The following is a 144,179-nucleotide window of genomic DNA, read 5'->3' on the forward strand; positions in this document are numbered from 1 at the left end:
TTGCCTATCGCACTGAGCTGAGAGTTAATGCCATCTAATTTAATGTTTAGTTCTGTATGTTGGGATGTCAGCTCAGAAAGGATGTCTTCGACAGAGTGCAAGGTTGGCAGTTGTTGGGCATTGGGAGAGGACGGGTCCTCTTGCTTCTTTGAGGCTTTTTGTGCGGCTATTGCTCGAGTCCGGGTAGAAATGTCACCTGCAATGTAGACGCCTTGAATTTTTGACTAAAGCTAATGGAGTTTTAACTTGAAGTGGAGGTAAGATTAAGAATTGGAAACTACTTGTGTAGAACTCTTAGTTCATGCAGCCATCTCGTTCAAGGGTCACGTGATCCCCACAAATTAACTTTTAACGAGGCACATCTGTTATTAATTGAAATTCATTCCAGGTGACTACCTGGAACAATGAGCCTGTCAAAGCAAATGTAAGCAATATCCTTGCGCGCTATGGCTGGGATAAGTTATTTCCTCTTCTGGAGCACAGTTTCAGGATATTCCTCATTGAGAACTTTTTAAACTTTCCTCTCAAGATCATGACTCTTTCCAGAACAGCTACCTTGTCCTTGAACCTCAGGAATTTGACCACTATCGGCCTGTGCCTGTCACCTGGGCCGGTGGTGTGTTTTCCAGTCCTGTGGGCACGCTCCACCTCATTCTTCCTGTGGTCCATCTTCAATTTCTCAGAGATCGTTTCCCTCACTTTGTCCTCAGACTCCATCCAGGTCTCATCTGGAGATTCTGCAATTCCGTTCACAACCATGTTGTTCCACCTTGATTGTCCCTCAATCACAGAACTGATGGCATCTCGCCAGCTTTGGTCTTTGTCATGGTAGCTAGCAATGTAGGTTACACTGTTACTCCTCGCAGTTCCAGACGGGGCAGGTTACAGGTGTCATGGAATATTACATATTTAGTTATGCTTGACCGGTTGCATCACCGCCTGGCATGGCAACTGCTCAGCATCTGACCATAAGGCGCTACAGAGGGTTGTGCGTACAGCCCAGTACATCACTGGGGCCAAGCTTCCTGACATCGAGGACCTATATACAAAGCGGTGTCATAGGAAGCCCCAAAAATCGTCAGACTCCAGTCACCAAAGTCATAGACTGTTCTCTCTGCTACTATACGGCAAGCAGTAACAGAGCGGCAAGTCTTGGACCAAAAGGCTCCTCAACAGCTTCTACCCCAAGCCAGAGAAAGAGCACATTATAGTGTGAATTGTGAAAAATGCAGTTATACGGTTGAGCCCTCATGCTATCATGCTTGGGCTATCTTAATCTACACAGAAAAAAAACAATCTTCTGAACTGCCATGTAGACAAAAGAGGTTATACCTTTTCTATTAAAGCGAAGAACAAGTTCTCATTTATAATTGCGACCTGGCCAAGATAAAGCAAACCTGTTTGACACGTACAACAACAGAGTTACACACGGAGTAAAACAAACATACAGTCAATAATACAGTAGAAAAATCAGTCTATATACAATGTGAGCAAATGAGGTGAGACAAGGGAGGTAAAGACAAAAAAGGCCATGGTGGCGAAGTAAATACAATATAGCAAGTAAAACACTGGAATGGTAGATTTGCAGTGGAAGAATGTGCAAAGTAGAAATATAAATAATGGGGTGCAAAGGAGAAGGGAAAAAAATACAGTAGGGGAAGAGGAAGTTGTTTGGGCTAAATTATAGATGGACTATGTACAGGTGCAGTAATCTGTGAGCTGCTCTGACAGCTGGTGCTTAAAGCTAGTGAGGGAGATTAGTGTTTCCAGTTTGAGATTTTTGCAGTTCGTTCCAGTCATTGGCATCAGAGAACTGGAATGAGAGGCAGCCAAAGGAGGAATTCGCTTTGGGGGTGACCAGAGAGATATACCTGCTGGAGCGCGTGCTACAAGTGGGTGATGCTATGGTGACCAGCGAGCTGAGATAAGGGAGGACTTTACCTAGCAGTGTCTTGTAGATGACATGGAGCCAGTGGGTTTGGCGACGAGTATGAAGCGAGGGCCAACCAACGAGAGCGTACAGGTCGCAGCGGTGGGTAGTATATGGGGCTTTGGTGACAAAACAGATGGCACTGTGATAGACTGCATCCAATTTATTGAGTAGGGTATTGGAGGCGATTTTGTAAATGACATTGTCGAAGTCAAGGATGGGTAGGATGGTCAGTTTTATGAGGGTATGTTTGGTAGCATGCGTTCAGGATGCTTTGTTGTGAAATAGGAAGCCAATTATAGATTTAACTTTGGATTGGAGATGCTTAATGTGAGTCTGGAAGGAGAGTTTACAGTCTAACCAGACACCTAGGTATTTGTAGTTGTCCACATATTCTAGGTCAGAACATTCCAGAGTAGTGATGCTGGACAGGAGGGCAGGTGCAGGCCTGAAGAGCATGCATTTAGTTTTACTTGTATTTAAGATCAGTTGGAGGCCACGGAAGGAGAGTTGTATGGCACTGAAGCTCGTCTGGAGGGTTGTTAACACAGTGTCCAAGGAAGTGCCAGAAATATACAGAATTGTGTCGTCTGAGTAGAGGTGGATCAGAGACTCACCAGCAGCAAGAGCGACATCATTGATGTATACAGAGAAGAGAGTCGGCCCAAGAACTGAAACCTGTGGCACCCCCATAGAGACTGCCAGAGGCCCGGACAACAGGCCCTCCGATTTGACACACTGAACTCTACTCAGTTGGTCAGCGCATGCTCGGAGTACACGTCCTGGTAATCCGTCTGGCCCAGCGGCCTTGTGAATGTTGACTTGTATAAAGGTTTTACTCACATCGGCTGCGGAGAGCGTGATCACACAGTCATCCAGACCAGCTGATGCTCTCATGCATGTTTCAGTGTTACATGCCTCAAAGTGAGCATAGAAGATACTTAGCTCATCTGGTAGGCTTGTGTCACTGGGCAGCTCTCAGTTGTGCTTCCCTTTGTAGTCTGTAATAGTTTGCAAGCCCTACCACATCCGACGAGCATCGGAGTCGGTGTAGTATGATTCGATCATAGTCCTGTATTGACGCTTTTCCTGTTTGATGGTTTGTCAGAGGGCACAGCGGGATTTATTTTAGTCCCGCTCCTTGAAAGCGGCAGCTCTGCCCTTTAGTTCTGTGTGAATCTTGCCTGTAATCCATCTGTTCTGTTTGAGGTATGTACGTACAGTCACTGTGGGGACAATATCCTCAATGCACTTATTGTTAAAGCCAGTGACTGATGTGGTGTACTCTTCAATGCCATCCTGGAACATATTCCAGTCTGTGCTAGCAAAACAGTCCCGTAGTTAAGTATCTGCTTCATCTGACCACGTTTTTATAGACCGAGTCACTGGTGCTTCCTGCTTTAATATTAGCTTGTACGCAGGAATCGGGAGGATAGACTTATGGTCAGATTTGTCAAATAGAGGGTGAGGGAGAGCTTTGTACGCATCTCTGTGTGTGGAGTAAAGGTGGTCTTGAATTCTTTTCCTCTCTGGTTGCACAATTAACATGCTGGTAGAAATTCAGTAAAACTGATTTAAGTTTCCCTGCATTAAACTCACCAGCCACCAGGAGCGCCACCTAGGTAGATAGTGTGGTCTACAGCTTATCATTGAGAAACTCTACATCAGGTAAGCAAAGCTATGAGACTTCCTTAGATATCATGCACCAGCTGTTGTTTACATAAATGTATAGGCCCCCGCCCCTTTTTTTTTACCATAAGCTGCTGTTCTGTCTTGCCGATAGAGTGTATAACCCGCCAGCTGTATGTTCTTAATGTTGTCATTCAGCCACAACTCTGTGAAACATAAGATATTACAGTTTTTAACGTCCCATTGGTAGGATATACGTGCTTTCAGTTTGTCCCATTTATTTTCCAGCGATTGCAGGTTATCTAACAGAATGGGAGGCAAGGTCAGATTAACCACTGGTCGGCTGATCCTCGCAAGGTACCCAGATCTTCTGCCTCGAAATCGTTGTTTCCTTCTCCAGCGAATCACGAGGATCGGGGCCCAGTCAGGTGTCTGCAGTATATCCCTCGCGTCCAACTCATTGAAGAAGAACTCCTCATCCAATTTGAGGTGAGCAATCCCAGTTCTGATGTCCTGAAGCTCTTTTCGGTCATAAGAGACGGTAGCAGCAATATTATGTACAAAACAAGTTGCGAACAACGCGGAAAAACAAAATAGCATGACGGCAGCCCTACCTTCCGGCTCCATCACGCCTCCCCATTGGCCAGTATGAAGAATTAAGTAAAATCACAAGTCCAAATCCATATCTCCATCCATGGCTAGGAAAAGGGCCAATTTTAGCTAGCTAGCTAGCTAGCCACCAGAGGACAACATGATAACGAGACGCAACAATTCAAGTTTTTTCTATCAATTAAGTATTTCTCTGTGATAGGAGTGAAGCCAAATCCAAACTGTCTTCATTCCCTTGACTGTTTTTTTGATGCGCCAAGACCATTCACAGTTGAGCTCACTTAGTTTAGCTCAACACTCATTGGCTATTATTTTATACTTTTTTACAAGGGAGGCTAACATTTTTGGGGAATCATGACTTCCCTTTGGCAGCCATGAATACACACCACTGGTCATGTTTCACCTATGTCTAAAGAAATGTCTTGGAGGTATGCTAGAGGCATTGGTGAGAGTCTGTTTTTGACGGTTGTCTGAGCTCATTTCCCTGAGGTCTATGTTTTAAATACTTTGTATTTATTTTGTATAAAATGTTTACTTTCCAGTGCACTCCATGCCGTCTGGTCTGGGCCATATGGCGTCAAATTGCACTGTTCTATTTTTCTCCGTAGTCCACACATTTTCAATATTTAAATAATAATACAACAATTTATAATAATTCATCCACTGAAAAGTTTGGTCCACCCCATTGGGTATTTCACTCCACCCTCATATGCCATGTCTTGAAATACTTATATATATTACTTACAATGTAAAACTTCTGAAAGCTAACTTTTGTAACTCCGCCCTTACCTTTTTTTTTAACTTTAAAGCACTCCCAGAATGCATGAATTATTGAGTCCTTGTTAGATTTACATTTAAGACATGACTCTGCCGATGTGCAGTAGAATTTGTGAATTTTGTCCCTTGTATAATAAATTCTATACATTCGTTTATACTGGATTAAGCGTACATTTTCATAAACTGTTATTTCAGTAGTTATGTTCCAACACTGCCTCCATATTGTGCCTATAGCAGTTGAGTCTTGATTCCAATAGTTTATTTTTTCTTAGAGAGCTAGAGATTTGTGCATTCAGCCGGTCATTTTGTTATTCCTTGATGCATGTTGTTGATAACCATGCTACATAAATTATTCAGATATGTACGGGAGAGTAGTCAAACGTGTTTGTGGAAAAACACATTGTTACTGTACCGTAAACTAGAGGCCCTGAAGCTATTTTTCTCAGATTGAAAACATTCTGCACAATGTTATTAGATTATGCACAATACATTTTGCATTTTACAACAGCATGCTTGTGACTTCAAATGATTTGTTGATCCCAAATTCGATTATTATGATATGTGGTACACTTTGGAAGCGATACTGAAAATAAGACCATTGTAACATCATAATAATAGGACAACCACACAGTTATTATAAACATTTGGGATTGACACAAATAAAGTGATCAAATACATTTAAGGTAAATCAAACATGCATTGAATTTCAGTGAATCTGTTTCTCTTTTTTTGTCTGTGAACTCCTGTATAACATAATCCTATTGAGTGAACCTGCAGTGCAGCTGTCCTTTACCTGCGATTGATTAAATTGGGGCCTGGAAGTTAAAGGTCAAAAGCCAGCCATTGATTATCCAGGTCTTCTGATCCTCTTGGCCTTGTTACGTTGGTTGTTGTTTTGTTCATTTTCTTTGGTTGAAAACATAAAAAATTCACACAATGTGTTGAGGTTCTGACTAATGGACATTTTTATTTCTTAAAATTAAAAAATACAATATTTTGTTGTCAATGCAAGGTATGGAAATCAATGGTAGGGCCTACATGTGAAATTGTGCTCTTTTCAACTTGAAAATGAAATTCTATGCATGATTAACAATTCAGAACGTTAGTAGGCCTACAGTTTAAATAGCAACTATGAATAAAAATGAACATTTGTCAATGATTTGTACCTTAAATCTTCCAAGTTTATTTATTATTCACTACTCTCAAGTATCCAGTAAACATTGTTTTCATCATTACCACTTTTGGAAGTATACAGTGCTTTCAGAACATATTCTCACCCCTTCACCTTTTCTTGTGTTACAGCCTGAATTTAAAATGGATTTCAATTAGATTTTTTGGTCAATAGCCTACACACAATACCCCATAATGTCAAAGTGTAATAATGTATTACATTTTTTACAAGTTATTAAAAATGAGTTCTGAAATGTCTTGAGTCAATGAGAATTCAAACCATTTGTTAAGACAAGCCTAAATAAGTTCAGGTGTAAAAATGTACTTAACCAGTCACATAAGGTGCATGGACTCACTCTGTGTGCAATAATAGTGTTTAACATGATTATTGGTGAAGTTATTAATTACACTGGATGGTGTATCAATACACCCAGTCACTACAAAGATACAGGCGTCCTTCCTAACTTAGTGGCCAGAGAAAGAAAACTGCTCAGGGATTTCACCATGAGGTCAATGGTGACTTCAAAATAGTTACAGAGTTTAATGGCTGTGATAGTTTTCTCCTAAGGAAGGATCAACAACATTGCAGTTACTCCACAATACTAACCTTATTGACAGAGTGAAAAGATGGAAGCATGTACTGTAACGGCTGTTGGAAGGAGAGGACCAAGGTGCAGTGTGGTACGTGTCCATACTTTAATTTGAACTGAACACTGAAATAACAAAAATAACAAAGAGAACGAACGGAAATGAAACAGTTCTGTCGGGTGCAGACACAAAAATAACTACTCACAAAACACAGGTGGGAAAAGGCTACCTAAGTATGGTTCTCAATCAGAGACAATGATGGACAGCTTCCTCTGATTGAGAACCACACCCCGCCAAACACACAGAAATAGAAAACAGAATGCCCACCCCAACTCACGCCCTGACCAAACCAAAATAGAGACATAAAAAGGATCTAAGGTCAAGGCGTGACAGTACCCCCCCCCCCCCCCCAAAGGCGAGGACTCCGGCCGCAAAACCTATAGGGGAGGGTCTGGGTGGGCATCTATCCGCGGTGGCGGCACTGGTGCGGGACGTGGACCCCGCTCCACCTTAGGCTTGGCCCACTTAGGTGGCGCCTCTGGAGCGGGGACCCTCATCGCCTCCGGACTGGGGACCCTCGCAGCGGGCCCCGGACAGGAGGGACGACTCTGGCAGCCCCGGACAGGAGGGCGACTCTGGCAGCCCCGGACAGGAGGGCGACTCTGGCAGCCCCGGACAGGAGGGCGACTCTGGCAGCCCCGGACAGGAGGGCGACTCTGGCAGCCCCGGACAGGAGGGGCGACTCTGGCAGCCCCGGACAGGAGGGCGACTCTGGCAGCCCCGGACAGGAGGGCGACTCTGGCAGCCCCGGACAGGAGGGCGACTCTGGCAGCCCCGGACAGGAGGCAGGCACAGGACTCACCAGGCTGAGGAGACACACAGGAGACCTGGCTCTGGGAGCAGGCACAGGACTCACCAGGCTGGGGAGACCTACTGGAGGCCTGGTCCGTGGAGGAGGAACTGGATAGACCGGGCTGTGGGGGAGCACTGGAGATCTGGAGCGTAGCCTTAGCACCACTCTTCCAGGCTGAATGCCCACTCTAGCCCGGCACATGCGGGGAGCTGGAACAGGCCGCACTGGGCTCTCCTGGCGAACTGGGGAAACCGTGCTTAGAGCCGGCACAGGATATCCTGGCCCGAGGAGACGCAATGGAGGTCTGGAGAGCAGGGCTGGCACCACCCGTTCTGGCTGGATGCCAGCTTCCACCTGGCAAATGCGGGACGCTGGCACAGAGCACACCGGCCTGTGAATGCTCGGCCGAGACACAGTGCGCATCACCCCATAGCACGGGGCCTGACCAGTCACATGCTCGCCCCGGTAAGCATGGGGAGTGGGCTCAGGTCTCCAACCTGACTCCGCCACACTCCTCATGTGCCCCCCAAAACAAAACATTTCGGGGGCTGCCTCTTGGGCTTCCTTGCCAGCCGTGTTCCCTCATACCGCTGGTTCCCTTCTCCTGCTGCCTCCACTCCGGGTTGGATGTGCGCTGTGTTAAGATGCAGTGCGGCTTGGTTGGTTGTGTATCGGGGGACGCATGACTTTCAACCTTCGTCTCTCCCGAGCCCGTACGGGAGTTATAGCGATGAGACAAGATAGTAGCTACTATAAACAATTGGATACCACGAAATTGGGGAGAAAAAGGGGTAAAATTCAACAACAACAACAACAACAAAAAAAACAGAGAACCACACCCAGCCAAACTAAATTAAAAACATAGAACACAAAACATAGAATGCCAACCCCAACGCACGCCCTGACCAAACCAAAATAGAGACATACAAAGGATCTCTAAGGTCAGGGCGTGACATGTACAGAATATAAATATTCCAAAACATTGATCCTGTTTGCAACAAGGCACTAAAGTAATACTGCAAAAGATTTTACATAGTTACAGTTCATAGAAGGAAGTCAGTCAATTAAAATAAATGCATGAGGCCCTAGGAGGATATAGGCCCACACACTTGGGAGCCAGGTCAAGCCAATCAGAATGAGTTTTTCCCCCGGGCATATGGTATAGAAATTAACATTTAATTCTCTGGCAACAGCTCTGTTGGACATTCTGCAGTGAGCATGCCAATTGCACGCCCCCTCAAAATTTGAAACATCTGTGGCATTGTGTTGTTTGACAAAACTGCACATTTTAGAGTAGCCTTAAATTATCCCCAGCACAAGGTGCACCTGTGTAATGATACTGCTGTTTAATCAGCTTCTTGATATGCCACACCTGTCAGGGGATTGATTATCTTGGCATATGAAAAATACTCACTAACAGGGATGAAAACAAATTTGGGCACAAAATTTGACAGAAATAAGCTTTTTGTGCGTATGGACCATTTCTGGGATCTTTTATTTCAGCTCATGAAAACACTATACATGTTACGTTTATATTTTTGTTCAGTATTTGTCAAGACTTGAAAATGATTGTGTAGCAATGATCAATGACCAATTTAAAGAATAATGGGGAAATGTTGCACAATCCAGGTGTGGAAAGATCTTAGAGACTTAGCAAGAAATACTCAGACCTGTAATCGCTGCCAAATGTACTTCTACAAACTATTGATTCAGGGGTGTGAATACTTAGGTCAATTAAATATTTATTTAATTTTCAGTCAATTAGCAAACATTTATAAAAACCTGTTTTCTTTATGGGGTATTGTGTGTTGAAATCTATTTTATCCATTTTGAATTCAAGCTGTAACACAACAACATGTGGGATAAGTAAAGGGGTTTGAATACTTTCTGAAGGAATTGTAATTACTTGAGAAACCACATATTCACTGTGCTCCTTTATAAATCATGCTGTGCTGAAACCTTGACTTCTCAAAATTTTGTAATTCAAATTTCACCTCGAAAAATTCATAAAAACCTCAAATAATGGCTTGTTGCGCTAATTCGTGACTCCATTTACAAATGCTCCACAAACACAAATATGTTTTACATTCCTGCAGCAGCTTGTGGTCCTTTATAAATCAAACCCATTGAACATGGATATACTACTTATGTATGGCATTGGAACAGAGGTATTAAAGTGGCTCACAAACAGCAGAATTGTAGTGGGCTTAATTTCAAGAAGTTGCATGTTCCACTACAGTGATTCAATTCTAAAATTATGACTGGTGTGTCCTATTTTGCAAAATATCTTCAATTTAGAGTTTGTCAGATGTTTGAAAACATTGTGGACTCGCTCACCTATTACAGTCCTACATCGAATTGTCCACAGAGTCAATATTTCCACTTAGGCATTGCTAACAATTAATCAAATGACATGCTGTCTATAGCTAGAGTTCTCACAGGTTGGTGTGGCAGTTTACCTGCTGGGTCAATAGCAGTAGCTCTCCGTCTGGCTTTTGAGGCCATTTTCCAGAATCAGGGCAGTCGGAGCATTGATTGTGTTTTCACGCATCCCCTCCTCTCACCAACACCAAAGGAAAGAATCAGAGACGCACAACTCTCCTCCCCTCTGTAGTTCTTGCTTCCATTCTGCCAGGGTTGAGATCAGGGTTCAGACATATGCCTCGCGCCCTGCTCCCCTGAAGTTAATTTAGTTAACTTTACCACCCAGGAAGTCCTAGCAGTAAAGCTCAGAAGTGCATGCACTGCTACTAACAATGGCTGCTCCAATACAGTTCATACATGACATATCACAGCCATGGCTATTCACTCAAATGACTGACTGCACACAACCCTGGAAGTCAGCAGCAGCCCACCAGGGTCTGGTGCTGGGGCATGTTAAACCCTCTCTTTTTAAATCGGGGGAATACGCTCAACGCTCAATTAAGCAAACACTGGAAAAACATTCAGTCCATAGTTTCCCTCTTCCTTCATTCATAGCAGTACTTTTTCTCTCTAGAGAAGTGAGCTACACATGGCGTCTCCTGGAGATTGAGATTTTGTAGAAGCAATATGCTTATTGACTAGTGCTTGTAGACACTTGAGGAAAGTCTGTTAAGAGCTCCCCCTCCCTCTCTGCTAGCTGCGTAAGTTATGGTCTGGGCGAAAGCAAAGGTATGTTTTTTAATTTGCCCTTGCACTGCTGTATTTAGATCAATATTTCAAATTCAAAGGGGATTTTGTCATCAATAGGATCCAAGGCAATACCAAAGGCAAAAATGTAATATTGATCAGTCAGGAAAGTAGTTTCTGACTGTACTGAGTGGGAATGTGCTGCATGATACAATATTCAATATAATTATATAGAATTGGCTTGTCTCATAACATCACTAGGCACTGGGCAATATCTTATGCGTCCATTGGATGCCATGGCTGTTTAGGACATTGTTGCCATAGCATTATGATGACAGTGTCATGTAGGACTCTATGACAGAGCGCTTAAGTATTACCCCCTTGGGCATGTATTCTCATCACTGGATATGGATCACAGTATGAATGGGTAGTAATAGTTTCAGGACCCATGAGAGTAACCCCAAGATTCCTATATGTGCTACCTGGAACATGTAATACATATGGCAGAAAATACACATATTGTAATATCTGACTTACAGTATATGGGTGGGTAACACTTAGACATAACAGAAATTACACGTGTATTTTATTGAAAAAAACATACAAGAGACATGGAAGCTAAGCTTTCTAAGGTCTCACATACATAGGACATACACAAGTACAGCCAGGCATATTTTACATATTTAGACCATGTTGTCCAATATGATTTTTATGTTATACCTGGAACATTGGCAGCAAATACACATACAATATTATTAGATATCTGTTGTAATAATAATAATACAATATTAATAGATATCTTGTTGTAATATCTGATTTATATCAACTTTAGACAGAAATGTTGCATGTATTGTATAAAACACATGAGAGACGAGAAAGTTCTAAGGAAGGGGTGAAGGAGGAGGAGAAGATGGAGGTGGGGTAAAGGAGCTGGAGGGGTAGAAGAAGGAGAGGCAGGAGGAGGGATAAGGAGGAGGAGGAGGAGGGTCAGGAGGAGGATCAGGAGCCAGAGGATGACTCAAACACTGTAGCTAGCTCGCAATCCCTCCTCCGCGATAATGTTATTGGGGCCCGGGTATGTTAGTTAACTCATTGAAGCTAGTGGTTACTACTGGTTTCAGATCCGAGGCGAGAGAAACTGTCAGCCATTTGTCATCACGCACCCAAGAAGCTTCAAATCAAAATCAAATCAAATCAAATTTATTTATATAGCCCTTCGTACATCAGCTGATATCTCAAAGTGCTGTACAGAAACCCAGCCTAACACCCCAAACAACAAGCAATGCAGGTGTAGAAGCACGGTGGCTAGGAAAAACTCCCTAGAAAGGCCAAAACCTAGGAAGAAACCTACAGAGGAACCAGGCTATGTGGGGTGGCCAGTCCTCTTCTGGCTGTGCCAGGTGGATATTGTAACAGAACATGGCCAAGATGTTCAAATGTTCATAAATGACCAGCATGGTCAAATAATAATAATCACAGGCAGAACAGTGGAAACTGGAGCAGCAGCACGGCCAGGTGGACTGGGGACAGCAAGGAGTCATCATGTCAGGTAGTCCTGAGGCATGGTCCTAGGGCTCAGGTCCTCCGAGAGAGAGAAAGAAAGAGAGAATTAGAGAGAGCATACTTAGATTCACACAGGACACCGGATAGGACAGGAGAAGTACTCCAGATATAACAAACTGACCCTAGCCCCCTGACTGCAGCATAAATACTGGAGGCTGAGACAGGAGGGGTCAGGAGACACTGTGGCTCCATCCGAGGACACCCCCGGACAGGGCCAAACAGGAAGGATATAACCCCACCCACTTTGCCAAAGCACAGCCCCCACACCACTAGAGGGATATCTTCAACCAATCACTCAATGGATATTATTGGCTGTGTTTGAGAGGATGAGAACCGTAATGTATAATGGGTAAATTTTGACTGATTGATCTTCAAACAATAATGAGTAGTTATTTATGATGCAAGGTTTATTTGTAAATCAGTCAGTCGGCAGTCGCCTGCACTGTCGGCTGCAATGTCGAACAAGCCCAATGACTTTGTCTCCAGGTATCCTACGAAAGTACATTTTGCGACTGGATATGCGATAACCTAAAATCTCCCAAGAACAACTTTCCCACCCCGGAAACAAAGTATATTTAGCTATTTTAGCATATTAGCATATGTGCTAATATGCATCTACTGGTATAGTGTAGCCATCTTTAAATGCATCAAAACTATTTTCTCAAACTCTTTAGGCACTATTGTGATGAGTCCAAAGGCAACAATTGGAGTGAATCTGACTTTTAGTCCATGAAAATAATTTTGGGGATTATTTTAAGCATTAGCATTAAATAGTCAAAAAAAGTTAATTGTTAATCGTTTCCTTATTTCTCCTGGTTCTTCATAGTAATGTCTTTGATTACCCTAAAACGTTTCAAGTGATAGGCGATTGTGATGTGGATTTCAAAAGGATTTAAATGTAAATGTACAGGTAAAACCAGATTTTCCGATTTGTCATAATTGAGCTTTTCTCAAACAAAATTAAGAGATGTGCCATGGGCCTACATACTGAATGGACTTGTGGTTCATGAGAATACGTTTTCAAAGGTTTTCCAAAATGTCCAAGATGGTGGAAAACCTATCCTGATTAACCTTAAGGGTCCTTGAGTCTAATTTGTTAAGCATGAGAAAGACACCTACATAGAACATTTAAAGTCAAACGGGGCGGCGGATTTGAGGGTTTAAGTGAGACTGCTTTTAAAACAGTGTCACCTACAGGTGACAAGTTACTCATGGACTCAAGTTTCTGTTTTCCAAATTTAAAAAAAAGTTACCAATCTCTGCTTGAGTTATTTGACCATGTTAAAAAAATAATCTAAAAATAACTATAGTTTTCACAGCTTTGCTGTGAATCAATTATTATTTTATTTTTCTTATAGTATTTATCATGGATTTTTTATTTTGAAACCTATAAGGAAAGCATTTATTTTGTTGAGGTTACATTGTCAAAACATACACATTTCTTATAATATTATATGAGTTGTCTTGCATATGTCATACCATATATATGTAGGGAATTCACCACAATCATGTATTCAATTGTGTTGTCTTTTATGACATATACGTTAACACATATAGAAATACACCACTGACATATAATGGAAAACCAGATACTTATTAGATTACTTATTGTACAAATAATCTTATTCGGCCATACAATATTCTTATTTGATTTTCATGATTATTTTTCATATGGGACTCTCAGTCTGCCGGCTCATAACTGAAGTTCAAATAAGGAGAGGAGAACACAATACAATACAAACAATTGTGTTTCCATTTTCCTCTAGTCAGGCACCAGCTGGACAATGTTTATTCCAATTCCTGCTCTCTTTGCCTGGGAAACTCAATTACCGTTCGGAGAGAAGTAAACCCATTATTGAAGATGCACATTTGCAGTATAATACGAGAGATTACAGAAAACAAATTACTTAAGAGGACTAGTTACTGTCAGCCTGTTTGCCTGGATGGTGTCAACGAAAAGTTTCTGTTGAATTTTTTAAAGATGAGTGGCAGCTGCTTCTGCAATGCAAGTCTGTTCTCTTACTGAGGTAAGATTTACAGGGAAAGGTGTTTTTCCTCACACCTTAATACTTTATATTATAAAGTAATATGATGTTTATGTTAAATGGAGCCATGAAAGAGAATCCTCCAGCAACTAAAGGTGGTGTAAAATAACAACAGTGTTTGAAAATACATTTAGTCCATTCACACACGAGTAGAGTACAGTATAATGTATTATAAACTGGGTGGTTCGAGCCCTGTATGCTGATTGGCTGACAGCCATGGTATATCAGACCGCATTCAACAGGTATGACAAAACATGTATTTTTACTGCTCTATTTACTTTGGTAACCAGTTTATAATAGCAATAAGGCACCTCTTGGTTTTGTGATATGTGGCCAATATACCACGGCTAAGGGCAATGCTTCGGGCCTAAGAACAGCCCTTAGCCGTGGTATATTGGCCACATATCACACCTCCTCTGGCCTTATTCCTTAAATATACTCTACTCTTTTCTACTGGGCTTTACTCCACTTTTCTTTAATGTACTGTACTGAACTATACTCTACTTTTCATTACTGTGCTATACTCTACTGTACTGTACTGCAATGATTCTACTTTTATTTACTGTACTGTGCAGTACTGTGCTCGACTGTGTGGAGCTGTGCTGTGCTGTCCTATACTTGAATATGGTTTACAAAGTTTAATCAGGACGGCTGGTCTGAATACTCGTTTAACTTAACCAGTAAGTTTAACAAAATTCATTTGAGTCCTATTCTACAGCCATAGCGGGAATGAATACAAACTTAACATCATAGCGTCTCGTTTCTTCTCCTCTTTCTTATTAGCCATGTGCGGAATGTCATTCACCTATTTACCTTATAGAGTACAGTATAAGCACGGCACAATAATGCACATTCATCATGCTTGCTGTTTAACCTATGGGCTCACTCTTGCAACACCTAATATTGAGTTGCCAGCACCCCCAACCCAGCAGCGTTGCAGATCTTGACACAAATCATACCCTGTTCAAAGGAACTTAAATATTTTGTCTTGCCCATTCACCCTCTGAATGGCACAGATACACAATCCATGTCTCAATTGTCTCAAAACATAAAAATATTTTTTTTACCTGTCTCCTCCACTTCATCAACACTGCTTGTAGTGGGTTTAACAAGTGACATCAATAGGGATCATAGCTTTCACCTGGATTCATCTGGTCAATCTATGCCATGGAAAGAGCAAGTGTCCTTAATGTTTTGTACACTCAGTGTAGGTGTATGGTTTGTTAACCCTTTACACTCGTGGGAATGGGCCTATATGGATAGGGCCAAATTGAAATGGTTCTTACAGAATAAATATGAAATGCATAAGCATGGTATCAATTGAAAGGGAACAGTTTGGAGATGAAAGGAAAATGATTAGACCATGGTTGAGGACACAACAGTTCACCTGACACAAGACTGAATTCAAACATTACACTGTTGATTTCATGTGCATTTTACATTTACTTTTCGCTACATTTGATGATAATGAAATCTGAAAATACTCTGGATACATTTAGTAACATGACAAGATTATTCCTGGAAACTGTGGGGTAGATGCGAAATAAGACAAGGGTTTGAGTGAGAGGACTGACTGGTGTCTCCAAGTGGGCAAACAGCTCTCGAAAGTGTGCACATTTCCAATGCAACTATAATGTGCTTTTTTTGAGCTCTCCTAGCTCTGCCATTGAGGAACTAGAGCAAGCACATTTGTAGTTGTTTTGTTTGCATCCCCGCCATCCCACAATTACTTTTGTTGTTTACACAATCCAAAAACGGACCATTATAAAGCGCAATATGGGTCAGGTGGGCATAATTTGAAAACTTGTTCTATTGCTACTGTAACATGACTAGCTAAGTAATAAAATACGACCTTACAGTGTTAGGCTTTCACAGGGCAATTCAGAGAAACAGGTTATAATTTTGTATTTCATAGAAAGGCAGTCTGGACTCAGACTACATGTACAGTGCCTTGCGAAAGTATTCGGCCCCCTTGAACTTTGCAACCTTCTGCCACATTTCAGGCTTCAAACATAAAGATATAAAACTGTATTTCTTTGTGAAGAATCAACAACAAGTGGGACACAATCATGAAGTGGAACGACATTTATTGGATATTTCAAACTTTTTTAACAAATCAAAAACTGAAAAATTGGGTGTGCAAAATGATTCAGCCCCCTTAAGTTAATACTTTGTAGCGCCACCTTTTGCTGCGATTACAGCTGTAAGTCGCTTGGGGTATGTCTCTATCAGTTTTGCACATCGAGAGACTGAAATTTTTTCCCATTCCTCCTTGCAAAACAGCTCAAGCTCAGTGAGGTTGGACGGAGAGCATTTGTGAACAGCAGTTTTCAGTTCTTTCCACAGATTCTCGATTGGATTCAGGTCTGGACTTTGACTTGGCCATTCTAACACCTGGATATGTTTATTTTTGAACCATTCCATTGTAGATTTTGCTTTATGTTTTGGATCATTGTCTTGTTGGAAGACAAATCTCCGTCCCAGTCTCAGGTCTTTTGCAGACTCCATCAGGTTTTCTTCCAGAATGGTCCTGTATTTGGCTCCATCCATCTTCCCATCAATTTTAACCATCTTCCCTGTCCCTGCTGAAGAAAAGCAGGCCCAAACCATGATGCTGCCACCACCATGTTTGACAGTGGGGATGGTGTGTTCAGCTGTGTTGCTTTTACGCCAAACATAATGTTTTGCATTGTTGCCAAAAAGTTCAATTTTGGTTTCATCTGACCAGAGCACCTTCTTCCACATGTTTGGTGTGTCTCCCAGGTGGCTTGTGGCAAACTTTAAACGACACTTTTTATGGATATCTTTAAGAAATGGCTTTCTTCTTGCCACTCTTCCATAAAGGCCAGATTTGTGCAATATACGACTGATTGTTGTCCTATGGACAGAGTCTCCCACCTCAGCTGTAGATCTCTGCAGTTCATTAAGAGTGATCATGGGCCTCTTGGCTGCATCTCTGATCAGTCTTCTCCTTGTATGAGCTGAAAGTTTAGAGGGACGGCCAGGTCTTGGTAGATTTGCAGTGGTCTGATACTCCTTCCATTTCAATATTATCGCTTGCACAGTGCTCCTTGGGATGTTTAAAGCTTGGGAAATCTTTTTGTATCCAAATCCGGCTTTAAACTTCTTCACAACAGTATCTCGGACCTGCATGGTGTGTTCCTTGTTCTTCATGATGCTCTCTGCGCTTTTAACGGACCTCTGAGACTATCACAGTGCAGGTGCATTTATACGGAGACTTGATTACACACAGGTGGATTGTATTTATCATCATTAGTAATTTAGGTCAACATTGGATCATTCAGAGATCCTCACTGAACTTCTGGAGAGAGTTTGCTGCACTGAAAGTAAAGGGGCTGAATAATTTTGCACGCCCAATTTTTCAGTTTTTAAATTTGTTAAAAAAGTTTGAAATATCCAATAAATGTCGTTCCACTTCATGATTGTGTCCCACTTGTTGTTGATTCTTCACAAAAAAATACAGTTTTATATATTTATGTTTGAAGCCTGAAATGTGGCAAAAGGTCGCAAAGTTCAAGGGGGCCGAATACTTTCGCAAGGCACTGTTACATAATACATTTAAATCCACACAAATTATTATCATACAGTATGTTACGTTTGGTATGGTTACATAAGACAGATGGTTACTGGCAAAAACTAGAGTAGGGTGGTTGGTTGGGCATATAATGCAAACATCTAGCAACCCAAAGATTGCAAGTTCAAATCTCATCACGGACAACTTTATAATTTTAGCTAATTAGCAACTTTTCAACTACTTACACATTTTTAGCTACTTTGCATCTACTTAGCATGTTAGCTAACTCTTCCCCTAACCCTAACCTTAACCTTTTTAGATAACCCTTCCCCTAATCCTAAACATAACTCCTAAACTTAACCCTAACATTAACACCTAGCCTAGCTAACGTTAACAAGCTACCAAACTTTAGCCACCTAGCTAGAATTCGTAATATATCATACATTTCTGCAAATTCATAACATATTGTACATTTTGCAAGTTTGTAACATCTTGTACGTTCTGCAAATTCGTAACATATAATAATTGTAATTCGTAACATATCATACGAAATGGGTGATGGACATCCACAAATTGAAACATACCACACTAATTTATTTTGATATACGTACAGAATAATACGGAATGCTCTGAGACCATGTTGAGAAAGGAGCCATGGGTGCATTCGGGTGTTTGTTCTGTGGGGATTTATTTTCATAATAGAGAAACATAGGCTCATTCTGTTCAAAACAACCCAGGGTATGATGCCATGTCCTGTTGTAACTGTACATCAAACATAGTGATCATAAACGTTGAGACAGGATATGACATGGTTACCGTGGAATTGACCTTATGTTCCCCTTTTTGAAAGATGGATTGCCACCAGATGGCGCAACTACACGGAACTCCACTGTCTGAGGAAAATGTATGTGTATCCACTTCATTGCACAGTACAGATAGATCCCCAGGTCAAACATTATTGAATTGCATTTGTTTTCTTTGAAACTTAATGACACGTTGGCATGTGGCTGAAAAAGATTGAGATTGGGATGGCTGTAACCTCTTTTCTTGGACTGCAGCGACTCAAGAACAAATGGCCCGTTCTCCTTCGTCAAGCACCTGTATTTATTCTCCCACATCACAATAGCTAGTCATTGTTTAACCATGACAGTGATGGAGTATTCTGTGTTATTAGCTTGACACTCCATAAAACATCACACACATTGGCATGAAGAGAGATTAGGAATCGATATCCAGCTACATTTGCAGTTACCCTCATTTTTCACAAATAGCCCTTAACAAAATGTCTAAATATGATGCCTCGGGGAAAAAACCCCCACTAAGGTCACCTGTCAAATCAAAGATCACATTTTCTTATTTGATGAGTCCTATCGACTTAAAACAATGATTTAAAAACACCATTGAAAGTGCAGAGGATCTTTTTTTATATTTTCAAATGGTTATCAAACAACCTCAAAATAGAATGTTGTTTCAAGTCTTATTTGGCATGCTATGGACATTGTAAATTGCTTAAAGTGATAGTGGCTAGAGTCAAGCTATACTGTATATGTCCTGTATCACAGTAAACATTTCCTTGCATTTTATAGCTCATTTAGTGATTCATTGCATTTTATAAAAATGTAAAAGGTGAAGAATCTGACATTATGACAACATATATATATATATTTATTCGTTCATGGTGGTCTCCCTCGAACACAACTTGCCATAAAATAATCATGGTCTTTATAAAATATATTGTCGCCAGTCCTTGAATTCATTGACCACAGTCTCTTTGTGCTCCTGAGAGAAATCTCACCAATTAATCTTTGAATGAGCTGAGGTGCTTGTATTTGTACAATAGTGTTGTATAGCCAGAGATATGTTAGCCCTTGTGAGACCAAAGATGTTTGTATGTGTGCAGTTGATTAAAATGATTCCATTTTATTTGAATATGCTTCTAGTAAAAATGGCCTTCCTCCATAAAATTGCCTGAATTTGGGAATCTATCAAAAGCATGACCTCATGCTGCATCCTTTCTAGTAAAACAGTCATACGCTAGGAAGAACTGGATACATTGAACATGGACATTGGTGGAGAGTTTACTTATCAAAAGTTGCTGTTACCAAAATCTTTCCAACCTACAGTGGGAAAGCAGCCCTGATTTTTGGGCTCACGCCACAAACAAAGCTGTTTTTATTAAAAACAGGGAATGTTTGACCACAGATGCATATATATTTGTATGCAGGACAACCTATTACAGGAGCCCTACATAATGGAAAGCCTGACACAACGTTGTGCTGAAGTTATTCACAGAACAGCAGGGCAATTTTTAATGATCAACATGGAAAGTTGCTCAATAGACTCATAATTACATAATCACTGTGAATAAGTAAATCCCAAAAGTTTGTTGTGGAAAATACGAAATGCGGATTCCTATCACAACTGACTGAGGAAGAGGTTTCTGCTGTTTGCCCACCGATTCATTCAGATGTGTTAGTCGGCTTAGATGTACTGTATGTTTTAAACAAAGTTTTTATCCACAAATCTCAGTTTACTCAAGGCCACACTCCGTTAGGAATAGCTTTCAAAATATGAATATGCTCCAGTCAAATTAACAAGGAGTGAAAGTAGGCTGCATTGGAGCCAATTAGTTGTTAGGTCTCAATTGAACGATTAACAGTACAATAACAGATTTCAAAGTTAGGCTAACGATTAACACTGTGAAAAACACAGTGGCTCCTGTTTTAATTTGAATCAGAGAACAGAAAGACTTTCAAAGCAGAATAAGGCCCGGTGTTTCCTGAAGCAACAAAGATGAGTTCACTGACTGTTATTAGAGTCGAGAGGTTTTTGGAGTGTAGAACTGTAATTGAAAGAGAAATGTGGTGGATTGTCAAGGCCTATAGATTTGAATCTATTACATTGATCTGAAAACAGCTTTTGTTGGATTTTAGAGATACAGTACCAGTCCAAATTTTGGACACACTTATTCATTCCAGAGGTTCTCTTTATTTTTACTATTTTCTACATTGTAGAATAATAGTGAAGACATCAAAACTATGAAATTGTCATGCCTACTCCCGCTCTCCCTCTCTGGCTCGAGGGCGCCAGGCTGCCCTTCATTATGCACACCTGTCACCATCATTACGCGCAGCTGCTCAATTTTGTACTCACCTGGACTCCTTACTTTGTTAATTACCCCCGCTATATCTGTCTGTTCCTCCGTTGGTTCCCGTGTCAGCATTAATGTCGTTATGTTTTCATGTCTAGATGCTGTCCTGTCTTGTTCCATGTCCGTTGTTAATTAAATGTTCTATCCCTGTACTTGCTTCCCATCTACCAGCATCATTCCTTACAGAAATAACACATATGGAAGGAATCATGTAGTAACCAAGTAACCAAGTGTAGTAACCAAGTGTTAAACAAATCAAAATATATTTGAGATTCTTCAAAGTAGTCACCCTTTGCCTTGATGACAGCTTTGCACACTCTTGGCATTCTCTCAACCAGCTTCATAAGGAATACTTTTCCAACAGTCTTGAAGGAGTTCCCACATATGCTGAGCACTTATTTCTTTAACACTTTTTTGGTTACAACATGATTTATGTGTTATTTCATAGTTTTGATGTCTTCACTGTTATTCTACAATGTAGAAAATAGCAAAAATAAAGAAAAACCCTTGGATGAGTAGGTGTGTCCAAACTTTTGAATGGTACTGTAGGTATGAGTGTTTTTTAAGTTGTATATTTTTTGTAAACGGTATTTAAAAGTTGAGGATAAATCCACTGAAATACATTTAGTTTATTTCCATGACATTGCAGAAAGAACAATTTAAAAGCAATGGGATCTTAATTAAGAAAGGGGTTAGACCTGAAATAGTGTCAGCCATAACAGCAGGATGAAAGTAATGCTTACATCAGTTTTATTAATGGTTACCAAATGTAGTGTCCTCTAGATGGCAATCTCTCTAATAACTTCACTTAAGGGGGAAATATTTGAGACACACATTTTATTCTATCGTCCATAAAAACTCAGTTTGAGTTCAAATAGTGATTTTCTTTCATATAAATGTCTCCAATGTGTGTACATGTTTCAAATGTTTCCCTGTGTTCCTTTAGATCTTTGAAATATACATTTTTGTCCAGTAGATAAGCTCCCCAAAAATAGCATATTGTTTGATTTGGTATAGAAGTGTGAAAATTGGCACACTTGTATAATTTTTCAAGCTGAACAAAACCTGATGCAGTGTAATTTCAGCAAACCCTCAGGTCATCCTGTAGCGCCGCCTATAGGTCAGTGGTGAAAGGGCTTTTGCCAATTGTTACATTTTGTGTCATGGCTTCCCCTGTGTCAGGTTTACGTGACCTCAATATAGCTTAACATTTATTTATTTATTTGGGGAACACATTTAATCAACAACCAAACTGATGTGTTTTTTTTACCTTGATGATTGCAACAATGATGACAAATCATCAGACCTTGCAGTAAAATTGTGATATTTTCACTTTCAAAGTGGCTTATTAAATACCAGTTAGCTTTCACACTCTAAAAAAGGTATATAAGTGTTCCCTGAAGTCTACTGATTACCATGGTATATAATATGATATTATATATTGTGTCACTTAAGAAATGTGACAGGAAACCTGCCCTGTACTCTAGGTGCAGTGCCTTCAGAAAGTATTCACACCCCTTCATTTTTGTTGTGTTACAAATTGGGATTAAAAATACTTTTTTTCTACCATCTACACAAAATACTACATGGACCTTTCTATGTAGTAACCTTTCTAGGGCAGGGAACCCCTCGACAAAATTCCACTGAAAAGGCAGCGCGTGAAATTCAAAAATGATATATTTTTTAAATATGTAACTTTCACACATTAACAAGTCCAATACAGCAAATTGAATATAAACATCTTGTTAATCTACCCTTCGTGTCCGATTTCAAAAATGCTTTACAGCTAAAACACAACATATGATTATGTTAGGTCATAGCCAAGTCGAAAAAACACACAGCCATTTTTCCAGCCAAAGACAGGAGTCACAAAAAGCAGAAATATATATAAAATGAATCACTAACCTTTGATGATCTTCATCAGATGACACTCATATGACATCATGTTACACAATACATGTATGTTTTGTTCGATAATGTTTATATTTTATCCAAAAATCTCAGTTTACATTGGCGCCTTACATGCAGTAATGTTTTGTTTCCAAAACATCCGGTGATTTTGCAAAAATACTCATAATAAACATTGATAAAAGATACTAGTGTTATTCACAGAATTAAAGAGACTTCTCCTTAATGCAACCGCTGTGTCAGATTTTTTTTTAACTTTACGGAAAAAGCATAATCTGAGAACGGTGCTCAGAACCCAAAACAGCCATAGGAATATCCGCCATTTTGGAATCAACAAAGTTAGAAAAACTATAAAAATTAACTTACCTTTGATGATCTTCATCAGAAGGCACTCCCAGGAATCCCAGTTCGACAATAAATGACTGATTTGTTCCATAAAGTACCATAAAGTCCATCATTTATGCCCAAATAGCCACTTTTTGTTAGCGTGTTCAGCCCAGTAATCCATCTTCATGAGGCGCAGGCACTTCATCCAGACAAAAACTCAAAAGGTTCCGTTACAGTCCTTTAGAAACATGTCAAATGTCACGGTCGTCCTCCTCTTCATCTGAAGAGGAGAGGCGAGAAGGATCGGAGGACCAAAATGCGGCGTGGTATGTGTTCATGATGAGTATTTAATAAAAGAAAGCACTGAACACTGAATACAAACTATACAAAAACAATAAACAAATAACGACCGTGAAGCTATAAATGAAACCTGTGCTGACACAAGCAACTAACATAGACAATCACCCACAAACAAACAGTGCACCCAGGCTACCTAAGTATGACTCTCAATCAGAGACAACTAATGACACCTGCCTCTGATTGAGAACCATACTAGGCCGAAACATACAAATCCCCAAATCATAGAAAAACAAACATAGACTGCCCACCTCAACTCACGCCCTGACCATACTAAATAAATACAAAACAAAGGAAATAAAGGTCAGAACGTGACATCAAATGATGTATGGAATCAATCTTTATGATGTTTTTAACATAAAACATCAATAATGCTCCAACCGGAGAATTCCTTTGTCTTCAGAAAAGCACTGGAACGAGAGGTAACTCTGTCGGGACCACTGACCAAGGCACACTGCCAGACCACTGACTCAAAGAGGTCTCATGAGCCCCTCCTTTATAGTAGAATCCTGATTCAAGTTTCTAAAGACGGTTGACATCTAGTGGAAGCCGTAGGAAGTGCAACTTTATCCATATCTCAAAGTGTATTCGGTAGGCCAAGCTCTGAAAAACTACAAACATCAGATGTCCCACTTCCTGGTTGGAAGTGGGAAACCTGGTTGTCCACTTCCAGGTTTTCGCCTGCCATAGGAGTTCTGTTATCTTGTTGAGTGTAGGGGGCAGTATTTTGATTTTTTGGGATGAAAAACGTACCCATTTGAAACTGTCTATTTCTCAGGCCCAGAAACTAGAATATGCATATAATTGTCAGATTAGGATAGAAAACACTCTAAAGTTTCCAAAACTGTCAAAATATTGTCTGTGAGTATAACAGAACTGATATTGCAGGCAAAAACCTGAGGCAAATCAAACCAGAAAGTGGCTTTTATTTTGAAAGCACCATGTTCCATAGACTGCCTTCGCTCCATTTAAAGGGATATCAACCAGATTCCTTTTCCTATCGCTTCCTCAAGGTGTCAACAGTCTTTAGACATAGTTTCAGGCATTTATTTTGAAAAATTAGCGGGAAAGATAACTTTGCGTCAGTGGATAGCTGGGTGTTCGCATGAGTTTTGCTTGTGCAACAGAGTGGGGCAGCCATTGTCTCTCCCTCTCTTATTGAAAAAGAGATTGTCCCGGAAGATATATTATTGATTATATATTTTAAAAACAACCTGAGGATTGATTCTAAAAAACGCTTGACATGTTTCTGTGGACATTACGGATACTATTTGGAATTTTCGTCTGCGATGTCGTGACCGCTCGAGCCTGTGGATTTCTGAACATAACGCGCCAAACAAAATGGAGGTATTTTGGATATAAAAATAATCTTTATGGAACAAAAGGAACATTTATTGTGTAACTGGGAGTCTCGTGAGTGAAAACACCCGAAAATCAAAGGTAAGCGATTCATTTGATTGCTTTTCTGATTTTCGGGACCATGCAACTTTGATGCTAGGTGTTCATAATGTTTTGTCTAGTGATCGATAAACTCACACAAAAGCTTGGATTGCTTTTGCTGTAAAGCATATTTTCAAAATCTGACACGACAGGTGGATTAACAACAAGCTAAACTGTGTTTCGCTATATTGCACTTGTGATTTCATGAAAATTAAATATGTTTAGTAATTTTATTTGAATATGGCGCACTACAATTCAGCGGGTGTTGATGAAAATGATCCCGCTAACAGGATGGGGTGTGTCAAGAAGTTATACTCACAGACATAATTTAAACAGTTTTAGAAACTTCAGAGTGTTTTCTATCCAATGCTAATAATAATATGCATATATTATCATCTGGGACAGAGTAGGAGGCAGTTCACTCTGGGCACGCTATTCATCCAAAAGTTAAAATGCTGGCCCCTATCCCAAAAATGTAAGATTTTTGAATGATTACCCCATCTCTGTACCCCACACATACAATTAACTGTAAGGCCCTCAGTCGAGTATTGAAAATTAAGCACAGATTCAACCACAAAAACCAGGGAAGTTTTCCAATGCCTCGCAAAGAATGGCACCTATTGATAGATGGGTAAACAAAAAAAGCAGACACTGAATATCCCTTTGAGCGTAGTGAAGTTATTAATTATGCTTTGGATGGTCTATCAATGCACCCAGTCACTACAAAGATACAGGCATCCTTCCTAAAGCAGTTGCTGGAGAGGGGGGGGGGGGTTCTCGCTGATCTTAATTTTTTTTGTACATAATGTTTCTGCCATTGTTTATTATTACATGTTATTACTTTTCTATTATTTCTCTGTTTTATTTTTCGTTGCATTGTTGGGAAGGGTCCATAAGTAAGCGTGTTCACCTGTTGTTTACGAAGCATGTGACGAATAAAACAGTGCTTTCATGTTCATCAATATGGTAAGTATTGTCTCCCATACTTTATATATAATTCAAATCATCAGATATACCTAAATAACAAGCCATACATATCATATTGCTTAATTTGAAATAACTGTTTTGGAACATGTTATATATAATTCTTATCCACAAGTATCTACCAACATTTTGTGGTCACTATGTGGGGGATAAAATGTAATGTGTTAAAGAGGCAATCTGCAATTGGTACATCATTTTTTGTACTTTTATATACCCATTGATTATGGAGGAATATAACTTTAAAATACCTCATGAGCTTTGTTCAAATGTAGTACCCCATCAGAACCCAAAATACAAGCTTGTTTTACTCCATTGTTTGTAAACCATGAAATTGTAAACGAACACTATGGCGCTACATGCCCACCCAAGAATCTACTGAAATGGCACTATATCAGGTTTTGTTCAGCATGAGAAATCAAAACATTTTCGAGCTCATCTATTGGACTATGTATAGTTTGGGCCTGTGTGATATATGGGACTATCAGCCATTACTCCTCACAAACTACGAATGTAGTATTTAATGTGTAATCGTACGTAAAGACAACATGACATCAGCATGATTTCGCCATTACTTTTTTCCTAGTCATAGACAAGAAAAAGTCTGTATATCAATTTTGCATACTGTGCATGCTTATTTGGGATATGGTCATGCCAATGACTTTAGTTGTCTTATCATGTGCATAATTCTCCATCCTCTTTGCCCGTGGCCTGACAAATTTTTAGCAGGACCGTGTTGACCCATTAAAATCTGGGGAATATGTTTATTTGTTACGGAAAGTAAATTCCTTATTTTTGATGTTTTATCAGCAAATTGTTTGACTTATTGTGAGTATGTGTTCAGCTATACTTGCACGACTGAATAATTGGACATGTGGCATGTTGCAAGTTCAGCGCCATTGGTTGTCCTAGCTAGACATAACAAACAGTGACCTGAACTCCAAGTGTGAAGGGTTTCAATCAATTTACACAGAGTTCTTACTGGTCAAAGAAACACTCCATGTTATTGGATCCGCTGCTAATGAGAGAAAGGACATATGCATTTCTAGACTCAGAGATTTGCAAAGGTCGGTCACAAATATGTCAGGGATGGTTATTCGTAGTGAAATATATGTCCATGTTAGAGTAAATTCTCCCTCCGCACAAAGAAGAATTGAAAGAAAATGTGTGTCATACATTTGTTTAATATGATACTTTCTCACCTTACTTGCGGATGCAGAGCTGTAACATTTGGCTTCCTAGCCCGTACAAAGGCTGCAATCCATTCTCATACTATATCTAAGTCAGATTACTCAACCGTGGACAACACCTTTGCCACTCTGGCAGATTACATTTACTGTTTGAATGTACAGTGGGGCAAAAACAATATTTAGTCAGCCACCAATTGTGCAAGTTCTCCCACTTAAAAAGATGAGAGAGGCCTGTAATTTTCATCACAGGTACACTTCAACAATGACAGACAAAATTAGAAAAAGAAATCCAGAAAATCACATTGTATGATTTTTAATGAATTTATTTGCAAATGATGGTGGAAAATAAGTATTTGGTCACCTACAAACAAGCAAGATGTCTGGCTCTCACAGACCTGTAACTTCTTCTATAAGAGGCTCCTCTGTCCTCCACTCGTTACCTGTATTAATGGCACCTGTTTGAACTTGTTATCAGTATAAAAGACACCTGTCCACAACCTCAAACAGTCACACTCCAAACTCCACTATGGCCAAGACCAAAGAGCTGTCAAAGGACAGCAGAAACAAAATTGTAGACCTGCACCAGGCTGGGAAGACTGAATCTGCAATTGGTAAGCAGCTTGGTTTGAAGAAATCAACTGTGGGAGCAATTATTAGGAAATGGAAGACATACAAGACCACTGATAATCTCCCTCGATCTGGGGCTCCACGCAAGATCTCACCCCGTGGGGTCAAAATGATCACAAGAACGGTGAGCAAAAATTCCAGAACCACACGGGGGGACCTAGTGAATGACCTGCAGAGAGCTGGGACCAAAGTAACAAGCCTACCATCAGTAACACACTATGCCGCCAGGGATTCAAATCCTGCAGTGCCAGACGTGTCCCCCTGCTTAAGCCAGTACATGTCCAGGCCCGTCTGAAGTTTGCTAGAGAGCATTTGGATGATCCAGAAGAAGATTGGGAGAATGTGATATGGTCAGATGAAACCAAAATATAACTTTTTGGTAAAAACTCAACTCGTCATGTTTGGAGGACAAATAATGCTGAGTTGCATCCAAAGAACACCATACCTACTGTGAAGCATGGGGGTGGAAACATCATACTTTGGGGCTGTTTTTCTGCAAAGGGACCAGGACGACTAATCCGTGTAAAGGAAAGAATAAATGGGGCCATGTATCTTGAGATTTTGAGTGAAAACCTCCTTCCATCAGCAAGGGCATTGAAGATTAAACGTGGCTGGGTCTTTCAGCATGACAATGATCCCAAACACCCGCCCATAGAAAATCTTTGGAGGGAGTTAAAAGTCTGTGTTGCCCAGCAACAGCCCCAAAACATCACTGCTCTAGAGGAGATCTGCATGGAGGAATGGGCCAAAATACCAGCAACAGTGTGTGAAAACCTTGTGAAGACTTACAGAAAACGTTTGACCTCTGTCATTGCCAACAAAGGGTATATAACTAAGTATTGAGATAAACTTTTGTTATTGACCAAATACTTATTTTCCACCATAATTTGCAAATGAATTTAAAATCCTACAATGTGATTTTCTGGATTTGTTTTCTCATTTTGTCTCTCATAGTTGAAGTGTACCTATGATGAAAATTACAGACCTCTCTCATCTTTTTAAGTGGGAGAACTTGCACAATTGGTGGCTGACTAAATACTTTTTTTGCCCCACTGTATGTGCTGTGCAAATATTCTATAGCTATGGATGTAAGGTAGACCATAGACAAATTGAGCATTTCAACCAAATACTCTAAGTCCTACAGGCCCTAGTTTTATCACACCTGGACTACTGGTCCAGTGCTGCAAAGAACGACATAGGCAAATTACAGTTGGCCCAGAACAGAGCTGCACGACTGGCCCTTAAATGTACACAGAGGGCTAATATCAAGAACATACATGTCAATCTCTCCTAGCTCAAAGTAGAGGAGAGATTGACTGCATCACTACTTGTCTTTGTGAGAGGTATTGACATGTTGATAGCACCAAACTGTCTGTTCAAACAGCTAACACACAGCTCAGATACCCATACATACCCCACAAGACATGCCACCTGGGGTCTCTTTACAGTCCCCAAGTCCAGAACAAAGGCTGGGAAACGTACAATATTACATAGAGTCATGACTACATGGAACGCTCATCCATATCAGGTAACTCAAGCTAGCAGTAAAATCAGATTTAAAAACAGATAATACAACACCTCACAGCAATATGCGGACTGTGAAGAGACACACACACTCACTAACACACACACTGTACACACACCCAACATTGTAATAGAAGTGGTCCGACGAAACGGATGCTAAGCTACAGAAGTGTTTCGCTAGCGTTGACTGGAATATGTTCTGGGATTCATCGAATAACGTTGAGGAGTTTGCCACATCAGTCATCAGCTTTTTCTCTAAGTTCTTCTTAACTCTGGTTGCATTGTTGGAAAAGGACCTGTAAGTAAGCATTTCACTTAGTCTACACCTGTTGTTTATGAAGCTGTTGTTCATGAAGTTGTTAAGGAAGATGTGACAAATACAATTTGTTCTTCCGGCAACGAGCCACAGTCTGGTTCCTCCGATGACATGTCCACGCGCGGGAGTGGGTACTCCCCCCGCAGCGCACTGGAGCCGCCCCCGACGGTAGATGCCCACCCGGACCCTCCCCTATTGAGTCAGGTTTTGCGGCCGGAGTCTGCACCTTTGGGAGGGGGTACTGTCACGCCCTGACCATAGAGAGCTTTTATTCTCTATGTTGGTTAGGTCGGGGTGTGATTTAAGAGTTGGTTATCTAGGTGAATTGTATTTCTATGTTGGCCTAGTATGGTTCCCAATCAGAGGCAGCTGTTTATCGTTGTCTCTGATTGGGGATTATATTTAGGTAGCCATTTTCCCATTGTGCTTTGTGGGATCTTGTCTATGTATAGTTGCCTGAGAGCATTATATTAGCGTCACGTTTAGTTTGTTCGCTTTGTTGTTTTTATTCTTTGAAGTTTTCTATTCCATAATAAAGGATGGAAACATACCACGCTGCATCTTGGTCTACTCCTTATGATGAGCGAGACACTCACCAAAAAACACATTATGTCAGGTCAGCAGTCCTTACCCTAACAGACTGCTCAGTATGAAAACAACACAAAAATACTCAATTCAATTTGGGCACTAACAATATGCTAATAAATTATACAGCACTTCCTGGTCGTCAAAGCACTGGTACCCCAATTATCCCTACAGTAAAGTTTTAACACTGAAGATATTCCTGGACATAAAATTGTCTCAAGAGAATTACTGGTGGCTTAGGAAGTCACAGTTCCAAAGAATGCCCATAAAATGTTTGTCAAATCGTTGCTTGTGGAGTCGAGACAACTAATAAAATAATTGCCAGGGTCATAATTAAAAAGGGAAGGAACATGGTTTAAGGGCATAAACTTACCAAAGTTAATAATAGAGCAGCAATCATACATTTAACGATAATTTGACATTAATTAAGGGTCCTTCTGCCATTCTCTCAGTTGCAGCTTTCCCCGGTTTCTGTAATGTATTTCAGTTATTAAACCCAGGCTATGGTCTGCCAAGAGGTAATACTCAAAACATGAATTGAACAAAATAAAATGTTCACGATGTAATTGCTAAATTGTCTGTTCTCCAGTCACATGTCATAAAGATGTCCCTTATTTCAGTACATTAGAATTGTTCCATTTGAAGAGGCAATGTTCCTTTGCTCAAATTGCAGGTTGAGGTACCCCAGAAAACTTTTAAAAAGTTGGCTTTCCACCGCCTAAATTCTATGTACTGTATGCTTTAGTGATGGGAGAGGTTGTTGTCCTGGCACCACACGGCCAGGTTTCTGACCTCCTCCCTATAGGCTGTCTCGTCGTTTTCGGTGATCAGGCCTACCACTTTTGGGTCATCGGCAAACTTAATGATGGTGTTGGAGTCGTACTTGGCCGTGCAGTCATGAGTGATGAACAGGGAGTACAGGAGGGGACTGAGCATGCACCCCTGAGGGGCCCCCGTGTTAAGGATCAGCCTGACGGATGTGTTGTTACCTACACTTACCACCTGGGGGCGGCCTGTCAGGAAGTCCAGGATCCAGTTGCAGAGGGAGGTGATTAGTTCCTGGGTTCTTAGTTTATTGATGAGCTTTGATGGCACTATGGTGTTGAATGCTGAGCTGTAGTCAATGAATAGCATTCTGATATAGGTGTTCCTTTTGTCCAGGTGGGAAAGGGCAGTGTGGAGTGCAATAAAGATTGCATCATCTGTGAATCTGTTGGGGCGGTATGCAAATTGGAGTGGGTCCAGGGTTTCTGGAATAATGGTGTTGATGTGAGCCATGACCAGCCTTTTAAACCCCTTCATGGATACAGACGTGAGTCGGGAGACATTTAGGCAGGTTACCTTAGTGTTGGGCACAGCAACTATGGTGGTCTGCTTAAAACATGTTGGTATTACAGATTCGGACAGGGAGAGGTTGAAAATATCAGTAAAGACACTTGCCTGCGCATGCTCGCAGTGCATGTCCTGGTAATCCTAGTATCAATGATGCTATTTAGGCCTACAGTGCATTCTGAAAGTATTCAGACCCCATCCCTTTTTCCACATTTTGTTACGTCAAAGCAGTATTCTAAAGTGGATCTCATCAATCCACACACAACACCCCATGATGACTAACTGAAAACAGTTTAGAAATGTATTCAAAATAAAATACTAAAATACCTTACTTACATAAGTATTCAGACCCTTTGCTATGAGACCCATTAATTGAGCTCAGGTGCATCCTGTTTCCATTGATCATCCTTGAGTTGACAAGGATCCTTGAGTTGACAACTTGATTGGAGTCCACCTGTGGTATACTCAATTAATTGGACATGATTTGGAAAGGCAATCACCTGTCTATATAAGGTCCCACAGTTGACAATGTATGTCAGAGCAAAAACCAAGCCATGAGGTCGAAGGAATTGTCCATAGAGCTCTGAGACAGGATTGTGTTGAGGCACAGATCTGGGGAAGGGTGCCAAAACGTTTCTGCAGCATTGAATGTCCCCAAGAACATAGTGGCCTACATAAGTGGCCTCCATCAGTGGCTTCCGTTCTTAAATGTAAGAAGTTTGGAACCACCAAGACTCTTCCTACAGGTGGCCACTCAGCAAAACGGAGAAATCGGGAAAGAAGGGCCTTGGTCAGGGAGGTGACCAAGAACCTGATAGCCACTCTGACAGAGCTCCAGAGTTCCTCTATGGAGAGGGGAGAAACTTCCAGAAAGATAACCATCTCTACAGCACTCCACCATTCAGGCCTTTAAGGTAGCGTGGCCAGACGGAAGTCATTCCTCAGTAAAAGGCACATGACAGCCCACTTGGAGTTTGCCAAAAGGCACCTAAATGGCTCTCATGCCATGAGAAACAAGATTCTCTGGTCTGATGAAACCAAGATTGAACTCTTTGGCCTGAATGCCAAGCATCACGTATGGAAGAAACCTGGCACCATCCCTATGCTGAAAGATGTTTTTCAGAGGCAACTAGTCAGGATCGATTGAAAGATGAACAGAGTAAGGTACAGAGAGATCTTTGATGAAAACCTTCTCCAGAGCGCTCAGGACTTCAAACTGTGACGAAGGTTCACCTTCCAACAGGACAACGACCCTGAACACACAGTAAAGACAATTCAGGAGTGGCTTCGGGACAAATCTCTGAATGTCTTTGAGTGGCCCAGGCAAAGCCCAGACTTGAAACCTATCGAACATCTCTGGAGAGACCTAAAAATAGCTTTGAAGCTCCCCATCCAACCTGACAGAGTTTGAGAGGATCTGCAGAGAACAATGGGAGAAACTCCCCAAAAACAGGTGTGCCAAGCTTGTGGCATAATACCCAAAAAGACAAGAGGCTGTAATCGCTGCCAAAGGTGCTTAAACAAAGTACTGAGTAAAGAGTCTGAATACTTATGTAAATGTGATATTTCACTTCTGTTATTGTTGAAATTAGCAAACATTTCTAAACTTGTTTTTGCTTTGTCATTATGGGGTATTGTGTGTAGATTGATAAAGAAAAAAAACAATTTCATACATTTTAGAATAAAGCTGTAACGTAACAAAATGTGGAAAAATGAAAATCTAAATACTTTCAGAACGCACCTGTATATAGTATGCAGTCATCAACAGCTATTGTTTAAATTCAAACCAGAATTCAACAAAAAATGTACACTTCAATAGGCATAGGGTTTCAAAATCTAATTTATGGCACATTTAATGATACTGAATGTAGTGATATTGAATTGTGTTTGGTTGTCAACGCAACCAAATATCAACATTTGAAGGAGATTTATCTACAACTTGGATAGTTCCATCGGTGCCACTGACTTAGTCTGGCTTTAATTCCAGTTTGTCTACAAATTAATAACTTCTCTTGGATTCACTTCTCTATCTCAACAAAAAATTGAAATAAATCAAATCAAACTAGATTCAATGTATGGAATCACTTAGGAAAGTTGGAGTTTTAGGTAAACGTCCCCTTTAAAATGAGTAACACATCCATAGCCACATTTTGAAGATACTGTAACTATACATTTCTTCTTATGTGATCATAGAAAGCATGCATGTTCAAGATGCTTCGTTCGTCGCATATCTGTGGAGATCCTCACAATTGCTTTAATAATCTGCATAGAATCTCACACGGCATTTATCACTTGCACCATGTACCTTTAATGTAATTTCAACTGAATACAGGTCATTTGGTTCTGCTATTAGATGAAGTACCATGATAATATCGGTATATTAATCTGGTGTATTTATAAACAAAATATCTCACATTCCCATTTGAACTTTGCTGTGCTTTTAAATGGTTGAAAGCGTTGTAATAAACCTTTTATACCGAAATGTCTTTCACATTTGGCTCATCTGGTAGAGCATGGTGCTTGCGTTGCCAGGGTTGTGGGTTTGATTCCCACGGGGGACCAATAGGAAAATGTATGCACTCACTGCTGTAAATTGCTCTTGATAAGAGCATATGGTAAAAATGATTGACCACTAAAAGCAAAAATCTGACATTGTTCTTCCATTGGAAAATAATTATGCTTTTAGATGGTTGAAAGCATAGTGATAATACATTGAAAATTCAACTAACTTTTGGCTGTATTTTGAGTGGGCGAATATAGGTCGTCTCAACTAAATATAGGTTGTCTCAGCTGATCAACGTCTCAACTAAATATTACCCAATTATCCACGTTGAAATTACGTGGTGTGCCCAGTGGGATGGCTTTGGGGAAATGTCCTCCTTGACTAAGTGCACTATGTCCAGAGGATGTGTAGTTAATCTCTCAAGTATACTTTGTTATGGATCGATGCAAGTGTTAGTCGACACATCTCCCCAGATGGCCAGCCTTTCCTTTTTTTAATCCGGTTTGCAGGACAAACAAGGTGAAATTCGCAGCCCAGAGGGATTCTACTTAATCATCACAGCTCTTGCTGTGAGCACTGCCATAACACAGTTTCTCTGGACCCCCGCAAGGTCAGTGGTGCAGATACATACCCAGAGTCTGGAAGACTCAGGAAGAAAAGCCTCTCATTGAGTGAGAGGTCATCAACTCAAAAGCAACTCATTATTTTTCTAATACTGCGCTCTTAGTATTTTCTCTAATCAGTCAAATACTGTACAGTAAATCAACAAGTCTAGATATCTCATACCATTTTCATTGAAAAAAAAACAGAGTTGTAATATTTCCTTAATCTTTTCGGAGAAACAAGTCGGTCCTACTAGAATTTGCAATATTCGTGACTTGAGAAGTCAGTCATTATTCTTGACAAAAGTGTGGATTTATTTTCCAGAAATCTTCCTGATGTTTTTGCTACACCCTTTACCAGCGCCTCCAAATTCAGTATTTAAATGTTTCTCTAGGTTATTTGAAAATGTGCTATATAAAATGTTCCTCTTCTAGTCACCCTTGTTCACTGCTCTCTGATGCTAAGTCTTTTAAAAATACATACGGTTTTAATCCTAACATCTGGTTCACATCATCAATTAGTTCTGCCACCAGAGTTCAAGTTGGTCAGAAATACTGTATCTCAGCTGCATATCTCAGCTGCATATTGGCAGTGGTGTATACTGTACAGCCACTTATGTATATGTGACTTGTTTCAGAAAACTAGGCGTATGTCGCAGGTCACTACTTCACAGGAGAGCCATTTGAACGTAAACTTTTTTTTAAATCAAAATGTGTTTTTTGGCAGAAATGCCTTCTGGAACATGTGAACTTTCATGTGCCTTAATAACAAATGTGTATGCCATCTGTAAATACACAAATATGAATAAAATGGTTAAATTACAAGCCTAGTTGGCCACAGAAAAAGTCAGCAACCTTCCCGCTAGCCATGATTGGCTAAGATAATGAGTGGGCTGGAGAGATGAGTTCGGATTGGTCTGCAATATAGCAGGCTTCTGTCTATCTGAGCTGGTCAGTATGTGTTGCTAATGCTGTCTAACTCTGCTTTTTTATATATTGCTTAGTAGAACTGCATCAGTGTTTTGCTTTCCACTTTCTGGAGGATAGACTTTTGAAATCAGTGGAATTAGAGTATGATAGCTAAGGAGATGGAGGAAACACCTGTGTCTGGATTACATCTTCAACCTAAGGGCAACCATGGGATCTGTGACAAGGATAAGCATCCATGCATTGTGTATATGGGTAAGATCGTCTAGCAAGCTACATTTTCAGATATTATAAATTTCTAATTTTGGCAGAAAGTCATTTCATTTCAAGTTAAAGTGTACTGTTAGCTAATGTTAGCTAGCTAATGTTAGCTGGCTGGCTTGCTAGCTAACGTTACATGTATGATCTTATTATTTGTATCTGAGAGCCATTTGCTTTGCTAGTTATAGCCTAATGCTATCTAGCTAACATTGAACCTGGTTGGTTAGCTACCTGCAAATTCAAGCTGGGTAGTAACGTCATGAGTTGGGATTATGGCTCATTGTTTAGCTAGCTAGCTAGCTATATGTCTTAACAAAATACTCCACTGTGCAAGTATCCATTTCAATAGCATGTCACTGCCACAACTGTTGATAGACATAGCTGGTAAATTCGCTCTGGCTATCTACTCTGATTTCAGAGCACTCTCGTCTGAGTGTGCCAAAGAGCAGAATAACTGGCAAATTTACGAACTCTAAACACCCGTTGAATATGGCCGGTGTCAGTAAACATTGGCAAAAAAGTGTAAATTGTTGCCAGCAGCACAGTTGCAGTCAACAACGCTCTGGATAACATAAAAACAGTATAACCAGCTCTGCTAGGGTGAGTAAAATGGTCAGTGAGTTGTTCTCTCATTTGTGTCTGGAAGTAGCGATCAAGCTAGCCAACATTAGCCAGTTAGCTTGGGTGCTTGTTAGGACAGAACACTCGGATCAACCCTTAAAGAGATGAATGGGGCTAAAGATTAAAACTTCTTAGGGATAGCCCCCTTTTTTTAAATGTTCGCCTAAAATGACATACCGAAATCTAACTGCCTGTAGCTCAGGCCCTGAAGCAAGGATATGCATATTCTTGGTACCATTTGAAAGGAAACGTGAATTGAATGTGAATTGAATGGAGAGGAGAATATAACACAATAGATCTGGCAGAAAAAAATACAAAGAAAAAAAAAATGTTTTGTGTTTTCTTCTACCACCATCTTTGAAATGCAACAGAGAGGTTCCAAATCAAGTCATCACTCTGGTTGTAATTCCATTGGTGTCCACAAGAGGGCAGCAGTGTATGTGCAACGTTTCAGATTGATAACTTGAAGTATGTGCAAGCTACATGAGATTTAGTGTGAAGTCACCCAGGTACATTTGGGCAAACCGTGAAGGACACATTTACATTACATTTTCAGCAAAAATATCCTCAAATCTGTATACGTGGACTTTGATTTAGCTTTTCCAGTATTAGTAGCCATATTGTTAGTACAACATTTGCAAAACACCCAGTTTTCACAACTTCATAATATTCTTGCAATTTGTCCCTAAGGAAAAGGCTTGCTGTCGCACAAGGTTAGCAGCCAAATTTTGCAACAGATACGAGGTTTCTGCATACACCCGTAAAGCACAGCTCATTGGCTATCTAGGTAGCTTTGTTTGACCCTGATTGTTGCTTATTTGGCAAAGTTACAGTCAATCAAGTGAAGACTGCCCATGTCATTAGCGCGCCATGAAGCCTTCGCACTCTGACCAAATTTGGTGTCCTATAGGATATATGCTACACCCCTAATGATAGTGAAGTCTAGCTACTTTCTAAGAGCTCTGAGTGATAAATACAAATGTAATATGACTGGTTGAAACAACATTTAGGGTTAGATTTTCACAGATTCCTTTCATAACTTAAGGGAACATTTTGACGCTTGCCGTATGGTTAGTGAGAAAGTCCATATTGCAAATGTACGGTCCCTTACTAGACGTCCGAAAACATTTGTAAAATTTGCGGACGGCGTCAGGCCGTACGGCAGGGCCGGATCTTCTAGGAAGTTATCAAACGAACTCTCGGACATTCGGTTTCCGTTTTATAAAATATTCAATTTTCGTCATTTTTCCGCTGTCCCGGTAAATCCCAGAAGAGGGCGAATGGAATCATATTGCAAATGTACAAAACATCACGAATCACGACGTAGCCTTATCTCCTAAACGGAAAAGACTTCAAAGACGAAACTTGGTGAGCATAGGTTTGGCATAATGGGCAGTTGGCCCCGAACAAGATGGCGTCTAGACCTCAACGGTTTTTGAGTTATGGCCATTTTTCTGGGATTAAAGGTCCAAAATGAAAATAGAGCAATAATTTTTCTGCTTCACTTCATTTATCTATCGTCATCAACATCAGCGGAAATTTCAGAGTGACAACTAATAGTACTCGATACAACTCAAACTTTCATTAAAACACACATGCAGGGTACTCAATTAAAGCTACACTCGTTGTGAATCTAGCCAACATGTCAGATTTCTAAAATGCTTTTCGGCGAAAGCATGAGAAGCTATTATCTGATAACATGCAACCCCCGAAATACCCAAAGGGGACGTAAACAAAATAATTAGCGTAGCCGGCGCTACACAAAACGCAGAAATAAAATATAAAACATTCATTACCTTTGACGAGCTTCTTTGTTGGCACTCCTATATGTCTCATAAACATCACAATTGGGTCTTTTTTTCGATTAAATCCGTCCATGTATACCCAAAATGTCCATTTATGAAGCCCGTCTGATCCATGAAAAAGCACTGTTCCAAAACGCAACGTCATTTTTTAAAATTAAAAAAGTTGCCTATAAACTTTGACAAAACACTTCAAACTACTTTTGTAATCCAACTTTAGGCATTAGTAAATGTTAATAATCGATCAAATTGATCACGGGGCGATCTGTATTCAATAGCAGCGAGTCTTGAAATCATGGTCCATATTCTCACTTTCATAACTTCCTCCGGTGGACTCGACGACAGGAAGTGCCTATTTCTCATTTAACCAAGGATAAACTTCAATTCAATTGCCAGTACTGGCGACATCGTGTGGAAGCTGTAGGAACTGTAAACGGGACGCTATCTATTTTCCCTTGCCATAGACAATACAGAGACTGGCGGAGGGATATTTTTGTGTTTTTTGTGAACAGTTTTCCTTGGGATTTTGCCTCCTACACACGTTCTGTTATAGTCACAGACATGATTTAACCAGTTTTATAAACTTCAGAGTGCTTTCTATCCACACATACTAATCATATACATATACTATATTCCTGGCATGAGTAGCAGGACGTTGAAATTTTGCGCGATTTTTAACAAAAAGCTGAAAAAATTTGCAGCCTCCCCATAGGAATACATTGCCTGCACTCATAAATTCAACCTGAAGCCTATGTGGGTTATGAATGTCTTATGAACCTGTCTTCGATGACAATCCATCAGGCCACTATGAGGTCTACCTGTGTTGATTCTAAGCTTCCTGGAGCAACCGGAAGTGGTTAAAATCACCCTAAAAGTGTTTTTCCATACCCAACCAGCAGTTTGTGATAAATAGTGCATTCAACCCTGTGTAAAATCGGTCAGTTCTTAACGTAAACACTTAAAATGCAGGATTCTGTAAAGGCATACCCCAATCAGGATATGAGTTTAGTTATAGCTTCCTGTGCCAACTGGAAGTGCCTTAAATGGTGTCATAGTGGCTGTTTCGAAGGGTTAAAAAGTTCAGATCTTTTCAAAACTTCATATGTGTGATTAGGCAACCCCCATGAACTGTAAATCAGTCATTTCTCCCATAAAATTTCCTAGAAAAAAATCACACGCACAGCTAGGACAGAGAGACACAGTGTGGTGCGTATAGACAGACAGTGCTTGCAATAGTTACCTTTGATTCGAGCTAAAAAAGAACCGTCAGACCTAGAGTTCTGAAACTTTAGAAACCTGTTCTAGACCTCAGGTCGATAGTGCGTGGTGAGTTACTTTGCTCTACAAGGTTCTCGGACTGAGAAACAGCCTCGTACATTTGCAATGACTTCAATTCATTTTGACCATTACGAAAATGATGACATTTAGAAAAGTCAAAGAGACGCAAGACTAGGTGCATTGAAACCGGCTCGGCCCATAGAGATGGGCCCCAACGTTTCTGTCCGATAGCTCATTCAAGGACCCCGTAGCAAGGCATGGAAAAAAGTATTTTCAGCACCAATTAAGGTCTTGCTCGGGCACCAAAGGACCTATCGAGCCGAAACTCGGGATTTGGGGTCGCCTCACATAGGCCTACACATAATGTCAACTGGACCCGCAGCTAGAACATAACTATGTGTTTTACGTTTTTATTATGTTTTAAACTGAAGGCGCTGTGAATTATGGGCCTGCTCTGAAATATGTGATAGTGGGCTTCTAAATGATTTGGAAAAAGTGGGTTTGGTGTCAGATGGTATCAGTTTGGTGTCAGAATGACATCTATTTGACTGATGGATACTGACTTGCTAGTTGACTTTTGTACATTTGCAATAAGTTTAAACGGAGAGGGACCATCACCAAAATGGCATTCTGAAATAAACACTAAAAATGGCATCACCATAGTCTCCAGACTGTGCCGAATTCAACGAAACGCCCCGCTTGACCGTAGCTCGCTCTGAGTGCAGCAACAGTGAAAAAAAGCAGTCTCAAAATGAGGCCTGGCCCTAAATTTCAGGGGCTTTTGGGGGACAGCGGCGGAACCATTAGGTTTAGAAGGACAATTCAACAACAGGAATGTTCCTAAGGTCCTCCCGATCTGTGCAAGCCTAACCTTGGCCGTGTGGCATTAACCCTTAACAGTTAATCAGGGTTTTTTGATCTCACAGATTTCAATGACTTCTCTCCCCATAGGAATACATTGCCTGCTCCTCTAAAGTCAACCTGAAGCCTATGTGGGTTATGAATTCCTTATGAACCTGTCTTGATGACAGTCCATCAAGCCACTATGAGGTCTACCTGTGTCGATTCTAAGCTTCCTGAAGCAACCGGAAGTGGTTAAAATCACCCTAAAAGTTTTTCCAACCTGCAGTTTGATAGAAATAGTGCATTCAACCCTGTGTAAATCAGTCAGTTCTTAACGTAAAGACTTAAAACTCAGGATTCTGTAAAAGCCTACCCCATTAAGGATATGTCTTTACTTTTAGCTTCCTGTGCCAACCGGAAGTGCCATAATTGATGTCCCAGGGGTTGTTTCGAATGGTTAAAAAAGTCAGATCTTTCCAAAACTTCATTTGTGCGATTAGGCAACCCTCATGAACTGTAAATCAGTCATGTCTTCCATAAAATTTCAAAGAAAATCTAAATCACACACACACACACACACCCACACCCACACACACAGCTTGGAAGGAGGGGCACATTGGGGTGCGTAGAGACAGACAGTGCCTGCAATAGTTAACTTTGTTCTAACTATTAAAGAACCGTCAGACCTAGAGTTCTGAAACTTTAGAAACCTGTTCTAGAGCTCAGGTCGATAGTGCGTGGTGAGTTATGTGACTCTAGATGGTTCTCGGACCGAGAAACAGCCCCGTACATTTGCAATAACTTCAATTCATTTTTACATCACCAAAATGCTGACATTTAGAAATGTCCCAGAGTCGCAAGACTATGTGCGTTACGACCGCCTCCGCCCATATAGACAGACCCCAACGTTTCTGTCCGATAGCTCATTCAAGGACCGCGTAGCAAGTCATGGAAAAAAGTGGATTTTCAGCACCAATTAAGGTCTTGCTCTGGCACCAAATGACCTATCGAGCCAAAACTTGGGATTCGGGGTCGCTTCAAATAGGCCTACACATAATGCCAGAACTGGATCCACAGGTAGAACGTAACTATATATTTTACGTTTTTATCATGATTTGAACAGAAGGCGGTGTGAATTTTGGGCCAGCTCTGAAGTATGTGATAGTTGGCTTCTAAACGAGTTGGAAAAAGTGGTTGTGGTGTCAGTTTGTATCAGTTTGGTGTCAGAATGATATCTAATTGACTGATGGACGGTGACTTGCTGGTGACTTTTGTCCATTTGCAATATGTTTAAACAGTGAGGTTCCAACACCAAAGTGAGATTCTGAAATCAACCCCAACGAGCGATGGAGAGGAACCACTATCACTGCCCAGCCATCCCGAGTTCATCGGGCCAGTCAATTTCGCATTCCTGCAGGATTTTTGAGCATGACAAATTCGTGATGGTAAATGCCCATTGAAACATATTGCAAATGCACGTGCATTTAGTAGCTGCGTGGTTTAGTAGCTGTTCTGTATCTAATTCAAGCCGGACCATCTGGTTATTCTCTTCAAATCATCCTTTGTCTTCACTGCTCTCATCCCCACTCTGGGATCATCTACATGGCTCAGAAAACCCCTCTTCCAGAATGAGTACAAGTAAACAGACAACTAAGAGAAAGGACATTGTGACATCTTGTGGACAATCAGAGACTTACACCGAGGAACAGGCCCCTTCTCACTAAGCAGAACTCTGCCCACTAAGGCCTGGGCCCAACAGAGATACCCAACAGAGATACACGAGGAAGACCTTCAACACGTAAATACATCATTACATTACTTCTTACACAAAGAAATTGTATTTCGGGGAAGGGTATTAGGGCTACACTAAGCGTAGCTTACAAATGTATCCAAGTGTTGCTTCTTTTTCTCTCTAGCTCTCTCTTTAAATCTCCATCTTGTGTAACAAGTGTCATATTGTGTTGTTCCGCTAGGGACCTGTTGTCATCGTATTAAGTTTCTAATCAATAACCTATACCATGTGTGCATCTTATGTTATCATTTAGCTTGTTAGTAAATAAATAATCAAATCAATTTGTGTGGTACGGAATGATTAGTGAGACCCAGGTTTGTGCAGATATATGGAGTCTATGATGTTCAGAATGAGACTGATACGAGGAAATCATTAATTAGTGACTGGTATGATACCTATATATTCTTGAGTTAATCAATTTGGGAGACGGTAACTCATAAAACAAACTTTTCCCGTGGTGCCCCAAATTCCTAATGAGTTACATGTTACATTATTAATTTAAATGAGTAATAATTACACGTAGTAGGTAATTATTCAATAAATAGCAGTCATCACATTAACTTTTTCAAATGTAACAAGAAACGGGTGTGATCATTCTATAGTACTGCCTCTCAGTGTTACGGTTTTCTTGCGGTGAAGGAGAGTCGGACCAAAATGCAGCGTGGTATTCTTGATACATGTTTAATGACGATGAAAAAACCGAACAATACAAAAACAACAACCGTAACGCGAAAACCTATACAGCCTATCTGGTGCAAACAAACACAGAGACAGGAACAATCACCCACCAAACACTCAAAGAATATGGCTGCCTAAATATGGTTCCCAATCAGAGACAACGATAAACACCTGCCTCTGATTGAGAACCACTCCAGACAGCCATAGACTATGCTAGAAAACCACACTAAGCCACAATCCCAAAACCTACGAAAAACCCCAAGACAAAACACACCACATAATAAACCCATGTCACACCCTGGCTTAACCAAAATAATAAAGAAAACACAGAATACTAAGACCAGGGCGTGACACTCAGGGACCTTGTTGCATTACTCTCGTTGCACTCTTCACTGTACTACTGGTCTCTGATATTGCTTTACAAAGCCTGGTTAAGGACATTATTCAGTTGTACATGTACAGTTGAAGTCGGAGGTTTACATACATTTAGGTTGGAGTCATTAAAACGTGTTTTTCAACCTCCACAAATTTCTTGTTAACAAACTATAGTTGTGGCAAGTGGGTTAGGACATCTACTTCTACTTTTCCCAACAATTGTTTACAGACAGATTATTTCACTTATAATTCATTGCATCACAATTCCAGTGGGTTCGGGTTAGGGTTAGTTTATTCTGTCAAGTTGGTTGTTGATCACTGCTAGACAGCCATTTTCAAGTCAAGCTATAGATTTTCATTCCAATTTAAGTCAAAACTGGTCACTCAGGAACATTCAATGTCGTCTTGGCAAGCAACTCCTAACTACTAATTGGTTAAAACCGCATTCCAGCCAGTGTCTATTCCACAAGTTGCCACCAGATAAATCTATGACGTTAAAATGCCTATTTACTCTGTTCCATCTGATAGCACAATCCAGCCAGGCAACTTATAAACTTGATATCCACTATCTCCACTTTTAGACTAATATTTAGTTTTCACTTGCGGAGATTTGTGCTTGAAGATAAAACAAATTATAATGGCCAAATATTGTACAATCCAGGTGTGCAAAGCTCTTAGACACATACCCAGAAAGACAGTTGTAATCACTGCCAAAGGTGATTCTAACATGTATTAACTCATGTGAATACTTTCCATTAAAATTGAAAACAATTATAAAAACATGTTTTCACTTTGTCATTATGTGGGTGAGAAAATAATATATTTAATCCATTTTGAATTCAAGCTGTAACAAAATGATTTGGAATAAGTCAAGTGGTATGAACACTCTCTGAAGGCATTGTATATGTATGTGTACCTGACATACTGTATATTGGAAGACATGTGTGCTAAAAGTTTGGGAAAATAGCATACACATTTAAAAAAAAGAATAACACTTCTAGAAAATGACCTTAGACCGCTGCACCACTTAGGAGCCCCAGATAAAGGAGGAAGATAAACGTTATTACGATATTCCATGTATAGAAATTGTTGTAATGTAAGCATAATTAATATTATCAAATCAAAACTCTGGGTTCATGACTGAATGGGTAATAGGAGGCATGGGAAGCATAGAGGCACCTTCTTTTAAAATATAGCTTATGTCCCAAATGGCAGCCTATTCCCTTTATAGTGCACTACTTACAGGGAATAGGGTGCCATTAAAAAATCTGCCATAATATCTGCAATTGTAAAGACACAGATGGTAGCAGATGGAGAGCATTTAAAGAAACAGGTTGCATACTTCCTCCCCTAAATACTATTAGCAGGTCAATTCTAATGATTAAAACATGTAGTATTTAGCCTATGGTGTTGTTTTAGAACAAGTGTTTTTGTTAATGTAATAATCCACATTTCAGAGCAGTCAGAACTCATGATATGCTGTTGCTATGGTAACTCTTTCCAAAAGCCATCATTTTATACATTCACAGGCATGATGATCCATATTGCGGACGTGCTTCTCTCAACCTTTATGAAATGATGACCGATGTGCCATTTCTAGATGAATTGCTCTAATCTGTTTTTACTTGATAGGCTACTAGACAATAAACAGGCTCTGTGCTCAATGAAAATCTGATTTGTGATTTGATTTGTTTAACCTTTATTTAACTAGGCATGTCAGTTAAGAACAAATTCTTATTTATGATGACGACCTGCCAAAAGGCAAAAGGCCTCCTGCGGGGACAGGGGCTGGGATTAAGTATAAAAAATAAAATAAAAATATAGGACAAAACACACATCACGAAAAGAGAAACCACAACAGTGGCATAAAGAGAGACCTAAGATGACAACATAGCATGACAGCAACACATGAAAACACAGCATGATAGCAACACAACATGACAACAATATGGTAGCAATACAACATGGCAGCAGCACAAAATTGTAGCAGCACAAAACATGGTACAAACATTATTTGGCACAGACAACAGCACAAAGGGCAAGAAGGTAGAGACAACAATACATCATGCAAAGCAGCCACAACTGTCAGTATGAGTGTCCATGATTGAGTCTTTGAATGAAGAGATTGAGATAAAACTGTCCAGTTTTAATGTTTGTTGCAGCTCATTCCAGTCACTAGCTGCAGCGAACTGAAAAGAGGAGCGACCCAGGGATGTGTGTGCTTTGGGGACCTTTAACAGAATGTGACTGGCAGAACGGGTGTTGTATGTGGAGGATGAGGGCTGCAGTAGATATCTCAGATTGGGGGAGTGAGGCCTAAGAAGGTTTTATAAATAAGCATCAACCAATGGGTCTTGCGACGGGTATACAGAGATGACCAGTTTACAGAGGAGTAGAGCGCAGTGATGTGTCCTATAAGGGGCATCGGTGGCAAATTTGATGGCCGAATGGTAAAGAACCTCTAGCCACTCAAAAGAACCCTTACCTGCCAATCTATAAATTACGTCTCCGTAATCTAGCATGGGTAGGATGGTCATGTGAATCAGGGTTAGTTTGGAAGCTGGGGTGAAAGAGGAGCGCATACTATAGAGGAAACCAAGTCAAGATTTAAAATTGGCCCGCAGCTTTGGTATGTGCTGAGAGACGGACAGTGTACCGTCTATCCATACACCCAAGTACTTGTATGAGGTGACTACCTCAAGCTCAGTGGGGAGAGGGACATTCATCTTACCAAACCACATTACTTTTGTTTTGGGGGTGTTCTGAACAAGGTTAACGGAAGAGAAATCTTGTTGGACACCAAGAAAGCTTGTGGGAAGCTTGTGGAAGGCTACCGAAATGTTTGACACAAGTTAAACAATTTAAAGGTAATGCTACCAAATACTAATTGAGTGTATGTAAACTTCTGACCCATTGGGAATGCGATGGAAGAAATAAAAGCTGTAAAGCTTAAATAAATCATTCTCTCTACTATTATTCTGACATTTCACATTCTTAAAACGAAGTGGTGATCCTAACTGACCTAAGACCTTGACTTTGTCCTTAAGCCAGTATGCTTGGGTCATTGTCCATTTGGAAGACCCATTTGCGACCAAGCTTTAACGTTCTGACTGATGTCTTGAGAATTTGCTTCAATATATCCACATAATTTTCCCCCCTCATGATGCCATCTATTTCGTGAAGTGCACCAGTCCCTCCTGCAGCAAAACACCCCCACAACATGATGCTGCCACCCCCGTGCTTCACGGTTGGGATGGTGTTCTTCGTCTTGCAAGCATCCTCCTTTTTCCTACAAACATAACGATGGTCATTATGGCCATTGTGGCCATTTTTGTTTCATCAGACCAGAGGACATTTCTCCAAAATGTACGATCTTTGTCCCCATGTGCAGTTGCAAACCGCAGTCTGGATATTTTATGGCTGTTTTTGAGCAGTGGCTTCTTCCTTGCTGAGGGGCCTTTCAGGTTATGTCGTTATAGGACTTGTTTTACTGTGGATAAAGATACCTTTGTACGTGTTTCCTCCATCATCTTCACAAGATCCTTTGCTGTTGTTCTGGGATTGATTTGTACTTCTCGCACCAAAGTGCGTTCAACTCTAGTAGACAGAACGTGTCTCCTTCCTGAGCGGTATGATGGGTGCGTGGTCCCATGTTGTTTATACTTGCGTATTCTTGTTTGTACAGATGAACGTGGTACCTTCATGCATTTGGAAATTGCTCCCAAGGATGAACCAGACTTGTGGAGGTCTACAATTTTTTCTGAGGTCTTGGATGATTTCTTTTGATTTTCCCATGATGTCAAGCAAAGAGGCACTGAGTTTGAAGGTAGGCCTTGAAATACATCCACAGGTACACCTCCAATTGACTCAAATTATGTCAATTAGCCTACCAGAAGCTTCTAAAGCCATGACATAATTTTCAGGAATTTTTCAAGCTGTTAAAAGGCACAGTCAACTTAGTGTGTTAACTTCTGTCTGTAAACAATTGTTGAAAAAAAGACTTGTGTCATGCACAAAGTTGATGTCCTAACAAACTTGCAAAAACTACAGTTTGTAAACAAGACATTTGTGGAGTGGTTGAAAAACGAGTTTCAATGACTCCAACCTAAGTGTATGTAAACTTCTGACTTCAACTGTCTGCATATCTTTTAAAAAATATATATATTTTCCATCATTACTTTCTAACCCTACCACACCTCCCCTAATTGGATAAACTAGTGAAAAACAACACTTAGGCCTCCACTTCCAGCTTTTACAAACTATATACATTTTATGGACAGTCTATTTTACAATAGTTCTATTTTGTTTGTTTTTACTCCTGTCACATATCAGTTTGTCATTTAGTTAATAAGGTTGCATACAAAAATGGTCTCTTTTTTTATTTCTTGAGCAAGGCAGCTCCAAAATGGATGTGTTTCAGCTTAGCTCAGTACTTTCTGTGGTGGTGGGGCTAGCCAGCAGAAAATACAGAGCGTTGCCCCTGATTGGCTTAGTTTTCTGTCATGATTGGTTCAGTTTTCTGTCACTAACAGGATAGTACGTCATCCCCAATTCTAAGGTTAGAGCTTGAACATTTTAGTCCCTTGGGTTCTGTCATCGGGTTATATTAGAAGTGCCAATCCAAGAATAATACCCCATAATGACAAAGCAAAAACAGGTATTAGACATTTTTGCAAATTTATAAAAAAAAACGAAATATCACATTTACATAAGCATTCAGACCCTTTACTCAGTACTTTGTTGAATTACCTTTGGCAGCGACTATAGCATCGAGTCTTCTTGGGTATGACGCTACAAGCTTGGCACACCTGTATTTGGTGTGTTAATCCATTATTCTCTGTAGATCCTCTCAAGCTCTGTCAGGTTGAATGGGGAGCGTTGCAGCACAGCTATTTTCAAGTCTCTCCAGAGATGTTCGATCGGCTACAAGTCCGGGCTCAGACTGGGCCCACTCAAGGACATTGAGAGCCTTATCACGAAGCCACCCTGCGTTGTCTTGGCTGTGTAATTAGGGTCGTTGTCCTGTTGGAAGGTGAACCTTTGCCCCAGTCTAAGGTCCTGAGTGGAGCAGGTTTTCATCAAGGATCTCTCTGTACTTTGCTCTGTTCATCTTTCCCTCGATCCTGACTAATCTCCCAGTCCCTGCCTCTGAATAACATCCCCACAACATGACGCTGGCACCACCATTCTCCGCCATAGGGGTGGTGCCAGGTTTCCTCCAGACATGAAACTTGGCATTCAGGCCAAAGAGTTCAATCTTGGTTTCATCAGACCAGAGAATATTGTTTCTTATGTTTTGAGAGTTTTTAGGTGCCTTTTGGCAAACTCCGAGTGGGCTGCCATGTGGCTTTTACTGAGGAGTGGCTTCTATCTGGCCACTCTACCACAAATGCCTGATTGGTAGAGTGCTGCAGAGATGGTTGTCCTTCTGGAAGTTTCTCACATCTCCACAGAGGAACTCTATAGAGCTCTGTCAGAGTTACCATCGGGTTCCAGTTGCTCAGTTTGGCTGGGCACACAGCTCCAAAAAGAGTCTTGGTGCCTTCCATTTAATAATGATGGTGGTCACTGTGTTCTTGGGGATCTTCAGTGCTGCAGAAATGTTTTGGTACCCTTCCCCAGATCTGTGCTTCGGCACAATCCTGTCTCGGAACTCTACGGACAATTACTTTGACCTCATGGCTTCGTTTTTGCTCTGACATGCACTGGCAACTGTGGGACCTTATATAGACGTGTGTGCCTTTCCAAATCATGTCCAATCAATTGAATGTAACACAGGTGGACTCCAATCAAGTTGTATTAACAACTCAAGGATAGTCAATGGAAACAGGATGCACCTGAGCTCAATTTCGAGCCTCATAGCAAAGGGTCTGAATACTATAAGTATTTATTTATTATAATTTTGCAAAAAAAATCATCTGTTTTCGCTTTGTCATTATAGGGTATTATGTGTTTAGATTGCTAAGGCAAATGTTTTACTTGTTACATTTTAGAATAAGGCTATAACGTAACAAAATGTCAAGGGGTTTAAATACTTTCCAAAGGCACTGTATGTCCTCTCTGGACTTCCATAGTTTCCACGTTATGGCAATCAAGCTGTTTTTACCATCCCTGTAACTCTCGTTTCTGTAAATAGATCATTTTCTAAACTAATAAAGAAGCATTAGGCTCTGGGTCTGATATAAGCTTTTGAACACCTGAATAAGCTCCACTCATTGCACTGGCAAGGTCATAGCCTTGACTATGGCATTTGCTTGCCAATATCCCCCTTATACTTTCAATTGTTTTTATTTTTCAGAACCTGGGGCACTTTTTCAGTCACATTCCTGAAGCCCAAGAAACAAATACTTAGCTTCCTAGTACATAATGGAAATTAATTATTTTTAGAGGGTTACTGTCAAAATGTTTTATTACATAAAATCAAAATAGACATTGATGACAGGCGCATGGGCCCCCAGAGCTTGTGGACTGTGGGGGTGTCTAGTAAGCCAGTGATTTGTGAACATTTTCTGGGTTTTCTGATAGGCTGAGCTGAGGTCACGAAATGTTGAACAGTTAAACACGGCAGAGTGGCTCGCTCATCACAGCAGCAGAAAAAAATAGGACGTTTCGAGTGAGGTCACAATATAGACTCAGTCACTCAGTCAGTTTTTTTCTCCCTGTGCATAATAAACGCTATCCTGAACTTTCTGCCTCCTGTGCCTGACTCCGCACCCACTACGCCCAGACCGTTACAACAAAATGCATTGCAATCACTGGCTTAGTTGGTAAACTCAGCAAAAAAGAAACATCTCTTTTTCAGGATCCTGTCTTTCAAAGATACAGTGCCTTGCGAAAGTATTCGGTCCCCTTGAACTTTGCGACCTTTTGCCACATTTCAGGCTTCAAACATAAAGATATAAAAGTGTATTTTTTTGTGAAGAATCAACAACAAGTGGGACACAATCATGAAGTGGAACGATATTTATTGGATATTTCAAACTTTTTTAACAAAAAAATTGGGCGTGCAAAATTATTCAGCCCCCTTAAAGTTAATACTTTGTGGCGCCACCTTTTGCTGCGATTACAGCTGTAAGTCGCTTGGGGTATGTCTCTATCAGTTTTGCACGTCGAGAGACTGACATTTTTTCCCATTCCTCCTTGCAAAACAGCTCGAGCTCAGTGAGGTTGGATGGAGAGCATTTGTGAACAGCAGTTTTCAGTTCTTTCCACAGATTCTCGATTGGATTCAGGTCTGGACTTTGACTTGGCCATTCTAACACCTGGATATGTTTATTTTTGAACCATTCCATTGTAGATTTTGCTTTATGTTTTGGATCATTGTCTTGTTGGAAGACAAATCTCCGTCCCAGTCTCAGGTCTTTTGCAAACTCCATCAGGTTTTCTTCCAGAATGGTCCTGTATTTGGCTCCATCCATCTTCCCATCAATTTTAACCATCTTCCCTGTCCCTGCTGAAGAAAAGCAGGCCCAAACCATCATGCTGCCACCACCATGTTTGACAGTGGGGATGGTGTGTTCAGGGTGATGAGCTGTGTTGCTTTTACGCCAAACATAACGTTTTGCATTGTTGCCAAAAAGTTCAATTTTGGTTTCATCTGACCAGAGCACCTTCTTCCACATGTTTGGTGTGTCTCCCAGGTGGCTTGTGGCAAACTTTAAACGACACTTTTTATGGATATCTTTAAGAAATGGCTTTCTTCTTGCCACTCTTTCATAAAGGCCAGATTTGTGCAATATACGACTGATTGTTGTCCTATGGACAGAGTCTCCCACCTCAGCTGTAGATCTCTGCAGTTCATCCAGAGTGATCATGGGCCTCTTGGCTGCATCTCTGATCAGTCTTCTCTTTGTATGAGCTGAAAGTTTAGAGGGATGGCCAGGTCTTGGTAGATTTGCAGTGGTCTGATACTCCTTCCATTTCAATATTATCGCTTGCACAGTGCTCCTTGGGATGTTTAAAGCTTGGGAAATCTTTTTGTATCCAAATCCGGCTTTAAACTTCTTCACAACAGTATCTCGGACCTGCCTGGTGTGTTCCTTGTTCTTCATGATGCTCTCTGCGCTTTTAACGGACTTCTGAGACTATCACAGTGCAGGTGCATTTATACGGAGACTTGATTACACACAGGTGGATTGTATTTATCATCATTAGTCATTTAGGTCAACATTGGATCATTCAGAGATCCTCACTGAACTTCTGGAGAGAGTTTGCTGCACTGAAAGTAAAGGGGCTGAATAATTTTGCACGCCCAATTTTTCAGTTTTTGATTTGTTAAAAAAGTTAAATATCCAATAAATGTCGTTCCACTTCATGATTGTGTCCCACTTGTTGTTGATTCTTCACAAAAAAATACAGTTTTATATCTTTATGTTTGAAGCCTGAAATGTGGCAAAAGGTCGCAAAGTTCAAGGGGGCCGAATACTTTCGCAAGACACTGTAATTTGTAAAAATCCAAATAACTTCACAGATCTTCATTGAAAAGGGTTTAAACACTGTTTCCCATGCTTGTTCAATGAACCATAAACAATTCATGAACATGCACTTGTGGAACGGTCGTTAAGACACCAATAGCTTACAGACTGTAGGCAATTAAGGTCACAGTTATAAAAACTTAGGACACTAAAGAGGCTTTTCTACTGACTCTGAAAAACATAAAAAGAAAGATGCCCAGGGTCCCTGCTCATCTGCGTGAACGTGCCTTAGGCATGCTGCAAGGAGGCATGAGGACTGCAGATGTGGCCAGGGAAATAAATTGCACTGTCCGTACTGTGAAACGCCTAAGACAGCGCTACAGGGAGACAGGACGGAGAGCTGATTGTCCTCGCAGTGACAGACCAAGTGTAACAACACCTGCACAGGATTGGTACATCTGAACATCACACCTGCGGGACAGGTAACAACAACTGCCCGAATTACACCAGGAACGCACAATCCCTCCAACAGTGCTCAGACTGTCCGCAATAAGCTAAGAGAGGCTGTACTGAGGGCTAGTAGGCCTCTTGTAACGCAGGTCCTCACCAGACATCACCTGCAACAACGTCGCCTATGGGCACAAACTCACTGTCGCTGGACCAGACAGGACTGGCAAAAAGTGCTCTTCACTGACGAGTCGCAGTTTTGTCTCACCAGGGGTGATGTTCGGATTCGCATTTATAGTCGAAGGAATGAGCGTTACATCGAGGCCTGTACTCTGGAGCGAGATTGATTTGGAGGTGGAGGGTCTGTCACTGTCTAGGGAAGTGTGACACAGCATCATTGGACTGAGCTTGTTGTCATTGCAGGCAATCTCAACGCTGTGCGTTACAGGGAGGATATCTTCCTCCCTTATGTGGTACCCTTCCTGCAGGCTCATCCTGACATGACCCTCCAGCATGACAATGCCACCAGCCATACTGCTCGTTCTGTGCTTGATATCCTACAAGACAGGAATGTCAGTGTTCTGACATGGCCAGCAAAGAGCCCGGATGTCAATCCCATTGAGCACATCTGGGACCTGTTGGATTGGAGGGTGGGGGCTAGGGCCATTCCCGCCAGAAATGTCCGGGAACTTGCAGGTGCCTTGGTGGAAGAGTGGGGTAAAATCTCACAGCAAGAACTGGCAAATCTGGTGCAGTCCATGAAGAAGAGATGCACTGCAGTACTTAATGCAGCTGGTGGCCACACCAGATACTGACTGTTACTTCTGATTTTAATCCCTCTTTTGTTCAGGGACAAATTAATCAATTTATGTTAGTCACATGTCTGTGACATGTTAAATTTGCTGAAAATTATCGCTGTTGACGGTGAAAGGACATTTCTTTTTTTCTGGGTTTATATCAAAATAGCTTGAATCATGTATTCCTGCTTGGATGTGTTAGATGAAACAACTTACTAAATAGAATATAGTCTATTTATTATACTTCTTAAAGGGATACTTTGGGATTTTGGCAATGAGGCCCTTTATCTACTTTCTCAGAGTCAGATGAACTTGTGGATAGCAATTTTATGTCTTTGTGTCCAGTATGAAGGAAGTAAGAGGTAGTTTCATGAACAAATGCTACCTAGTGTTATCGCAATGACTGGAAGTCTATGGGTATCTGCTAGCATGCCGATGTATCCCTTTAACAAAACACAATGAATGACTTTATAAGATGATTAATCATGATTTGGGTCTTTAGTTGTCGTGGCGCGCAATGATGTTGGCTGGTGTGGATAAAATGCCAGGGCCAAATTCTTGTCCCAGTCCGCCCGTTTGTGGCACACTTTGTATTTCAGTGGCAGAAGGCTGGCTTGGGTCTCTGAGCTTTTCCATTGTCTGCTGTCATCCACAACACCCTCTTGCAGGTGCTACCTTATTAATCTTCTCTGCACTCTACAGCAGGAGAAGTGGAGAGAAGAGAGAGGGGAGGGGTGGTTCAAATTAACAGGCCGTGCTGGGGGTCATGATGCCTTTGCTGAAGGGCAAGTGGGCAGGCATCGCCTCAGACACCTACATGGGCTTCTGTTGTTAAGTTAAACCACCTCTGCCACCACTTCTTGTAGTACTTGAAAAACCTTGTTTCCATAAACCATTCCATAGACATTCCCTTTCTAAACCAGACTACAGTGGGGCAAAAAAGTATTTAGTCAGCCACCAATTGCGCAAGTTCTCCCACTTAAAAAGATGAGAGAGGCCTGTAATTTTCATCATAGGTACACTTCAACTATGACAGACAAAATTAGAAAAAAAATCCAGAAAATCACATTGCCCAGGCAACGAAGGAGTGGCTTCGTAAGAAGCATTTCAAGGTCCTGGAGTGGCCTAGCCAGTCTCCAGATCTCAACCCCATAGAAAATCTTTGGAGGGAGTTGAAAGTCTGTGTTGCCCAGCAACAGCCCCAAAACATCACTGCTCTAGAAGAGATCTGCATGGAGGAATGGGCCAAAATACCAGCAACAGTGTATGAAAACCTTGTGAAGACTTACAGAAAACGTTTCACCTCTGTCATTGCCAACCAAATACTTATTTTCCACCATAATTTGCAAATAAATTCATTAAAAATCCTACAGTGAGGCCTCCCGGGTGGCGCAGTGGTTAAGGGCTGTACTGCAGTAGCAGCTGTGCCATCTCTGGGTTCGCGCCCAGGCTCTGTCGCGACCGGGAGGTCCGTGGGGCGATGCACAATTGGCCTAGCATCATCCGGGTTAGGGAGGGCTTGGCCGGTAGGGATGTCCTTGTCTCATCGCGCACCAGCGACTCCTGTGGTGGGCCGGGTGCAGTGCGCGCTAACCAAGGTTGCCAGGTGCATGGTGTTTCCTCCAACACATTGGTGCGGCTAGCTTCCTGGTTGGATGCACGCTGTGTTAAGAAGCAGTGCGGCTTGGTTGGGTTGTTTATCGGAGGACGCATGACCTTCAACCTTCGTCTCTCCCGAGCCCGTACGGGAGTTGTAGCAATGAGACAAGATAGTAGCTTCTAAAAACAATTGGATACCATAAAAAGGGGAGAAAAAGGGGTAAAATCCAAAACAAAAAATAAATTTACAAAAAATTATAATTTTGTCTGTCATAGTTGAAGTGTACAGGCCTCTCTCATCTTTTTAATTGGGAGAACTTGCACAATTGGTGGCTGACTAAATACTTTTTTGCCCCACTGTACATGGAACCAAAAATGGTTATCCTATGGGAAGAGCCAAAGAAGTCTTTTGGATCCCTTTATTCTAAGTGTACAGAAATATACTGTTATTAGAGTGCTGACAGTGTTTAAAAAAAAGTATGCTATAGCTTCTTCATTTCCATCCTCATTCAGTATAAATGTATAATTGGTGTCAATATAAAGATATTGAAGCACATTTAATTACTATGCTAGTAGTTCTAGGATAATAACATTTTGTGTGGGGTTCCCATAGTTTAATCCAGTAAAAGTACTTTATGTAGTGCCTCTTTCAGCCCTCATAATGCATGTCACTTAGTCATTTATAATGTAGTTCAATCACTTTATTTAGGGTACTCAATGTCTTATAGACCCAACATGCAAACATTTCATACAAACAAACTCTTCTTAATCATTACGTTTGTACAAATACAAAACGTTCAATCATTAATTCACTGGTGTGTCATCACTATAATTTACATTTCGAAATTAGTTTCGCAGTACCATTCTATACCGTCAAAGTACAGTTCATTGTACATACCATAGGTTATATACTGTAGAATTCATCATCAACTATGCCAACGGTTTTGGACTGAGGCCAACACATCTCTCCCGGTCGTCCAGAACCATTTTGAGTCAATCCCTAAAGTGGTCGTTACTGCTGTATATGGCAGTGTTGTCTCTCAATCTCCTTTTCAGATTTTTTTCTCCCCACAATTTTAGTTGGCTAGGCTAACTAGCCAGCCAGCTTAACTTTAGCTCGCTAGTGGTGGTGTAACAAATTGACAAGGAAGCGCAGGGAGTGCTGCGCTATACTTAAGTAGGGATTCATGTTGAATGTTATTATAAACTGGGTGGTTTGCTTAATTAGACTTGTTATTCTGGGTTCAGTTCCAAAAATCTGAAATTTGCATAGCTGACATCAAGTCTATACTGTATTTCTCCAAATGCCACTATGTCTTATGTTGTATTAGGTTCTTGAGAGGTAGACCAGCCTATATGCTTTGGGAAACGTACTGTAACAGTTTTATAAATATAAATGATTCAGCAGTTTCCTTGTGGCCAGTATTTCATTTACAGTTAATCATATCATTTATATTCATTATATTTATGTTGAATTCTCAGAAACATTCAATGCAAAGCATTTTAATTGATTACTAGCATACCGTCATAGTGAATGACAGATACCGACATTCTTAATGTAGAGTTATGAGTCACCCAATCTGAGCATGCTAATTCAGCTCTCTGTGAAGGCATAATTAATTTATTTCAATGGGGGCAAAGTAACTATTTGGCAATCTATGTTGAATGATGGTATTCTGGTTGGTTATGCAATAATATCCAAAGCACTGATAAGCACATGCTGTGGTCTTACACAAAACATAATACACAATCTGCATTAAGAAAATATTATATGTACAGTGCCTTGTAAAAGTACTCACCCCCCTTGGACTTTTTCCTATTTTATTGCATTACAACCTGTAATTTACATGTATTTTATTTGGATTTCATGTAATGGACATACACAAAATAGTCCAAATTGGTGGAGTGAAATGTAAAAGAGAACTTGTTTAAAAAAATTCTAAAGAAATAAAAACGGAAAAGTGGTTTCTGCATATGTATTCACCCCCTTTGCTATGAAGCCCCTAAATAAGATATTGTGCAACCAATTACCTTCATAAGTCACATAATTAGATAAATAAAGTCCACTTGTGTGCAATCTACAGTAAGAGTCACATGATCTGTCAAATTTTTGGACATCAAGGAAAACGCTATGTCTGGAGCAACCCTAACGCCTCTCATCACCCCGAGATAAGCATCCCCACAGTGAAGCATGCTGATGGCAGCATCATGCTGTGGGGATGTTTTTCATTGGTGGGGACTGGGAAACAGGTCAGAATTGAAGGAATGATGGATGACGCTAAATACAGGGAAATTCTTGAGGGAAACCTGTTTCAGTCTCCCAGAGATTTGAGACTGGGACGGAGGTTCACCTTCCAGCAGAACAATGAGCCTAAGCATACTGCTAAAGCAACACTCAAGTGATTTAAGGGGAAACATTTAATTGTCTTGGAATGGCCTAGTCAAGTCCCAGACCTCAATCCAATTGACAATCTGTGGTATGACTTAAAGATTGCTGTTCACCAGCGGAACCCATCCAACTTGAAGGAGCTGGAGCAGTTTTGCCTTGAAGAATGGGCAAGAATTCCAGTGGCTAGATGTGCCAAGCTTATAGAGACAAACCCCAAGAGACTTGCAGCTGTAATTTCTGCAGAAGGTGGCTCTACAAAGTATTGACATTGGGGGGTTAATAGTTATGCATGCTCAAGTTTTCAGTTGTTTGTTTCACAAGAAGAAATATTTTTAATCTTCAAAGTGGTAGGCATATTTTGTAAATCAAAAGATACAACCCCCCCCAAAAAACTATTTTAATTCCAGGTTGTAAGGCAACAAAATTGGAAAAATGCCAAGAGAGGTGAATACTTTCGCAAGCCACTGTATGTGGAGGGACATCTTTATTGCACATTTTCATCAAACATTTTTTTTAGTTAAGTGTGACGCAAAGCCATATAATTTCACAGCTTACCAGATCTGCCTTGAATATGTAAACTATATCTTTAAAATGGCTTGACACAATAGAATAGTAGTTCTTCATGGTCAAGCCAAAAAGTTTCCACAACAATTTCAAAAACTTTGGAGCTGTATAGGACTGAGGCCAACCCATCTCTACCGGTCTTCTCTAACCAGCTCTCTGGACTTCTAAAGAAAAGGATGCATGCACTTTTCCATATAGTGTTTTTGTCTTCCTCTACATCCACCGCTCTGTGACGCATGGCTTTGTCCTCACCGATTTGGTCCACCACCGCCTTTAGAAGGGACACAACTGTCAGAATTGGAGGCTGTTTTTCTAGCTTCTTGCAGACTATAACTAGTCTATACAAACTTGAGATTTGCAAGTCAAATGGACTTCAAACTTTACCATAGGCTCCCTTGCCTTTGAACAGTGTTCCATGCAATGTTACATGACAGCAGAACACAAAAGATCGCACAATAATTCCAACCACATACCATGTTGTACCTTGCTCTGAAAACCTGCTCCCCAGGACATTGAAGAAACCCAGGTTTTAGGCCAAGTGAGCTGTCCCTACACACACTCCCTCCCTCCCAAGCCAAACAGATGGCATAACAGGGTTTCCACCACAGCCAAGGCAGACCAGACCCCATCCGCTCTTTATCCCACTCATCCCTTGGAAAAACATTGCTGGGCTTGTCAATGAGGTTAATTAGATCTGTTTGATAAATATTGCTGAAACAGGTGCTCGAGGCCCAGCTGATAATGTTTTTTATCAATGTGCTGCACAGCTTAGATTTGAGCATTTGTGGCGTCCATCGCAGTCTATTTTACCTAAAACGTCTCATTGATGTTACTACTCCTACTGGTGGCACAATGTTATTATAATGGTAAAAATTATATAAAGCCATTTAGCAACCATATTACTTGATTTAGTATGGGAAGATTAATTAAGTTAATTCTTCCCAAAATGCCAAGCCCACACCGGCGTACCGGACAACCCCACAGACCCCGCAAGGCAGTGGGGCCCAAGAGCTCTGGGCCCCCATGCCGGCACTCCGGCACTCCTCTCTGACATTGATGTCTATTATTGTTATTTGCATAAAACATTTTGGAAGTAACCGTCCAAAAAGTCATTAATAAACATTTTGAATTACTATTACGTACTAGGAAGCTAAGTATTTGTTTCAAGAATGTGACTGATCAAAGTGCCTCAGGCCTTGGGGTGGCAGGTAGTTTTGTGGTTAGAGCGTTGGGCCAGTAACCGAAAGGTTGCTTGATCGAATGCTCGAGCTGACAAGGTAAAAGTATTTAGTTCTGCCCCTGAACAAGGCAGTTAGCCCACTGTTCCTAGGACGTCATTGTAAATAAGAATTGACTTGTCTAGTTAAATAACTGACTTTTCTAGTTAAATAAAGGTAATAAATAAAAAAATAAATAAATAAATGTTTTTAACTGATTTAAAGTAAAGGGATATTGGTAAACAAATTTTGTGGTCAAGGCTATGAGGTGCCAGTGCAATGAGTGGAGCTTACTCAGGTGATCAAAAATTAATATCAGAGAGCATGACATGCTAACCACACCGCTCGCATTGTGTGTGCGAACATTGCAAAGTAAATGTACACATACATGTTATTTAATCATTGCTCCCACACTGTTCGTGCACGTCAACGAGTGTCTGCGTAGCCAGCCGCTAAAATTGGTTCTATTTGTGGTGCTTGACGTGCTGCAAGCCCCACCTCTCCCATCTCCTCATTGGTTTTTAGGGGCATATACCCACGTGTGTTATTGAAAGATGAAATGTGCTTCACACTTCAGTCCAGTTGGTAATGGTAATGCACCTTAAAGTTGGTTGCCAACCGCCATATAAAGTCCAAAGAAGAATAAGAAGCCTGAAGGAGGAGAGAATACTAGAAACTAACTCGATTTATCCTTTTATCTTTGGATTAATTGTCGGAGTGGAGGACCTTGTGCATTCCAGGTAAAATAACCACCCAATGTTTATATCCCAGGACAAATTAGCTAGCAACAGCAAGTTAGCTAGCTAAATTGCCATAACTGTTAGATGCTTTTCGATCTGTCCCCAAATTAATATAGTTGGTTGAGAGTTCGTTTTGATATTTCAACCTGCGTGTCCTGATAGCGTCTGGTGTGGGTGGACAAAATAAACTTGTGCGCGGTGGCACACACACATGAGCGGTCTGGTCAGCATGTAGTGCTTCTTACGCAGTTCATTATGAGTTTCAGTTAAGAAAACGATCTTTCCACAGAAGTGACAGTTACCAGGATGGTTAAAAACAGCTTGATTGCAACATCAAAGAAACTGAGAAGAAGGGGGTGGTTTTTCAAATATCAAATCAAAATCAAATCAAATGTATTTATATAGCCCTTCGTACATCAGCTGATATCTCAAAGTGCTGTACAGAAACCCAGCCTAAAACCCCAAACAGCAAGCAATGCAGGTGTAGAAGCACGGTGGCTAGGAAAAACTCCCTAGAAAGGCCAAAACCTAGGAAGAAACCTAGAGAGGAACCAGGCTATGTGGGGTGGCCAGTCCTCTTCTGGCTGTGCCGGGTGGAGATTATAACAGAACATGGCCAAGATGTTCAAATGTTCATAAATGACCAGCATGGTCGAATAATAATAAGGCAGAACAGTTGAAACTGGAGCAGCAGCACGGTCAGGTGGACTGGGGACAGCAAGGAGTCATCATGTCAGGTAGTCCTGGGGCATGGTCCTAGGGCTCAGGTCAGTTGAAACTGGAACAGCAGCACGGCCAGGTGGACTGGGGACAGCAAGGAGTCATCATGTCAGGTAGTCCTGGGGCATGGTCCTAGGGCTCAGGTCCTCCGAGAGAGAGAAAGAAAGAAAGAGAGAAGAAGAGAATTAGAGAACGCACACTTAGATTCACACAGGACACCGAATAGGACAGAAGTACTCCAGATATAACAAACTGACCCTAGCCCCCCCAACACATAAACTACTGCAGCATAAATACTGGAGGCTGAGACAGGAGGGGTCAGGAGAAAATTGCAAATACAGAAGATCTGCAATATCTTTAATTGAAGCACTCGCATTCTCTTTAATTGCCGTCCTCACCACATTACTGAAAGAGATGAATTGTATAAGAAGCTCTGGGACAGCTCGTCTGTATACTGGACAGCCAATAAATTGGCAGATGCAAACAGATTATCATCTTTAGCAGACAACAGTCCTTGAGGGCTCAAACAAAAAAATCAGTTTGCAATTTTCTTCTTGCTGGTGAACGTTTGAGTTGTGTGGTTGCAATATCAACTGTCATTTATCTCTGGTATATCTTGGCATCATTCAAGACTAAGTTTAAGTTGTGTGCAGCACAATGGACATTCAGTGCCTTCAAAACATATTCATACCCCTTTACTTATTTTACATTTAGTTACGTTACACCATGAATTCAAAATGGATTAATTCAATTTACATAAGTATTCCCACATCTGAGTCAATACATGTTAAAATCACGATTGGCAGCGATTACAGCTCTGATTCGTTCTGGGTAAGTCTTTAAGAGCTTTGCACACCTTGATAGTACAATATTTGCCTATTATTATTTTCTAAATCCTTCAAGCTGTCAAATTGGTTGTTGATCATTCCTTGACAACCATTTTCAGGTCTTGCATAGATTTCCAAGCAGAATTAAGTCAAAACTATAACTTAGCCACTCAGGAACATTCACTGTCTTCTTGGTAAGCAACTCCAGTGTAGATGTGGCCTTGTGTTTTAGGTTATTATGCTGCTGAAAGGTGAATTCATCTCCAGTGTCTGGTGGAAGGCAGACTGAACCAAGTTTTCCTCTAGGATTTTGCCTTTGCTTAGTTTAATTCTGTTCCTTTTTTATCCTGAAAATCTCCCCAGTCCTTAACAATTACAAGCATACCCATAGCATGATGCAGACACCACTATGCTTGAAAATATGGAGAGTGGTACTCAGTATTGCCACCAGCCAGCAGTCTAAATGGAAGCGCTGTGACACTGTGTATAGCTTTGTGAACTGTCAGACTTAACATGAAAACATGACAAACTAATAGGCCTATCAATAAACATTTATTCACAATCTTGTGGGGGTCCAGAGAAACTGCTTTACACCAGTGCATGCCCAAATGTCACCGTAATTCAAACATGACCAATAATCAATCTAAGAGAAGAAGTGGGATCAATCTAAACTGGCAAAAACATATTCTATTGAGGGTCAGTGTACAGTATGTTTTGAAGGCAATGCAAGAGATCATGGGCATGATTGAAGAGGCTGATATCTATTTTACGTGGACTAGCGGTGTGTCACGATCGTCGTACGAAGGAGACAAAGGTGCAGCGTGGTATGCGTACATTCTTATTTTATTAAAGAAAGAAAACTGAACAAAACGAACGAACTGTGAAGCTATACGAATAGTGCAGACAGGCAACTAAACATATAATAAGATCCCACAAACACCAAAGGGAAATGGCTACCTAAATAGGATCCCCAATCAGAGACAACGATAAACAGCTGCCTCTGATTGGGAACCATATCAGGCCACCATAAACATACAAATCACCTAGACCTACAAAACCCTAGATATACAGTACAAAACCCCTAGACAATACAAAACCCCTAGACATTACAAAAACTAGCGTACCTACCCTAGTCACACCCTGACCTAACCAAAATATAAAGAAAACAGAGATATCTCAGGTCGGGACGTGACATGGTGGGAATACTGTAAGATCTGGGACATATCCTTAGAGGTGATTGGGGATCAGGGATCAAGGTTAAGCAATCATTTGAAAGCCAGAAGCAGAGCTATAGATTGAATGTGGTGCTTTATTAGCAGGCCCATAGGAGGCTGCTCCAAGGTCAGGATGCTGTGGCCCAGGGTTAGTTCTTAAGATATGTTTCTCATAGTACAGCATGCTACTGGACTCTCTCAAACTCCAGTGCCCCAGTGCTGTCAAATAGTTACAGTGCTGTTTCTACTGAGCTTGTACATGCATCATTCTTATCTGAGTACTGTCAAATATTGTAAATGTGTGAAAAACATTAGTTAACCTGCATCAACTCATCTAATCAGACTCTGGATCGACAAGTTCACCTAACTTGAGCCTGTAATGCAGGGTTCCCCAAGAGGCAGGGATTTTATTTGACCCCCCATGTTTATTTAAAAATAATAATAATAATAATAATAATAATAATAATAATAAATAAATAAATAAATAAATTATATATACAGTACAGTCAAAAGTTGGGACATACCTATTAATTCAAGGGGTTTTCTTATTTTCACAATTTTCTAGAATGGAGAATAATAGTGAAGACATCAGCTATAAAATAACACATGGAATCATGTAGTAACCAAAAAAGTGCTAAATAAATCAAAATATATTTTATATTTGAGATTCTTCAAAGTAGCCACCCTTTGCCGTGACAGCTTTACACACTCTTGTCATTCTCTCAACCAGCTTCATGAGGAAGTCACCTGGAATGCATTTCAATAAACAGGTGTGCCTTCTAAAAAGTTAATTTGTGCAATTTATTTCCTTCTTGATGCATTTGAGCCAATCAGTTGCGTTGTGACAAGGAAGAGGTGGTATACAGAAGATAGTCCATATTATGGCAAATCTTCTCTTTGCTCAAATAAGCAAAGAGAAACGACAGTCCATCATTACCACCCTGAATACCACTGCTGGCTTGCTTCTGAAGCTAAGCAGGGTTGGTCCTGGTCAGTTCCTGAATGGGAGACCAGATGCTGCTGGAAGTGGTGTTGGAGGGCCAGTACGAGGCACCTTTCCTCTGGTCTAAAAAAACAAAATAAAAATATAAAAAAATATCCCAATGCCCCAGGGCAGTGATTGGGGACACTGCCCTGCCGTCTTTCGGATGGGACGTTAAACGGGTGTCCTGACTCTCTGAGGTCATTAAAGATCCCATGCACTTATTGTAAGAGTAGGGGTGTTAACCCTGGTGTCCTGGCTAAAATTCCCAATATGGCCCTCAAACCATCACGGTCACCTAATAATCCGCAGTTTACAATTGGCTCATTCAACCCCCTCCTCTCCCCTGTAACTATTCCCCAGGTCGATGCTGCAAATGAGAACGTGTTCTCAGTCAACTTACCTGGTAAAATAACGGATAAATAAATAAATAAAATTACTTTAAAACATGAAGTTCAGTCAATACAAAACATTTCAAGAACATTGAACGTTTCTTCAAGTGCAGTCGCAAAAACCATCAAGGGCTATGAGGAAACTAGCTCTCATGAGGACCGCCATAGGAAAGGAAGACCCAGAGTTATCTCTGCTACAGAGGATTAATTCATTAGAGTTAACCTCAGATTGCAGCCCAAATAAATCCTTCACAGAGTTCAAGTAACAGACACATCTCAACATCAACTGTTCAGAGGAGACTGCGTGAATCAGGCATTCATGGTCGAATTGCTGCAAAGAAACCACTACTAAAGGTCAGTAAGAAGAAGAGACTTGCTTGGGTCAAGAAACACGAGCAGTGGACATCAGACCGGTGGAAATCTGTCCTTTGGTCTGATGAATCCAAATTTGAGATTTTTGGTTCCAACTGCCATGTCTTTGTGAGACGCAGAGTTGGTGAACAGATTATCTCTGCATGTGTGGTTCCCACCATGAAGCATGGAGGAAGAGGTGTGGGGATGCTTTGCTGATGACACTGTCTGTGATTGATTTAGAATTCAAGGCACACTTAACCAGCATGGCTACCACAGCATTCTGCAGCGATACGCTATCCCATCTGGTTTAGTGCATAGTCCCAATATCATTTGTTTTTCAACAGGACTATGACCCAACACACCTCCAGGTTGTGTAAGGGCTATTTGACCAAGAAGGAGAGTGATGGAGTACTGCATCAGATGACCTGGCCTCCACCATCACCCTAACTCAACCCAATTGAGATGGTTTGGGATGAGTTGGACCACAGAGTGAAGGAATAGCAGCCAACAAGTGCTCAGCATATTTAGGAACTCCTTCAAGATGATAAAAAAGCATTCCAGGTGAAGCTGGTTGAGAGAATGCCTAGAGTGTATAAAGCTGTCAAGGCAAAGGGTGGCTACTTTGAAGATTCTCAAATATAAAATATATTTGGATTTGTTTATCACATTTTTGGTTACTACATGATTCCATAGGTGTTAATTCATAGTTTTGATGTCTTCACTATTATTCTACGATGTAGAAAATAGTAAAAATAAAGAAAAACCATTGTATGAGTACGTGTGACCAAACTTCTGACTGGAACTGTATATATATTATATACATTTATTGATTTATTTTAATTGCACATAAAAGACTGTAAAATCACCAGGAAATCAGCTCAAAGTGATTTTAATTTAGGAACTCACAAGTATTCCCACACATAAATAAAGGTATATGTGATCGAATCCCAATGTAATCGAGGTTTGAAAATATATATTTTTTTTTTCAAATAGTATATCTGGGGCAGCACGTATGGCATCGTGGTTAGAGCGTTGGGGCTGTAACCAGCAGGTCGCTGGTTTGAATCACGGAGCTGACAGTGAAAACATTTTGCTGTTCCCTTGAGCAAGGCACTTAACCCCAATTGCTCCAGGGTTGCTGGGCAATGCAGACCATGGCTATGATCACACTCCCTATGGGTTTCTTGAGGAAGTTGGTATATGCAAAACAAATGTATTACACACTTGTACAAGTGTGTTAGAGGACAAATAGAAACACCCCCATATTATTATATTTTTGGTCAATTTGCAGTGTACAAACTATGTACAAAAAAATTGTCCAATGGCTGAATGTAATTGGGGACCCTTGCTGTACAGATTCCAAGGCAACCGGTTTCCTAATTATTTTTGAGTAAAGTCAACTTATTTGATTTTACAGCATCCTTGATAGAAGCCGAGATGCAGAGAGGAACTTAATCAGAAAAATGGCAATAAACACAAAACCGGTCCAGCCAAATTTTAATGTGAGGCTAATTACAGATCCATTTGGCCCCCGAATCACAGTGAATTAGCCATTTAAATTCGAAGGAACTATTAGGACAGTGTTTTTCCAGGAAAGGGTCTGCTGAATGGGATCAGGTGCTTTCTGTGTTGTCCCATGGTGAACATTAGCTTTGTTTCCTTTTATGTCTTCTACATAATTGACATCCGTAGCCAAAATATTTTTTCTGCATCTGCTTGTTTGCTCATTGCTTACTAGTCCCTTTACTACAGTGGGACCTCAGTTGTTTCTGGTGTGATGATGAGATGGTGGTGGGGAGGGGAGGGGAAGGAGGGGGATACTGGTGTGATGATGAGATGATGGTGGGGAGGGTAGGGGAAGGAGGGGGATACTGGTGTGATGATGAGATGGTGGTGGGGAGGGGAGGGGAAGGAGGGGGATACCGGTGTGATGATGAGATGATGGTGGGGAGGGTAGGGGAAGGAGGGGGATACTGGTGAATACAGCTTGTAGATAAGAAATATAATCAAATGTTCTATATTAAACATACAGTACAGCTTGCACCCACAAAGGACGTATATGCAGTCAAAACATTGTGCCATTCAATAACCAAAAATAGTTCCAAAGTTCCTCTCTTACAGGAAAATACACAAGGAGTGGAGGTATTCCAGGCCTGCAGTATGATTTTCTATTCTCCCTGAAGAGTACACTTGCTCACTCAACCTTATGGAGAGTTTCTACTTTTTTTATCCATGAGGGGGAGTGAACGAGGACACTTTGGGGAGAAGGGTTGAGAGAATCAGACCCCAGCCCAGGATTTAAATGCATGGGTTTCAGTATGCAGAGAAAGTCAGGCAATGGATTCTCTCCTCCTCCATTCCAGATCTACAAATTCTACTGTTCTGACAGCTCTGGGAACCTGGTTCTACAACTGGTGAGCAGAGGCATGACTGGGGTAAACTATGTTCCCACAGAGTATGTCAGATATCTAGAGGCTACAGAACGGAATAATCTGGCAGGTGTTAATGGTTTGATCATAACCTGCAGGTAAAGAAGAGACCAGTTCCTTTGGCTGCCCCACAAGGCAAGCAAAGAACGGGCTTGGTTCTAAGGGCAATTCCACTGTAACAGAGTGATGCTCATACTCACTTTTTCCCTTTAAAATGTATCCCAAGCTAAAACGACTGATTGCAAAGTTTAACAAACCATACACCTATATGAAAAAGTCTACTTTTAAACAATTGCCACAGAGAATTTTACTCAAACACATTTACTTGAGGAAGAATGCAGATGCAAAGTTTGGTAACAGAATGACAGTAAAATATCCCTCTGTTTTTCTATGTGACCACGTTTTCCAAAAACGGTTAAATATCTACTCCCCCAAATTAAGATTCAAAGATGTCTGCACAAAGAATGAGGTTTTGTAAGGGTTTTCCTGTGGTGAAGTAGAGGCGGACCAGAACGCAGCGTGGTTATATTGATTAATGTTTAATAAAAACAGATAAACATGAACACTACAAAACAATAACTGTGTAAAACCAAAAACAGCCCTATCTGGTGCAAAACACAGAGACAGGAACAATCACCCACAAACACACAGTGAAACCCAGGCTACCTAAGTATGATTCTCAATCAGAGACAACTACTGACACCTGCCTCTGATTGAGAACCATACTAGGCCGAAACATAGAAATACCCAAAACCTAGAAAAGCAAACATAGACTGCCCACCCAACTCACACCCTGACCATACTAACTAAATACAAAACAAAGGAAATAAAGGTCAGAACGTGACAGGTTTTAAATATACATTTGCAAAATATCCAAATGCATGTTTTCCATTTGTCTTTTTGGGGTATTGTGTGTAGTTGTGTGAGAAGAAAAATGTAATCCATTTTAATCCAAGTCAAGGGGTATGAAGACTTTCTGAAGGCACTGCACAAATCAAATTGTATTGGTCACATACACATAGTTAGCAGATGTTAATGCGAGTGTAGCGAAATGCTTGTGCTTCCAGTTCCGACAGTGCAGTAATACCTAACAAGTAATCTAACAATTCCCCAACAACTACATAATACACACAAATCTAAAGGGGTGAATGAGAATATGTACATATAAATATTATGAGCGATGGCCGACGTAGTTGATTCTTTCACATATTTCTTTGTGAAAATGACAACATGAAAAAGAGACTCCTTGAGAACTCAACCAACTGTCCTTATATCAACAGCCAAGATAGGCAAATATACAGATGGATTTTTTCTCAGATCTGGACAATCTCAAGCAGCAACAATACTTCATAACATCTTGTGCCATTATTCATAATATTAATAAGTGCCTTTGACAGATGGTAAAATGTCTTATGTAGCTGTACGTACTATTATGTAGCTGCATACTAAGGGAGGCCACAGTAAAGGTTTACCTACCTTACTTATATCTACAGCCCCTGATCAATTCTCCATTATAAACTGGGAGGTTCGAGGCCTGAATGCTGATATGTTGAAAGCCGTGGGATGTTTATTTTTACTGTTCTAATTACGTTTGTAACCAAGGTATCTCTGGGGTTTGTGGTATACGGCCAATATATTACGGCCAAGGGCTGTCTCCAGGCACTCCGCATTGCATCTTGACTAAGAACAGCCCTTAGCCTTGGTATATTGGCCATACACAACACCCCCTCGTACCTTATTGCTTTATTATACCGTGCATCAATAGACAAGGCAACCATTTCAGTTGTGTTACATTGCACAACTATGATATGAATTCATAAGATAAAGACCTCCGCACAGTTGGCAGCAGCATTTTGCACCAGCAGCTGTCCAGCAGCTTGGAATCTATAGATTCAATAAAACAATTGCATCTTTCTAAGCGAATCGATCTAGGGGATGATAGCCTTTAGGGAAAATAATTGTTAAATCATAATGGTAATCTGTATCAGCTGTATCATCGTAATGGTGGAAATATGTCTGCCATACCTGTCATAACCTGTCATAACCTATAAATCCCATGTTAACTGTACGCTAATTCAACCTGAGAGAGACTATGAAGAGGAATAGGCCTACAACTCCCTTCTGACACATGAAGCATATGGTGCATGAATCAATTAAGAATGAAGAGCTACTTAACACATGTAAACCTAAAACCTCCACTGTTCAATCCAATGTCCCGGAGAAGTGTAGCAGGTGTGTGCTTATGATTAGATCATCTTTAATTATGATTTTAATTAAATGTCCTATCTCATATCAGATTCCATAAGTCCTCAGGAGTGGCTGCAGGATTAAAGAGATAATAAGGGACAGACAGTGAGTGTGGGAGCTAGGGAGAGAAAGAACCAGAGAAAAACGTTGGGGAAGAATAATAAAGCTTAGCAACAATGGATGCAGTTTGGATACAAGCTGCACATTTCATGGCCGATGTCTAACAACTACAAAAGCCACTGGTGTTAGTGCGAAACAAAAATCCCTTGCAATAACTCAGCATGGAATAGCTACCCTCCCACATAAGATTGAAGTTGCCTTTTGTACAAAGCCACACTTCCCTAGGCACTCATTGAAATGCACTTTGTTTGTGTAGGATTTGTCCCCTGCTTCCCTGTACATAATACTTGGATCAACAGCTGCACACACGCACACACACACACACACACACACACACACACACACACACACACACACACACACACACACACATAGCGGTATGCTTTTGATGGTGCACCTCAGGGAGCTGTCCTAGAACACACAGTAGAGTTTGTTTGCTCTGGCAAGCAGATGGGAAACTGCAATCTGTTATTGTGTGCAGAGAACCAACTATGATTGACAGGGAAATACACTATAGGTACAAACGTATGTGGATAATTCAAATTAGTGGAAACGTCTTGGCGCAACAACGGCTTAGCCGCGAAGTGGTAGGCCACACAAACTCACAGAACGGGACCGCCGAGTGCTGAAGTGCGTAACGTGTAAAAGTAATCTGTCCTCGGACGCAAAACTCACTCCTGAGTTCCAAACTGCCTCTGGAAGCCACATCAGCACAACAACTGTTCAACGGGAGCTTCATGAAATGGATTTCCATGACCGAGCAGCCGCACACAAGCCTAAAATCACAATGCGAAATGCGTGGTGTAAAGTGATGACTCACGCTTTACCATCTGGCAGTCCGATGGACGAATCTAGGTTTGGCAAATGCCAGAAGAATGCTACGTACCCGAATGCATAGTGCAAACTGTAAAGTTTGGTGGAGGATGAATAATGGTCTGGGGCTGTTTTTCATGGTTTGGTCTAGGCCCCTTAGTTCCAGTGAAGGTACATTTTAACACTACAGCATACAATGACATTCTAGAATATTCTGTGCTTCCAGCTTTGTGGCAACAGTTTGGGGAAGGCTCTTTCCTGTTTCAGCATGACATTATCCCAGTGCACAAAGCAAGGTCAATACAGAAATGGTTTGTCGAGATCAGCGTGGAAGAACTTGAGTGGCCTGCACAGAGCCCTGACCTCAACCCCATCAAACACCTTTTGGATGAATTGGAACGCCGACTGCGAGCCAGGCCTAATCGCCCAACATCAGTGCCTGGCCTCACTAATGCTCTTGTGGCTGAATGGAAGCAAGTCCCCGCAGTAATGTTTCAACATCTAGTGGAAAGCCTTCCCAGAGGAGTGGAGGCTGTTATAGCAGCAAAGGGAGGACCAACTTCATATTAATGCCCATGAATTTAGAATGAGATGTTCGACGAGCAGGTGTCCACATACTTTGGTCATGGAGTGTATTTTCAATCACTTAAAAATCTACATATCAGCCATAATTGGAATGACCCTTCAGCACATCTCTGTGTGTGTGCATAACCTGTGTGTGTGTGTGCCAGTGCGAGTGGGCCGTTGCACGAAGAGAGAGAGATTAGACATTTCAGCAGCATGTAGCCTCTAAAATTATGATTCGGACTAACTAGAAAGCCAATTCAGCTGACTTTAAATTGTCAGGTTTCAGACCCCATATTTGCATAGGGAGAGACATGTCACATTTTCTGGCCTATCCAGAAAATTGAATGATTTCCTGTGTATGGGAATGTATGAGAATCTAGCGGATGCAACAATAGTAGTTTCATCTTGCTATGATATTCTCAGCCGGATTTAGAGCTCTCATCATGAAAAAATACTAAATAATTTCATAGAATTGAACTAAGACCACTTTCTCTTGGTCACAGATGGGCAAAATCACTTTGTGCTTAAAACTGAAATTGTAGAGTTTGCTCACATTTGAATGGTGTCTCTGCGCCACTCAATGGACGTTTAAGAGACAATTCTCTGTCTGCAGTTATATGAAATAGTGCCAAGATTGTACTGTCACTAAGTATGATCATATTTATTTTAGTTATATGTGAAATATTTTAGTGGGTTGTTTATAATTTGATTGTTACTATATTTAGAAAGCATTTCAGTCATTTACAGCAGTATTGCCCCCATTTTTGTTGAATAGGAAAAATCATATTTGTAATAAGTACTTGAGGTTGTGTCCTCAAAAGTGAGAACATATCAGCAATGTATCACAATTCCTACCAGAAAGTTCCAGACCTTTCTAAAACTATGCAACATTACCAGTTGTCGTTTATTTCCATCTCATGAACATTTCTTATGTTTGAGTGTGTCTATTTAGATGGAAATCGAAATGTTGCCCTATCATTCAACTAGCCATCTCCTTATAACAACATAAAAAATACTTGAAGAATAGCCTTATTTACAAATCCCTTCCATGCTGTGCATAGATCTCCCCTTAAACATACATATTTTAGCCTCATAAGGTTATAAATAAACATGTCTAAGTTAGCTATCTTGCTTCGAAGTAGCTTACCTTATTCATTTGATCCCTGATTCATTGAATGAGGGAATGATTTAATAAAGATATTTGGTTATAATGTTGCAATATTTTATAACACATCAAATCAGGTGCTTAACAGTAACTTCATAAGCAGACTCTGGTGTATTTTAGGGCTGGATCAAAAGCCTGCACATCCAGTAGTTCTCCAGATGGAGGGTTGAGCACGTGTTTCTCTGCTTGTTCTTTTTCACCCCTATCCCCTGCCTAATACAGCATCACCCTAATAGAACACCAATGACTGTCACGATCATCTAACAAATTAACGGACCAAGGCGCAACGTATGAGTTCCACATGGTTATTAAATTAAACTGACAAAAACAATAAAGAAGAATAAACGATACGTGAAGCTCGAGCAGTGCTCACAGGCAACTACACAGAAACAAGATCCCACAAAACACAGTGGGGGAAATGGCTGCCTAAATATGATCCCAATTCAGAGACAACGATAAACAGCTGCCTCTGATTGGGAACCATACCAGGCCAACGTAGACATACAATACCCTAGATAACCCACCCTAGTCACACCCCGACCTAACCAACATAGAGAATAAAAGGCTCTCTATGGTCAGGGCGTGACAATGACACTACACATGGGACTGGGGAGGAAAATCATAAGTTAGTCTTAAGGAACCGCTGCCTTTAGAAATCCTATATTTTTTAAACTGTTTATCCGCAGCCTGGGTCTAAATTATTATTATCAAATCTGTATGTGTGAAAATGAAAGTTAACACCTGCCTGAAGGCAATGCAAATCTCCCCCATTGCAGGTAGAGGTGAGATAATGAAATTGAGAAAATACTGGAGTGTTCTTAGAGAAGATACTGCAGTTTATTAATAAAATACTGCTCTGGTTTAATGAACTGTGAAGGTGTGCAGTTGGTAAGAACCACACATCACCTCTCTGTATGGTACCATCACAAATACCCTTTATATTTGACTGTCCGTGTGTCTACATATGTAGGTTTGGTGAAACACATAAAGCAACTAACAGCATGAGCATTGTGTATCTCATTTTAACTACATCCCTGGAACAGCAAAGAGATGGATAAGAACGTTTTGGACTAATCCCAATACCCTAGTCATCAAAAATAATTAATTACGCCTAATTTGCAGCTGTCTAAGCGAGATTGGATTCTTTTAATGTTAAACAGTCCAGTCCAGGAAATAAACACATTCCTAGTTGAAAACCTCCCCTAAGTGTTTTTCTCCAGAAGTAATATATGGAAATGAGAACATTTAGGCATCATTCCTCGCCTTCAGAGTAAGAAATCCCTTGAAGAGTTGCAGTGTTGTGTGCAGGATTAGACTGGTGTAGCGTACAACAACACTCTTCAAAGCTCTGTTCTCTATACTTTTTTCCCTCCTGGTGGGCTTGCATAGGACAAGAAAGATGCATGTTCTAGAATCTAGACTAAACTTTGAACTCAGTCATGAACAGAGTAGAATGTGCTCCTCTCAAGGCTTCTTCAATCTGGAAAAGCGGAAAAAATGGGCATGACTTGTCATTGGTCTAGGTCCAGTAAAGATTTTTTAAATGCTCCAAAAAGTTAACGTCATAGTAAGGACCTTCTTTAGTTGGAAAAAAATACAACAATATAACATCACAGTATGGCGATATCTTAACCCCAGTGTCGAACCGAGACTAGGACCTAGGCCCTCAGAGGGATAAAAAAAGATTCCAAATAGCCTACATATCAAACTCAAAAATCAAGAAAATAACAGAACATAGAATCACTTAATGTGCCCGACTTATATGTTCTGTAGTCAGCTCATTCTAGTTCTCGTGAAGGAGGAGCAATGCTTTTTTGATGACATTATAAATTAATCAAACAAACGAGTGCTGTTTTGGTCAAACGCATAGACACGGCTGATAGACAGTCACACACAGCAAATAATAATGTTAAAGAATAATCAGCCCATTCACTCCAGTAGGCCCTAACCATAACAATACAAAAACACAACCATTTAATTTCCAAAATTAAATTAACAAACCAGCTATTACTTCACATTGCAAATATACATTATCACGCTCATCACACTAACTGGTGATATCAACTTAAGTTTAAATGCAACAATGTTTCACACATTATTTTCAGAGATAGCTAGTGAGCTTCAATAAAAAACAGTGCCACTCACCAGATGATGATGATGATAATTTGAAAACAAAGTTTAACATTTAAAGGGTGATGCTAACAAATTAGCAACAGCAACCAATTTGAAGCTGATGCTGCTGCTGCTGCAGCCACCATCGCCATTGTCAAACTACTACAACACAAGCTAGTTTAAATGTTCTATTTTTATTGGTCGCATGTACCAGATACACATGGTATATATATCATCCAATAAAATGCTTACCTGCAGGTTCCTTCTCGGGAATGGAACAACAATAAGAAATAGTAAAAAATAAGAATATGAACATAAAGTAAATGGCAGTAGAATAGAATAAACATTTTAGCTTAAGTATAATACAGGAAGGCACAATTTATAGTACAATATTTACATGTGTATTGGGTAAGGGTAGATGGACGGCATGTGTATACATTGTGATGTGTGTGTAGATAGCTACTAGCATGGGAAGACTACTGCTCGCTGATTCTTTACTCTTGCGCTCTCAGTAGTGACTTGTCTAGGCCTTCGGGAAGGCCTAAGGCAGAGATACTGGATATAATGACAAGATATTTGTGTCTTCTCCCTAACAATGATATTCGTTGTCCGCAGATCAGAACGGCGGGCTGTCAAACTCCCGCATATTCGTCTCTTTGGATTAGTGGATACATCTTGTTATTTGATTACATTTTGGAATATTTAACGAGTGATGTTGAGGTCAACCACTTGTATTCAATGGAGATTGAGATGCTATGCTACCCTCATGAATATGCTAGAGTTTCGAATTTAACAACATTATATAGGGACAACTACGATATAAAGTGTTTTTTCTCAATGTTGCCGAGATGTCAGTTGCATCACACTTATCAGTACACTCGTGTCACGTTCTGACCATCGTTCGTGTGTGTTTTCCTTGTTTTAGTGTTGGTCAGGACGTGAACTGGGTGGGCATTCTATGTTGGATGTCTTGTTTGTCTATTTCTATGTCTGGCCTGATATGGTTCTCAATCAGAGGCAGGTGTTAGTCATTGTCTCTGATTGGGAACCATATTTAGGTAGCCTGGGTTTCACTGTGTGTTTGTGGGTGATTGTCCTTAGTGTTAGTTTGCACCAGTTTAGGCTGTTTCGGTTTTCATTACGTTTATTATTTTGCACTGTTTGTATTTAGATTCGTGTTGCTATCAATAAACATGGATCGCAATCTACACGCCGCATTTTGGTCCGACTCTCCTTCTCATACAGAAAACCGTTACAGAATCACCCACCACAAAAGGACCAAGCAGCGTGTCAACAGGCAGGAGCAGCGCGAGGAGACGCGCAATAAGGATTTCTGGACATGGGAGGAAATCCTCGACGGGAGAGGACCCTGGGCTAAACCAGGGGAGTGTAGCCGCCCAAATCTGGAGGCGGCGAAAGCTGAGAGGCGCAGATATGAGGAGGCAGCACGACGTAACGGATGGACGCCTGAGAGGCAGCCCCAAAAATTTATTGGGGGGGGGCTAACAGGGAGTATGGCTACGTCAGGTAGGAGACCTGGGCAGACTCCCTGTGCTTACCGGGGGGCTAGAGAGACCGGACAGGCACCGTGTTATGCAGTGGTGCGCACTGTGTCTCCAGTGCGGGTGCATAGCCCGGTGGGGTATATTCCAGCTCCGCGTGTCGGCCGGGCTAGATTGAGCATCGAGCCTAATGCCATGAAGCCGGCTCTACGCAGCTGGTCCCCAGTGCGTCTCCTTGGGCCGGCTTACATGGCACCAGCCTTGCGCTCGGTGTCTCCGGTTCGCCTGCATAGCCCAGTGCGGGCTATTCCACCTCGCCGCACTGGCAGGGCGACCGTGAGCATTCAACCAGGTAAGGTTGGGCAGGCTCGGTGCTCAAGAGCTCCAGTGCGCCTGCACGGTCCGGTTTTTCCAGTACCACCTCCACACCCCAGCCCTCCGGTAGCAGCTCCCCGCACCAGGCTTCCTGTGCGTGTCCTCGGCCCAGTACCACCAGTGCCAGCACCACGCATCAGGCCTACAGTGCGCCTCGCCTGTCCAGCGCTGCCAGAGCCTTCCTTCTCTACAGCGCTGCCGGAGTCTCCCGCCTGTTCAGAACTGCCAGTCTGCATAGAGCTGCCAGTCTGCATGGAGCTGCCAGTCTGCAAGGAGCTGCCAGTCTGCAAGGAGCTGCCAGTCTGCAAGGAGCTGCCAGTCTGCATAGAGCTGCCAGTCTGCATGGAGCTGCCAGTCTGCAAGGAGCCGCCAGAGCTGCCTGTCTGCAAGGAGCCGCCAGAGCTGCCTGTCTGCAGGATGCCGCCAAAGCTGCCAGTCTGCAAGGAGCCGCCAGAGCTGCCAGTCTGCAAGGAGCCGCCAGAGCTGCCAGTTAGCATGGAGCAGCCAGGGCCGCCAGTCAGCATGGAGCAGCCAGGGCCGCCAGTCAGCATGGAGCAGCCAGGGCCGCCAGTCAGCATGGAGCAGCCAGGGCCGCCAGTCAGCATGGAGCAGCCAGGGCCGCCAGTCAGCATGGAGCAGTCAGTCAGCATGGAGCAGCCAGAGCAGCCAGTCAGCATGGAGCAGCCAGAGCTGCCAGTCAGCATGGAGCAGCCAGTCAGCATGGAGCAGCCAGAGCTGCCAGTCAGCATGGAGCAGCCAGTCAGCATGGAGCAGCCAGAGCTGCCAGTCATCATGGAGCAGCCAGTCATCATGGAGCAGCCAGTCAGCATGGAGCAGCCAGAGAAGCCAGTCGACCAGACTCTTCCAGATCTGCCAGTCGACCAGACTCTTCCAGATCTGCCAGTCGACCAGACTCTTCCAGATCTGCCAGTCGACCAGACTCTTCCAGATCTGCCAGTCGACCAGACTCTTCCAGATCTGCCAGTCGACCAGACTCTTCCAGATCTGCCAGTCGACCAGACTCTTCCAGAGCAGCCAGTTGACCAGACTCTTCCGGAACCGCCAGCCAGCCAGGATCTGCCGGATCCAACCACCTGCCTGAGCTTCCTCTCAGTGCTGAGCTTCCTCTCAGTGCTGAGCTTCCTCTCAGTGCTGAGCTACCCATCAGTCCCGAGCTACCTCTGTCCCGAGCTGCCCCTCTGTCCCGAGCGGTCTTTAAGGAGGGTAACCTATCTAGGGACGCTAAGGAGGTGGACTAAAACTGTTATGGAGTGGGGTCCACGTCCAGCGCCAGAGCCGCCACCGCGGACAGATGCCCACCCACACCCTCCCCCATAGGTTTAAGTTGTGCGTCCGGAGTCCGCACCTTGGAGGGGGGGTACTGTCACGTTCTGACCATCGTTCGTGTGTGTTTTCCTTGTTTTAGTGTTGGTCAGGACGTGAACTGGGTGGGCATTCTATGTTGGATGTCTTGTTTGTCTATTTCTATGTCTGGCCTGATATGGTTCTCAATCAGAGGCAGGTGTTAGTCATTGTCTCTGATTGGGAACCATATTTAGGTAGCCTGGGTTTCACTGTGTGTTTGTGGGTGATTGTCCTTAGTGTTAGTTTGCACCAGTTTAGGCTGTTTCGGTTTTCATTACGTTTATTATTTTGCACTGTTTGTATTTAGATTCGTGTTGCTATAGTCACAATAAACATGGATCGCAATCTACACACCGCATTTTGGTCCGACTCTCCTTCTCATACAGAAAACCGTTACAACTCGTAACAACCTATGTATTACGAAACTACTATTAATTCAAATAAGCCTCATAAATCAAAATAGCTATTCATTTTTATCTTGACTAAATCTCATTGCCTCCCATACAAAAACTCCTCACTTGCTTAAAACTTGTTAGGGCTAGAGGTTCCGCTAGTGGAACCCCTCGACAACATCTGATGAAAAGGCAGAGAGCGAAATTAAAAAATATTTGTTATAAATATTTAACTTTCATACATTCACAAGTGCAATACACCAAATTAAAGCTTAACTTCTTATTAATCTACCCATCATTTCCGATTTCAAAAAGGCTTTACAGCGAAAGCACACCATATGATTATGATAGGTCAAAGCCTAGTCACAAAAACACATACAGTCACAAAAAGCACAAATAGAAATAAAATGAATCACTAACCTTTGATGATCTTCATCAGATGGCACTCATAGGACTTCATGTTACACAATACATGTATGTTTTGTTCGATAAAGTTCATATTTATATCCCAAACTCTTAGTTTACATTGGCGCTTTATGGTCAGTAATGTTGTGCCTCGAAAACATCCGGCGAATTTTCAGAGAGCCACATCAATTTACAGAAATACTTATCATAAACTTTGATAAAAGATACAAGTATTTTGCACAGAATTATAGATATACTTCTCCTTAACACATTTTTGGATACTACATGATTCCATATGTGCTATTTCATAGTTGTGATGTCTTTACTATTATTCTACAATGTAGAAAATAGTAAAAATCAAGAAAAACCCTTGAACGAGTAGGTGTGTCTAAAATGTTGAGTGGTACTGTACAGACATATGCATACACACACAAATATATATATATATATATATATATATATAATCCAAGTTTATAATTTTTAAAAGCTAATTGATCATTAGAAAACCCTTTTCCAATTATGTTAGTAGAGCTGATAACTGTTGTTCTGATTAAAGAAGCAATAAAACTGGCCTTCTTTAGACTAGTTAAATATCTGGAGCATCAACATTTGTGGGTTTGATTACAGGCTCAAAATGGCCAGAAACAAAAAACTTTCTTCTCGAACTTGTCAGTCTATTCTTGTTCTGAGAAATGAAGGCTATTCCATGCAAGAAATGTACACTCTAATGTACTTCTTCCTTTATTACTTTCTAACCCTACCACCCCTCCCCTAATTGGAGTAAACTAGTGAACAACAATGCTTATGCCTCTACTTCCAGCGTATACATACTATATACATTTGAGTGACACAGTCTATTTTTACAATAGTTATATTTGTTTGTTTTTACTACTGTCCTTCCTCTACCCTCAACCTCTCCCATCCGGTTTGATTTCTATTTGCCATAACTTTCAAACTGTGCTATTATTTGTTGTTACTAGTCCCAACCTTCAGCTCCATTCAACCCCTCCCATCTATCTCTTAACACCCTCCATATTGGATTTATATTTGCCATATATTGTCAAGGGGTGAATGTAGCTGGTGCATGGAAGTCAGGCGCAGGAGAGCAGAGATGAGTGGACAAAGCACTTTACTAAGGCAATAAATTGCACAGAACGCAATCGTGTCCCAAAACAAATGCCCAACGAACAAGTGAGGCAGCACAAAGTACAAAAACCCAAGTACCAAGTACCAGCTGCCACAAAGCACGGGTAATAAAACCCGGCGCAAACCAGCCGGCAGCGTGCCAACCTTGACAATAAACAATTTCACACACAGACATGGGGGGGAACAGAGGGTTAAATACACAACAAGTAATGAGGGAAATGTAAACCAGGTATGTGGGAAAACGAGACAAAACAAATGGAAAATGAAAGGTGGATCGGCGATGGCTAGAAGACCGGTGACGTCGACCTCCGAAAGCCGCCCGAACAAGGAGAGGAACCGACTTCGGCGTAAGTTGTGACATATATTTTTCAACTGTGCTGTGATGTTTCAAAAAAGTTCTGAACCTTTCTATTCTCATAGTTTCTACAGATTGTAAATTTAAAATATATTTTTTTGCTTAAAGTATTATTATATTATTGATCAATTAACTATGACTTTTCAGATCACCCAGTAGTGCTATCTGCAGGGTTAGCTCCAGGAGACTGAAACAAAAACATATGCTTAAAGCTTCCTCTTTCAAAATATAATTTGGTGAATCATGGGTGACTCCGTGTGATTTGTAAAAAGTTTCAGTAAATTATTTTTGGTAGCATTTCTATGTTGAAGAAGGGAAAAAAATTGTGCATTTTTCCGATCATTTGTAATGTGATTTCCTTTACGGTCCATTGAGGTATTTAAAACAGTATTATAAACTCCCACCATAATAACCAGAAAATTGCTTGCAGGGTTGATAATTTATTATATATCTTTTCAAAGAAGCGTGGATCATCATTATTTGGTCCGTAAAGGTTAATGAGCCATATCTGTTTATGTTCCAATAACATATTTAAAATCATCCATCTACCTTGCACATATTTTTGGACAGTTTGCATATTCTGATAAAAAATTACTGTTAATTAATATATTCACCCCCTTTGAGTTTCTTTGCCCATGGGAGATGGTATACTGTATTACAGCTGTAAGTCGCTTGGGGTATGTCTCTATCAGTTTTGCACATCAAGAGACTGAATTTTTTTCCCATTCCTCCTTGCAAAACAGCTCGAGCTCAGTGAGGTTGGATGGAGAGCATTTGTGAACAGCAGTTTTCAGTTCTTTCCACAGATTCTCGATTGGATTCAGGACTGGACTTTGACTTGGCCATTCTAACAACTGGATATGTTTATTTTTTAACCATTCCATTGTAGATTTTGCTTTATGTTTTGGATCATTGTCTTGTTGGAAGACAAATCTCCATCCCAGTCTCAGGTCTTTTGCAGACTCCATCAGGTTCTTCCAGATTGGTCATGTATTTGGCTCCATCCATCTTCCCATCAATTTTAACCATCTTCCCTGTCCCTGCTGAAGAAAAGCAGGCCCAAACCATGATGCTGCCACCACCATGTTTGACAGTGGGTAGGGTGTGTTCAGGGTGATGAGCTGTGTTGCTTTTACGCCAAACATAACGTTTTGCATTGTTGCCAAAAAGTTCAATTTTGGTTTCATCTGACCAGAGCACCTTCTTCCACATGTTTGGTGTGTCTCCCAGGTGGCTTGTGGCAAACTTTAAACGACACTTTTTATGGATATCTTTAAGAAATGGCTTTCTTCTTGCCACTCTTCCATAAAGGCCAGATTTGTGCGGGTGATGTGGAGGTAAACCCACCAAGCCTCTCCAGGTTCTCCTTTACCCACATCCAGATAGCAGATGTTCTGAAAGAGCTGCAAAGCCTGGACCCGTACAAATCAGCTGGGCTTGACAATCTGGACCCTCTATTCCTGAAACTATCCGCCGCCATTGTCGCAACCCCTATTACCAGCCTGTTCAACCTCTCTTTCATAACGTCTGAGATCCCCAAGGATTGGAAAGCTGCCGCAGTCATCCCCCTCTTCAAAGGGGGCGACACCCTGGACCCAAACTGTTACAGACCAATATCCATCCTGCCCTGCCTATCTAAGGTCTTCGAAAGCCAAGTCAACAAACAGATCACTGACCATCTTGAATCCCACCGTACCTTCTCCGCTGTGCAATCTGGTTTCCGAGCTGGTCACGGGTGTACCTCAGCCACGCTCAAGGTGCTAAACGATATCATAACCGCCATCGATAAAAGACAGTACTGTGCAGCCGTCTTCATAGACCTTGCCAAGGCTTTCGACTCTGTCAATCACCGTATTCTTATTGGCAGACTCAGTAGCCTCGGTTTTTCGGATGACTGCCTTGCCTGGTTCACCAATTACTTTGCAGACAGAGTTCAGTGTGTCAAATCGGAGGGCATGCTGTCCGGTCCTCTGGCAGTCTCTATGGGGGTGCCACAGGGTTCAATTCTCGGGCCGACTCTTTTCTCTGTATATATCAATGATGTTTCTCATGCTGCGGGCGATTCCCTGATCCACCTCTACGCAGACGACACCATTCTATATACTTCCGGCCCGTCCTTGGACACTGTGCTATCTAACCTCCAAACGAGCTTCAATGCCATACAGCACTCCTTCCGTGGCCTCCAACTGCTCTTAAACGCTAGTAAAACCAAATGCATGCTTTTCAACCGTTCGCTGCCTGCACCCGCACGCCTGACCAGCATCACCACCCTGGATGGTTCCGACCTTGAATATGTGGACATCTATAAGTACCTAGGTGTCTGGCTAGACTCTAAACTCTCCTTCCAGACCCATATCAAACATCTCCAATCGAAAATCAAATCAAGAGTCGGCTTTCTATTCCGCAACAAAGCCTCCTTCACTCACGCCGCCAAACTTACCCTAGTAAAACTGACTATCCTACCGATCCTCGACTTCGGTGATGTCATCTACAAAATTGCTTCCAACACTCTACTCAGCAAACTGGATGCAGTTTATCACAGTGCCATCCGTTTTGTCACTAAAGCACCTTATACCACCCACCACTGCGACTTGTATGCTCTAATCGGCTGGCCCTCGCTACATATTCGTCGCCAGACCCACTGGCTCCAGCTTATCTACAAGTCCATGCTAGGTAAAGCTCCGCCTTATCTCAGTTCACTGGTTACGATGGCAACACCCATCCGTAGCACGCGCTCCAGCAGGTGTATCTCACTGATCATCCCTAAAGCCAACACCTCATTTGGCCGCCTTTCGTTCCAGTTCTCTGCTGCCTGTGATTGGAACGAATTGCAAAAATCACTGAAGAATATACGACTGATTGTTGTCCTATGGACAGAGTCTCCCACCTAAGCTGTAGATCTCTGCAGTTCATTAAGAGTGTTCATGGGCCTCTTGGCTGCATCTCTGATCAGTCTTCTCCTTGTATGAGCTGAAAGTTTAGAGGGACGGCCAGGTCTTGGTAGATTTGCAGTGGTCTGATACTCCTTCCATTTCAATATTATCGCTTGCACAGTGCTCCTTGGGATGTTTAAAGCTTGGGAAATCTTTTTGTATCCAAATCCGGCTTTAAACTTCTTCACAACAGTATCTCGGACCTGCCTGGTGTGTTCCTTGTTCTTCATGATGCTCTCTGCGCTTTTAACGGACCTCTGAGACTATCACAGTGCAGGTGCATTTATACGGAGACTTGATTACACACAGGTGGATTGTATTTATCATCATTAGTCATTTAGGTCAACATTGGATCATTCAGAGATCCTCACTGAACTTCTGGAGAGAGTTTGCTGCACTGAAAGTAAAGGGGATGAATAATTTTTGATTTTTGATTTGTTAAAAAAGTTTGAAATATCCAATAAATGTTGTTCCACTTCATGATTGTGTCCCACTTGTTGTTGAGTCTTCACAAAAAAAATACAGTTTTATATCTTTATGTTTGAAGTCTGAAATGTGGCAAAAGGTCGCAAAGTTCAAGGGGGCCGAATACTTTCGCAAGGCACTGTATATCCCTCACCTGCACAAAATGCTCACAGACACACATTGGTTCTGGGATATGCTAAATTTCCTTTTCACTCACTTAACGCGACACTTTCCCAAACACAAAAACACACACCACACCTTCCGTCACAATACATCCACACATACCCACATAGTGTGCTCTCTGTTTACTGTGTTTTTATCTCCACCATGTTGATTGAGTATTTATGTGTTCCAATTAGTTGTATTTGAAGATGCATTATTTTGCTAGTTATCCTTCCTTCTAATGCCGTCTTATTCATTTATAAAATAATATAAATGGAAAATTGAATACAAATTATTTTACCACATTCCCCATCTTCAAGGGTACAGTGTAGTTTATTTATTTTACAATTGTTTTATTTTATTGCTTTTCTATCTATTATTAGTAGTATTACAATCCCTACCATGGCTAGTATTGTGTGTTCCATTATTCATAATTTTAGAATAGCCATGGAGTAGTCTTCGTGTCTCGGAACATTTGGTTGTCAATATACAGTTTATCGATTAAGAGAGCTACACGCTTCCCTTTTAATCTATTCTCCTTGAAGATTGGGTACAGAATTTTGCGCCGTCCTGCAATCTCCCTCTGGAACTGAATATTCATGCCTATTTTGGTGCTTGCGAGTCTTTACCCAGGCTTTTAACCATTACTTTATCCTTGAAGAAAGCAAATTTGGCAATGATTGGACGCTCAAATCTCTGTTCCCTTTGCCAGAAACGGTGTACACATTCGAGTTGGACTTTATCAATAGCATCGAGTGGGATTTGAAGCGCTGTAAGAAAGAATTCCTTCAGTACCTTTTCGGGAACTTCTTCTCTTTCTTGGATACCCGTAAGTACTAGATTCTCTCTCATAGATTGAGTCTGTTTGTTTAGTAAAGCTTCTCTCAGAAATATGGTCTCTTTTTAAGTTCATTAACATCCGTTTCTATCTTATTGACTGTCCTTTTTTAGCTTGTTTCTTACAGCATTATCGCAGCTTTTTCGTCATTCATTTCGAGGCTCGCCTTCAACTCTTTTTTATCCTTACAGAATAATTCAAGTATGCCCAGTTTGTCATTTATCGACTTTCTACAGATCGCTTTCCACCCTTACCTGTCCCGGTGGTGAAAAGCATAAATTGTCTGTATCGGACAAGGAGTCGTGTTTTCTTTTCGAGATTGAATCTTCTCATTTACTTTCCGTCATGTTTGAGTGTTGCTTGTTTTCGGAATTTTTGCCAATACATTTCTCTAGCCTTATGATTTGTTATCCAGATTGAATGTTATTACCCACGAGTATATGAATTGTTAATATTAGTCTAACTTACTGATATTGAAAATTACGTTTTGATCTTGAGGCCATCTGCACCGCTGTGTTCCATTTTACTCAAGGCATTCTTAGCAAAGAGCAATTTCTCAAGCAAGAAATTTGCTAGGACTGTCTGGGAGTGGCCTTCCATAGACTTACACAGTAATTATGACAACTTCCGGAGGACATCCTCCAACCTATCAGAGCTCTTGCAGCATTAGCTGACATGTTGTCCATCCAATCAAAGGATCAAAAAATGAATCTAGTACTAAAAGCAAAGCTACACTAGCTAGCATTGCAGTGCATAAAATGTGGTGAGTAGCAGTCTCAAAGAGAGGAGAAGACAACAGTTGAACAGTTGTCATCAAATACATTTCTTCAAAAATGGAGAAGAGAGAGAGAGAGAGAGAGAGAGAGAGAGAGATTGTAATTTTTTCAGTTTAATTTACTTAGATAGCAAATGCAGCTGGCTGGTTTAGTTACTCAAACACCTGGCTCAAACAAAGAGATGCAATGTTAGCTAGCTGACCTTGACTGTCCAACACAACACTGGAACTCATCCAAGTCAAGGTTAGCTTTTAGTTTCATTAATTTACTGCCACCGGGCAACGCTGGTGTAAATACTTACTGAGTATACACTATAACATTACTGCATGATTGTAGCGGTTTTACTAATGCATTAGTTCTATTAGCTACAGTTGAAAACGGAAGTTTACATACACTTAAGTCAGAGTCATTAAAACTCGTTTTTCAACCACTCCACAAATTTCTTGTTAACAAACTATAGTTTTGGCAAGTCTGTCTGGACATCTACTTTGTGCATGACACAAGTAATTTTTCCAACAATTGTTTATTATTAGATTATTTCACTTCTAATTCACTGTATCACACTTCCAGTGGGTCAGAAGTTTACATACGCTAAGTTGACTGTGCCTTTAAACAGCTTGGAAAATTCCAGAAAACGACATCATGGCTTTAGAATATTCTAATAGGCTAATTGACATCATTTGAGTCAATTGGAGGTGAACCTGTGGATGTATTTCAAGGCCTACCTTCAAACTCAGCGCTTCTTTGCTTGACATCATGGGAAAATCAAAAGAAATCAGCCAAGACCTTTGACAAAATTGTAGACCTACACCAGTCTGGTTCATCCTTGGGAGCAATTTCCAAACACCTGAAGGTACCATGTTCATCTGTATAAACACCATGGGACCACTCAGCCGTCATACCGCTCAGGAAGGAGACGCTTTCTGTCTCCTAGAGATGATCGTACTTTGGTGCGAAAAGTGCAAATCAATCCCAGAACAACAGCAAAGGACCTTGTGAAAATGCTGGAGGAAACAGGTACACAATTTTCTATGTCCACAGTAAAACAAGTCCTATATCGACGTAACCTGAATGGCCGCTCAGCAAGGAAGAAGTCACTGCTTCAAAATCGCCATAAAAAAGCCAGACTACGGTTTGCAAACAAAAATAGAACTGTTTGGCCATAATGACCATCGTTATGTTTTGAGGAAAAAGGGGGAAGCTTGCAAGCCGCAGAACACCATCCCAACCGTGAAGCATGGGGGTGGCAGCATCATGTTGTGGAGGTGCTTTGCAGCAGGAGGGACTGGTGCACTTCACAATATAGCTGGCATCATGAGGCAGGAAAATGTGGATATATTGAAGCAACATCAAGACATCAGTCAGGAAGTTAAAGCTTGGTCGCAAATGGGTCTTCCAAACGGACAATGCATACCCCAAGCATACTTCCAAAGTTTTGGCAAAAGGGCTTAAGGACAACAAAATCAAGGTATTGGAGTGGCCATCACAAAGCCCTGACCTCAGTCATATAGAACATTTGTGGGCAGAACTGTAAAAGTGTGTGTGAGCAAGGCGGCTTACAAACCTGACTCAGTTACACCAGCTCTGTCAGGAGGAATGGGCCAAAATTCACCCAACCTATTGTAGGAAGCTTGTGGATGGCTCCCCAAAATGTTTGAACTAATACTAACTTCTGACCCACTGGGAATGTGATAAAATAAATAAAATAAAAGCTGAAATCAATTATTCTCTCCACTATTATTCTGACATTTTACATTCTTAAAATAAAGTGGTGATCCTAACTGACCTAAAACAGGGAATTGTTACCAGGATTAAATGTCAGGATTTGTGAAATACTGAGTTTAACCTCTCTAGGGGGTGTGGGACGCTACCGTCCCACCTGGCCAAGATCCAGTGAAATTGCAGAATGCCAAATTCAAAAACAGAAATACTAATTATAAAAATTCATGAAACATACAAGTGTTATACATCGGTTTAAAGATGAACTTCTTGTTAATCCAACCACTGTGTCAGATTTCAAAAAGACTTTACAGCAAAAGCAAACCATGCGATTATCTGAGAACAGCGCCCAGCAGAAAAATCATTACAAACCGTAACCAGCCAAGTAGACGAGTAACGAGTAAACGAGTAAAGTCAGAAATAGCCCTAAAATTAATCACTTACCTTTGATGATCTTCATATGGTTGCACTCCGAAGACTCCATGTTACACGATAAAGTCCCTCTTTGTATTCAAAAACCTCCGTTTTGTTGGAGCATTTGTTTAGTAATACATTGGAACAAAGTGCGCTACAACAGACAGACGAAAAATCAAAAAAGTACCATAAAAGCTTGTAGAAACATGTCAAACAATGTTTATAATCAATCCTCAGGTTGTTTTTGTCATAAATAATCGATCATATTTCAACCGGAGAAAAGCTTCATCAATAGAAAAGGAGAAACAAGAAAGGTGCGCTCCCGGTCAAGCGCTGGACTCATGTCTGGAAATTTCCACTGTCCACTCATTAAAAGTGCTGTTTCTCCCTCAGTTTTCAGAGTAAAAGCCTGAAACAATGCCTAAAGACTGGCCACAAGTTGTGGAAGCCATAGAGATCATGAACTGCGTCATAAGTCTTTGTATGGTGGATAGGCTTTCAATGGAAAAGAGATTTTCCTCCATTTTTTGACTGCCATATCAGTTCTGTTATACTCATAGACATTATTTGAACAGTTTTGGAAACTGTAGAGTGTTTTCTATCCAAATATAGAATTATATGCGTATCCTAGCTTCTGCACCTGAGTAGCAGGCAGTTTACTTTGGGCACGCTTTTCATCCAAAATTCCGTATGCTGCCCCCTACCCTAGTGAGGTTAAATGTATTTGGCTAAGGTGTATGTAAACTTCCAACTTCAACTGTATGTTGACTAGGATGTTACTTTAGCTAATATGAGGACAATGATGTAGGCTGTGTATAGCGGTTATGACATGGTTTGGCTTGGAAAGGTTTTTTCGCATGGTCACATACAGCTGATGTGGTGTTCATTGAAGTCCACAAACAAAGGAAAAAGGTGAGAGGGAATACAATGTGGCTGCTATGAAAGTGAACTGTGTTTATGCGTGATCAGGGGTGTATTCATTCCGAAGATTCTGTTGAAAAATGTTTTCTAAACGGAAGCAAACGAAACAGAGATAAAATACCTGAATTTGTCCAATAGAAACTCTAATTTGCAACTGTTGGACTAATGATTACACCCTAGATATGCTAGATGCAGGAAAGAGTGTGCAAGGCGCTATCACACTTTTATATAAACCTGTTTGCACCTTCATTGAAAACTTTAATTCATAGGCTAGATTGTAGCAACCTCATGATGGGTATAGGGAAAAATGTTGTATCATGGAGTAGCCTAAACTTATCGATGTTACATAGAGTTGGGTGAATGGAATATGAATGACAGTCATCCAACATGCTGTAATAGAAATAAGTCCATGCTCATGAACAAAAAACATTGTCCTCCCTAATCATGAACGGCACTGACTGCCACTCCTATCAGCGGAGTCTGGCAGCGAAACAGTTAATTCAGCCTCATTTACTGACTATGGCATAAGGGAATGACGAGCGGATAAGAGGCAATTCGTAATTTCGATTAAGACATTAATGAGCGAGCTTGGACAGACGTAGTCAATTTAACTAATTGTTCAGCACTTTTCCAATGTACACAAACAGAATTCAGAACATGGGCCATTCTTAGAGTTTTCTCCCTGTACACCAATTCAGAACCATAGGATAAATAAAGGGGGCATATAAGCAGACATTGAAAGCTCTTACAATATTCAATGATTACATTTCTCTAAAACAGGCTAGAGGCTACATGTGAACCATCAAGTCAGAAAAGTAGGCTAAGTTATGAGGGAGGAAAGGGACCAAATTATTAGGGTGAGGCACATGGGCTACTAACAGCTTACAACATACACTTAGTATTACTTTCTTGGCTACAGTATACATATCTCCCTGGCATATTACATCATTTATGCAGTGGCATGCAAGACATATTTACATATTTGGACTCACCTTGTTGTGCTGTGCTCACTTGAACAGGAAGGTGGCACAGCAGTTCTTCTTGTGGGCTCTAGAAAGAGGACTTGGAATTCCAAGTTGGAGCTAGTTTTATCCAAGTTTTCAGTTGTCTTGAACTCACTGAAGTCTGAGATTTCCCAGTTCCGAGTTTCCAGTTGTTTTGAATGCGGCAGAAGTCATGCTGGATTGATAGCATGGCCAACATGGTCAAACGTTTCTGGTCCATGCCGTTGCCCCCTTGTTTGTGATATCCAAATGGTAGTTACGATCTTGCCTCATTGCTGCAACTCCCCTACGGACTCGGCAAAGGTTGAGAGCCAAGCCGGACTGCTTCTTGACACACTGCTCGCTTAAGCCGGAAGCCAGCCGCACCAATATGTCAGAGGAAACACTGTCGAACTGACGACCAAAGTCAGCTTGCAGGCACCCGGTCCCCCACATGGAGTCACGAGAGCACGATGAGACTAGGACATCCCGGCCGGCCAAACCCTCCCCTAACCTGGACAACACTGGGCCAATTGTGCGCCGCCTCATGGGTGTCCAATAGCCGATGAGCACCAATACGTTTTATCTATCATTTCTCTTCATATGACAAGAATTGAAAAGGATTTGCCGTTAGGTTGCCGACTTCATACATGAAGATGACTGCTTGTCTAGCTTGCTAGCTAAGATTTTGAAAGTATGATGTTGACATGATCAGTCCAATCAAATCTATGGTAATTATAACATGATTTGACGTCATTTTATCTATGGCCAATGACCTTGAGCCTTCTTGGGTGGGCACTTCTAATGTAAGTTTGTGGCAGCACCCAAGGGGCTTGAATTTTTGAGCTCGATCCATAGATTTTGTGGTGACGTAGTGTCCCCATGAGTGACAGAATCATGAGCCAATCACAGCGCAACTGGAGAACATTACCAACCCCTAAACTCCGTATTTTCCACTGGCTGGCCCACCACCACAGAAAGCACTGAGCTAGGATGAAACACCTGCATTTTGGAGCCATCTCACTCACTTGTATGCAGTTTTATTTTACATTGCAAACTGATATGTGACACGTATTAATGCCAAAATAACATGCTAAACAGGTGGGGCTCAAAACATGACGTGTCACCTCTGAATGAAGCGTCACCCTTGCTCCTATGTCATACTGCAGGACGTGATGCTTGGCTGGAGTAGCCATTCCACTGGAAGACGACAGGCAGAGCTCCTTTCTTCATTGTCTGCCCCAGGTGCTGGTCGAAGGCTCGATCAAGCCCTCAGCTTGGAAATGACGGCTGTAGAACATGGTGTGATTTTTCAATGTGAACTTGTCATGTTGAATATTAACTATACAGCAATGCTCCACTGAGGTGCTACCTTCCAATTGCTACCTTCCAAAACCTAAATGTTTTATACTTACACAAAATCATGTGGATTATTTAGAAAACTACCAAATAAAACATTAGAAAATGTAGGAGAAAAGTGTGGAGAAAATACAGTTTTTATTTAATGGTGTCTGATTATATCGCTAGCTAGCAACTGTTCACATTGTGGTTTGTTGACATGAAGACCGGAACTGGATGGCCTGGCTTATGTTTTTGGCGAAAGTACGTGGTTCTACCCTATTGTATGCGGTAAAGTCCACTAACGCTTTTGCTATTGAGTGAAGAATGATGCCTTTTAAAGTTATGGTTTGCAAATAATCAAAAGGAATGGCTTCTCTCACACTATGAAAGCCACACCATCAGAAAGGTAATCTAATTCAAATCTGGATTGAAAAGTGAAATAATGTGTTACCCTTAAAGGAATTCAACATATTGAATATTCAGTATTCCACCAAGGTTCAATTCCCTGAATTGGGTCTGATTTAGATACTGAGGGGAACACAATTTGATATTTCCCTGATTCATTTAATTTTCTCTCTTTCTTATGTGGTTGCCATTTCCCCTTGCTACTCCATCAACCAAATAGAGTGTTCACGGAAATGGAACAAAGCAGGGGTTGATATAGCAGCAATTTGATAAACTGGGAAGAAAATACATAATTTATAAATTACGTGAAGCTATAAAAGTAAGATGGATGAACACATTACATTAACCCTGAATTTATGCCATTATCTTTCAGAGGTGCTTGTCACACCCTGATCTGTTTCAGCTGTCTTTGTGCTTGTCTCCCGCCCCTCCAGGTGTCGCCCATCTTCCCCATTATCCCCAGTGAACTTATACCTGTGTTCTCTGTTTGTCTGTTGCCAGTTTGTTTTGTTTCGTCAAGCCTACCAGCATTTTTTCCCTTGCGCCTGTCTGTCTTAAGTTCCTGTTTTCTAGCTTTCCCGGTTTTAACCTTTCTGCCTGTCCTGAGCCTGCCTGTCAGTCTGTACCTTGGCATACCACCTTGGACTACTGACCTCTGCCTGCCCTTGACCTGTCGTTTGCCTGCCCTCCTATTTTTGATATAAACATTTGTTACTTCGAAACTGTCTACATCTGGGTCTTCTCCTGAGCCTTGACAGTGCTCTTATACTGTTCCGGGATAAGGCCTCTCACTGGACTAAAAGTAATTTACTGACCCTACCATGGTCATTTACAAATGACTCTACATGATAAGTTGAAGCACTGCTATTTTCTGGCAGGCAAGAGGAAGACAAAGGGGATTTAGTTCATGTGACTGTACAATACATCAACTTGAGATATATGATTCCATAAAAAAATAAACAAAGTCATAAAACAACTAAGTCATATGTTTCATCATTTGGGAGTTGTTGCTGTTACAGTTTTACAAATGCCAACGTGATTCGATTTTTGAATTTTTTATAAATTGACAAGAAAATAACAGTCCTGAAGCATACAATGCACAATGCCTTTGGCAAAAGCACATAATATACAGCATAAAATGTAAATGCCCAGAGCCAAACAGTAGGATGATGAAAAGGAAAATCTGTGTTACAAAAGCAATGTAATGTAATGTGCAATGAATTGTATTTTATTAAAGAGCGACTGCCCCTAAAAAGAAACAAATCCCTTTGATAAATAAACTATGTGGCATCTATAGTCAGAAACAGGATAATTTTGATCATAAAGTCAGGGGGTTCTACATGGAACCCAAAAGGGTTCTCCTATGGGGACAGCCAAAGAATCCTTTTGGAACCATTTTTTTCAAAGAGAGTAGTATGTAGAATAGGTGGTTGGAGTTCATCGGTCCCCAAGTCTGCACCAGTAATGATTGGTGTGCAATAATTATAAGTGAGTATAACCAGAGATACTGGAATATAAATGACCTCTCTGGTTTAATTTAGCCAACGACGTTAGATAATGTTACTGCTGTTTTTGTAGGTACCTACCTATCTTTTGTTATACAACTAATCCCGAATGCTGGTTAAAACCGCATCCATAGATCCAGAACAAAAAGACTGAGCAACTGGGTCGCATCTCTATCAACCAGCCAGGTTGGGTAGCAACCCTAGATTTGTGTCTTTTATTACACTTTTTATTTAACTAGGCAAGTCAGTTAACAACAAATTCTTATTTACAATGACAGCCTACCCCGGCCAAATCCTAACCCAGAAGACACTGGGCAAATTGTGTGCCGCCCTATGGGACTCCAAATCACTGTCGGTTGTGATACAGCCTGGAATCGAACCAGGGTCTGTAGTGACGCCTTTAGTACTGAGATACAGTGCCTTAGACCGCTGCTCCACTCAAGACTATATCTTGTGGAAAGACGAAATAGTATGAATTAAAAAATATATAAAAATATGTCAATCATTATTTGAATATGTTGGTAAGCCGTTGTATAAGAGTGAAAATGCCCTCAAAGCCAGTGTTTGGAGGATATATTGGCATTGTCTGCTGGCCCTCGAAGAAACTGTGCCAATATATCCCCCAAACACCGGCTTTGAGGGCATTATCACTTAATAATAATTTGATAATGCTAGCGAGGTAGGCTAGCTATCTAACATTAGCCTACAAATTGTATTTGCAAGTTAGTTTGTAGCTCATACAAGTGTATTTTGTATTGTCTTGGACTAAATCTGACTAATACAGTGGATTAGGAGCAACAAACCGTAACGGCATCACCTAACTGAATCTAATCTGATCTGGAGCTACAGTCAGTCTACATCTGTTAAGCATAGATTTAGGGATTCTACTAGTTACCACCGCCACAAAATAAATTTTTAAAATCTATTTATTTGTTTATTTCAGCTTTATTTAACCAGGTAGGCCAGTTAAGAACAAGTTCTCATTTACAACTGCGACCTGGATGGGCTATATTGTATGGGCTATGTTGTAAAAATTCAAGATTTTGTTGTTGCTTTTTGGTCTTAATTTAAGATTAGGCATAAAGTGATCAGTGTGATTGGGGTTAAGGTTAGGTTTAAAATCTAATTTTAAGAAGAGAAATTGTAGAAATAGGCGGGTTTTATGACTTTGTGGATGTGGTACTAGTGGTGACCTAGAATTAGCGTGACCACAGTTACTGCCCTGATGACACAGACGGCTTCATCAACAACGGTAAGTTATGTGAAAATTTGTATAGAAAAATACCCGGTTTTATAAAGTAGTAGGTTAATTACCCAGCCAAGAAGATACAAGTAGTAGAGCCTTTCTATGTAACAAAATGCAATTTAGTGTTTGGCTGTCTATTGGATCTCCCTGTCACAGGTCCTCCCAGTCAACACCACCTCATAAGATGAGGAAGTACATTGTTTATGAGGATTGCCAGTTGTTCGAGAGATGCATGTTTGGCTGCGAGCTGTACAACATAGAGTAGACCAGCAGGTGGACCCCTCAACATCAGGGATGACACTTGAATCAGGTTGGTGACATTTGACCCGGTGAAAGGTCAAAACAATTTTGAGTTCTGTCTGAATTCACCTTCATAACCTAGTCTGCTGGTACCAGCCTGATTGCTTTGTTTATCATTTTATATGACTTCACTTCACATATCATGCCATCTGAAATGAAATAGAAAGGTGAACGCAGCGATCAGGTTGGTTACACCATGCTAATCATAGCCACCATTGATAATGTCACCAGTGCTCTGTGTGTGTGTTTGTGTGTGACCAACCAGTGTCTTTGATGAGGGGCCAGGAGCTGATCAGCGCTGCTATGCCCATCATTGGGATGCTGGCAAAGACCTCACCTCCAGCCTCACCTCTTGCCTGCTCACCAACGGTCTTCGATACATAGACCAGAATTAGGTAGGTTTAGTCTGACCTGTTCAAACTTCAACATAGTATATGTTTTTGTGTCAGCAATAAGATGTTACTGGACAAAACTGGTACTTTTATTGTATTTTTTAAAAATTGTTATTGAATTGAATGGCACTAGTCAATAGGGGGAGGAAGAAACCCTGTGTATTCTCCATCAGGACCAGGGAACTCCTGTGTTATGTTTTTGACTCATCACATTCGCTGCTGCTACTCTTTACTAGCTGTCACTTTATTCCTAGTTATATGTAAATATCTACCTCAATTACCTTGTACCCCTGCACATCCACTCTGTACTGGTACCCCTTGTATATAGTCATTACTCATTATGTATTACTTATATTATGTGTTCTCCTTTTCTATTATTATTATTTTCTTTAAATCTCTGCACTGTTGGGAGGCATTTCACTGTTAGTCCACACCTGTTGTTTACGAAGCATGTGACAAATACAATTTGATTTTGATTTGTATATGGAACAGCACACAGGAAGGTTTGACCACTGACATGTTTGGCAAGGAAGCCTCAGCACAAGCTGACAAAATGTCAATAAGCACAGTATCTGTATCGGCTGGGAATGACAATGGAAGATGAAAGACAAGTGTGACATTTACATATTGTCATATTAGCAGAACACTGCTTCTATGGTATTATGTAAAGGGTTGTTTATTCTACATGGACCTGTTATTACATTTGAAAGTTATCTAAACACTTTGTTTAGAATATCTACATAAGTTCAGAAATTGCACTGTTCTCTATTACTTTGCTGACTAGTGATCTATTCAAAGCTTCCCCCGCATCTCCCAATACATCTGCCTGTAGTTATTGAACACAACCTGCAAGACCCAAGGGTTGAGGCAAACTCCCTCATATCCAGGATGACACGCAGGTAGTCTAGTGGTTAGAGCTTTGGGCCAGTAATTGGAAGGTTGCTGGATCGAATCCCCAAGCTAACAAGGTAAAAAATCTGCTGTTCTGCCCCTGAGCAAGGCAGTTAACCCACTGTTTCCCGGGTGCCGTGGATGTCGATTATGGCAGCCCTTTGCACCTCTCTGATTCAGAGGGGTTGGGTTAAATGCAGAAGACACATATCAGTTGAATGCATTCAGTTGTACAACTGACTACGTATCCCCCTTTCCCAAAGACCCAAATGGAGTTCCATATACAGTAGGTAAGGTCTTCATATAAGTACCTTAATATGAAACAATTGTACAGCAGAAATTGTTGGAGAAATCTTCCAATTGGGATTTTTGGAAAACCTGGTGATTTTGGTCAAGTTAACGGAATTTACCCAGCCAAGAAAAGACAAAAAAGCTACCGCTTTTTACTTATTGATGTCTTCTGGTATTCAAATGTGTTTTATGGTTAACATCGAGATCAATCGTGAGCTGGGCATTATCAGGCCCTGTTCCCTCTGATCTCATTTTCCCACAGTTTTAAGACAAATAGGCTTTAGACTCAAAGGAAAGATGTATTTTATTTCCACACCATTATTTCCCAAAATTGCCCTCGTAATGCCTCGTAAGATCGAACCTCTCATTAACGTCACCTTCAATTCCGAACTAAAGAAGCGTAATGTCGTCAGTCCCCTTTGGTCTCAGAGCAATCACATTCAGTGAATACACATGAAGGGTGTTTGATCGCTTGACTTGAGCATCTTCAATGAAAGACTGGCCACTAAAAAGAGTTGTGGCACAGCTGAAGAAGTGCACGAGGCAGCCAACTGAAGAGATCAGCCACTTCAAGATGAGGAATATGCCTATCGACTGCATTTCATAGTCTGTGAAACATTCAGGATTCTGTGTCATCTGTGCTGGAGACCCTTTGTTCCAGCCTCACAATTATTTCCTCCTAGCAAGCACATCTCTCAAACACTACCCACAACAGTGCTATTTGCGATTAAAATAGAAAATGGAGGAAAGAGACAGTAGTAGCAATTACAGTATAGCATGGCTGTTAACAATAGTATCATCATATAAAAGCAGTAGTAGGGGGTGAATACCAAAACAGCTATTTAGTTGTAATCATAGCAGTAGTAGTAGTGGTAGCAGCAGCAACTTTAGTAGTAGAGCAGTGATAGCAGCAGCAACAGAATTATTATTATTAGTAGTAGAAGTAGTAGTAGTAGTTGTAATTACTGCTATAGCAGCAATAGTTGAAGTAGTAACAGTTCTAGTTGTAGTGTTGGTAGCAATAGCAGCAGAGAAAGTACAAGCTACCTGTGTAATAGCAGAATTAAAATAGGTTGAATAAGGCATTTCACATAGTCATAAATAGTAATTGAAAGAATGCGTGACACCTCAGAAGTGAAACGTTTTACTGAAGCAAGTTCCAGGGCGCCACATGCTATTTAAAAGCAGTTTTCAAGATGACTGGCAATTTCCCAAAAAGGGAATTGCGAACGTTATCTGGCTTAACATTCAGTTCACAAAGAAAGTGGGAGCGAGAGTAAGCTGAGAGACTTAGCAATCAATTGAACTGAAAAGGAGAATGCGTGACACCTCAGAAGTGAAAACTTTTTACTGAAGCAAGTTCCAGAGCGCCACATGCTATTTAAAAGCAGTTTTCAAGATGACTGGCAATTTCCCAAACAGGGAATTGTGAATGTTATCTGGCTTACCAAGTAGATAATGACGCTAGTCTTTTGTACCTTTATCCAATCGGGCAGCATGAGTTTTGAGCCTTGAAATGGTCCATGAATTCAATTGCATCAGCACATCACAGTGAATCTCAACATTATAAAGGCTGAGCAAACAAAAGGTACATGATACCATAATGGGTGCAAATTGCCCTTGACAGTCCTTGGTAATCAATAGAGACAGGAGATGATTGATGACTGTGAACAAAGACAGTGTTGTCAAGATCCATTAAAACATTTCAGTGGTTGCCGTGGTAAACATAATACTAATAGTATTACACACAGAGCACAGTTTTATTTTTAACTAAGCAAGTCAGTTAAGAACAAATTCTTATTTACAATGACGGCCTACACCGGCCTAACCCGGACGAAACTGGGCCAATTGTGCACCGCCCTATGGGACTCCCAATCACAGTCGGTTGTGATACAGCCTGGATTCGAACATTTAACTATTAGTGATTGAATGCAGTTGTGATTGTAAGACTTGTGATAAGGATTTACAATCCTATTAGTATGCCCTCATATTTACACCCAGGCTTTATCTTTAGGCTTTAAGTAAAGTGAAGCAAAACGACTAAAATGTACTATCTAAAGTGTTAAGAAAACATTCCATCACAATAATGTCACAAAGTGCATGACTACCTGTTTTGAAATGGTATGATGATATTTATGGTTTTCAATAATGCTTAAAGGACTACCGTTTTCAGGCTCATTTCTGCATGGCAACTTGTGATACGAATTCAACAGTTTGTGTTGTTTAGTTCTAATTTACAGTGACACACAGGGGTGGAAAAAGTACCCAATTGTCATACTTGAGTAACAGTAAATATACCTTAACAGAAAATGACTAAACTAAAAGTCACCCAGTAAAATACTACTTGAGAAAAAGTCTAAAAGTATTTGGTTTTAAATATACTTAAGTATCAAAAGTAAACGTAATTGTTAAAATATATTTAAGTATCAAAACTTAAAGTAAAAGTCATGTCACATTCGTTATATTAAGTAAACAGACAACACAATTTTCTTGTTTTTTATTATATTTACAGATAGCCAGGGGCACACCAACACTAAGACATCATTTCCAAACGAATCATTGGTGTTTACTGAGTCCGCCAGATGAGATTAGAGGCAGTAGGGATGACCAGGGATGTTCTCTTGATACGTGTGTGAAGTGGACCATTTTCCTGTCCTGCTAAGCTTACAAAATGTAACAAGTACTTTTGGGTGTCAGGAGATGTATGTTAAAAGTACATTATTTTCTTTAGAAATGTAGTGGAGTAAAAGTAGTCAAAAAATATAAATAGTAAAGTGATGTACAGATACCCCAAAAAACTACTTAACTAGTACTTTAAAGTATTTTTACTACTTAAATACTTTACACCGATGGTACCACAGGATGTAAAATATTCTGTGCCGCTTATCTGTGGCATAGAAAAAAAGCATGACTCGGTGGCATGCAACTCAACCGTTCACACACCAGGGGGTAAAATAATGTGTGCGCATTTTCCTGATGCTGTGGAGGATAACCTAGCTACTACAGGAATGCGGGTGGATGCAGAGATGAGATGGGCAGTGAAGCCCAGGAATAAATCATCCCCAGTCTGTGCAGTAATCCAATGCCTCACTGGTCTGTCACTGCCAAGCTTGGCTGCAGAAAAACTGCAGATGGGGAACAGATATCATCTGCAAGTATTGACGTGGCCTGCTGCCCGTTTCATCGGAAAGGACTACAAGAGAGCTCTGGATGCTCTCTGCCATTTCACTGTTCCTCGCTCCCCTACGACAGTGTGATTCAAGTGGATATGGTCGAAATGCAAACAGCACTCAAGTTTAATTGCATGGAATGCCGCTGTCTGGTCCTGCAAAATACAAAAGACATTAGAAAAGTGCAGTACAGTACCTTCGGAGGTTGACAGAATGAACAGAATGTTTGTTTTGTTAATTTTAGGATGGATATGATCCGGTGACATTGTTTAAAAGGCCAAAGAATCCTGGATTAGGGTGTGTGTGTGTGTGTGTGTGTAGTATGGTGGTCTTACAAGAAAAGAGAAGAACAAGAGACATATATTGGCCAATTAGCTGTTTACAAATTACTGTATACTAAGTGTGAGCAATAATTTCACCAAACACTTACGACTATCACTTCATGACAGTAAACAACAGCATTTGCAATGAGTGTCAACACGTCTACAAAACAACAGAGAAATGAGGTAATGAAAATGTAATTCCTCTATTTGTTTGCCAGTATTCATGCGTGTGGCATGAAAACTAGAATACAAGCTATTGGGACATTGGTCAGTAATGTCACCTGCAAAATTCATCACATTGGCCTCACTGTTGGTGCCATGAACAATCCACCACGGGTAGCTGGGGAGAGGATTTGATTGCATTCATCAGTAATGGCACGTTCTCCTCAGAAACAGGTTTCTGATCTGATTACTAAAAAACAACCTTGATGTATCAGGGAGAAGGGTTGTCCTGGGCAAAGGTGTATACCCTGAAAAGATTAGGGAATTTGAGACCGAATCGGTCTAAAAAGGAATAATTTGCACTCACAAACTCGCTCAACCACAAATCTGAGAAATACAAAAAGTAAAATTTAAAAAGCAACACAGGAGATTAAGTGAAAGAGCAGGATGTTAATGACTGTATGTTTACTGTTCACAGTGATATTTTGATTTTTTTTTAGATGGTGTAAAATACTAATGAAAAAGATGTTGAGCAGTAAACAATAGTTTTTTTCCACTTTCAAAGCCTATCCATCCAGCAGTCCATCTCTAATTTTACATCACTGTCACAGTCAGAGGAAAACATGGACATGGTTTCCAGCTATTTCGCCACAGTTGTTGAAAGCAGTGTCAAAATCATTATCCGCCCATCAAGCCAAGCCTTTGATAAAGATGACAGATGGCGAGCAGGAAACATACAATAACACTCCGGCTGTGTCCATCTCACCACATATTCCAACTTGATTGGAAATACTCAGATTTTGTCCTCATCAATTTTGTCCCAAGATGGCTGATCACGTGCTCGGTGATGACAGATTGAGGCCGTTAAGACAGTCAAAGATCAAATCAAATGTTATTGGTCCGATGTAATTTTATTTAGCAGATGTAATTGCAGGGTGTAGCGAAATCCAACAGCGCAGCAATATCTAACAAAGTAAAATAATGGAATTAAGAAATATATAGATATTAGGATGAGCAATGTCAGAGTGGCATTGACTAAAATACAGTCGAATAGAATACAGTATATACATATGAAATAAGCACGAAAACATTATTGTCCATTTGGAACAAAATTATTTTTCAACCACTCCACAAATTTCTTGTTAACAAACTATGGTTTTGGCAAGTCGGTTAGGACATCTACAGTACTTTGTGCATGACACAAGTAATTTTTCTAACAATTGTTTACAGACAGATTATTTCACTTATAATTCACTGTACCACAATTCCAGTGGGTCAGAAGTTTACATACACTAAGTTGACTGTGCCATTAAACAGCTTGGAAAATTCCAGAAAATTATGTCATGGCATTAGAAGCTTCTGATAGGCTGTGTGACATCATTTCAGTCAACTGGAGGTGTACCTGTGGATGTATTTCAAGGCCTAGCTTCAAACTCAGTGACTCTTTGATTGACAACATGGCAAAATCAAAAGAAATCTGCCAAAAAATTGTAGGCCTCCACAAATCTGGTTCATCCTTGGGAGCATTTTCCAAACACCTGAAGGTACCACGTTCATCTCTACAAGCAATAGTACGCAAGTATAAACACCAATGGACCACGCAGCCATCATACCGCTCAGGAAGGAGACACGTTCTGTCTCCTAGAGATGAACGTACTTTGGTGCGAAAAGTGCAAATCAATACCAGAACAACAGCAAAGGACCTTGTGAAGATGCTGGAGGAAATAGGTACAAAGTATCTATATCCACAGTAAAACTAGTCCTATATCGACATAACCTGAATGGCCGCTCAGCAAGGAAGAAGCCACTGCTCCCAAACCGCCATAAAAAAGGCAGACTACAGTTTGCAACTGCACATGGAGACAAAGATCGTACATTTTGGAGAAATTTACTCTGGTCTGATGAAACAAAAATAGAACTGTTTAGCTATAATGACCATCGTTATGTTTGGAGGGAAAAGGGGGAGGCTTGCAAACCAAAGAACACCTTCCCAACCGTGAAGCACGGGGGTGGCAGCATCATGTTGTGGGGGTGCTTTGCTGCAGGAGGGACTGGTGCACTTCACAAAATATATGGCATCATGAGGAGGGAAAATAATGTGGATATATTGAAGCAATATCAGTCAGGAAGTTAAAACTTGGTCGCAAATGGATCTTCCAAATGGACAATGCATACCCCAAGCATACTTCCAAAGTTGTGGCAAAAATGGCTTAAGGACAACAAAATCAAGGTATTGGAGTGGTCATCACAAAGCCCTGACCTCAATCCTATAGAAAATGGGTGGGCAGAACTGAAAATGCGTGTGCGAGCAAGGAGGCTTACAAACCTGACTCATTTATACCAGCTCTGTCAGGAGGAATGGGCCAAAATTCACCCAATTTATTGTGGGAAGCTTGTGGTGGGCTAACGTTTGACTTAAGTTAAACAGTTTAAAGGCAATGCTACCAAATACTAATTGAGTGTATGTCAACTTCTGAACCACTGGGAATGTGATAAAAGAAATAAAAGCTTAAATAAATCACTCTAGTATTATTCTGACATTTCACATTCTTAAAGTAAAGTGGTGATCTTAACTGACCTAAAACAGGGAATTTTTACTAGGATTAAATGTCAGGAATTGTGAATAACTGAGTTTAAATGTATTTGGCTAAGGTGTATGTAAACTTACGACTTCAACTGCAGGTATTCCTCCTGTCCAGATGGGATAGGGCAGTGTGCAGTGCAATGGCGATTGCATAATCTGTGGATCTATTGGGGCAGTAAGCAAATTCAAGTGTGTCTAGGGTGTCAGGTAAGGTAGAAGTTATATGATCCTGAACTAGCCTTGCGAGGGTTAACACGTTTAAATGTCTTACTCATGTCGGCCACGGAGAACGAGAGCCCACAGTCCTTGGGACCGGGCCACGTTGATGGCACTGTGTTATCCTCAAAGCGGGCAAAGAATGTGTTTAGCTTGTCTGGGAGCAAGACCTCGGTGTCCGGGACTTGGCTGGTTATGTGAGGATCGATGCTGGAGATGAGAAGCACGTACAGGCAGCGAACATTTACTGGAAATTGGGCATCAAACCAAAACAATAACAGCTTCTGGACAGGGGAAACAAAACTACATAACAATAATGCTGACACAGGGATCCAACTGAGGAACAGACAGATATAGAAGGGCAATCAACAAAGTAATAAAGGCCAATATTGTGCAGCTGCGCGTAATGATGTCGACAGGTGTGCGTAATGAAGGGCAGCCTGGCGCCCTCGAGCGTCTGAGAGGGGAAGCATGACAGGTTATCCCTTTGTAATCCGTGATTGTCTGTAGACCCTGCCATCTATCCACAGTTTCTGGTTTGGGTAGGTGTTAATAGTCACAGTGGGAACAACATCCCCTATACATCTCCTGATGAACTCAGTCACCGTGTCTGTGTATACATCAATGTTATTTTCTGAGGCTACCCGGGAACATATCCCAGTCTGCGTGATAAAAAACAGTCATGAAGCATGGATTTCGAGTGGTCAGACCAGCATTGAATAGACCTTAGCACGGGTACTTCCTGTTTGAGTTTCTGCATATAGGAAGGGAGGAGCAAAATGCAGTCATGATCTGATTTGACAAGGGAGGTAGGGGGGTCCTTGTAGGCTTCCCGGAAGAGAGAATTGCAGGGGTCGAGTGTTTTCCCAGCGCGAGTACTACAGTCAATACGTTGATAGAACTTTGATAGCGTTTTCCTCAAATTTGCTTTGTTAAATTGCTGAGCTACAATAGATGCGGCCTCAGGATATCTGGTTTCCAGTTTGCATAAAGTCCAGTGTAGTTCCTTGAGGGCCGTCATGGTATCAGCTTGAGGGGAATATACATGGCTGTGACTATAACCAAAGAAAATTATCTCTGGAGGTAATGCGGTTGGCATTTGATCGTGAGGTATTCTAGGTCGGGTGAACAGAAGGACTTGTGTTTCTGTACGTCATCACAATCACACTATGAATGGTTAATCATGAAACATACTCCACGCCCTTCTCCCGGAGAGTTCTTTATTCCTCTCGATGTACTGACAATCCAGATCGCTGTATGGACAAGGACAATATATCCGGAGAGAGCCATGATTCCGTTAAACAGAGTATGTTACAGTCCCTGCTGTCTCTCTGGACGGAGATCCTCACCCTGAGCTTGTCTACTTTATTGTCCAGAGACTGAACATTAGCGAGTAATATACTCGGAAGTGGTGGATGGTGTGCCCGCCTCCTAGAAGTCCACTCCGAATAGCTTTTCTCCTCAGGCGGTGTCTTGGAGCAGCCTCTGGAATAAGTTCAATTGCCCTGAGGAGGTGCGACCATAGGATCCAATTCGGAAAATATGTATTTCTGGTCGTAATGCTGGTGAGTTACCGCCACTCTATTAATACACAATATACATTAGTAGCTGTAGCGGTTAGCCTTGAAAGCTTAATAATGATTTTGTTTTGTAGTTGCCGATAGGGGGAAGTGTACTTTCTAATTGACATATTTTGCAATTAAAAGCTGGCTAACACAACTTAATACACAGATGTGCTTATCTTTTCAGTGTACATTTCCAATCTTACTGTATGAATCAACAATCTCACCTCATTTTACCTTGTCAATGCACAATGGCCACTGTGCAGACCTGTTGGCTTCAATGGAAAATAAATGAGACGTTACATATTACACTACCTCTAGAACTCACCCTACTGGAATAACAACAACTACAATGCTTGACACAACCACAGAAGTGCTTAATTTCATGCTCAGGTGGCACAAACATTATACTAAAGACCTTAAAAAAGGTTTTCCCTGTTAACACTGGATCCAGGGCCCACATTTACATAAGGACGGTTTGTGTGATCAAGAAGCATGTAATAAGGTAATGAAATTTGAATCAAAAGCATGATGATGAAGATATCCCTGCCTCTGGCAGGTTCTGGGGCTGCCTCCTTAATATACAGATGTTTATTAATTACTGTGCAGTTACATCAGTCCAATCAAAATCAGGTTACTGCACCCATAGCAGTCCTTTGTCTGGGTTAATGTTCCAATTCTACTGCATTATTAAGCTAACAGATGTTTATTTAACACTCATAGCTAATTATACTATTTTCGCCCTGGCAAAATACTGAATTATACAATGGATTTACTCCTGCAGAATAGCAATATTTTCCTCCTCTGTATGCAATATCAACACACATTTATAAGTGGCTGTGCGCTAGTAGTCAACACAGAGGTCTACGTGAGTTGTATGTCCAACTCCTCGATGTAGATTGTAGAAAATTCCTGAGGCGTAACTATCAACATGATATCATGAGGCTAAATGCATTCACTGGGGACCGGCAATGTTCAACTGTCAACTTTTTGTCCGTTTTGGATTTGGAATTGGCTTAGTTTGAAGTAGTGCCAGGAGAGAAAGCAAATGACCTTCTCTTCTGCATTTGCAGTGTTAACCCCAGCAAATTATAATCTGGTAATCTGGTAAACATGGTGTGTCCAGGAGGTTGCCAGTTCAAAGGTGTTTTAGGTCTTGTCAGTTACAAGATGGGATGCCAGCAGGTTTGTGGTCGAACAGGAGCGGATGGTACAGCCAAAGTCAGCCATGGCGGGAGGAGTGATTGATTGGGCCTTGCACGTTGCTACGATGAGCTACATTGGAACATATCTGATATTATAATTATTATTTATAGATGAGCAGAAGAAGACGATGGTGGTGGTGGTTGTATTGAACTATGCAGGTAAACAAAAAATATTGTTGCTGTACGTGGGCCCAATAATGGTAGAGTATTATTGTAATGTTTATACCTCTTGATCTGAGTAAGTTTTTACTCAAGTTGAATGGAGTTTTTAGTTGCTTGCAAGTAAAAAGTAAAAATGTTGACATTTGGAAAAAATAGGATTGGATCTTTTTGTAGAATCAGTTTTTATTTGTGTGTTCGTTAGAACAAAACAACTCGATGAAAGCCACTGAGTTGAGTATGGCCCAGCTCTATTAAAAATATGAATTCCCAGACTTCAAGCACTTTTTGATTTGATGTGATGGCGCACTACTGCCTATGGAGATTTGCAGTGGGAAAAGCTGAAAGGTTTGATCACCAAGAAAACAATTGTCCTTGATGCTGATTCAACGGGATTTTTCGAGAGATTGATCAATAATAGATCAATGGCTTAATGTTGCGGCTATAGAGAGATACTTCCAGATTCTCTCTTTATTTTACTCTCTCTCCGTCTCTCTCCCCTAGTACAGTGCTATTCAGTTCTACTTGTCACATAGGATGCAGCAGAAGTGATTTCAAATTACCAGTCACCTGGAGCACTTTGGATCCATTCTCTGATGGCACACAAACTGACAAAGGTCAGTCTGCTTTTCTGACATTTGAGGATCAAATAACACTCAATCACAGATCCTTGGACTGTGTAGCAAAGGGCCGGTGCCCCGAGTTTGTACATTTTAGACCATTGCATTGGGCCTTAAAAGTGCAAAATGTAGAAATCTCTCCCTCATTTCCTGGTTACTAAAATTCTAATAGTTTGCTTAATTTCAGTTTATTCAACAAAAACAAGCAAGTATAGTGTAGAGAAACACTGTACCATCTAAACCGCTGTGAAATATCTTTTCCATAACCAAAAATATTGTATTTTCTGTTTTTTGAAGCTGGCCTACAAAACCAAAAATAAATAATAAAACCTCAACTTAAAAATTGGAAGCATAGAAATAGTGCACATAGAACAGATCTACTACTTCTTATACTTGTTTTCAATGATAACGGCAGATCTATAACCCACATTTCTATGTGCATTTGGTTAGGTCTTCCAAAAAGTGACGTATTACATTGAAATCTCCATCCACCCGGGGCACTGGGCCATGCAAAACTAACTGGACCATTGCCTTTACCATTCAACTGTACTAGAGCAGAATTTTGGAGTGATAGTGGAATGAACCAATTTTGACTTGCAATGGGTGGGGCCATACATGCTTCCCGTTCTTAATGCTCACTAACAGGGATGTTTTGATAATCATGTAAATGTCTCTCGAACAAGGTGACTTTTAGCAATATATTTGGCTCTATTTACGCTCAGAATCAAAAATGCTAATTAGCATCAAAGTAGACATGATGCAAGACTACAAATCCCTAAAAACTCCTGCATGTCATCTCTAGCTGACACCTATGCTAACAGGTATTGGGTCAATTTAAAACTTACACAATACAGTTCAGAGAATTGTCAGTTTAAAGAAATGTATTCATTATATATATATATATATATAGCTAACATTAAATAGTTAATCCAGAGATTCTTACCTTTGACTCGATTCGGCAGTCTTGTCTAGATCGTCGTGGCATTTATAGTTCTGTATGACAGCTACATTAGCAGCTAATTATCATTTCATTTTGGTGGGGGGGGGGGGGGTAAATACAGGTGAATATATTGATAAAAGTCACCGTGTCTTAACACGGTTATCAAAAATTCATGCCGGGGTAAGCCTACATGAAACACAGCCCTTATTTTAAGTGTTTCTAAATCGATTGGAATAATTTTCTAGTTTGACCGCTAGGTTGTATGGCTATTATGACTCATACTGTGATAATCTATCAAAGGCCACTTTAAAATGTGCAGTTTTGAGGGAGTGTGCAATTGGCATGCTGACTGCAGGAATGTCCACCATAGCTGTTGTCAGAGAATTTCATGTTAATTTCTCTACCATAAGTCACCTCCAATGTCATTTTAGAATTTTTTTCAGTACATCCAAAAGACCTCACAACCGCAGACCACGTGAAACCACGCCAGCCCAGGACCTCCACATCCAGCGGGATCGTCTCAGAATAGCCACCCGGACAGCTGATTTAAACTGTGGGTTTGCACAACAAAATCATTTCTGCACAAACTGTCAGAAACCTACTTCAGTGGGCAAATGCTCAACTTCGATGGCTACTGGAATGCTGAGAAGTGTGCTTTTCACTGACAAATCCTGTTTTCAACTGTACCGGGCAGATTGCAGACATGTATGGCATTGTGTGGGCAAGTATTTTTCTGATGTCAATGTTGTGAACAGAGTGCACCATGGTAGGGTTATGGTGTGGACAGACATAAGCTACAGACAACGAACACAATTTTTTTACCTATGGCAATTTTAATGCACAAAGCAACCGTGACGAGATCCTGAGACTCATTGTCGTTCCATTCATCCACAGCCATCACCTCATGTTTCAGCATGATAATGCATGGCCCAATGTTGCATGGATCTCTACACAATTTCTGGAATCTGAAAATGTCCCAGTTCTTCCATGGCCTGCATACTCACCAGACATGTCACCCATTGAGCTACTCCATTCGGATGCTCTGGAGAATAAGAGCACCTCCTCCCAGCTGCCCAATGCACTGAGGCTAGGAAACACTGTCACCACCGATAAATCCACTATAACAGAGAATTTCAATAAGCATTTTCTACGGCTGGCCATGCTTTCCACCTGGCTACCCCTACCCTGATCAACAGCCCTCCACCCCCCACAGCAACTTGCCCAAATCTCCCCCACTTCTCCTTCACCCAAATCCAGATAGCTGACAACTGCTCTTCGATGCAAGTAAAACTAAATGCATGCTCTTCAACCGATCGCTGCCCGCACCTGCCCGCCCATCCAGCATCACTACTCTGAACGGTTCTGACTTAGAATATGTGGACAACTACAAATACCTAGGTGTCTGGTTAGACTGTAAACTCTCCTTCTAGACTCACATTAAACATCTCAAATCTAGAATTGGCTTCCTATTTCGCAACAAAGCATCCTTCACTCATGCTGCCAAACATACCCTCGTAAAACTGACCATCCTACCAATCCTCGACTTCAGCGATGTCATTTACAAAATAGCCTCCAACACTGTACTCAACAAATTGGATGCAGTCTATCACAGTGCCATCCGTTTTGTCACCAAAACCCCATACACTACCCACCAGTGTGACCTGTACGCTCTCATTGGTTGGCCCTTGCTTCATACTCATCACCAAACCCACTGGCTACAGGTCATCTACAAGTCTCTGCAAGATAATGCCCCACCTTATCTCAGCTCACTGGTCACCATTGCAGCTCCCACCCATAGTACGCGCTCCAGCAGGTATATTTCACTGGTCACCCACAAAGCCAATTCTTCCTTTGGCTGCCTCTCCTTCCAGTTCTCTGCTGCCAATGACTGGAACAAACTGCAAAAGTCACTAAAGCTGGAGACTCTGACCTCTCTCACTAGCTTTAAGCACCAGCTGTCAGAGCAGCTCACAGATCACTGCACCTGTACATAGCTCATCTGTAAATAGCCCATCCAATCTACCTAATCACCATACTGTATTTATTTATCTTGTTCCTTTGCACCCCAGTATCTCTACTTGCACATTCATCTTCTGCACATTCTACTTTTCCAGTGTTTAATTGCTATATTGTAATTGCTTTGCCACCATGGCCTATTTATTGCCTTACCTCTCTCATCCTACCTCATTTGCCATGCTGTGTTTAGATTTGCCTACTATATTATTGATTGTATGTTTTGTTTATTCCATTTGTAACTCTGTGTTGTTGTATGTGTCGAACTGCTTTGCTTTATCTTGGAAAATCAACATGTACAACAGCGTGTTACAGTTCCCACCAATATAAAATCAAATCAAACTTTATTTGTCACATGCACCGAATACACCAAGTGTCACTCCAGAGAACACGTTTACACTACTCCAGAGTCCAGTGGTGGCGAGCTTTACACCACTCCAACCGACGTTTGGCATGGAGCATGGTGATCTTAGGTTTGTGTGTGGCTGATCGGCCATGGAATCCCTTTTCATGAAGCTTCCGACGAACAGTTCTTGTGCTGACGTTGCTTCCAGAGGCAGTGTTGCAAACGAGGACATACGATTTTCATGCACTACGCGCTGCCTCCGGTAAAACAAGGGGTGACAGTCTGTGTGTATTTGTCAATAACAGCTGGTGCGTGAAATCCAATATTAAGGAAGTCTTGAGGTTTTGCTCACCTGAGGTAGAGTATCTCTTGACAAGCCGTAGACCACACTATTTACCTATATTTTTCGTAGCTGTCTATTTCCCACCACAAACCGATGCTGGCACTAAGACCACACTCAACAAGCTGAATAAAGCCATAAGCAAACAACAAAATGCTCATCCAGAGGCAGCACTGCTAATGGCTGGGAACTTTAATGTAGGGAAACTTAAATCTGTTTTGCCTTATATGTGTAACATGAGGGAAAAACACTCTAGACGACCTTTACTCCACACACTGAGACGCTTACAAAGCTCCCCCTCGCCCTCCATTTGGCAAATCTGACCATAATTCTATCCTCCAGATCCACTTTACAAGCAAAAGCTCGACTCCAACGCCATCATTAAGTTTGCCAATCACACAACAGTGGTAGGCCTGATTACCAACAACGATGAGACAGCCTATAAGGAGGAGGTCAGAGGCCTGGAAGTGTGGTACCAGGACAATAACCTCTCCCTCAATATGATCAAGACAAAGAGCACAAACTCATTCTAATCGATGGGGCTGTAGTGGGGCAGGTTGAGAGCTTCAGTTTCCTTGGTGTCCACATCACCAACAAACTATCATGGTCCAAACGCATCAAAACACGCGCTAACAAAAGGAGGTATTTGGACATAAATGATGGACTTTATCGAACAAAACAAACATTTATTGTGGACCTGGGATTTCTGGGAGTGCATTCTGATGAAGATCAAAGGTAAGGGAATATTTTTATAACGCTATTTCTGACTTTTACTGACTCCACAACATGGCAGGCATCTGCATGGTTTGTTTTTGTGTCTGAGCGCCATACTCTGATTATTGCATGGTTTGCTTTTTCCGTAAAGCTTTTTTGAAATCTGACACTTCTTGGTGACAGGGGGGCAGTATTGTGTAGCTTGGATGAATAAGGTGCCCATAGTAAACTGCCTGCTACTCTGTCCCAGATGATAATATATGCATAGTATTAGTAGTATTGGATAGAAAACACGCGGAAGTTTCTAAAACTGTTTGAATGATGTCTGTGAGTATAACAGAACTCATATGGCAGGTGAAAACCTGAGAAAAATCCAACCAGTGGGAAATCTGAAGTGGGAAATCTGAGGCTTGTAGTTTAACTCAGCCCCTTTTGTAGATACAGTGGGATATTGGTTATGTTGCACTTCCTAAGGCTTCCACTAGATGTCAACAGTCTTTAGAACTTTGTTTGAGGATTCTACTGTGAATTGGGACCGAATGAGAGAGGAATGAGTCAGAGGTCTGGCAGATTGCCACAGGCTCTGAGGCGCCGTCATGAGAGAGTTAGCTCTCGTTCCATTGCTTTTCTACAGACATAGGAATTCTCCGGTTGGAACATTATTGAAGATTTATGATAAATCCTGAAGATTGATTCTATACTTAGTTTGACAAGTTTCTACGGGCTGTAACGGAACTTTTTGAACTTTTCGTCCGACGTTCAGCTGGACCTGAACGCGCTTTTGGATTCGTTTACCAAACACCCTAACAGAAGAAGCTATTTGTACATAAATAATGGACATTATCAAACTAAACAAACATTTATTGTGGAACTGCGATTCCTGGGAGTGCATTCTGATGAAGATCAAAGGTAAGTTAATATTTATAATGCTATTTTTGACTAATGTCGACCACCCAATATGGCAGATATCTTTTTGGCTGAATGCTAGACTCAGATTATTGCATGGTTTTTAAAAATCTGACACAGCATATTTTATTCACTCCAAGATCGCATAGCAGTTCAGACGTCTTTTGTCCTCGTCTTGTCGTGTCCTGTATATATATATATATATATATATATATTTACAACTTTTTTCACATACATTTTATTTTTATTTTCCATCAACTCATCTTCTAAACACTCTCCTGCAACCAGCCTCACCAATTTATATTTATAAAAAAGTATTATTTACCTCAGATCTGTAATCCTCCAAGAAGCTAGCCAGGAGCTAGCCCAGAAGCTAATCAGAAGCTAGTTAGCTTCTTTACTGGCAAATCGTTGGTATTCAGCTAACCACGGTTTGTGGTCATCGGCTATCCTTTAGCTCAAAAATCTATCGAAAATCTATCGCCAGTTTTGTACGGCGCAGCGCGGCACGGAACGGAACATACCGGACCAATTTTTCTCTCCATGTCCCTGGATTTCAACTGCTCTCTGGACATTCATACCCAGATCTCACAGCTAGCTAGCTGCTATCCGTGTGACAGTCGGCTTTCGTCGATTCCGGAGCAAACATCGATTGTTCCGGTGCTAGCCAGCTCCGTTAATCACTCCTGAGTTCCATCATTCACTCCTGGGCTGCAGTCACCTATCCGGACCCGTTTTACTGCCTACGCGGAGCCCCACCGGGCCTTCACAACTGGACTGCCGACGTTATCTACCTGAAGGAGTTCCGGCTGGCTCCTCCGTCGCGACGTTACCTGAACGCCCATCTGCGGCCCGCTAACCGTTAGCTGTCTTACCGGCTGCTATCTGAATAGACAATCAGACAATTTATTTATTTTTATTATTATTATTATTAACGCAAGAGGTGGCTAACAACATACCTCCATCCTATGCTAGCTTGTTACCGATGGCCTGGCTAGCTGTCTAAATCGCCGTGACCCTCAACCAACCTCTCCACTCACTGGACCCTTTTGATCACTCGACTAAACATGCCTCTCCTTAATGTCAATATGTCTTGTCCATTGCTGTTCTGGTTAGTGTTTATTGGCTTATTTCACTGTAGAGCCTCTAGTCCTGCTCACTATACCTTATCCAACCTATTAGTTCCACCACCCACACATGCAATGACATCTCCTGGTTTCAATGATGTTTCTAGAGACAATATCTCTCTCTTCATCACTCAATACCTAGGTTTACCTCCACTGTATTCACATCCTACCTTACCTTTGTCTGTACATTATACCTTGATGCTATTTTATCGCCCCCAGAAACCTTCTTTTACTCTCTGTTCCAGACGTTCTAGACGACCAATTCTTATTGCTTTTAGCCGCACCCTTATTCTACTCCTCCTATGTTCCTCTGGCAATGTAGAGGTGAATCCAGGCCCTGCAGTGCCTAGCTCCACTCCTATTCCCCAGGCGCTCACTTTTGACGACTTCTGTAACCGTAATAGCCTTGGTTTCATGCATGTTAACATTAGAAGCCTCCTCCCTAAGTTTGTTCTATTCACTGCTTTAGCACACTCTGCCAACCCGGATGTTCTAGCTGTGTCTGAATCCTGGCTTAGGGAGACCACCAAAAATTCAGACATTTTAATTCCAAACTACAACATTTTCAGACAAGATAGAACTGCCAAAGGGGGCGGTGTTGCAATCTACTGCAAAGAGCCTGCAGAGTTCTGTCCTACTATCCATTGTCACCCATTGAGCTACTCCATTCGGATGCTCTGGAGAATAAGAGCACCTCCTCCCAGCTGCCCAATGCACTGAGGCTAGGAAACACTGTCACCACCGATAAATCCACTATAACAGAGAATTTCAATAAGCATTTTCTACGGCTGGCCATGCTTTCCACCTGGCTACCCCTACCCTGATCAACAGCCCTCCACCCCCCACAGCAACTTGCCCAAATCTCCCCCACTTCTCCTTCACCCAAATCCAGATAGCTGACAACTGCTCTTCGATGCAAGTAAAACTAAATGCATGCTCTTCAACCGATCGCTGCCCGCACCTGCCCGCCCATCCAGCATCACTACTCTGAACGGTTCTGACTTAGAATATGTGGACAACTACAAATACCTAGGTGTCTGGTTAGACTGTAAACTCTCCTTCTAGACTCACATTAAACATCTCAAATCTAGAATTGGCTTCCTATTTCGCAACAAAGCATCCTTCACTCATGCTGCCAAACATACCCTCGTAAAACTGACCATCCTACCAATCCTCGACTTCAGCGATGTCATTTACAAAATAGCCTCCAACACTGTACTCAACAAATTGGATGCAGTCTATCACAGTGCCATCCGTTTTGTCACCAAAACCCCATACACTACCCACCAGTGTGACCTGTACGCTCTCATTGGTTGGCCCTTGCTTCATACTCATCACCAAACCCACTGGCTACAGGTCATCTACAAGTCTCTGCAAGATAATGCCCCACCTTATCTCAGCTCACTGGTCACCATTGCAGCTCCCACCCATAGTACGCGCTCCAGCAGGTATATTTCACTGGTCACCCACAAAGCCAATTCTTCCTTTGGCTGCCTCTCCTTCCAGTTCTCTGCTGCCAATGACTGGAACAAACTGCAAAAGTCACTAAAGCTGGAGACTCTGACCTCTCTCACTAGCTTTAAGCACCAGCTGTCAGAGCAGCTCACAGATCACTGCACCTGTACATAGCTCATCTGTAAATAGCCCATCCAATCTACCTAATCACCATACTGTATTTATTTATCTTGTTCCTTTGCACCCCAGTATCTCTACTTGCACATTCATCTTCTGCACATTCTACTTTTCCAGTGTTTAATTGCTATATTGTAATTGCTTTGCCACCATGGCCTATTTATTGCCTTACCTCTCTCATCCTACCTCATTTGCCATGCTGTGTTTAGATTTGCCTACTATATTATTGATTGTATGTTTTGTTTATTCCATTTGTAACTCTGTGTTGTTGTATGTGTCGAACTGCTTTGCTTTATCTTGGAAAATCAACATGTACAACAGCGTGTTACAGTTCCCACCAATATAAAATCAAATCAAACTTTATTTGTCACATGCACCGAATACACCAAGTGTCACTCCAGAGAACACGTTTACACTACTCCAGAGTCCAGTGGTGGCGAGCTTTACACCACTCCAACCGACGTTTGGCATGGAGCATGGTGATCTTAGGTTTGTGTGTGGCTGATCGGCCATGGAATCCCTTTTCATGAAGCTTCCGACGAACAGTTCTTGTGCTGACGTTGCTTCCAGAGGCAGTGTTGCAAACGAGGACATACGATTTTCATGCACTACGCGCTGCCTCCGGTAAAACAAGGGGTGACAGTCTGTGTGTATTTGTCAATAACAGCTGGTGCGTGAAATCCAATATTAAGGAAGTCTTGAGGTTTTGCTCACCTGAGGTAGAGTATCTCTTGACAAGCCGTAGACCACACTATTTACCTATATTTTTCGTAGCTGTCTATTTCCCACCACAAACCGATGCTGGCACTAAGACCACACTCAACAAGCTGAATAAAGCCATAAGCAAACAACAAAATGCTCATCCAGAGGCAGCACTGCTAATGGCTGGGAACTTTAATGTAGGGAAACTTAAATCTGTTTTGCCTTATATGTGTAACATGAGGGAAAAACACTCTAGACGACCTTTACTCCACACACTGAGACGCTTACAAAGCTCCCCCTCGCCCTCCATTTGGCAAATCTGACCATAATTCTATCCTCCAGATCCACTTTACAAGCAAAAGCTCGACTCCAACGCCATCATTAAGTTTGCCAATCACACAACAGTGGTAGGCCTGATTACCAACAACGATGAGACAGCCTATAAGGAGGAGGTCAGAGGCCTGGAAGTGTGGTACCAGGACAATAACCTCTCCCTCAATATGATCAAGACAAAGAGCACAAACTCATTCTAATCGATGGGGCTGTAGTGGGGCAGGTTGAGAGCTTCAGTTTCCTTGGTGTCCACATCACCAACAAACTATCATGGTCCAAACGCATCAAAACACGCGCTAACAAAAGGAGGTATTTGGACATAAATGATGGACTTTATCGAACAAAACAAACATTTATTGTGGACCTGGGATTTCTGGGAGTGCATTCTGATGAAGATCAAAGGTAAGGGAATATTTTTATAACGCTATTTCTGACTTTTACTGACTCCACAACATGGCAGGCATCTGCATGGTTTGTTTTTGTGTCTGAGCGCCATACTCTGATTATTGCATGGTTTGCTTTTTCCGTAAAGCTTTTTTGAAATCTGACACTTCTTGGTGACAGGGGGGCAGTATTGTGTAGCTTGGATGAATAAGGTGCCCATAGTAAACTGCCTGCTACTCTGTCCCAGATGATAATATATGCATAGTATTAGTAGTATTGGATAGAAAACACGCGGAAGTTTCTAAAACTGTTTGAATGATGTCTGTGAGTATAACAGAACTCATATGGCAGGTGAAAACCTGAGAAAAATCCAACCAGTGGGAAATCTGAAGTGGGAAATCTGAGGCTTGTAGTTTAACTCAGCCCCTTTTGTAGATACAGTGGGATATTGGTTATGTTGCACTTCCTAAGGCTTCCACTAGATGTCAACAGTCTTTAGAACTTTGTTTGAGGATTCTACTGTGAATTGGGACCGAATGAGAGAGGAATGAGTCAGAGGTCTGGCAGATTGCCACAGGCTCTGAGGCGCCGTCATGAGAGAGTTAGCTCTCGTTCCATTGCTTTTCTACAGACATAGGAATTCTCCGGTTGGAACATTATTGAAGATTTATGATAAATCCTGAAGATTGATTCTATACTTAGTTTGACAAGTTTCTACGGGCTGTAACGGAACTTTTTGAACTTTTCGTCCGACGTTCAGCTGGACCTGAACGCGCTTTTGGATTCGTTTACCAAACACCCTAACAGAAGAAGCTATTTGTACATAAATAATGGACATTATCAAACTAAACAAACATTTATTGTGGAACTGCGATTCCTGGGAGTGCATTCTGATGAAGATCAAAGGTAAGTTAATATTTATAATGCTATTTTTGACTAATGTCGACCACCCAATATGGCAGATATCTTTTTGGCTGAATGCTAGACTCAGATTATTGCATGGTTTTTAAAAATCTGACACAGCATATTTTATTCACTCCAAGATCGCATAGCAGTTCAGACGTCTTTTGTCCTCGTCTTGTCGTGTCCTGTATATATATATATATATATTTACAACTTTTTTCACATACATTTTATTTTTATTTTCCATCAACTCATCTTCTAAACACTCTCCTGCAACCAGCCTCACCAATTTATATTTATAAAAAAGTATTATTTACCTCAGATCTGTAATCCTCCAAGAAGCTAGCCAGGAGCTAGCCCAGAAGCTAATCAGAAGCTAGTTAGCTTCTTTACTGGCAAATCGTTGGTATTCAGCTAACCACGGTTTGTGGTCATCGGCTATCCTTTAGCTCAAAAATCTATCGAAAATCTATCGCCAGTTTTGTACGGCGCAGCGCGGCACGGAACGGAACATACCGGACCAATTTTTCTCTCCATGTCCCTGGATTTCAACTGCTCTCTGGACATTCATACCCAGATCTCACAGCTAGCTAGCTGCTATCCGTGTGACAGTCGGCTTTCGTCGATTCCGGAGCAAACATCGATTGTTCCGGTGCTAGCCAGCTCCGTTAATCACTCCTGAGTTCCATCATTCACTCCTGGGCTGCAGTCACCTATCCGGACCCGTTTTACTGCCTACGCGGAGCCCCACCGGGCCTTCACAACTGGACTGCCGACGTTATCTACCTGAAGGAGTTCCGGCTGGCTCCTCCGTCGCGACGTTACCTGAACGCCCATCTGCGGCCCGCTAACCGTTAGCTGTCTTACCGGCTGCTATCTGAATAGACAATCAGACAATTTATTTATTTTTATTATTATTATTATTAACGCAAGAGGTGGCTAACAACATACCTCCATCCTATGCTAGCTTGTTACCGATGGCCTGGCTAGCTGTCTAAATCGCCGTGACCCTCAACCAACCTCTCCACTCACTGGACCCTTTTGATCACTCGACTAAACATGCCTCTCCTTAATGTCAATATGTCTTGTCCATTGCTGTTCTGGTTAGTGTTTATTGGCTTATTTCACTGTAGAGCCTCTAGTCCTGCTCACTATACCTTATCCAACCTATTAGTTCCACCACCCACACATGCAATGACATCTCCTGGTTTCAATGATGTTTCTAGAGACAATATCTCTCTCTTCATCACTCAATACCTAGGTTTACCTCCACTGTATTCACATCCTACCTTACCTTTGTCTGTACATTATACCTTGATGCTATTTTATCGCCCCCAGAAACCTTCTTTTACTCTCTGTTCCAGACGTTCTAGACGACCAATTCTTATTGCTTTTAGCCGCACCCTTATTCTACTCCTCCTATGTTCCTCTGGCAATGTAGAGGTGAATCCAGGCCCTGCAGTGCCTAGCTCCACTCCTATTCCCCAGGCGCTCACTTTTGACGACTTCTGTAACCGTAATAGCCTTGGTTTCATGCATGTTAACATTAGAAGCCTCCTCCCTAAGTTTGTTCTATTCACTGCTTTAGCACACTCTGCCAACCCGGATGTTCTAGCTGTGTCTGAATCCTGGCTTAGGGAGACCACCAAAAATTCAGACATTTTAATTCCAAACTACAACATTTTCAGACAAGATAGAACTGCCAAAGGGGGCGGTGTTGCAATCTACTGCAAAGAGCCTGCAGAGTTCTGTCCTACTATCCAGGTCTGTACCCAAACAATTTGAACTTCTACTTTTAAAAATCCACCTCTCTAAAAACAAGTCTCTCACCGTTGCCGCCTGCTATAGACCCCCCTCTGCCCCCAGCTGTGCTCTGGACACCATATGTGAACTGATTGCCCCCCATCTATCTTCAGAGCTCGTGCTGCTAGGCGACCTAAACTGGAACATGCTTAACACCCCAGCCATCCTACAATCTAAACTTGATGCCCTCAATCTCACACAAATTATCAATGAACCTACCAGGTACCTCCCCAAAGCCTTAAACACGGGCACCCTCATAGATATCATCCTAACCAACTTCCCCTCTAAATACACCTCTGCTGTCTTCAACCAAGATCTCAGCGATCACTGCCTCATTGCCTGCATCCGTAATGGGTCAGCGGTCAAACAACCTCCTCTCATCACTGTAAAACGCTCCCTGAAACACTTCAGCGAGCAGGCCTTTCTAATCGACCTGGCCGGGGTATCCTGGAAGGATATTGACCTCATCCCGTCAGTAGAGGATGCCTGGATATTTTTTTAAAAATGCCTTCCTAACCATCTTAAATAAACATGCCCCATTCAAGAAATTTAGAACCAGGAACAGATATAGCCCTTGGTTCTCCCCAGACCTGACTGCCCTTAACCAACACAAAAACATCCTATGGCGTTCTGCATTAGCATCGAACAGCCCCCGTGAAATGCAGCTGTTCAGGGAAGCTAGAAACCATTATACACAGGCAGTTAGAAAAGCCAAGGCTAGCTTTTTCAAGCAGAAATTTGCTTCTTGCAACACTAACTCAAAAAAGTTCTGGGACACTGTAAAGTCCATGGAGAATAAGAACACCTCCTCCCAGCTGCCCACTGCACTGAAGATAGGAAACACTGTCACCACTGATAAATCCACCATAATTGAAAATTTCAATAAGCATTTTTCTACTGCTGGCCATGCTTTCCACCTGGCTACCCCTACCCCTGTCAACAGCACTGCACCCCCAACAGCAACTCGCCCAAGCCTTCCCCATTTCTCCTCCTCCCAAATCCATTCAGCTGATGTTCTGAAAGAGCTGCAAAATCTGGACCCCTACAAATCAGCCGGGCTAGACAATCTGGACCCTTTCTTTCTAAAATTATCTGCCGAAATTGTTGCCACCCCTATTACTAGCCTGTTCAACCTCTCTTTCGTGTCGTCTGAGATTCCCAAAGATTGGAAAGCAGCTGCGGTCATCCCCCTCTTCAAAGGGGGGGACACTCTTGACCCAAACTGCTACAGACCTATATCTATCCTACCATGCCTTTCTAAGGTCTTCGAAAGCCAAGTCAACAAACAGATTACCAACCATTTCGAATCTCACCATACCTTCTCTGCTATGCAATCTGGTTTCAGAGCTGGTCATGGGTGCACCTCAGCCACGCTCAAGGTCCTAAACGATATCTTAACCGCCATCAATAAGAAACATTACTGTGCAGCCGTATTCATTGATCTGGCCAAGGCTTTCGACTCTGTCAATCACCACATCCTCATCGGCAGACTCAACAGCCTTGGTTTCTCAAATGATTGACTCTCCTGGTTCACCAACTACTTCTCTGATAGAGTTCAGTGTGTCAAATCGGAGGGTCTGTTGTCCGGACCTCTGGCAGTCTCTATGGGGGTGCCACAGGGTTCAATTCTTGGACCGACTCTCTTCTCTGTATACATCAATGAGGTCGCTCTTGCTGCTGGTGAGTCTCTGGTCCACCTCTACGCAGATGACACCATTCTGTATACTTCCGGCCCTTCTTTGGACACTGTGTTAACAACCCTCCAGATAAGCTTCAATGCCATACAACTCTCCTTCCGTGGCCTCCAATTGCTCTTAAATACAAGTAAAACTAAATGCATGCTCTTCAACCGATCGCTACCTGCACCTACCCGCCTGTCCAACATCACTACTCTGGACGGCTCTGACTTAGAATACGTGGACAACTACAAATACTTAGGTGTCTGGTTAGACTGTAAACTCTCCTTCCAGACCCATATCCAACATCTCCAATCCAAAGTTAAATCTAGAATTGGCTTCCTATTTCGCAACAAAGCATCCTTCACTCATGCTGCCAAACATACCCTTGTAAAACTGACCATCCTACCAATCCTCGACTTTGGCGATGTCATTTACAAAATAGCCTCCAATACCCTACTCAACAAATTGGATGCAGTCTATCACAGTGCAATCTGTTTTGTCACCAAAGCCCCATATACAGTGCCTTGCGAAAGTATGCAGCAAACTCTCTCCAGAAGTTCAGTGAGGATCTCTGAATGATCCAATGTTGACCTAAATGACTAATGATGATAAATACAATCCACCTGTGTGTAATCAAGTTTCCGTATAAATGCACCTGCACTGTGATAGTCTCAGAGGTCCGTTAAAAGCGCAGAGAGCATCATGAAGAACAAGGAACACACCAGGCAGGTCCGAGATACTGCTGTGAAGAAGTTTAAAGCCGGATTTGGATACAAAAAGATTTCCCAAGCTTTAAACATCCCAAGGAGCACTGTGCAAGCGATAATATTGAAATGGAAGGAGTATCAGACCACTGCAAATCTACCAAGACCTGGCCGTCCCTCTAAACTTTCAGCTCATACAAGGAGAAGACTGATCAGAGATGCAGCCAAGAGGCCCATGATCACTCTGGATGAACTGCAGAGATCTACAGCTGAGGTGGGAGACTCTGTCCATAGGACAACAATCAGTCGTATATTGCACAAATCTGGCCTTTATGGAAGAGTGGCAAGAAGAAAGCCATTTCTTAAAGATATCCATAAAAAGTGTCGTTTAAAGTTTGCCACAAGCCACCTGGGAGACACACCAAACATGTGGAAGAAGGTGCTCTGGTCAGATGAAACCAAAATTGAACTTTTTGGCAACAATGCAAAACGTTATGTTTGGCGTAAAAGCAACACAGCTCATCACCCTGAACATACCATCCCCACTGTCAAACATGGTGGTGGCAGAATCATGGTTTGGGCCTGCTTTTCTTCAGCAGGGACAGGGAAGATGGTTAAAATTGATGGGAAGATGGATGGAGCCAAATACAGGACCATTCTGGAAGAAAACCTGATGGAGTCTGCAAAAGACCTGAGACTGGGACGGAGATTTGTCTTCCAACAAGACAATGATCCAAAACATAAAGCAAAATCTACAATGGAATGGTTCAAAAATAAACATATCCAGGTGTTAGAATGGCCAAGTCAAAGTCCAGACCTGAATCCAATCGAGAATCTGTGGAAAGAACTGAAAACTGCTGTTCACAAATGCTCTCCATCCAACCTCACTGAGCTCGAGCTGTTTTGCAAGGAGGAATGGGAAAAAAATTCAGTCTCTCGATGTGCAAAACTGATAGAGACATACCACAAGCGACTTACAGCTGTAATCACAGCAAAAGTTGGCGCTACAAAGTATTAACTTAAGGGGGCTGAATAATTTTGCACGCCCAATTTCAGTTTTTGATTTGTTAAAAAAGTTTAAATATCCAATAAATGTCGTTCCACTTCAGGATTGTGTCCCACTTGTTGTTGATTCTTCACAAAAAAATACAGTTTTATATCTTTATGTTTGAAGCCTGAAATGTGGCAAAAGGTCGCAAAGTTCAAGGGGGCCGAATACTTTCGCAAGGCACTGTACTACCCACCATTGCGACCTGTACGCTCTCGTTGGCTGGCCCTCGCTTCATACTCGTCGCCAAACCCACTGGCTCCATGTCATCTACAAGACCCTGCTAGGTAAAGTCCCCCCTTATCTCAGCTCGCTGGTCACCATAGCATTTCCCACCTGTAGCACACGCTCCAGCAGGTATATCTCTCTAGTCACCCCCAAAACCAATTCTTTCTTTGGCCGCCTCTCTTTCCAGTTCTCTGCTGCCAATGACTGGAACGAACTACAAAAATCTCTGAAACTGGAAACACTTATCTCCCTCACTAGCTTTAAGCACCAACTGTCAGAGCAGCTCACAGATTACTGCACCTGTACATAGCCCACCTATAATTTAGCCCTAACAACTACCTCTTTCCCAACTGTATTTAATTAATTAATTTATTTTGCTCCTTTGCACCCCATTATTTTTATTTCTACTTTGCACATTCTTCCATTGCAAAACTACCATTCCAGTGTTTTACTTGCTATATTGTATTTACCTTGCCACCATGGCCTTTTTTGCCTTTACCTCCCTTCTCACCTCATTTGCTCACATTGTATATAGACTTGTTTATACTGTATTATTGACTGTATGTTTGTTTTACTCCATGTGTAACTCTGTGTCGTTGTATCTGTCGAACTGCTTTGCTTTATCTTGGCCAGGTCGCAATTGTAAATGAGAACTTGTTCTCAACTTGCCTACCTGGTTAAATAAAGGTTAAATAAATAAATAATTCCATGTATAACAGTTGTATTTTCATCAACATTTATAATGAGTATTTCTGTAAATTAATGTGGCTCTCTGGTCAATCATCGCATGTTTTAGAACTACTGAACATAACGCGCCAATGTAAAATTAGATTTTTTTATATAAATATGCACTTTATCAAACAAAACATACATGTATTGTGTAACATGAAGTCCTATGAGTGTCATCTGATGAAGATCAAAGGTTAGTGATTCATTTTACCTCTATTTGTGATTTTTGTGACTCCTCTCTTTGGCTGGAAAAAAATGGCTTTGTTTTTCTGTGAGTCGGTGGTGACCTAACATAATCGTTTGTGGAGCTTCCGCTGTAAATAATTTTTTTAAATCAGACACAGTGGCTGGATTAACGAGACTTTTATCTTCAAAATGGTGTAAAATACATGTATGCTTGAGGAATTTTAATTATGAGATTTGTGTTGTTTTGAATTTGGCGCCCTGCACTTTCACTGGCTGATGGCAAGATGGGACGCTACCGTCCCACATATGCCAGAGCGGTTAAACAAATCAAAGTATAATTTCTTCAAAGTAGCCACCGTTTTCCTTGATGACAGCTTTGCACACTCTTGGCATTCTCACAACCAGCTTTACCTGCAATGCTTTTCCAACAGTCTTGAAGTAATTCCAACATATGCTGAGCACTTATTGGCGGCTTTTCCTTCCCTCTGTGGTCCAACTCATCCCAAATCTCAATTGGGTCGAGGTCAGGTGATTGTGGAGGCCAGGACATCTGATGCAGCACTCCATCACTCTCCTTCTTGGACAAATTGCCCTTACACAGCCTGGAGGTGTGTTCGGTCATTGTCCTGTTGATAGTTGAAAAACAAATGATAGTCCCACTAGGCGCAAACCCGATGGATGGCTTATCGCTGCAGAATGCTCTGGTAGCCATGCTGGTTAAGTATGCCTTGAACTCTAAATAAATCACTGACAGTGTCACCAGCACTGTATCCCCACACCATCACATTTCCTCCTCCATGCTTCACTGTGGGAACCACACATACGGAGATCATCCATTCATCTACTCTGTTCCTCTCAGTGGTTGGTGTCACAGCTTTCTTCCTGGGAAGGAGAGGCGGACCAAAACGCAGCGTGGTTAGAGTTCATGTTCTTTAATAAGAGACACTTAACATGAACTATCTACAAAACAATAAATGTGAAACCCGAACACAGTCTTATCTGGTGCATAGACGAGAAACAACCACCCCCAAAACCCAACACAAAACAGGCTACCTAAATATGGTTCCCAATCAGAGACAATGACTAACACCTGCCTCTGATTGAGAACCATATCAGGCCAAACATAGAAATAGACAAACTAGACACACAACATAGAATGCCCACCCAGCTCACGTCCTGACCGACACTAAAACAAGGAAAACACACAAGAACTATGGTCAGAACGTGACAGTTGGAACCAAAAGATTCTAAAATATAAATATTTGTTTGATTTTTGGTTACAACATGATTCCATATGTGTTATTTCATAGTGTTGATGTCTTCACTATTATTCTACAAAGTAGAAATAGTAAAAATAAAGAAAAACCCTTGAATGAGTAGGTGTTCTAAAACTTTGGACCGGTAGTGTAGATTCATGAGATATAGAAACAATCTGTACATACAGTTCAGGGATGGCCACAATTGCTTTAGAAGAGCTACAGGTTTATGCACAGTGCTTCATTTGTGAATCGGAAGGTCCCTAACACATAGTGAGTGGGGGGGGGGGGGGGGGTTTATCCGGGGGGCTCTGAGGTACCGGAACACATTGAGAAAAAAAGTGTAGTTTCTAAGCTGAAGCGCCCTACCTTTTTTCATGTTGTACAGCCCGACTTTGAAATCTTCATGACAAGCCAGGGGTTATAAGTTTGCTTGTTCTTGAACTGCATATTGCACCTGCTCCGAGCACTTCGTCAGATGCACTGCCACCCTCCCTCAGCTCCCCGTCTCTCTCTCCCACTGAGTCTGACTCGCTAGTAGGCCTACTAGCTAGTGGAGGTGCCGGTGGTGATGCAAAACTGGTGGGATTAGCATCGCCATCAGGAACAGCTTGCCCCTCAGTCGTTTCCTCCGGCACTGACAGTTCACTGGCTCGTTCTGGGTTTGATTCATCATATTTCTCTGGATTTTTGGGCTTGAAAAATGTTAAACTCGATTGCCTTTTCTTATCCATTTTTATTTGGCTTTCCCACAATTCAAATTCAGTAGGGAGACGAATAGACTAGTCTACGTGACGTGATTAAGTAGGGACCTCTTCCCTAACTGACCACCACTACGAAGACCTGTGTCAAAATCAGTTACTTACCCCACTGGCACTCCCCATAACCTCTATGTTCAAATAAGAGAGCAGGTCTGGAATCAGTGTGGCAGGATAGGATGATTGCATAGAAGGATCACCACGCTTTTACATGATGGTCTTTCTGGGGGGCGATAGAAATGACAAGGAGGCAACTTGATTTAATGCTGATTATTAGAATGTCTACAGTGCGAACAGGGTTATGATTAATAGAACATGCCAGATCTGGGGAAATAGGTGCTAGAGCGAACAAAGTCAAATCATTCGTTCTCCGAAACACAACCCAACCAAGCCAAACCGCACTGCTTCTTAACACAGCGCACATCCAGTCCGGAAGCCAGCCGCACCAATGTGTCAGAGGAAACACCGTACTCATGGCGACCTGGTTAGCGTGCACTGAGCCCGGCCCGCCACAGGAGTCGCTAGTGCGTGATGAGACAAGGATATCCCCAACGGCCAAACCCTACCTAACCCGGACGATGCTAGGCCAATTGTGCGTCGCCCCATGGACCTCCCGGTCGCGGCCGGCTGCGACCGAGCCTGGGTGCGAACCCAGAGTCTCTGGTGGCACAGCCCTAGACCACTGCGCCACCCGGGAGGCCCCTAATACAATACATTTTAATGGAAATTTAGCAAAAATAGACACGATCTTGCTACCATGGAAAGGAAAATACCTGTCTATTTGTGTAAACATTACCCTGATTTACACCCTAGTCATATCCCAGTTTACATATTTGCTTATGGTCTTGCCTACACCTAGCGACCTGTTTTTTTAATTATATGAGCAAAAAAATATTCAATTTCATTTGGAATGGCAAGCCAGACAAGTGGAAGGGGGAAAAAGTAAGGAACGTGTCACTCGGCCCTGCATTAAAGCCATAATTGTTTAAAAAAATTGTAATGAATAAAATATTATACCAGTTTAATTTAAAACCTCTATGGGATCGGTGTCCCCCCACGGGACGGTTGGGCTAATGTAGGCTAATGTTATTAGCATGAGGTTGTAAGTAACAAGAACATTTCCCAGGACATAGACATATCTGTTTGGGCAGAAAGCTTAAATTCTCGTTAATCTAACTGCACTGTCCAATTTACAGTAGCGATTACAGTGAAAGAATACCATGCTATTGTTTGAGGAGAGTGCACAGTTATGAACTTGAAAAAGTATTAATTAACCAATTAGGCACATTTGGGCAGTCTTGATACAACATTTTGAACAGAAATGCAAAGGTTCATTGAACCAGTCAAAAACTTTGCACATACTCTGCTACCATCTAGTGGCCAAAATCTAAATTGGAATAGTACATTATGGCATTTCTCTTGCGTTTCGAAGATGATGGAACAAAAACAATTACATTAATTTCAAATTTCCACAAGGTTCAAAGTGTTTCTTTTCAAACGGTATCAAGAATATGCATATCCTTGCTTCAGGTACTGTGTTACAGGAAGTTCGATTTGGGTATGTCTTTTTAGGTGAAAATTTTAAGGTTTTAAGGACCAAATAAATGACAGCTGTGCCATTTAGATTGCAAAATAGTTTCGATGTACCGATTTCATGGCACAAGGTTTATGAACTGATACGCAAAACGAAGACGCCGAAATCCAAAGTTAGAAATTTTAAATTTTAAAATTATTGTACACATTTCTTGCAACCAAAATAAAGTTATATATATGTGGGGAATAGAAACTTCCCAGCTCTGCAGATTTTGCTAAGAAGAGACAGTCATTAGATTTATTTATTTTGATACTGTCCATATGTAGCTTGTTTTTGGTCACAGGTCCAGGAATGTACATAACACTGCAGATAGCAATACTGGGTGATTTGAAAGTAATAGTCAATCAATCAATAATATAATACTACTTATAGCAAAAAATGTTATCTTTAATTTACAATCTGTAGAGATTATGAGAATAGAAAGGATCAGCACTTTTGTGAAGCATCACGGCACAGTTTTAAAATATGGCAAAAATAAAAACACAAATTAACTTTTAACAAGGCACACCTGTTAATTGAAATGCATTCCAAGTGACTACCTCATAAAGCTGGTTGAGAGAATGCCAAGAGTGTGCAAAGCTGTCATCAAAGCAAAGGGTGGCTACTTTGGAGAATCTAAAATATAAATATTTGTTTAACACTTTTTTGGTTACTACACATGTGTTATTTCAGAGTTTTAATGTCTTCACTATTATTCATCAATGTAGAATGAGTAGGTGTGTCCAAACTTTTGACTGGTACTGTATATATTTACAAAAATATATATATATGGAGGACTGGAAATGATGCAGGCAATAAAATTGAAAAAATAAAATCTATCCACAATATTAAAGCTGATTTAAGCCCTAAAAAAAGGGAATAATAAAATAATTATAATCATCATCTTTATTCTTGTTGTGATTAGTGACAAGTCATTTCATCCAGTAGATTAATCAATACAATGCATGTTGTCTTTCTTTTGTCTTGATACATGTTATAATTTGTCTTGAGACATAATGTACATACACTAAAAGTATGTGGACACCTGCTTGTCGAGTATTCATCTAGTTCCACTAGATGATGGAACATTGCTGCGGGGACTTGCTTCCATTCAGCCATAAGAGCATTAGTGAGGTCAGGCACTGATGTTGGGTGATTAGGACTGGAGTCAGCCTTCCAATTCATCCCAAAGGTGGTCAATGTTGTTGAGGTCAGGGCTCTGTGCAGGCCAGTCAAGTTCTTCCACACCGATCTTGACAAACCATTTCTGTATGGACTTAGTTTTGTGCACAGGGGCATTGTCAGGCTGAAACAGGAAAGGGCCTTCCCCAAACTGTTGCCACAAAGTTGGAAGCACAGAATTAGAATGTCACTGTATGCTGTAGCGTTAAGGTTTTGACCTTCACTGGAACTAACCATGAAAAACAGCCCCAGACTATTATTCCTCTTCCACCAAACTTTACAGTTTGCACTATGCATTCGGGCAGGTAGCGTTCTTCTGACATACGCCAAACCCAGATATGTCCGTCGGACTGCCAGATGGTGACGGGTGATTCACCAGTCCAGAGAACGCTTGGCCAATGCTTGGCACTGAGCATGGTGATCTTAGGCTTGTGTGCGGCTGTTCGGCCATGGACACCCATTTCATGAAGCTTCCGATGAACAGTTATTGTCCTGATGTTACTTTCAGAGGCAGTTTGGAACTCGGAAGGGAGCGTTGCAACCAAGGACAGATGGTTTTTTACACGCTACGCGCTTTAGCACTTGACGATCCCGTTCTTTGAGCTTGTGTGTCCTACCACTTCGCGGCTGAGCCACTTTCCCTTCACAATAACAGTACTTACAGTTGACCGGGAAGCTCTAGAAGGGCAGACATTTTACATACTGACTTGTTGGAAAGGTGGCATATCACTTTTAACATGCAATATCTTTTAACATTGGCGGTGCAAATATTTGTTTTACCATAAACAGGCACCCTTATAATAAAGCATTCCATGCATCCTCACATTTGCAGACTTATGTACAGTAAGATACCCTACTATTCCTAATGTGATCAGTAGATTGGATAGTCATCATTTATGGTAATAATATAGCCTAACTCAATCAATCAATCTGCTGACACTGACAAACAAATCAATTAAAAACGTCCATCTAACCTGGAGGAGGAAATGATTGTCCAAAAATAAACAAAAGTGGCATTGACCCAACGACAAAGACAGTGAATATGCACACTCACCGGGTATATGGCCGATGTTCTCCGCTGGTGCCAATACTGTTCGCTCAAGGTTAAGTTGAGAATTTTGATAAGTGAAAAACAGATTGGAGTCTTTTCATTGTCATCTCTTTACAGCAATAGCCATTTGCTTTCCAAACTGTTTTTCCGCGATTGTATTTTAAAATATTGTGATATGCCTGGCTGGGTCTCTGCTTTTCACTGATAGTCCCAATTTAACAATCATCTAGGTTTATTTGGTATTTGCCATGCTCGCTGCACAAATGATGGGCCCTTCCACAGTTTTTTCCTCTGTCGCTAAATCATGCTTTCTGGTGTAGTAGCCTATTTTGAATGATTGTATTTATTTCTGTATAGACAGTAGTAAGCTAATTAGGCTATATAACTGACAACTTAATTCAATTACGTTTAGGGAAAGCTTAGCTTCCCTTAGCCTTATAGATCCGCTGCAATGATTTTTAATGTGGCCTAAACACAACCACTCATGATGTTTTTATCTGATTGTCAAACAATCTTATAACAAAGGCACTCCTCTAGGCTACCAGTGCACATTCACCCACTCACACAATAATTTCAGCATCCAAACCCCAACAGTGCACTGTGCACCTACAATTTGATGAATGGAAAGAGACATCTGTTGCAAAACACCTACATGTATTGTAATGACATTCTGCAATTGTCATTAGGCCTACACTTGTAGCCTGAGTTAATGCATCCACTGTTTTCCGTGTGCGCCTTGGTCTTGGCCACTCATCTCTGCCTTAACCAAATGTAAGTGTTCTCTTCCAACCACAATACAATTTGAAGTGTATGCCACCCAGTTTACATTCAATTCGCACATTTTGTATGCGGCTGACATACAGTAATCTTAAATAATGGCGTAATAGCCTATAGTTTTTGTATTAATTGTGATAGGCTCACGTTTTACCTGAACGGTGTACCACCATTATTTATTTTGCAGGACGCAGTACCGGACCATATCGTCTTACTTTCCCCCCTGGTCACACCTCTTTACCTAGCAACCAGTTTAGGAGAATTGGAATACACAAGTAACCTGTATACTCCAAAACACATCAGAGTAACATGTTTTAGCAGTCAACATCAATGATGAATGAACACGAATGCCAATAGGATGCAATTCAAAATTGTACTGTGTATCAAAACATCTCTCAGGCATAGCCATGTATGAAGTCAAGCATTTCATGTAGACATCTAGGCATGTAAAAATCAAAATCAAAATGGTTTGTCTTCAGGGAACACCACGAAGTCGCACCACTCCAGCCCAGTTATTAGCATCTGGCCTTGTGTCTGTCAGTAGTAGGCATGCTGTGGCTTCAGCTCCAGTTTGCCACTCTGGAGCTTCAGGTAAAGCAGTCAACATAACTTGGAGTTTGGGCATTTGATCTCCATTCGGTCGTAGATCAGCCCGTCAGACCCGAGCCAAGGGGCGTAAAGGTGGATTACAAACCCACATGATGTGTAGTTTATGTTCTTGATGTGGCAGTACTCACGGACAGCAGCAGGCTCCATGGCCAGACCCGTCTGAGGGGTACCTCCGCTTAGCTCTGTCCTCGGGAAGAGGCAGACTTCACTGAATCCGGAGAAGGTTAGACGTGGCCAGGGGAGGATTGGCCATCTGGCAATTCTGGCAAATGTCAGAAATGTCTCGACCATTTTTGTTGTTGTGGAATTTGGCACACGCACACATTTTTATTTTATAAAAAAATGAAAAAGGTGGCCTGTAAAGATTTTTCTATAATAATTTTTTTGCGCAATTTCTCTGTTAAACTAATCTATAATCAGCATTTGGCTGAACAGTTGGCAACCACCAGCCCCACATTTTCTCTGATAGGCTGAGCTGCGGTCACGCAAACTCACATTCAAAGTCAAATGACGATTCACACCATTCACAACATTCACATACATATACAGTGCCTTGCGAAAGTATTCGGCCCCCTTGAACTTTGCGACCTTTTGCCACATTTCAGGCTTCAAACATAAAGATATAAAACTGTATTTTTTTGTGAAGAATCAACAACAAGTGGGACACAATCATGAAGTGGAACAACATTTATTGGATATTTCAAACTTTTTGAACAAATCAAAAACTGAAAAATTGGGCGTGCAAAATTATTCAGCCCCCTTAAGTTAATACTTTGTAGCGCCACCTTTTGCTGCGATTACAGCTGTAAGTCGTAAGCTGTAAGGGTATGTCTCTATCAGTTTTGCACATTGAGAGACTGACATTTTTTCCCATTCCTTCTTGCAAAACAGCTCGAGCTCAGTGAGGTTGGATGGAGAGCATTTGTGAACAGCAGTTTTCAGTTCTTTCCACAGATTCTCGATTGGATTCAGGTCTGGACTTTGACTTGGCCATTCTAACACCTGGATATGTTTATTATTGAACCATTCCATTGTAGATGTTGCTTTATGTTTTGGATCATTGTCTTGTTGGAAGACAAATCTCTGTCCCAGTCTCAGGTCTTTTGCAGACTACATCAGGTTTTCTTCCAGAATGGTCCTGTATTTGGCTCCATCCATCTTCCCATCAATTTTAACCATCTTCCCTGTCCCTGCTGAAGAAAAGCAGGCCCAAACCATGATGCTGCCACCACCATGTTTGACAGTGGAGATGGTGTGTTCAGGGTGATGAGCTGTGTTGCTTTTACGCCAAACATAACGTTTTGCATTGTTGCCAAAAAGTTCAATTTTGGTTTCATCTGACCAGAGCACCTTCTTCCACATGTTTGGTGTGTCTCCCAGGTGGCTTGTGGCAAGCTTTAAACAACACTTTTTATGGATATCTTTAAGAAATGGATTTCTTCTTGCCACTCTTCCATAAAGGCCAGATTTGTGCAATATACGACTGATTGTTGTCCTATGGACAGAGTCTCACACCTCAGCTGTAGATCTCTGCAGTTCATCCAGAGTGATCATGGGCCTCTTGGCTGCATTTCTGATCAGTCTTCTCCTTGTTTGAGCTGAAAGTTTAGAGGGACGGCCAGGTCTTGGTAGATTTGCAGTGGTCTGATACTCCTTCCATTTCAATATTATCGCTTGCACAGTGCTCCTTGGGATGTTTAAAGCTTGGGAAATCTTTTTGTATCCAAATCCGGCTTTAAACTTCTTCACAACAGTATCTCGGACCTGCCTGGTGTGTTCCTTGTTCTTCATGATGCTCTCTGCGCTTTTAACGGACCTCTGAGACTATCACAGTGCAAGTGCATTTATACGGAGACTTGATTACACACAGGTGGATTGTATTTATCATCATTAGTCATTTAGGTCAACATTGGATCATTCAGAGATCCTCACTGAACTTCTGGGGAGAGTTTGCTGCACTGAAAGTAAAGGGGCTGAATCATTTTGCACGCCCAATTTTTTAGTTTTTGATTTGTTAAAAAAGTTTGAAATATCCAATAAATGTCGTTCCACTTCATGATTGTGTCCCACTTGTTGTTGATTCTTCACAAAAAAATACAGTTTTATATCTTTATGTTTGAAGCCTGAAATGTGGCAAAAGGTCGCAAAATTCAAGGGGGCCGAATACTTTCGCAAGGCACTGTATGTATTTATATTCCGGACTCTGAGCTTTGCACATTCTAATATTGCTTATTCTAATTCATTTTTATTATTTTTTACTTCTAAATTATGTGTGTATGGTTATTATTATTGTGTATTGAAAGATATTCCTGCATTGTTGGAGCTAGAAACTTACGCATTTCACTTCACCTGCGATAACATCTGCAAAAATGTGTACGCGAACAATAAACGTTTTATTCAATTTGAAACGTTAAAACCATGATTTGTTCAAACAGGAAATTGCATTATCCTCATGATTCCTGTAATGAAAGTGTCCGCCCTGTGCCTGTGCCCTCGCTGGGGTCTGCTGTTGTGATGAGCAAGCCACTCTCATCTCCCCCATGCGCTCGAGAGAAAAATGCATTCTGATCATATAACATTTCAAAATGCAATTGAGGGAAAAGCAGAGCTTTGGAAGCTTTGTCCCCTTGACCCTGTCGGAGAGAGGGTCCTAGCTTTCTGTAGGTATGATTTGTATTACCTCTGAATATTCAGTTCAATAACAGCTATTTTACAACCGAGATATTTGATATGGCTTGGAGATAGGGAGTGGCACACACACAAAATGCGCACAGGCCATTGCGGGGGCATATGCCTATAGGTCTCATGGGTAGTAGCCTATAACTGCAAAGTTTTGTTAGGATATTACATTTACTGTTGGATGAATACATGGCTACTAGCAGTAGATATTACATTTACAGTTATCAGTCTAGTAAATGTGTTTAGAGTTTCCACTTCCTCAGGTGTTGAACCCCAAATAAATTAGCCCACGATATTAGTTAGTGCACATAAAGATGTATGAAAAAAATTATCTGAAATTCTGGAGTCCTATTTTGACAGTAAAAATATCAACTATAGTCAACCCAAAATTCATGACAATCACTGGATTAGGTTGCACATCCAACTATCTTGAATCATGAATTCCTGCTTAGACGTATTAGAGGAGACAACGTATTTATTGAATGCCTCAAGAGTCTATTTATTATACTTCTAAAGCACTATGAATGACATCATGAAATGAATACTCATGATTTGGGTCCGACCAACTGTAAAAGTCAGTGGCAACAGTGACACCAGTGGAAAAAAGTGTTAGCTTGGCTTTTAAAGTATATGGCTTAAGCAGACAGGTAGACAGACAGACAGAGAACAAGAAGAAGCTAAGCGTGACAGCAGAGAATATGCTAAGGCAGATAGACAGCACAAGAGAGGCAACCAAAATGTAAAGAGCAGAGGCATAGTTATAGTGGTGAGTTGTATCTCCAGTGGTGTTTTTTCATATTGTATTTGTTTTAAACATGAGCTGGTTAAAAAATAGTAGGAAGACCATGTCTGTCTCACCAATCACTGGTACAGAAATGGATGAGAAACGCTGTACTGTACTGCCAGTGTTATGTGTCATCACTACCAGTGGTGTAAAGTTCTTAAGTAAAAATACTTTAAAGTACTACTTAAGTCGTTTTTTAGGGGTATCTGTACTTTACTATTTATATTTTTGGGAACTTTTACTTTTACTTCACTACATTCCTCAAGAAAATAATGTTATTTTTCCCTGACACCCAAAAGTACTCGTTACATTTTGAATGCTTAGCAGGACAGGAAAATCGTCCACACCTGTCCCCTATTGCCAGTGATTAGTACTTGTATAAGTGTGCCCTTTGGTTTCCATTGGGCTGTCGATTAATGTTCCAATGTCCGTTGGTGTGTGTGAGTACCTGTGCTGTGTGTTTTGGCTTTCGTGCCACTGTGGATGATGATTATGGGTCTTGTCCAGTGCGTTAATCACTGTGCGCATGTGTTATTTGTTCGAGGTACTCTCCTTGCTCTTTTGTTTTTGGGTTTTAACCCAGTGTTTTGTATAGTATTTATTTGGTCTTTGTCCCTGTGCCTTTACACAGCACGCTATATTTTGGGTACAAAAAAAAACTATTACACATTCCTGCGTGCGTCTACAAAAAAAAAATATTACGCATTCCTGCGTCTGACTCCTGAATCCATTTATAACAGCATGACAGAATAATCAAACATTGAGGGACGCTGCGGCTGGTCAATCCAGCACCACCGCTAACTTTGACGCAGCGACTGGTCTGTCCGGCGCCACCGCAACTTCGACAGCTACAACTGGGCCATCAGACATCGCCACAAGGAGTTCGTCCAACGACGCAACTTCAGCAGCGACAACTGGCCCGTCCGATGACGCAACTTCGGCAGCTGCATCGGGTCCTGATCGACCCGCACTGCATTCCTGTGATCATCTTTGAGGCCGGTGTCGTTGCGCAGTGGGGGGGTTGGGGGGTGTACTGTCACGGATCCCTCCGGAACTTTCATTACGCACACCTGTCCCCAATTCCCACTGATTAGTACTTGTATAAGTGTGCCCTTTGGTTTCCATTGGGCTGTCGATTATTGTTCCAATGTCCGTTGGTGTGTGTGAGTACCTGTGCTGTGTGTTTTGGCTTTCGTGCCATTGTGGATTGCGCAGATGATTACGGGTCTTGTCCCGTGTGTTAATCATTGGAGGTACTCCTCACTCTTTTGTTATTTGGTTTCAACCCTGTGTTTTTGTATAGTGTTTGTTTGGTCTTCGTCCCCGTGCCTTTACTTGGCACGCCGTAATTGGGTACAATAAAAAAAACTATTGCGCATTCCTGCGTCTGCCTCCCGAATCCATTTATACCAGCGTGACAGTCGGACTCACTAAACACAAATGTTTAATTTGTAAATGATGTCTAAGTGCTGGAGTGTGCCCCTGGCTATCCGTAAAAAAATTAAATGTGACTTTTACTCAAGTAGTATTTTACTGGGTGACTTTCACGTTTACTTTAGTCATTTTCTATTAATGTATCTTTACATTTACTCAAGTAATACTTATTCCATCGCTGACCACTACTGCCTGTGTGTAAGTAGGGTGTGAAGGGTCAGGGTGTATGTGTGGGGATGGGGTGTGTGTGTGTGGCGGTGTGTTAGCTGGTGTGCCAGGGCATACACGCCCCAGTACATGGCCTTAGTTTCTGCCAGTCCAGTGAGGTGCTCTGTTCTTCAATGTTGTGAACCATATCCCAGGTGGTCTCCAACAATCTGAGCTGTTTGTTCACCTGCCCCCGCCTGCAATTGCTAATAACCCATTTGCAACTGTACTGTATGTGATAAAATGAAAATCTGAAGCCCGCCCCCGAACCTTTGTACAGTCAGAAATGGCAGAACATTTTTTTTAGGCTTTTGATTCTGCTTACAATTTCCAACATTTTGGTTATTTGTTAGTCAACTTGTCTATAATTAGATACATGCATCTTCTCTTCTGTCATTACTTGTTGCCCTAGAAAACTAAATAAATCCTTGCTCACCAGAATAATGTCATGAATCGATAGAATGAATGCTTCAATCTAGTTGACATTGGTAAAGTTTGTTTTCTCTTTCCACTTTCATCTCCGTTTCTCTCAAGCAGCAAAGACGTTTAGGGACCGGAGAGAAAATACAATAACTCCCCCCAATTTTTTTTTTTGTGATTTTCTGTGAAAAATGTGCAAATGACAGTTTCGCAGGTTTTAAAGAAACTAAAACCTGTTAAAACGACCAAACATGTTGGTAAGATATCAGTTGGGCTTGGATACATATTTTATGTAGTTGAAATACTATCAGCTTTTATGATGCTGTTATAGGTAGCACCTTTATAGACGGTCCCTAACCGTGCGTTCATTCTTTCAAGATGCTGAAAGAATTCAATCATATTTCTCCAATCCTGTTCTCGAGTCAAAATGTACATTTGGTGTAAAGTTTTACTGCAAGAAATGCTTAATTCTGCAGGAGTAAATATTATATTAGGCTGTGTGAGAGGTTACAGACCTACAATCTGTGTCCAGATATCAGTTTGGCTACTATTCCATTTAACCCATATGAACAGTACAGTTTCCTTGACCTGCCATTTTGAAGTCCCCATCCTGTGACTGTCAAATTTGTATAGCACCTCACAATCATCACACATAACATACTGCTATCATCCTCTTTTAACACTTTACCAAATCTTTCCCAAACATTAGTTTACTGTTCTGGCTCTCCCTTCTATTTATTTCCAACTCTCCATTCCGTGGCTTTTCTCTTATTGAATTAAACTCCGACATTGTCCTTTTTGACTGAGTGGATTGACAATTCATTTTTCTGCCCAAGTTCCCAAAGCATTTGGCAATTGGCCTGTACTTGGCACGCTACAGTTAGGCCCTAAAGCTTAGGCTTAGGCTATGCACTAAATGCCAGATAAAATATGAATTGCACAATAATTATACATTTATAGATTTTTTTTATGCATTGTTTTATTTTTATTCAACCCGCTTGCCACCCAGCTGCCCTTCATCCATACACCATTTCATGACCCTAAACCCGCATGCCCCAGGACCTGCAGGTTATGAGTCAACCCGCGCATCACTAATCCACACACAGATTTACCAACAGCGAGTAGTGCTTGTGCCAACACTACTCGCTGTCTGTGCAGCTAAGGACTGGGGGACCACTGGGGTTTTGAGGTGTGAATATTGTGCCTGCTGGTACAGCAGAGCAACTACAGTGCATTCGGAAAGTTTTCAGACACCTTGACTCTTTCCACATTTTGTTACGTTACAGCCTTATTCTAAAATTGATTAAATAAAACAAATCCTCATCAATCTACACACAATACCCCATAATGATAAAAGTAAAAACACGCATTTTTGCACATTTAAAAACAAAAAAAACAGAAATACATTATTTACAGAAGTATTCAGACCCTTTGCTATGACACTCGAAATTGAGCTCAAGTGCATCCCGTTTCCATTGATCACTCTTGATATGATTCTACAACTTGATTGGAGTCCACCTGTGGTAAATTCAATTGATTGGACAGGATTTGGAAAGGCACACACCTGTCTATATATGGTCCCAAGGTTGACAGTGCATGTCAGAGCAAAAACCAAGCCATGAGGTCAAAGGAATAGTCCGTAGAGAATCGAAACAGCATTGTGTCGAGGCACAGATCATTTCTGCAGCATTGAAGGTCCCAAAGAACACAGTGGCCTCCATCATTCTTAAATAGAGCTAGCCGCCCAGGCCAAACTGAGCAATCGGGAGAGAAGGGCCTTGGTCAGGGAGGTGACCAAGAACCTGATGGTAACTCAGGGCTCCAGAATTCCTCTGTGGAGATGGGATAATCTTCCAGAAGGACAACCATCTCTACAGCACTCCACCAATCAGGCATTTATGGTAGAGTGGTCAGACAGAAACCACTCCTCAGTAAAAGGCACATGACAGCCAGCTTGGAATTGACCAAAAGGCACCCAAAGGACTCTGTTGAAGTCGATGCCTCTCTTTGTTCGGGCGGTGTTTGGCGGTCAACGTCGCCGGTCATCTAGCCATCGCCGATCCATTTTTCATTTTCCAATTGTTTTGTCTCGTTTTCCCTCATTATGTGTTGTATATTTAACCCTCTGTTCCCCCCCATGTCTTTGTGTGGTATTGTTTATTGTAAGTGCTTGTGCACATTTTGTTTGACTGGTGTGCATCGGGTTATTGTGGCCATACTTTATATTTCTTATGCCGTTGGTTTTACTGTTAAACTGCTCCGGCTATTATCAAGTTCTGCTCTCCTGCGTCTGACTTCCCTGCCACCAGATACACACTTCTTACACTCAGACCATGAGAAACAAGACTTTCTGGTCTGACTCTTTGGCCTGAATGCCAAGTGTCACGTCTGGAGGAAACCTGACACCATCCCTACAGTGAAGCATGGTGGTGGCAGCATCATGCTGTGGGAATGTTTTTCAGTGACAGGGACTGGGAGACTAGTCAGGATCGAGGGAAAGATGAATGGAGCAAAGTACAGAGAGATCCTTGATGAAAACCTGCTCCAGAGCGCTCAGAAACTCAGACTGCGGCAAAGGTTCACCTTCCAACAGGACAACGACCCTAAGCACACAGCCAAGACAAAGCAGGAGTGGCTTCGGGATAAGGCTCTAAATGTCCTTGAGTGGGCCCAGCCAAAGCCCGGACTTGAACTCGATCTAACATCTCTGGAGAGCCCTGAAAATAGCTATGCAGCTACGCTCCCCGTCAAACCTGACAGAGCTTGAGAGAATCTGCAGAGAAGAATGGGAGAAACTCCCCAAGTAGAGGTCGACCAATTATGATTTTTCAACGCCGATACCGATACCGATTATTGGAGGACAAAAAAAGCCGATACCGATTAATCGGCCGATTTAAAAACATTTTTTAAAGTATTTATTTATTTATATATATATATAGATATATATATATATATATATATATATATAGATATACACACACACACACATTTTTGTAATAATGACAATTGCAACAATACTGAATGAAGAATGAACACTTTTATTTTAACTTAATATAATACATAAATAAAATAAATTTAGTCTCAAATAACATGAATGATGAATGTTGAAGACAAAATCTGTCATTTCTATATGCAGGAAATCCTATTTTAATAATGGGCATGGTAAGAATTGACTACCAAAGTGCGAGTCATAATTCCCATGACACCTAGCAAAATCTGAAAAGCGGTTCCTTCATTCATTTATTCCATGGGATATTCCATGGGATATTTTTAGATTCACTTAAAATAAGGTCTGTGTAGACTTACACCACCTTGCTAATTTCATAACTGTGTAGATATCCATAAGACAAGGTAACTCTGATCAATATTGGCTAAATATAAGCGAATATACATTTTTTTGTAGAGTGGATTTATGAAAATATGTTGACAAACATTACCTTATCCTAGTGAGATTTACACGGGTATCAAAACGCCGAGGCGGTTTAAGCCTGAACGAAACACAGACCTTATTGGAAGTAGATCAAGACATTCTCGATGGAAGACATGAACGGTAAAATAACAAGGAACCCCTTTCAAGTTCAGCTGCAAGTTATTACAGGAATTATAACGCGTCGGCTATTTCTCTCTAAACCATATACCTTTGACTATTACGAGCCTGCTGCTGCCTACCACCCCTCAGTCAGACTGCTTTATCAAATATCAAATCATAGACTTAACTATAATAAACACACAGAAATACGAGCCTTAGGTCAAATCCGGAAACTATCACCTTGAAAATAAAAAGTTTATTCCGTTCCATATTTTATCTAACGGGTGGCATCCATGAGTTTAAATATTCCTGTTACATGGCACAACCTTCAATGTTATGTCATAAATACATAAAATTCTAGCAAATTAGGTCGCAAAGAGCCAGGCGGACCAAACTCTTGCATATACCCTGACTCTGCGTGCAATGAACACAAGAGGTGACACAATTTCCCCTGGTTAATATTGCCTGCTAACCTAGATTTCTTTTAGCTAAATATGCATGTTTAAAAATATATACTTGTGTATTGATTTTATGGTTAAGTACACATTGGAGCAACGACAGTCATTGATTGATTGCTTTTTTCTAAGATAAGTTTAATGCTAGCTAGCAACTTACCTTGGCTTACTGCATTTGCGTAACAGGCAGGCTCCTAGTGGAGTGCAAAGTAATCAGGTGGTTACAGCGTTGGACTAGTCATACCCGAGAAGACTCAAGGCTGTAATCGCTACCAAAGGTGCTTCAAAGTGTCTGAATACTTATGTAAGTTTGATATTTATAAAAATTGTAATACATTTGCAAACATTTCTAAAAACGTGTTTTTGCTTTGTCATTACGGGTTATTGTGAGTAGATTAAAAAGCACTTCAATCCATTTTATTTTAACATAACAAACATTTTTAAAAGTCAAGGGGTCTGAATACTTTCCGAATGCACTGTTTTTGGTTTCATAAAGCTGTAGCAGCTACACATGAACAGCGTACAACACCACAGGGCGCGAGTCCTTCAACACGATCTGTAAGTAAAGGTGTAGAATATAATTTATGACAAAAATATGTCACATTTCATTCAAATGTTCTAGAAATGATGTAGGCAGAAAGTTAAGTAAGTTAAGATATGATGAATTAAGGAAAGGGAGCAAGTTGAGACAATGAAAGTCAATGGGCTCATACTGTATACAAACTATATATACACAAAAGTATATAGACACGCCTTCAAATTAGTGGATTCGGTTATTTCAGCCACACCCGTTTTTAAAATCGAGCACATAACCATGCAATCTCCATAGACAAACATTGGCAGTACAATGGCACATACTGAAGAGCTCAGTGACTTTCAACGTGACACCATCATAAGATGTCACCTTTCCAACAACTCAGTTCGTCAAATGTCTGCCATGCTAGAGCTTCCTCGGTCAACTGTAAGTGCAGTTATTGTGAAGTGGAAACATCTAGGAGCATCAACGGCTAAGCCGCGAAGTGGTAGGGCACACAAGCTCGCAGAACGGGAACACCATATCTGCTGAAGCACGTAGCGGGACATAATCATCTGTACTTGGTTGCAACACTCATTCCCGAGTTCCAAACTGCCTCTGGAAGCAACGTCAGCACAGGTACTGTTTGTCGGGAGCTTCATGAAATGGTTTTCCATCGTCGAGCAGCCGGCTGAAGATCCCCATGCACAATGGAGAACGCTACCTGCACGAATGCATAGTGGAAACTGTAAAGTTTGGTGGAAGAGGAATAATGGTCTGGGGCTGTTTTTCATGGTTCGGGCTAGGCCCCTTAGTTCCAGTGAAGGGAAATCTTAATGCTAAGGCATACAATGACATTCTATACATTTCTGTGCTTCCAACTTTGTGGCAAAAGTTTGGGGAAGGCCCTTTGCTGTTTCAACATGACAATGCCCCCGTGCACCAAACGAGGTCCATACAGACTGATTTGTCAAGATCGGTATGGAAGAACTTGACTGGACTGCACAGAGCCCTGACCTGAACCCCATCGAAAACCTTTGGGATGATTTGGATCGCCATGCGAGCCAGACCAAATTGCCCAACATCAGTGCCCGACCTCACTAATGCTCTTGTGGCTGAATGGAAGCAAGTAACTGCAGCAATGTTCCAACATCTAGTGGAAAGCCTTCCCAGAAGACTGCAGGCTGTTATAGCAGCAAAGGGGGTTTCCAACTCCATATTAATGCCCATGAATTTGGAATGACATGTTCAACGAGCAGGTGTCCAAATGGTCATGTAGTGTATGTATATGTTACATTATTATTATCACATAGTATGGAGCAATTTTATATATTATGTTCACTGAACAAAATTATAAACGCAACATGTAAAGTCACATGTTTCATGAGCTGAAATAAAAGATCCCAGAAATTTGCGATCAAATTTTGTGCACACATTTGATTACATCCCTATTCATGAGCATTTCTCCTTTGCCAATAATCCATCCACCTGATAGGTGTGACATATCAAGTAGCTGATAAAACAGCATGATCATTACACAGGTGCACCTTGTGCTGGGGAAAATAAAAAGCCACTCTAAAATGTGCTTTGTCACACATCACAATGCCACAGATGACTCAAGATTTGAGGGAGCGTGCAATTGGCATGCTGACTGCAGAAATGTCCCCCAGAGATGTTGCCAGATGATTTAATGTTAATATTTCTACCATAAGCCACCTCTAATGTCATTTTAGAGAATTTGCTACTACGTCCAACTGGCCGCAGACCGCGTGTATGGCATCATGTGGGCGAATGGTTTGCTGATGTCAACGTTGTGAACAGAGTGCCCCATGGTGGCGTTGGGGTTATGGTATGGGCAGGCATAAGCTACAGACAATAAACACAATTTAATTTTATTGATGGCAATTTGAATGCACAGAGATATCGTGACGAGATCCTGAAACTGCCGCCTTCACCTCATGTTTCAGTATGATAATACACGGCCCCAAGGTCCTGGAAACTGAAAATGTACCAGTTCTTCCATGGCCTGCATACTCACCAAACATGTCACCCATTGAGCATGTTTGGGATGCTCTGGATCGACGTGTACGAGAGCGTTTCAAATCCCAGCAATATCCAGCAACTTCGCACAGCCATTGAAGAGGAGTGGGACAACATTCCACAGACCACAATCAACAGCCTGATCAACTGCATGAGGCAATGGTGGTCACACCAGATACTGACTGGTTTTCTGATCCACACCCCTAACTTTTTAAAGGTATCTGTGACCAACAGATGCATATCTGTATTCCCAGTCATGTGAAATCCATAGATTAGAGCCTAATGAATGAATTTCAATTGACTGATTTCCTTATATGAACTGTAACTCAGTAAAATCTTTTAAATTGTTGCATGTTGCATACATTTTTTTGTTCAGTAAATCTTCGACATGGATTATAATTTGTAGCCAAACTTTAGGTTCTTGAAACACTATCTCAACTGACTCATTTAAAGGATGTAAAAAATAAAAGTGGTTAGTATCGTTAATTCAGATGGAAATAAAGAGGTGGAACAGAGTGTAACAAATATATGGAACAGAAATCCTCAAAACAGTGTCTGGGGACCCTATGCTAAATTTGATTGTATGCCATTATGCAAATGTTAACTATGATACAATATGATATAACATATATGTTTTTCAACCTTTATTTAACTAACTAAGAACAAATTCTTATTTACATTGACGGCCTACACCGGCCAGACACGAACGACGCTAGGACAATTGTGCGCCGTCCTATTGGACTCCCAATCACGGCCGGATGTGATACAGCTTGGATTCAAACCAGGGACTGTAGTGACGCCTTTTGCACTGAAATACTGTGCCTTAGACCGCTGCACCACTCGGGAACATTTAGCATGACTATAAAATGTAATATGTCTAGCTAACAACTAGCAACACTGAATCCCCAGAACATGTGTGAGAAGTAGCTTGCTATTTATCCTTAATCCTACACGCCTACACTCAAGCTGTGTGGCTTTAAAAAAAAATCTCATTGACCTATAGCAGGTCACCCTGACACTGACTTTTATGATCTTTGTTTAATACTGAGAAAAAAAGACAAACAGACAGAACATGTATTGGATATTTGAATGGTCAGGCAGAAAAGGGTTAAACAGTCAATATGAAATTATGTTTGCAATGAAAGGTAGCTAGCTACATTAGCTAAAGAGCTAAAGTAGCTTCTTACCTTCAAAGTTGTCAATGTAGCTTGACACATACATTAAAAAATATATCTTGCTCATAGGGGTAACAAAAGAAGCCTTAACAATCCGATTAACATCGGTCACAGTCATTTGTGGAAGATCCTGCAGACAGCAGGTGTACAACATTTTTGTTGAAGTTGCAACAGAAGTTGACCAGCTGGCTAATCAGAATGCGTAAGTGTTGCCAAAGTGGGCGTAACTAGAGGCTATTGAGTGTTCCTGGCCTATTCATGAAAATCAGTATTTTTTTGCATTGAAAAGTATGTTTATTACTTTTTCATTTCCCACTGTAATAACCCATTTAGGACAACAAGAGACAGGCATTTTCTACTCGGCCTCACTCAACGTAGTTCAGGATTACAGTAAGCAAACAGTTGTAGGCCTGGCCAGTGATTCTTCATGGTATGCCAAGATAGTGCTGATTGGATGTTTTAATAATAAACTAGCAGCGTGGAGCCCAAGTCTTCTCTTAATGCTGTTGGAAGCCATCAGTAAAACGTGTTGAAAAACATTTGGAACCCAAATCACATTTGTCTAAGACAACTCTTATTTTCCCAGCTATTCTGTCGACCCGGCCTAGCGCTTCAATACAATGAATCATATGCGTGCGACTCCGGAGTGGTTACTATTTGCATCCAGCAGATAAACTGGAGTCATAAATCAAATGAACGCTTGTACAACTGGATATATGAAAAGCCTTTGCCGTGAATAACAATGATTTTGAGGAGAAAAAAGACACATTTACATTAGAGGGATTTCATGACCAGTGTTACTTATATGTCATATTTCCTCATCGCGCCATGCCGCCCGCTCATTCCCTTGAGGCATAGCAGCAGGAAGATGTTTTGAGTTGGGGTTGCTGTGGACACATTATTTATTTTTAGCTGTGTCTGTGGCCATTCATAAACGCATTTAATGTAATTCAACATCATTAAGCCTAAATGACCGCCCTTACAAAAACAAAAACAAATTCACATGTTGAAACTACATTTCACATGAAACCATATTTCCATATCTATAACATTTAGGGTTTACATGTTAACATCACCATTTCACATAAAACATATTTTAATCTCATGAATTATTGTTGCACACTTGAAATTTGCAGTTTAAACATGTTAAAAACTTTCACATGTATCAAATCGGATATGTAGTTTTACGTGAGAAAACTCCACGTGAAAATCTGACTTTCACATATGGAATGGTATTTTCACATGTAAAAATCACATTTGCAGTTTCACATGTAAGAAAACTCCTTGCAGAAATCTCACTTTGATTTTATAGATGCAAGTCTCTTGGGATATGTCTCTATAAACTTGGCACATCTAGCCACTGGGATTTTTGTCCATTCTTCAAGGCAGAACTGCTCCAGCTCCTTCAAGTTGGATGGGTTCCGCTGGTGTCCATCAATCTTTAGGTCATACCACAGATTCTCAATTGGAATGATGTCTGGGCTTTGACTAGACCAATCCAAGACATTTAAGTTTCCCCTAAAACCAAGTGTTGCTTTAGCAGTATGCTTAGGGTCATTGTCCTGCTGGAAGGTGAACCTCCGTCCCAGTCTGAAATCTCTGGAAGACTGAAACATGTTTCCCTCAAGAATTTCCCTGTATTTAGCGCCATCCATCATTCCTTCAATTCTGACCAGTTTCCCAGTCCCTGCCGATGAAAAACATCCCCACAGCATGATGCTGCCACCACCATGCATCACTGTGGGGATGGTGTTGAGAGGTGTTGGGTTTGCTCCAGACTTAGCATTTTCCTTGGTGGCCAGAAATCTCAATTGTAGTCTCATCTGACCAGAGTACCTTCTTCCATATGTTTGGGGAGTCTCTCACATGCCTTTTGGCGAACACCAAACATGTTTGCTTATTCTTTTCTTTAAGCAATGGCTTTTTTCTGGCCACTCTTTCGTAAAGCCCAGCTCTGTGGAGTGTACGTCTTAAAATGGTCCTATGGACATATAATCCAATCTCCGCTATGGAGCTTTGCAGCTCCTTCAGGGTTATCTTTGGTCTCTTTGTTGCCTCTATGATTAATGCCCTCCTTGCCTGGTCCGTGAGTTTTGGTGGGCGGCACTCTCTTGGCAGGTTGCCACATGCTTAATGATGTTGCAGATTCTGGAGCATTTCAGAACAGGTGTATATATATGTGACAGATCACGTGACACTTGGATTGCACACAGGTGGACTTTATTTAACTAATAATGTGACTTCTGAAGGTAATTGCTTGCACCAGATCTTATTTAGGGGCTTCATAGCAAGGGGGGTGAATACATATGCATGCACCACTTTTCCTTTTGTTTACACATTTTTTTAAACAAGTTATTTTATTTCATTATATTTCACCAATTTTGACTATTTTGTGTATGTCCATTACATGAAATCCAAATAAAAATATAATTAAATTACAGGTTTGAATGCAACGAAATAGGAAAAACGCCAAGGGGGATGAATACTTTTGCAAGGCACTGTAGCAGGGGCTTTTATCCAAAGCAACTTAGTCATGCATGCATACATTTTTACATATGGG

This window comes from Oncorhynchus clarkii, chromosome 12 (genome assembly GCF_045791955.1).
Source record: "Oncorhynchus clarkii lewisi isolate Uvic-CL-2024 chromosome 12, UVic_Ocla_1.0, whole genome shotgun sequence".
Classification (NCBI taxonomy): Eukaryota; Metazoa; Chordata; class Actinopteri; order Salmoniformes; family Salmonidae; genus Oncorhynchus; species Oncorhynchus clarkii.